Source organism: Ranitomeya variabilis, chromosome 6, assembly GCF_051348905.1.
Source record: "Ranitomeya variabilis isolate aRanVar5 chromosome 6, aRanVar5.hap1, whole genome shotgun sequence".
NCBI classification, from domain to species: domain Eukaryota; kingdom Metazoa; phylum Chordata; class Amphibia; order Anura; family Dendrobatidae; genus Ranitomeya; species Ranitomeya variabilis.
In genome coordinates this window covers 242,342,756-242,486,934 of record NC_135237.1, presented here as the reverse complement: position 1 = coordinate 242,486,934, position 144,179 = coordinate 242,342,756, and the positions used below count along the sequence as shown (strand labels likewise).

At 45.5% G+C, this 144,179-nt stretch overlaps 1 long non-coding RNA gene across 2 annotated transcripts; it reads left to right on the top strand.

Moving 5' to 3' along the window:
- Positions 1-84,246: 84,246 nt before the first annotated feature.
- Positions 84,247-143,548, top strand: LOC143782264 (uncharacterized). 2 transcript variants are annotated; one of them, XR_013216912.1, is made up of 5 exons: positions 84,247-84,315; positions 92,868-93,128; positions 97,358-97,513; positions 143,052-143,192; positions 143,383-143,548. It is a non-coding gene; the product is annotated as an uncharacterized LOC143782264 (long non-coding RNA). The 2 variants fall into 2 exon arrangements; XR_013216911.1 differs by having other exon boundaries at positions 143,052-143,548.
- Positions 143,549-144,179: the final 631 nt, after the last annotated feature.

Below are 144,179 nucleotides of genomic sequence, written 5' to 3'. Positions count from 1 at the left end.
AGACCACCACACGATGCCTAGCTCCCTCGAGCCAATGTCTCCACTCCTCAAATGCCCACTTCATAGCCAACAACTCCCGATTACCAACATCATAATTCCGCTCGGCAGGCGAAAACTTTCTTGAAAAGAAGGCACAAGGCTTCATCACAGAGCCATCAGAGCTTCTCTGCGACAAAACAGCCCCTGCTCCAATCTCAGAAGCATCCACCTCGACCTGGAAAGGAAGAGAGACATCAGGCTGACATAAGACTGGAGCTGAAGAAAACCGGCGCTTCAGCTCCCGAAAGGCTTCCACTGCCGCAGGAGACCAATTAGTCACATCAGAACCTTTCTTGGTCAAATCCGTCAAGGGCTTAACCACGCCAGAAAAATTAGCGATGAAGCGACGGTAAAAATTAGCAAAACCCAAGAACTTTTGAAGACTCTTAACAGATGTAGGCTGAGTCCAGTCATGAATAGCCTGGACCTTGACTGGGTCCATCTCAATAGTAGAAGGAGAAAAAATAAAACCCAAAAAGGAAACCTTCTGTACTCCGAAGAGACATTTTGAGCCCTTCACAAATAAAGCATTAGCACGCAGGACCTGAAACACCATCCTGACCTGCTTCACATGGGACTCCCAATCATTAGAAAAGACCAAAATGTCATCCAGATACACAATCACAAATTTATCCAGATATTCTCGGAAAATGTCATGCATAAAGGACTGAAACACAGAAGGAGCATTAGAGAGTCCAAAAGGCATCACCAAGTACTCAAAATGGCCTTCGGGCGTATTAAATGCTGTTTTCCATTCGTCCCCCTGCTTGATACGCACAAGGTTATAGGCACCACGAAGATCTATCTTGGTGAACCAACTGGATCCCTTAATCCGAGAAAACAGATCAGACAATAATGGCAAAGGATACTGAAATTTGACCGTGATTTTATTTAGAAGACGATAATCTATACAAGGTCTCAGAGAACCATCCTTCTTCCCCACAAAAAAGAATCCTGCACCAAGAGGGGAGGAGGATGGTCGAATATGTCCCTTCGCCAAAGACTCCTTTATATAACTCCGCATCGCGGCATGTTCTGGTATAGACAAATTAAAAAGTCGTCCCTTAGGGAACTTACTGCCAGGAATCAAATTTATAGCACAATCACAATCCCTATGAGGAGGCAGGGCACCGGATCTGGGCTCATCTAATACATCCTGGTAGTCTGACAAAAACTCAGGGACCTCAGAAGGAGTGGAAGAAGCAATTGACACCAAAGGGACATCGCCATGAATCCCCTGACAACCCCAACTTGACACAGACATAGCTTTCCAATCCAGAACTGGATTATGGGCCTGCAGCCATGGCAGACCCAAAACTACAACATCATGCAAATTATGCAGCACAAGAAAGCGAATCACCTCCTGATGTACAGGAGTCATGCACATGGTCACTTGAGTCCAATACTGAGGCTTATTCTCAGCCAATGGCGTAGCATCTATTCCCCTCAGTGGAATAGGAAATTCCAAAGGCTCCAGAACAAAACCACAGCACTTGGCAAACGACAAATCCATAAGATTCAGGGCAGCACCTGAATCCACAAAAGCCATAACCGAGTAGGATGACAAAGAACAGATTAAAGTAACAGACAAAATGAACTTAGGCTGTATAGTACCAATGGTGACAGGTTTAGCGATTTTTTTTAAGCGCTTAGAGCATGCTGAGATAACATGAGTAGAATCACCACAGTAAAAGCACAACCCATTTTGACGTCTATGACTTTGTCGCTCAATTCTAGTCAGAATTCTGTCACATTGCATTGACTCAGGTCTCTGTTCAGAGAACACCGCCAGAGGATGCGCACATTTGCGCTCCCGCAAACGCCGATCAATCTGAATGGCCAAAGCCATTGAATCACTCAGACTTGCAGGCGTGGGGAACCCCACCATAACATTCTTAATGGCTTCAGAAAGACCCTCTCTGAAATTTGCAGCCAGGGCACACTCATTCCATTGAGTAAGCACTGACCATTTCCGAAATTTTTGACAGTACACCTCAGCTTCATCCTGACCTTGAGAGATAGCCAGCAAAGCCTTTTCTGCCTGGTTCTCAAGATTAGGTTCCTCATAAAGCAGTCCAAGCGCCAGAAAAAATGCATCCACATTCAGCAATGCAGGATCTCCTGGCGCCAGAGAGAAAGCCCAATCTTGAGGGTCACCGCGTAACAAGGAGATAACAATTTTAACTTGCTGAACGGAATCACCAGAGGAACGAGGTCTCAAAGATAGAAACAATTTACAATTATTCCTAAAATTCAGAAACCTAGATCTATCTCCAGAAAACAACTCAGGAATAGGTATCTTTGGCTCAGACATAGGGCTATGAACAACAAAATCCTGAATATTTTGCACCTTTGCAGCAAGATGATCCACACTAGAAGTCAGACTCAGAATATCCATGTCTGCAGCTGAGCTCAAAACCACCCAGAGATTAAGGGGATGAGAGAAGCTAGACAGACTGCAGCAAAGGAGGAAAAAAAAAAAAATTGTACTCAGGACTTCTTTTATCCCACTTCATGCGATGCATTAAACACTTTTGTGGCCTGCTGTACTGTTATGATCCCAGTGGCTGGGGATCACAGGAAATACTAGCTAAGTAACTAAGCATAGACACGAGCTCTAGGGAGATGGTAACTGGACTGACCGCAAAACCTGATCCTATCCAAACACACTAAAGGTAGCCGGTGAACGTGCCTAAAATCCTGGACGTCTCGACGCTGCCTGAGAAACTGACTACCCCTAAAGAGAAAGCAAGACCTCACTTGCCTCAAGAGAAATAACCCCAAAGATATAGGAAGTCCCCAACAAATAATAACGGTGAGGTAAGGAGAAAACACACACGTAGGAATGAAAACAGATTCAGCAAATGAGGCCCGCTAATACTAGATAGCAGAAGACAGATAGCGAACTGTGCGGTCAGCAAAAAACCCTGCCAAAATATCCACGCTGAGAATTCAAGAACCCCCACACCAACTAACGGTGTGGGGGGAGAAACTCAGCCCCCTAGAGCTACCAGCAAGCTGGGAAATCACATATTAGCAAGCTGGACAAGAAACAAATAGAACACTGATGATCAAAAAATGAACAAAACGGAAACTTAGCTTCTCTTGAAGAGACTGGGAGCAAGGTAGTCAGAAGGAATCAGAATAGCACTGAATACATTGACAGCAGGCATAGACTGAGAGTCCAAGTGAGCTTAAATAGAAAACCAGCCCACAGATAACGAGACAGCTGATGCCAGTCACAAACCTAAACACCACAGAGAAAGCAGTCACATACATCCCATAAAAAGTCACTTTTATTGAATATATAATTAAAATATAACATAACGGAACAGGTACATAAAAAATAGTGGTGACAGTAAAACACTGTATAGCAGTACATGAAATAGCACATAGGGCTACAGGGTGACACCCACCACACAGATACCCCAAACAATATTAGGCTAAGGCTGCCAGACTATAAATATAGTGCAAAAAGTTATGTAAATACAAACATTCAGGAGACAGCCATCACCATAATAACTTACTAAATTAGAGGCATAATACCTGATGTCTAGAGTGGTGGGGGACCCAGAGCCCTCCCCGACGCGCGTTTCGGAGCGCAGAAAAGCTCCTTCCTCAGGGGGCGTGGAGGAATAATGCCAGAAGGTGTCCTTATATGTTACCAACACCAGAACTAATTATTGCCGCGCAGCACGCCGCCCGCACGTACTGCCAGCCACCGCGCCGCCGCCATCCGGAACCGGAAACACGCGGGCCCCACGTGATCCGGCATCACATGGCAATGGACGCGCCGACACAGACAGACCGCAGGAAGACGCCTGCGCAGCAATAGGACAATAACTGCCATAGCTATTGTGGGCAAACAAATGGGCAACATGAATGGCTAATATATCAATGTGCATACTTACAATATACAAACTAATAGTGAAAATAATTAATAATACAAGAATGGAACAATACATAATTTAAGACACATCACAAAAAACAAGAGCAATATACAAAGTATAAACATTATATATAAAGAAGAAAAACACACACGAACAATAACATAATAACAATATACAAATAACAAAATATACATATATATATATACACACATATATATATATATACATATATATATATATATACACATACACATACACAAGACATACATATCACACCAAACAACAACAATATATCATAAATAGCCCACCCCTATAGAAAACAATTATACAACCAAAAATATATATATATCCTATACATTTATAGGACATTGAACAAACACATAATGAAGTTCCGGTGTAGTAGACAAATACATCCATTCAAAATTCGGATAAATCTTCAAAAATCATTAATCAGCACGTGACATACACCTACCTAAATGAGAAAATAAAACAAAAGTAAAAACAACGTACATGCCAACAATAATTTCCACTGTGGTTACTCATGCAGAGGATCACAAAAATGGAGCAAACGAGATATTCTCGTTTAGTCCATTGGGATGGATTGTCCGCAATGTCCAGATCCATCTGGACTCCAATTGCGCTAGACGTTTTGAAAGATTCCCTCCTCTGATATTAATATGCAGTAAATCAATTCCACGTACCCTAAGGAGTGTATCATCACAATGATGAAATTCCTTAAAGTGGCGCGGCAAGGTTTTTAAGGTGGATGTGTCCGTGCAGGTGGTCGCCGCCTGTATCCCCAAAACGTGCTCCCGTACGCGGACTTTCAATTGTCGCGTGGTCAACCCTATATAGATCAAACCACACGGACATGTCGCGTAATATAGTTTGTTAACTCGGACGGCACTAAACAATTTTCCATCAGACAACGTATCTCCTGCGTCTCCCGATACGTGATATATTACGCGACATGTCCGTGTGGTTTGATCTATATAGGGTTGACCACGCGACAATTGAAAGTCCGCGTACGGGAGCACGTTTTGGGGATACAGGCGGCGACCACCTGCACGGACACATCCACCTTAAAAACCTTGCCGCGCCACTTTAAGGAATTTCATCATTGTGATGATACACTCCTTAGGGTACGTGGAATTGATTTACTGCATATTAATATCAGAGGAGGGAATCTTTCAAAACGTCTAGCGCAATTGGAGTCCAGATGGATCTGGACATTGCGGACAATCCATCCCAATGGACTAAACGAGAATATCTCGTTTGCTCCATTTTTGTGATCCTCTGCATGAGTAACCACAGTGGAAATTATTGTTGGCATGTACGTTGTTTTTACTTTTGTTTTATTTTCTCATTTAGGTAGGTGTATGTCACGTGCTGATTAATGATTTTTGAAGATTTATCCGAATTTTGAATGGATGTATTTGTCTACTACACCGGAACTTCATTATGTGTTTGTTCAATGTCCTATAAATATATAGGATATATATATATTTTTGGTTGTATAATTGTTTTCTATAGGGGTGGGCTATTTATGATATATTGTTGTTGTTTGGTGTGATATGTATGTCTTGTGTATGTGTATGTGTATATATATATATATATGTATATATATATATATGTGTGTATATATATATATGTATATTTTGTTATTTGTATATTGTTATTATGTTATTGTTCGTGTGTGTTTTTCTTCTTTATATATAATGTTTATACTTTGTATATTGCTCTTGTTTTTTGTGATGTGTCTTAAATTATGTATTGTTCCATTCTTGTATTATTAATTATTTTCACTATTAGTTTGTATATTGTAAGTATGCACATTGATATATTAGCCATTCATGTTGCCCATTTGTTTGCCCACAATAGCTATGGCAGTTATTGTCCTATTGCTGCGCAGGCGTCTTCCTGCGGTCTGTCTGTGTCGGCGCGTCCATTGCCATGTGATGCCGGATCACGTGGGGCCCGCGTGTTTCCGGTTCCGGATGGCGGCGGCGCGGTGGCTGGCAGTACGTGCGGGCGGCGTGCTGCGCGGCAATAATTAGTTCTGGTGTTGGTAACATATAAGGACACCTTCTGGCATTATTCCTCCACGCCCCCTGAGGAAGGAGCTTTTCTGCGCTCCGAAACGCGCGTCGGGGAGGGCTCTGGGTCCCCCACCACTCTAGACATCAGGTATTATGCCTCTAATTTAGTAAGTTATTATGGTGATGGCTGTCTCCTGAATGTTTGTATTTACATAACTTTTTGCACTATATTTATAGTCTGGCAGCCTTAGCCTAATATTGTTTGGGGTATCTGTGTGGTGGGTGTCACCCTGTAGCCCTATGTGCTATTTCATGTACTGCTATACAGTGTTTTACTGTCACCACTATTTTTTATGTACCTGTTCCGTTATGTTATATTTTAATTATATATTCAATAAAAGTGACTTTTTATGGGATGTATGTGACTGCTTTCTCTGTGGTGTTTAGGATATCTGTTTTTGCAGTTGTCCCGTTTTTTGGTCCTAGCATGCTCATATGGGATATTTTTTCCGCATCTTATTTGGAGCATTCAGATTGATTTTCTTTCCATATGTGTAACATGTATGCTACAACTCCTTTATTATCAGTCACAAACCTGCAGAAAGACAGCACTCACACAGTACCACTTGTGACCACAAGAGGGAGCCCAGAAATAGAGTTCACAACAGGAAGGTAAATCTGCTTCCCAGAGCTTCCAGCTTAACTGAATAAATCCATACTGACAAGCTGGACAAGAAAAAACATAGAATGTGCTGAACGATTAAGTCCACAAAACGTGGAAAGCAAAAGAACAAAGCAAGGACTTATCTTTGCTGAACTGGTCAGAATATCAGGGAAATCCAAGAGAGATGTGAATCCAAGCGGGAACCATTGACAACTGGCACTGGCTGAAGGATAGAGCCAGGATAAATAGCCGAGCCAGAATAGACGATCAGTGGAAGCAGCTGCTGACTGCTAAATCCAAGGAGCAGCAGTTCCACTTAAATCCACCGGAGGGAGCCCAAGAGCAGAACTCACAAAAGTGCCCAACCACCGGAGGGAGCCCAAGAGTGGAATTCACAACAGCCACGGCCGTGACGCCGCACAGTCTGAAGAAGCCGAAAGGAGGTGAGTGAGAGGCGAAGATATGCACTGCGCATGCCCATGGATCCCAGGCCCGCAGTGTGATTACATTAGACGACACTGCGAGGCGGGATCTCTGGCAGCGCGGACGCAGAGGCGCAGCCAGCCTGACACCAAATAATGTCAGAAGATGGGCAATGCTAACTGCGCATGGCCAAGGTTGAACATAACAGCGCAGGCTCCAGGACAGATTCAAACAACACTGAGGAGGCGGTGCACAGCGCCAAGGGGGTAGGAATAACGGCTGTGCTGCGTCCCATTACAAAGGAAAGTCCCACCTCTGGGACGGTTTCACTGTATCAGGGGACACAATTTATGTGTTTAGTTCTGCGTTTGCAAGGAGCATAATTAAAAGAGACACCTTTTCCTTTTGCAGCATTAGTGCTGCACAAGTTGGCTCTTTCAGCTACAAACGCCTGGGGGGGTTAAAGGTTACCTTTCAACTTGCTCCAATTAGGCCTCAGCCTACACTCTGCTCCTCCTGCTATCCCTGTACTCTAACACCGCCAGTTGGTGCTCGGAAGTGCTGGCTGCACAGGGAAAAACACTCGCCACTGTGTCAGTGGGGTTCAGTAACGCCAGCTGTTCCCCTGCTGTATATCCGGCAACGCGTCCTGCAAACGCCACTCAGACACAACAGACACTAAGCTGCCTCCAGTGCAGGCTTCGACCTACACTCTGCTCCTACTTGATTCCCTGGGCTCTAACACCGCCAGTTGGTGCTCGGAAGAGCTGGCTGCACAGAGAAAAACACTCGCCACTGTGTCAGTGGGGTTCAGTAATGCCAGCTGTTCCCCTGCTGTGTAGCCGGCAACATGTCATGCAAACGCCACGCAGACACAACAGACACTAAGCTGCCTCCAGTACAGGCTTCGGCCTACACTCTGCTCCTCCTGCTGTCCCTGGGCTCTAACACCACCAGTTGGTGCTCGGAAGTGCTGGCTGCACAGAGAAAAACACTCGCCACTGTGTCAGTGGGGTTCAGTAATGCCAGCTGTTCCCCTGCTGTGTAGCCAGCAATGTGTCCTGCAAATGCCACGCAGACACAACAGACATTAAGCTGCCTCCAGTGCAGGCTTCGGGCTACACTCTGCTCCCCCTGCTGACCCTTGGCTCCAACACCGCTAGTTGGGGCTCTAGGAAGACAATCTTGAATAGGTCCCCCTGGTTCCAGTACCGTCAGCTGGTTCCGGGCAGAGCCTTTGGCTTAGGTGCCTCCTTCTGGGTATCCGAGTTCCACCAACGTCAGGTGGTCCTTGGTAGTGCTTTCTGGCATGGGTACCTCCTGCTTAGTAACCGGGTTCCAGTAACGTCAGCTGGTCCTCGGTAGTTCCATTGGCTCTTGGACCTTCGGGTAGCCATCCGAGTTCCAGTTCCATCAGCTGGTTCTCGGCATTTTCTCAGCCTTCTTGTACCTTCTGCTACATTTCCAAGTTCAAGACCCTAAAGACGACGACCCGGAAAACCGAGAAGCAGAAGAACAAGAGGCTGCAGAACAAAGAGCAGAAGAACATTAAGTGCAGTGCCCCAGGGTCCTGGTCGTTGCAGTACTGACGCTCCACCGCTAAGGGGAGTGATGGTACGTCTGATGGCACTTAAGGAGTTCACCTGACCAGGTATCACAGACACCAATACACTTCACAGTCTGGCCTCCAGGGGGAGCAAAGGGTACTATGTATTAGGCCACTCCTGGTAAAACTGGGGGTTGGATAGGAAGTTAGTCAGAAGCTGACTGGGTTGGAACCAGGCAACATCCTGTGGCAGAGGGTGTTGCAGGGGAAAGATTCAGGGGGGTCCCTGTCAGGGGAGGGATCCTGACAGAGGCCTAGCGAACAAGACAGAGCGTTAAGGAACCGCGCCTGCACGACATTGCGGCGGTATCTCAAGAAAGGACAAGAAGCGAGGTTTATTGTGGAGAGTGAGAAACGAGATCACAGCAAAAAGGAGATAACACCAGTAGGAGTCGTGCCGTAAGATCGAGGCAACATCCTACTGAAGCGCGTAGCCGGTGGCCGGAACGCCGAGGAAGTATTGGGCTCCAAGCATTACTTCAAACCAACGGCAGGACAGTTAATTATAGGTTGGCTGTCTCACCTAAATCACCTAAGCAGACATAGGGGACAACTGTAGGAGAGGGGCCTCACTAGGGTCCTGGAAGAACTCCAGGCCTACCCGTCATACGGGTGCGTCCTAGCCATATCATCTGGGGGACGGAGAAGAACATCAGAACAGATATAAGTTGTGAGAAAGAACATCAGAAACAGACACAACAGTTGTGAGGACTATCCCGTGGTGCTCAGCAGGGAAGGACTACAACACACAGGCGCTAGAAGGTAGGCACAGATTTCCACCTGCAAAGGGAACTCTGGAGGTGCCTTCGGACCGGCCGGTCTCAGCCAGCCCTGTTAACAGTACTCTGGATTGAGGATCCTGAAGCCTTCAGTAAAGAGGTAAAGAGACTGCAACCCTGTGTCCTCATTACTCACCGTGACCTACACCATGCACCATCATCACACCTTTCATTAGACGCCCCTTAGCAGGGTCACGGACCGGGTCTAGCCACCGTGACAACCCCAGAACTGAGACAGAGAGGCCCGGTACCGAGTACCCCGCGGCCCTGCGTCTGGGGGTGCTCCAAACGCCTAAGACTAAACATCAGAGCTAAAGATATTATCTAAATTATAAGCAGAAGAAGACTAAGCAGTGTATGGGGGTGAGTCCGTTCCTCCTCGTGGTGCCCCTGGAAAAAGCCTGCTGCTGCAGGCCTAACTGAACGCGGACAAATCCTGTTGTAACTCTTTTGTGACAGGCAGAACGTATGGTGTAATCTTCAAACTTTTATAGATAACAACTACAGGAATGCCTGTCACAAATAAGAATATGATGAAGAAGTAGAACATGAAGAAGAATAATAGTTTAATAAAAAGAATATGAAGAATGTAACAAAAAAAAATAATAGGTAGAAGATGAAGAAGATGAATAAGGTGAAGAAGAAGTTGATGTCAAAGATCACAGGCAGCACGGTGGCGCAGTGTTTAGCACAGCAGCCTTGCAGTGCTGGAGTCCTGGGTTCAAACCCACACCAAGGACAACATCTGCAAAGAGTTTGTATGTTCTCTCCGTGTTTGCGTGGGTTTCCTCCCACATTCCAAAGACATACTGATAGGGAATTTAGATTGTGAGCCTCAATGGGGACAGCGATGATAATGTGTGCAACCTGTAAAGCGCTGCGGAATATGTTAGCGCTATATAAAAATAAAGATTATTATTATTAAAGATGCAGCTGCTGAGGATGATGAAGAAGAAAGTGTGGGAGAAGTAAAAAAGAAGGTGAAGGGCATGGAAGTTGTGAAACATCAATATCTTAACATAGTTAATATCTTTGTAACTCCGAACGTATTAAAAAATAAATTAAAATTCCTGCTATTCTATTTGATTGGGCTAAACCTATATGCCTCTAATGTCTCCGCCACCTCCCCCAATACATCCTACATTATTCTTAGTTGTTTTCCTTCATGTAGAATGAACCTACAAGGAAAGAAAGGGTTTATTTTAATTCCAATATTTTGGTCCCATTGACTTGCATTGGTATTGGGTATCGGCGATATACAATATTTTTTGAATAGCGGCCGATCCAATCCGATACCGATACTTTCCGATATCGGAAAGTATCGCTCAACACTACTCGTGTTTGAAAGGGTGGGTTGAGTTGGGGTTCAAATGTTCTGATTTGAATATCCTGTTTTATATCTGTAAAATGTTTTAAAATTAATACAAATTTACCTGACAAAAAAAGATTTCATAATTGGTCTAATATTTTCCTATCTCATATGCAATGTTTTGAGAAAACTGTGTTAGGGGTAGTATGCTGAGAAAAACAAAAATGACTAGCAAAATCTCATAATGTTTGTGTTAAAATCGGAACTGATTGAAATTTCCAACGGGAAATATATTTGTCTGTAAATGGTATAAGAATCCTGCTCACATGGTAATAAACAGAATTGTTTTGCTCACAATTGGTGTACATTTATTTTCTCTGAGCGCTCGTGATCAGGGCCGTATTTGCCACTAGGCACTTGAGGGCACGCGCCTAGGGCGGGACGATGCGGGGGTCGGCACCTGAGCAGGGTTTTTTTTTTTTTATAAAGTCTGGGCCGGGATCACCTTAAAACCCCCCTCGCCCGCCCGCTTGCCTGCCTCCTTGCCCCCCTTGAAGACATCAGTATGATTCATACTCACCTACTCCAGGGCTCCAGCGATGCCTGGTCTGGTCTCAGCGATGGCAGCTTGTCCTGTGTGAGCGGTCACGTGGTACTGCTCATTAAGGTCATGAATATGCGGCATATTCATGACCTTAATGAGCGGTACCACCTGACCGCTCACACAGGACGAGGGTGCTGCGCCGGGACAGAGGTGGAGGATTCCGTTCTGTGCGGTGAGTATAATGACAGCCAGGGAGGACGGGGGGAGGATGAAGGAGGACCGTGGATGGGGAGCCGAGCCATACAAGATGGGAGCAGCGTGGAGCCGATGAGCCATGTATGGAGGGGGTCAAGGGGGAGAAATGATGAGCCATGCATTCAGGGGGGATGGGAGATGAGCCAGAGCCATCTGTTGTGAATTCCGTTCTCGGACTCCCTCCTGTGGTCATGAATGGTACTTTGGTTAATTCTGCTCTTGGACTCCCTCTGGTGGCTTTGAGCGGAACTGCTGGTCACTGAGGTTGCTGGCTCAGCTGCCCTCGTTTATTGTCATGCTGACTTCCCTATTTAACTCCACTCAGATCGTTACTTCTTGCCAGCTGTCAATGTCTCAGTATTGGTTCAGATCTCTCTTGGACTTCTCTGATGACCTGTCTACTCCAGCAGAAGCTAAGTCCCTGATAGTTCATTTGTTGTTACTGCTTTCTGAATATATTTCTTAGTACTGCTACATTCTAGTCCAGCTTGCTATCATGATATTTCCTTGCTAGCTGGAAGCTCTGGGGTGCAGAGTTGCACCTCCACACCGTGAGTCGGTGTGGGGTCTTTTTGCATATTCTGCGTGGCTTTTGTAGTTTTTGTGCTGACCGCATAGTTCCCTTTGCTATCCTCTGACTATTTAGTGAAGACTGGCCTCCTTTGCTAAAACCTGTTTCATTCCTGTGTTTGTGACTTTCCTCTTAACTCACAGTCAAAATATGTGGGGGCTGCCTTTTCCTTTGGGGAATTTCTCTGAGGCAAGGTAAGGCTTCTATTTCTCTCTTTAAGGGGTAGTTAGCTCTTAGGCTGTGCAGAGGCGTCTAGGGAGAGTTAGGTACGCTCCACGGCTATCTCTAGTGTTTGTGATAGGAGTAGGGTTTGCAGTCAGCAGAGTTCCCACGTCCCCAGAGCTTGTTCCTGTATCTAGTTTAACCATTAGGTCATTCCGGGTGCTCCTAACCACCAGGTCCATAACAGTACAGCTGGCCCACAAAGTGTTAATGCATCTCAAAAGAGGGATAAGAGAAGTTCTGAACCCATTTTTTTTTCTTTGCAGTGTGTTTTGTTTCTCTTTTCCCCTTAACCTCTGGGTGGTTCAGGACTCAGGTGTAGATATGGACATTCAAGGTCTGTCCTCTTGTGTGGATCAACTCGCTGCAAGGGTGCAAAGCATTCAAGATTATGTGGTTCAGAATCCTATGTTAGAACCTAGAATCCCAATTCCTGATTTGTTTTTTGGAGATAGATCTAAGTTTTTGAATTTCAAAAATAATTGTAAACTGTTTCTTGCTTTGAAACCCCGCTCCTCTGGTGACCCCATTCAGCAAGTAAAAATTATTATTTCTTTGTTACGTGGCGACCCTCAAGACTGGGCATTCTCCCTTGCGTCAGGAGATCCTGCATTGCTTAATGTAGATGCGTTTTTTCTGGCGCTGGGATTGCTTTATGATGAACCGAATTCAGTGGATCAGGCAGAGAAAATCTTGCTGGCTTTGTGTCAGGGTCAGGATGAAGCGGAGGTATATTGCCAGAAGTTCAGAAAATGGTCTGTGCTTACTCAATGGAATGAGTGTGCCCTGGCAGCTATTTTTAGAAAGGGTCTTTCTGAAGCCCTTAAGGATGTCATGGTGGGGTTCCCTACGCCTGCTGGTCTGAATGAATCAATGTCATTGGCCATTCAAATTGATCGGCGTTTGCGCGAGCGCAAAGTTGTGCACCATTTGGCGGTATCCTCTGAGCAGAGGCCTGAGCGGTTCGCTAGGTCTGTCACCATTGGTACTGTACAGCCTAAATTTCTTTTGTCTGTTACTCTGATTTGCTCTTTGTCATCCTACTCTGTTATGGCATTTGTGGACTCAGGCGCTGCCCTGAATTTGATGGACTTGGAGATTGCCAGGCGCTGTTGTTTTTTCTTGGAGCCTTTGCAGTATCCTATTCCACTAAGGGGAATTGATGCTACGCCTTTGGCCAAGAATAAACCTCAGTACTGGACTCATTTGACCATGTGCATGGCTCCTGCACATCAGGAGGATATTCGCTTTTTGGTGTTGCATAATTTGCATGATGTGGTCGTGTTGGGTTTGCCATGGCTACAGGTTCATAATCCATTTTTGGATTGGAAATAAATGTCAGTGTCTAGTTGGGGTTGTCAAGGGGTACATGGCGATGTTCCGTTGGTGTCAATTTCTTCTTCCACTCCTTCTGAAGTCCCTGAGTTTCTGTCGGATTACCAGGATGTATTTGATGAGCCCAAATCCAGTGTCCTACCTCCTCATAGGGATTGTGATTGTGCTATAAATTTGATTCCTGGTAGTAAGTTTCCTAAGGGCCGACTTTTCAATTTATCTGTGCCAGAACACGCCGCTATGCGGAGTTATATAAAAGAGTCCTTGGAGAAAGGGCATATTCGCCCGTCTTCATCACCGTTGGGAGCAGGGTTCTTTTTTGTGGCCAAGAAGGATGGTTCTCTGAGACCCTGTATAGATTACCGCCTTCTCAATAAAATCACGGTCAAATTTCAGTACCCTTTGCCTCTGCTGTCTGATTTGTTTGCTTGGATTAAGGGGGCTAGTTGGTTCACCAAGATAGATCTTCGAGGGGCGTATAACCTTGTGCGTATTAAACAGGGCGATGAATGGAAAACAGCATTTAATACGCCCGAGGGTCATTTTGAGTACCTGGTGATGCCATTCGGGCTTTCTAATGCCCCATCTGTATTTCAGTCCTTTATGCATGACATCTTCCAAAAGTATCTGGATAGATTCATGATTGTATATTTGGATGATATTTTGGTCTTTTCGGATGATTGGGAGTCTCATGTGAAGCAGGTCAGAATGGTATTCCAGGTCCTTCGTGCTAATTCTTTGTTTGTGAAGGGGTCTAAATGTCTCTTCGGAGTTCAGAAGGTTTCCTTTTTGGGCTTCATTTTTTCCCCTTCTACTATCGAGATGGATCCTGTTAAAGTTCAGGCCATTTATGATTGGACTCAACCTACATCTGTGAAGAGTCTTCAGAAATTCCTGGGCTTTGCTAATTTTTACCGTCGCTTCATCGCTAATTTTTCTAGTGTGGTAAAACCTTTGACTGATTTGACAAAGAAGGGTGCTGATGTGGTGAATTGGTCCTCTGCGGCCATTGAGGCTTTTCAGGAGCTGAAACGTCATTTTACTTCGGCCCCTGTGTTGCGTCCAGCCAGATGTTTCGCTCCCTTTTCAGGTCGAGGTTGATGCTTCTGAGATTGGAGCAGGGGCTGTTTTGTCTCAAAGAAGTTCTGATTGCTCTGCGATGAAACCTTGTGCCTTCTTTTCTAGAAAATTTTCGCCTGCTGAGCGTAATTATGATGTTGGCAATCGGGAGCTGCTGGCTATGAAGTGGGCATTCGAGGAGTGGCGACATTGGCTTGATAATATAAACTGTGCAGGAGGTGTGGGTTAAATCCGCGCTGCCTTAATGATGAAGTTCCAAGGATAATAAATTTGAAAGGTGGTTTATTCAACGCGTTTCAAGGTCAGTGCGACCTCTTCTTCAGGAAATTCCACATACAATACAACATCATGTTGTATGTGGAATTTCCTGAAGAAGAGGTCGCACTGACCTTGAAACGCGTTGAATAAACCACCTTTTAAATTTATTATCCTTGGAACTTCATCATTAAGGCAGCGCAGATTTAACCCACACCTCCTGCACAGTTTATATTGTCATATGGCCGTTGATCGGCTTGTGGATCTGCAGCAGCCGAAATCGCTACATGCTCTTCATTCAACAAAATCAGGTGAGCAATTCTAAGAAAGCTCTCTTGGTTATCTAAAGGATAAGACCCTATTTTGCGCTTTGTGTCTCCATTTTTTTTTTTTTTCCTATAGCGACATTGGCTTGAGGGAGCCAAGCACCGCGTGGTGGTCTTGACGGATCACAAGAATCTGACTTATCTCGAGTCTGCCAAGCGGTTGAATCCTAGACAGGCTCGATGGTCGCTGTCGGGGGGAGGATGAAGGAGGACCGTGGATGGGGAGCCGAGCCATACAAGATGGGAGCAGCGTGGAGCCGATGAGCCATGTATGGAGGGGGTCAGGGGGGAGAAATGATGAGCCATGCATTCAGGGGGGATGGGAGATGAGCCAGAGCCATCTGTTGTGAATTCCGTTCTCGGACTCCCTCCTGTGGTCATGAATGGTACTTTGGTTAATTCTGCTCTTGGACTCCCTCTGGTGGCTTTGAGCGGAACTGCTGGTCACTGAGGTTGCTGGCTCAGCTGCCCTCATTTATTGTCATGCTGACTTCCCTATTTAACTCCACTCAGATCGTTACTTCTTGCCAGCTGGCAATGTCTCAGTATTGGTTCAGATGTCTCTTGGACTTCTCTGATGACCTGTCTACTCCAGCAGAAGCTAAGTCCCTGATAGTTCATTTGTTGTTACTGCTTTCTGAATATATTTCTTAGTACTGCTACATTCTAGTCCAGCTTGCTATCATGATATTTCCTTGCTAGCTGGAAGCTCTGGGGTGCAGAGTTGCACCTCCACACCGTGAGTCGGTGTGGGGTCTTTTTGCATATTCTGCGTGGCTTTTGTAGTTTTTGTGCTGACCGCATAGTTCCCTTTGCTATCCTCTGACTATTTAGTGAAGACTGGCCTCCTTTGCTAAAACCTGTTTCATTCCTGTGTTTGTGACTTTCCTCTTAACTCACAGTCAAAATATGTGGGGGCTGCCTTTTCCTTTGGGGAATTTCTCTGAGGCAAGGTAAGGCTTCTATTTCTCTCTTTAAGGGGTAGTTAGCTCTTAGGCTGTGCAGAGGCATCTAGCGAGAGTTAGGTACGCTCCACGGCTATCTCTAGTGTTTGTGATAGGAGTAGGGTTTGCAGTCAGCAGAGTTCCCACGTCCCCAGAGCTTGTTCCTGTATCTAGTTTAACCATCAGGTCATTCCGGGTGCTCCTAACCACCAGGTCCATAACAGCCACCCATGCATACAGGGAGGGGGAGATGAGCCACGCATACAGGGGGGATGGGAGATGAGCCAGAGCCACCCATGCATACAGGGAGGGGGAGATGAGCCACAGCCACCCATGCATACAGGGAGGGGGAGATGAGCCACGTATACAGGGGGGATGGGAGATGAGCCAGAGCCACCCATGCATACAGGGAGGGGGAGATGAGCCACGCATACAGGGGGGGATGGGAGATGAGCCAGAGCCACCCATGCATACAGGGAGGGGGAGATGAGCCACGCATACGGGGGGATGGGAGATGAGCCAGAGCCACCCATGCATACAGGGAGGGGGAGATGAGCCACGCATACGGGGGGATGGGAAATGAGCAAGAGCCACCCATGTATACAGGGAGGGGGAGATGAGCCACGCATACAGGGAGGGGGGAGATGACTGAGCCACCCATGCATACAGGGAGGGGGAGATGGGCCACGCATACAGGGAGGGGGAAGATGAGCCACGCATACAGGGAGGGGAAGATGAGTCACGCATACAGGGAGGGGAGTGGGCCATTATACAGTATGCATGGAGCATCATATGTGGCCATTATACAGTATTGAGCATCATGTGTAGCCATTATACAATATGGAACATCATGTAGAGCCATTATACAGTATGGAGCATCATGTGTGGCCATTATACAGTATTGAGCATCATGTGTGGGTATTATACAGTATTGAGCATCATGTGTGGCTATTATACAGTATTGAGCATCATGTGTGGCCATTATACAGTATTGAGCATCATGTGTGGCCATTATACAGTATGGAGCATCATGTGTGGCCATTATACAGTATTGAGCATCATGTGTGGCTATTATACAGTATTGAGCATCATGTGTGGCAATCATACAGTATGGAGCATCATGTGTGGCCATTATACAGTATGGAGCATCATGTGTGGCCATAATACAGTATGGAGCATCATGTGTGGCCATTACAGTATGGAGCATCATGTGTGGCCATTATACAGTATGGTGCATCATGTGTGGCCATTATACAGTATTGAGCATCATGTAGGGCCATTATACAGTATGGAGCATCATGTGTGGCCATTATACAGTATGGAGCATCATGTGTGTGGCCATTATACAGTATAGAGCATCATGTGTGTGGCCATTATACAGTATTGAGCATCATATGTGGCCATTTTACAGTATAGAGCATCATGTGTGGCCATTATACAGTATGTAGCATCATGTGTGGCCATTATACAGTATTGAGCATCATGTAGGGCCATTATACAGTATGTAGCATCATGTGTGGCCATTATACAGTATTGAGCATCATGTAGGGCCATTATACAGTATGGAGCATCATGTGTGGCCATTATACAGTATGGAGCATTGTGTGTGTGGCCATTATACAGTATAGAGCATCATGTGTGTGGCCATTATACAGTATTGAGCATCATATGTGGCCATTTTACAGTATAGAGCATCATGTGTGGCCATTATACAGTATGTAGCATCATGTGTGGCCATTATACAGTATTGAGCATCATGTGGGGTCATTATTCAGTAAGGAGAACTGTGTGTGGCCATTATACAGTATGGAGCATCATGTGTGTGGCCATTATACAGTATAGAGCATCATGTGTGTGGCCATTATACAGTATTGAGCATCATATGTGGCCATTTTACAGTATAGAGCATCATGTGTGGCCATTATACAGTATGGAGCATCATGTGTGGCCATTATACAGTATTGAGCATCATGTGGGGTCATTATTCAGTAAGGAGAACTGTGTGTGGCCATTATGCAGTATGGAGCATCATGTGTGGCCATTATACAGTATTGAGCATCATGTGTGGCCATTATACAGTATGGAGCACTGTGTGGCCATATTTTTTTGTTTATAAGTATTTTTTATGAAACAGTGTGATCAGCAGTGCTAACTGGGTGTGGTTGGAATGTGGATATGTTTGTGACTAGTTGTGAAATAGGTGCGGTCAGAGGTGTGGCCTAAAATTTGCCGCAGCGTACTACGCGCGCCGCAAACTTTATACCTCTTTCCCTTCTTCAAAAGTTCGGAGGTATGGTACCGCCTCTGCCAGATCACGGCAAGTGCAGCAAATCCCATAGGGAATGAATGAGGCCAAACGTAGTGTAATAGGGTGCAGGGTTGAGTATGTCACCACGGAACAGACAGACCAACTGTTGAGGGGAATTTATTAACAGGAGTAAGATTCTCCTCGCAGGGAGTAAACAGGAGGTTAATAGAGGTAAATCAAACAGTAAACAGTTAAGCGAGAACAAAAGGGTTAACGAGTGTTCTTGTAACTTATCAGTCCAGGGAGGTCCTGACTGGAGGGTCCTAATTCCAGCGTGGGTACAGTCACCAGCAGAGTCTGCTTTCATGTACTCACAAGATGAAGTCTTTAGCTTTTACAGCACAGCCAGGAATCAGGGGCTCCGCACTGTTAAGTCTCTCACCAAGAATCACAGTCTCTGTACTGATACTGCGGGAACCAGGGGATCGAAGTCTCTTCTCTGTTTCCTGGAAACTCCGGGGTTAAGACTTTTCTCCCAGTGAAGCTGCAAGCAGGAAATCACACAGCCACTTTGCTGCGAGTCTCTGTACACCAGGCTGACAGTCTCTCTCTCTCTGCAGCAAGAATACACACACACTGAGCAGTTTCCTTAATCACACTCAGGGGTCCTGGCTTGTCAGTGCGGTCACCGGGGCTGTGCACTCAGGTCACTGTAAGGGGACACGTCGTCTCTGATTATGGAGGCTTCCAAGTCCCCACTCTCACTTCAGCCTTAGTGCCCTCACGGGGAGCACTCTGTCATGGGGAGCGCGGCGCTGCAGCCTGCTTTCTCCCTGGCACGCTGTCCCCTCTGTCTGGCGTGCTCTGCTCTCCCGCACTTTTTCTCACCACACCCCAATGTCTTCCTCTTCCCCCTGCCGTCACATAGTCCCTTCTGTCCAGGGCAGAAAGTCTTCCCCCCACAACCCAGCTGTCTGGCTAAGTGGTTCTAGGTAAGGAGCAGGGAAAGCAACCTCCTTACAGTAGTGTTGCTGTAAGTGATCTGTTACGCGGCAGATGTAGAAAAACTGCCCGACCTGCTGCAAAAGGCTACTTTCACATCAGCGATTCTTGCCAAAGTCACTGCCGATAGTGTCATACTCACCAAAGGGGGAGGCAGCACTAAAAGTGCCTAGGGCAGCAGTACAGGCGGCAGCTTCCAGTCCAGGGTGTGATGACGTCACGGTCACATGACCGTGACGTCATGGCAGGTCATTCTCGCGCAGGCGAGCAGGGCCTGTGATGACGTCGCGGTCACATGACCGTGACATCATGGCAGGTCCTTCTCCCATACGATCCTTGCTACCGGAACCTGCCACTTGCACGGAGCGGTTACCGGAGGGTCGCGAGGAGCAAGAAAGGCGGCGGAAGGTGAGTATATAATGATTTTTTTTAATTATTATTTTTAACATTAGATCCTTTTACTTTTGACGCTGCATAAGCAGTGTCAATAGTAAAAACTTGGTCACACAGGGTTAATAGCACGTTATGCAGCGGGTAACTCACTCCGTTACCGCCGGCATTAACCCTGTGTGAGCCGTGACTGCGGGGAGTATGGAGCGGGCGTCGGGCAGTGACTGCAGGGGAGTAGGGAGGGACTAATCGGACTGTACCCGTCGCTGATTGGTCGCGGCAGCCATGACAGGCAGCTGGCGAGACCAATCAGCAAATGAATATCCATGACGGAAGTTGCCGACAGACAGAAGGACAGAAGGATGGAAGTGACCCTTAGACAATTATATAGTAGATATATATATCATTATATATAAATATATACAGTATATTTCATAGAGCGTTAGGTAGCAGAATAGCCGATAATTCAATTGTCGGGTTCTGTAAAGTCAATACCGAACCCGACAGAATATGAGACATGGTTTACATACAGTAAACTATTGCATATCGGTTATATTTATATATGTCCCTGGCTAATAATGTTAGTAAAGTGAGTGTAAAATTTTGGAGCTGTGGCATGGGCTCCCGCACAATTTTCTCCGCCAGAGAGAGAAAGCCAGTGACTGAGGGCAGATATTAATAGCCTAGAGAGGGACCATGGTTATTGCCCCCCTGGCTAAAAACATCTGCCCCAGGCACCCCAAAAAAGGCGCATCTGTAAAATGCACCTATTCCGGCACTTAGTCTCTCTCCTCCCATTGCCCTGTGGTGGCATATGGGATAATAAGGGGTTAGTGTCACCTTGCTATTGTAAGGTGACATTAAGCCTGGTTAATAATGGAGAGGTGTCAATAAGACACCTATCCATTATTAATCCAATAGTATGAAAGGGTTAAAAATACACACACAAACAAAGAATAAAGTCTTTTAATGAAATAATGAAACACACAGGTTTAACATCTTTATTGCACTCTCAATCCAAGCGAAGCCCTTGTTCTTCTGTTAAAAAAATCCAAAATAAAAAAGCAACAATATCCCATACCTGTCCGCTGTACAGTCAAGTCCCATGCTGAAATCCATCTCAGCGGGTTAAATAGTTTAAAACCCGGAGCGGTGCTTATGCGACCGACGGGGCTGTAAACCACAGAGGAATGAATGAAAAGCTGCCTGTGCAGCCTCCCTGCCTGACCGGACATGAAATTACTAGGGTGGGAAAGTTTCTGAACATTTTCCCACGCTGTCATACATTTTCATACCGTGCTGTCATGACCCTTTCATACTATTGGATTAATAATGGTTAGGTGTCTTATAGACACCTCTCCATTATTTACCAGGATTAATGTGACCTTACAATTTCAAGGTGACATTAACCCCTTATTACCCCATATGCCACCACCACAGAGCAATGATAAGATTAAGGCTAAGTGCCGGAATAGGCGCATCTTACAGATGTGCCTTTTCTGGGGGAAATTGGGGCAGATGTTTTTAGCCAGGGTGGCCAATAACCATGGTCCCTCTCTAGAGAATTAATATCTGTCCTCAGTCACTGGTTTTCCATCTCTGGTGGAGAAAATTGCGCGGGAGCCCACGCCAGTTTTTTCCGTGAATTAATCCTTTAATTTAACACATAAAGCTCCAAAATGTTACACACACACTACTAACATTATTAGTCAGGGACCTAATTTAAATCTAACGGATATACAATAGTTTACTGTATGTAAACCATGTCTCATATCCTGGGGTTCGGTAATGATTTTACAGAACCCGACAATTGAATTATCGGCTATTCTGCTATCTAGCTCCGTATGAAATATATATATATATATATATATATATATATATATACTAGCTATTGAACCCGTTCTACGCCCGGGTGGCGAGCATTTATATTGGTATATGGTCTCCATCCTGGTATGTGCTGCTCCCGTCTTGCTCTCCCATCCTGTCATGTGCTGCTCCATCCTGCGCCCCCATCCTGTCATGTGCTGCTCCATCCTGCGCCCCATCCTATCATGTGCTGCTCCATCCTGCGCCCCCATCCTATCATGTGCTGCTCCATCCTGCGCCCCCATCCTATCATGTGCTGCTCCATCCTGCGTCCCCATCCTGTTATGTGCTCCCATACTGCGCCCTCATCCTGTCATATGCTGCTCCATCCTACACCCCCATCCTGTCGTGTGCCCCCATTCTGTCATGTGCTGCTCCCATCCTGTGCCCCCATTCTGTCATGTGCTGCTCCCATCGTGCGCATTCTGTCATGTGCTGCTCCCATCCCGCGCCCCCATTCTGTCATGTGCTGCTCCCATCCCGCGCCCCCATTCTGTCATGTGCTGCTCCCATCCCGTGCCCCCATTCTGTTGTAATGTGCTGCACCCATTCTGCCTGTTCCTGTTTCCATTCTGCCATATGTTGCTCCCATCTTTCTCTCTCCAGCTCTACTGCCTGAGTGCGGCGGTGCTGAGTGCGGGCGGCGGTGCTGAGTGCGGGTGGCGGTGCTGAGTGCGGGCGGCTGTGCGTGGCGGTGCTGAGTGCAGGCGGCTGTGTGTGGCGGTGCTGAGTGCGGGCAGCTGTGCGTGGCGGTGCTGAGTGCGGGCGGCTGTGCGTGGCGGTGCTGAGTGCGGGCGGCTGTGCGTGGTGGTGCTGAATGCGGGCGGCTGTGCGTGGCGGTGCTGAGTGCGGGCGGCTGTGCGTGGCGGTGCTGAGTGCGGGCGGCTGTGCGTGGCTGTGCTGAGTGCGGGCGGCTGTGCGTGGCTGTGGTGAGTGCGGGCGGCTGTGCTGGGCGCCGGGGGCCTGAGCAGGTGGGGACACCGGCGCGCTGTGGGGGTCAGGTGCCGGAGTCGCCGCTAGCTCAGGCCCCCGGCACTTGCTATATTTACCTGTCCCGTTCCACCGGTGCGCGCTGTTACATCCTCTACTTCCTCTGGCTGTGACTGTTCAGTCAGAGGGCGGCACGCATTAAGCGCGTCATTGCGCCCTCTGAACTGAACGTCACAGGCGTCCGCGCTTTCCGGCGCCATTTTCTTGAAGACACGCAGTGTGTCTTCAAGAAAATGGCGCCGGAAAGCGCGGACTGCGCAGGCGCCAATTTCGGGAGCAGGGGGACATTCATGGCCCGGGATCGCGTCGGTGGAACGGGACAGGTAAGTATACTCACCCTCCGCCTCCTGGCTCGTCCCTGCTTCTCCGTTGGAGATCGCGGTGTGCGTTCAGCGCTTACGCATACCGCGATCTCCTGGGAGCGTCACTCTGTGGGGTCCAGACTGCGCCGGCGCTTGCGCTTGCGCAGTCTATAAAGGCTTCGGACAGAGTGACGCTCCCAGCGTTATATTATAGATATATATATGTGTGTCTCACTGACATTAATATATATATATTAATTATACACACAAATACTGTATATATGTTTTCAAGAATATTTGAGGCCATGGATCCATTATATGTCCATTTTGCAAGCCGGCGAGAAAATCTCACCATAGGGATGTCACACGGATACTTTAATGAGAAAAAAAAATCGCATCCTCGCATTGCACATGGATGACATACGGATCACTGTTGGGGAACATTTCTGTGAATCTTGCCCATGAAAAATGGACCAATATTTTATACATTATGTGTGACTCCAGCCTAACATCCAGGGTATCGAACATAGCATCCTGGGCAGATTTTGACTCCTTAAAGCAAACCCGTCATCAGGATTTTGCTAAGGGTACCGTCTCACAGTGGCACCAGGGGGCGCATCACCGCGACTGAAGGAAATGTAGGTCATTGACCTACATTTCCTTCATTCGCCGGGGAATTACAAGCACGAGCACAGCTGCATTTGCAGGGCTCCTGCTTGTAAATTATTTTAACCCCTTCAGATGGATTACCTCGTGGGACGTGACGGGTCAGCAGAAGGTATGTATATTGTGTGTTTATTGTTTTGCCAAGCGAGGGTCTGCAAATGGATTGAGAGAGCAATAAAATATTAAAACAACCGCTGTGTTTATTTCATTAAAATACTTTTTAATAATGTGTGTGTGTTTTTTAACCCTTTCAAACAATTGGATTAATAATGGATAGGTGACATAATTCACGCCTCTCCATTATTAATCTGGCTTAATGTCACCTTACAATAGCAAGGTGGTATTAACCCTTCATTACCCCATATCCCACCGCTACACGGGAATGGGAAGAGAGTGGCCATGTGCCAGAATAGGCGCATCTTCCAGATGTGCCTTTTCTGGGGTGGCTGGGGGCAGATGTTTTTAGCCACGGGGGGGCCAATAACCATGGACCCTCTCCTGGCTATTAATATCTGCCCTCAGTCACTGGCTTTTACCACTCTGGCGGAGAAAATTGCGCGGGAGCCCACGCCAATTTTTTCCGCCATTTAACCCTTTATTTTAGCAGCTACAGCGCTGAAATTTTGCACATACACACTACTAACATTAGTAGTGTGGAATATGCAAAAAAAAAGGGGATATGAGATGGTTTACTGTATGTAAACCATGTCTCATATCCTGTCGGGTTTAGGCAGGAGAAATGAAAAGCCGGCAATTGAATTACCGACTTTTCACTAACACCGCTGCGTATTTCTCGCAAGTCACACTGCTGGTCTGTGTGGAATCCGTATTTTTCTCGCCCCCATAGACTTTCATTGGCGATTTTTTTGCGCAATACGCTGACAAACGCAGCATGCTGCGATTTTCTGCGGCCGTAGAACGCCGTATATTACGGATCCGTAATATACGGCTGATAGGACGAGACCCATTGAGAAGCATTGTGCCGTATGTTATGCGAGTTTTACGCACGTAGTTTTTTACGTCCGTAAAACTCGCATGTGTGACGGCGGCCTATGTCTTGTAAGGAGCAAATGTTCAAAGTACAAATGAGGTTATGCGTTTGTATTATCAAGTATCAATAGAACCAAAAAAACAAAAACGACCAAACAGGTGTCACTTATCATCCAGCTAAGGCGTAAGACCAACATATGCGTACCAAATTTAATCTGAATATCAAATTATAATAAACTTTTTGAAATCAAAATAGGAATAATAAGTTTGCTTACTGAGGCTGAAATAGGGGGAGGAGACTATCACACTAGTATACTCGTAAATGGCTATCATTTCTTCGGCTGTCCCAAACACCGAAGAATGCAAAAGAAAAATTTAAGTCATACAATGCTCTGATTTTGTCCAATCCAGTTGGACCAGATCTTTAGGAAACGGTCGTGAGAGAGCATTTCCCAGCTTGTCAATTCTTCCAGACGAAAAATATCCCTAACTTTCTTAATCCAATTCCCCAGGGATGGTGGTGTTGTTTGCTTCAATTTCAAACACAATCAGATGTTTTGCTGCTCCCAGCAGTAGAGGTGTTTCTTAGGTTTAAAATTCGGTGAGGGAAGAGACAGAAGGACTTCAGGGGTTGTGAGATCTGACTTCAAAACTCCCATGGCTCTCATAGATTGATTGATTTGATGCCAGAAGTACTGAAGTTTCTGACAAGACCAAAAAATGTGTGCTAGCGTACCCCTAGAAGACTTACATCTCCAGCACATGGGAGAATCAGTGAGGTCTAAATGAAAAAGCCTTTCCGGGGTATAATACCAACGTGATAGTATTTTATAAGCAGATTTCTGGTGTAGGATGGATCTAGAAAAGCCGTGGGAGTTTGAACAAATTCTCTGTATGTCTTCGGATGATAGGGAGATTCCGAGTTCAACCTCCCAGGAATGGAGGAACATGGGTTTAGTATTGATTTTAGAGATTAGAAGGTTAGCATAGACTTTTGATAATAATCTCGGGACAGGTGGTTTAATTTTGGTCAGTAAGTCCAACCAAAGCCGTTGTGAGGGTGGAGTGGATAGTGTTTTAACTTGTGTCATAAAATATGTCACATGTGCCTGTTGAATAAAATTACGTGGGCGCTTTGAGGCCTCTAAGGGTCATGAGTTATAACAAGGAATCTTGCTACTTAGTAAGTGGGAGATTGGTATATTCAGAAGGGAGGACCATAAACCATAGGGGGTCTGTGAAATCCGAATCGAAGATGTATGGGATCAAGCCAATTGGAATTTTGTCCAGGAAAAGACCAGAAGGTGGCTGATTATGAATCAGTGCGCGTTTAATTAGAATGGTCATGGAAAGGATTTCATTAAAGCTTATGTTTGAGGTAGGGTAATTGGACCATAACAATTTTCCCAAATCCTGACCCAAAAATTGCATTTCAAAATGTGCTTCTGCATCTTTATTTACCAAATGTGTTAATTTTAACCATCTGGCTATATGTATGGCATGATAATACGACTGGAGATCCGGAAGGCCCAGGCCCCCTCGTTGCTTTGGGAGGATAAGTGTCTTAAAGAGTAATCTAGCTTTTTTAGCTTTCCAGATGAATTTTGAGATAATTTTATTTAGTGTGTTAAAGAAAGATTTAGGAAGTGAGATGGGAACCATGTTCATGACATAGAGGATTTTGAGTAGGATATATGACTTAGAAATGTTCACTCTACCTATCCAGGACAGACCGGCTAAGTCAAATGAGGTGAGAAGGCTTCTAATGTTCTCCAGGATAGGGAATACGTTATGAAGGAAAAGGGAGTTTGGGTCTTTGGAGATAAAGATGCCAAGATATTTAATTTTGTCTTTAGGCCATTTAAAGAGCAAAGTATTTCTCAGGAAGTAAATATCCGACGTGTTTGATGAAATATTAAGGGCTTCGGACTCATCAAGGTTGATTTTAAAATAAGAAAGGTCCCCAAATTACGTGAAGGTTTGTAACAGCTTTGGAAAAGCGGTTTTCGGGTTGGAAATCAAAAGAGATCATCTGCAAAGACCGCTGCTTTTACTTCTAATTAGTTTATTCTAACTCCTCTGATTTCCCTGTCTTGCCTAATATGTTGTATAAGTGTCTCCATGAACAAAATGAATAAGGAGGGGAGAGAGGGCAACCCTGCCTAGTACCATTGCTTATCTTAAAGGATTCTGATAGGATTCCATTAACTCTGACTTTAGCCGTGGGTTAAGCATACAAGGACATTATAGCTTCAATACATGGAGCGGGGAAGGCACATTTTTGTAAGACACACACCAAATAGTGCCAACTTATACGATCAAAAGCCTTCTCGGCGTCAGTAGAGAGAATCGCGAGTGGCTGATGAGTATGTTTTGCATAGGAGATGGCCTGCAGAATCCTGCTGGAATTATCGTTACCTTCTCTGCTTCTTATGAACCCAGCTTGGTCGGGGTGGATCAGGTCCACCAAAACCAAATTGATTCTAGTTACCAAGAGCTTGGCCCATAATTTAACGTCTGTGTTAAGCAATGATATAGGGCGGTAACTGCTGCACATGGTGTCATCTCTCCCCTCCTTAGGGATTATTGTAATATAAGCTTCTAAGGTCTGGGGGGGAGTTGTGCCTCGTAGGAAGGAGTTAAAGAGTTCAACTATGCATGGAATTAAAACATCTGCAAATTTTTTGTAGCAGACTATAGGAAAGCCGTCTGGACCTGGGGATTTCCCGTTCAGGATAGTCGCTAATATATCGGTCACTTCTTGGGTTGTGACTTCTTTCAAGAGTAAGGCTTGGCCCAGAGGGGAAATCCCTGGTAAAGAGAGTGGTGTAAGGAAGTTATGTATGTTCTGTAAAGCTTGGAGGGGGTCTATCATGGAAATGGGTGTGTCTAAATTATACAGGTGGTAGTAATTTTGAAAGGCTTGACCTATGTCCTTTGATTCGTTAGTTCTAACATTGCCGTTTAAGCGAATCTGTTTTATGAAATATTTTCTTTGTTTTTTAAGTAACCTGGAATTAAGTTTACTACCTTTGTTGCCATGCATATAGTTTTTTGCCTACCTCGTGCAAACTTACCAGTAGAAATGTTTAGTAGATCTTTAAGTCGGCCACGCAGAGCACAAAGGTCAGCTAGTGAACATTCAGATCTTTTTTATGAAGCCTTTCCATCAGACCAATTTGATATACAGTACAGACCAAAAGTTTGGACACACCTTCTCATTTAAAGATTTTTCTGTATTTTCATGACTATGAAAATTGTAAATTCACACTGAAGGCATCAAAACTATGATTTAACACATGTGGAATTACATACTTAACAAAAAAGTGTGAAACAACTGAAAATATGTCTTATATTCTAGGTTCTTCAAAGTAGCCACCTTTTGCTTTGATGACTGCTTTGCACACGCTTGACATTCTCTTGATGAGCTTCAAGAGGTAGTCACCGGAAATGGTCTTCCAGCAATCTTGAAGGAGTTCCCAGAGATGCTTAGCCCTTTTTCCTTCACTCTGCAGTCCAGCAAACCCCAAACCATCTCGATTGGGTTCAGGTCTGGTGACTGTGGAGGCCAGGTCATCTGGCGTAGCACCCGATCACTCTCCTTCTTGGTCAAATAGCCCTTACACAGCCTGGAGGTGTGTTTGGGGTCATTGTCCTGTTGAAAAATAAATAATGTACAAAAAAGAAAATTATTTAAGAGACGCTTAGCACAGAATTTAATAAATAATTTTCTAATGTTCAAAAGCCATTTTGCTATTCAAATTTCAAGTATTCCATATTAGACATGCTTTGGCACGATAGAGTGCAACCTTTTTTGTATATTTATGTATGGAGGTAGCTGCTCCTGGTATGCACCTATTCACACTAGTTAGGATGTGCGAGTCTTTTTTCTGTCAGAAAAATAAATAATGGTCCAAATAAACGCAAAACAGATGGAATAGCATGCCGCTGCAAGATGCTGTGGTAGCCATGCTGGTTCAGTATGCCTTCAATTTTGAATAAATAACCAACAGTGTCACCAGCAAAGCACCCCCACACCATCACACCTCCTCCTCCATGCTTCACGGTGGGAACCAGGAATGTAGAGTCCATCCAATCACCTTTTCTGCGTCACACAAAGACACGGTGGTTGGAACCAAAGATCTCAAATTGGATTCATCAGACCAAAGCACAGATTTCCACTGGTCTAATGTCCATTCCTTGTGTTCTTTAGCCCAGGTCTCTTCTGCTTGTTGACTGTCCTTAGAAGTGGTATCCTAGCAGCTATTTTACCATAAAGCGATTAGAAGAAAACGGCTGCACTCACCAACCTTCTTATGCAGGTCACTTTATTCAGTCCATATTTACACGGCACGGGGGTGTGTACATTGGGTTATGCGGCGGCTGAACGACGATCGTTTCGCACCTGTCCGGTGCTTCAACGGGTTCAGTGTGTGTGCAGGAAATGACGCCTTAAGAAGGACACACTGCCCGTGCGCCTCCCTCCAGCGTCAATCCGCACACCACCGGTACACAAAACACTAAAATGGTTAAAAACAATTAATATAAAAACAAAACACTCACCATAGGCACAAATTGTTACATTACTACTATTATCGTTACATTACTGTTATTTTAGCGCTCTCTTATCATTAACTAATAGCTTCATGGGGAGGCAACGATTCCTCAGGTTAACCCTTCATATTCCTTCCCAATGAGTCCGACCTAGTGCTACCAGAAAAACTACATTAGTTAGTAGTCCAAAACAGGGGTCTGGGTGAGGGGATGGTTATTCGTTTGCAATACAAACTCTGTACTTTACTCTTATCTTACCATCTCTCTGTAACTTAACCCCATGGTCTCGGGGTCAATTTCTCTGTTCGAGACCGTAAATCAGGCTATCTCCACCTTCTCGTTTACAAAAATATAGACATGTCTATTTTATCATTAAGCCCTGCCGGGCCCACAGCTCCCGTCCGCATAATCCATATGGCTTCACATCTTAATAGGGCATTATGGTGGTCTCCTCCCCTCCTAGCTACATTAACTCTTTCTATACCTGCAAAGGACATCAAGGCTGGGTTCCCATTGTGGTTTTCACGCATATGTTTGATTAGTCTGGGCACCCCTTTACCGGTTATTACTGACCTGCAATGTTCTCTAAAACGTACATAGAGACATCTAATAGTCTTACCTATATAGAATCTACTGCAGGGACACCAAACTACATAAACAACATGCCTAGTTTGGCAAGTGATCATTTGTGCTACTTTATGTTGGATGGGACCGATGTGCAACACCTTATCTGTGACATGTTTGTCACAGTATGAGCAATGCCCACATCGATAGTTTCCTACGGGGGTACTGCGCTCCAACCAATTGCTTTCCCTTTCATGTGTGACCTGGTTACGTACTAACAAGTCCCTAACCCGGGTACTTCTTCTGTTAGAGATTAAAGGCCCCCTTGCTACTACTTCAGTGAGTTCTCTCTCATTATCAAGTAAGTGCCAGTTGTTCCTGATTGCGGCTCTAATTTGTTGGTCCATTGGACCATACTTGAAGCAAAATGTGAATCTTTTTTCTATGGGGTTGCCTCTATCTCCTACTGTGCTGACATGACTGTCTATTTTTCTCCGGGCCCCTTGCCAAATGTGATCAGGATACCCCCTGTGTTTTAACCGCTGTTCGAGTTCTCTTGTCTGTCTTGAGAATCCCTCTGTTGTGTTATTGGCTCTTTTGGCTCTTACTAGTTGTCCATAAGGTAACGCACACTTAGTGTGACTGGGGTGATAGCTTTCAAAGTGCATTAGTGCATTAGTGGCTACTTCTTTCCGGTATAGTGAGGTCCTGACCTCTCCATCCAGTATATCTATGGCCACATCTAAGAAATCAAGATGTGTGCCACCGAATACAGCGGTGAATGCCATACCCATAGTATTGTCATTCAGCGAGGTAACAAATTCCTCAAATATTTCTTTAGGTCCGTCCCATACAAGGAACATGTCATCCACATAGCGTGAATACAATCTTATATGTTTGAAATATTTGTTCCTCGCTGAATACATATAGAGCTCCTCGAAATATCTACATTTTACCATAAAGGCCTGCTGCACAAAGTCTCCTCTTAACAGTTGTTGTAGAGATGTGTCTGCTGCTAGAACTCTGTGTGGCATTGATCTGGTCTGTAATCTGAGCTGGTGTTAACCTGCAATTTCTGAGGCTGGTGACTCGGGTAAACTTATTCTCAGAAGCAGAGGTGACTCTTGGTCTTCCTTTCCTAGGGCGGTCCTCATGTAAGTTTTTCTTTACTTAGCTGCTTTTTTCTTGCCATAATCCAAATTCTAACAGTCTATTCAGTAGGACTATCAGCTGTGTATCCACCAGACTTTTGCTCAACACAACTGATGGTCCCAACCCCATTTATAAGGCAAGAAATCCCACTTATTAAACCTGACAGGGCACACCTGTGAAGTGAAAACCATTTCCGGTGACTACCTCTTGAAGCTCATCAAGAGAATGCCAAGAGTGTGCAAAGCAGTCATCAAAGCAAAAGGTGGCTACCTTGAAGAACCTAGAATATAAGACATATTTTCAGTTGTTTCACACTTTTTTGTTAAGTATATAATTCCACATGTGTTAAATCATAGCTTTGATGCCTTCAGTGTGAATTTACAATTTTCTTAGTCTTGAAAATACAGAAAAATCTTTAAATGAGAAGGTGTGTCCAAACTTTTGGTCTGTACTGTAAGAGAGAAGAGATTTCCTTATCTCTCTCTTGTTTAATGTAGGCGCTCAATGCTATTAGTTCACCCCTAGTTCACCCCTTGTGGGTTTCCCAAATAATGGGAGTAGTGCCGTTCTCCAATATATTTTCTCTAAAAAATCTAGTGATAGAGACTTTTAATTGGGATACATGGATCTTATTGTCTAATAGGGAGTTGTTTAATCTCCATGTCGGGACGGTTCGTGAAAGACAGGTGATACGTAATTTTAGAAAGATAGGAGCGTGGTCTGATATTGTGATAGAACCTATTGATGTGTCTTCAATTAGTGAAGCAGATGAAGATTGCAACAATAAATAATCTAGTCTTTGATAGGAGTTATATGGTGTTGAATAAAAAGTAAAGTCTTTTGTAGTGGGGTGCAGAAGTCTCCATGGATCAATCAGATTTAATGAATTTAGGTTGTGTGGAATATTTTTCCTCTCATTTAGTGGTATGGAGGACTTGCCATTTGAAGTATCAAGATGTGGGTTTAGTGTTAAGTTAAGGTCTCCCCCTAGAACCAAAAGACCCTCCTTGAACAAGGCCAGTGTATCTAGGGTTGTAGATAACCAACGCGCTTGTCCCTTGTTAGATGCATATAGATTCCCGAATATGATCAAGGTATTGTCTAGAAAACCATTCACAAAGATGTATCTACCCTCTGCATCTGCTAGGGAGTCTTTTAAAGTGAAAGGAAGCCCTTTTTTGAAAGTGATGCTAACTCCCTTTTTTGCTGAGGGAGAGCAGCTATTGAACCATGTAGGGTAGCGAGAAAATGAGGTATTAGGGGCTCTGCCTACCTTGAAATGTGCTTCCTGGAGGAGAAGAATCTGTGCACCACTTTTCCGAAGAAATTTATTAGACTATGCTTTGCAGGGATGCTAATACCTTTTACATTGAATGAGGCCACTGTGACCGAGTCTCCCTGATTCTATTCAGCCATTGGTAATAGGAATAGGAGGTCTTAATGCCAGAAATGTACACCTGGGGTGGAATAACACATTAATTAACATGAAACTATATATATAAACATTCTCATCTTTGGCAGGGGGGATTAAAGACCCCAACATTAAAGATGAGACATAAATTGACCCAATCAGCAATCGAAGAAGATAAAACAGAATAAACAGCCTGAAAAGCTCTCACGAGAAATTGAGCTCAACAAAAAATTGACCTCTTCCTCCAACACCCACAAATGACATCGACATGGGTGAACAGTACAAATATTAACAATCAATGTCAATAAACAATGTAAATATAAAAGGAATATTGATGAGGATGAGAGGTCACCGGAACCCTGTTTCAGATCCAAGGAACAACAATGCCTCCTCATCCACCAGTAGAACCCAAGGGCGGGTTCAGGTCTGACGAAATAGAGAGAAAACAAAAAAAGGAAGACCCTAGAGCATTTCATGTTAGATGTCTTTTGAATGAGTTTTTTTTTTACCTTTGGCAAGGTGGATTTCTTCTTTGTGGACCATTCCTGTTGCCTGTCTAGTTTCGGAATGTCCAGTCCAAGATCCAAAGGCATCCAGGAAGGAACTTGAATCGGATTAATATTCAATAAGTCCCAAGAGTTTTCCAAATCTTCCGGGGATCGAATGGTGACTTGACGTCCATCTTTAGTGATCCCGATACTGAATGGAAAGAGCCATTTGAATCATAGTCCGTTAGCTATCAGTAGATCTGTCAGCGGTTTCAAAATTTTCCTCTTAGAGTAGAGGGTGAAATATCCTGAAAAATTTGAAAATTTGTGTCTCCATACATCATGGGGATTTCTCTCTGGCTCCTGCCAAAATTGCTGCAGTGTCAAGGTGATTTAGAAGACCACAGATGATATCCCTGGGTGGATCAGAGATTTTAGGTTTCGGTCTGAGCGCTCTATGGACTCTTTCAATTATAATAGTGTCCGCTCAGTCTTGGCTCAAGATGGTGGAGAAAATATCTTTGCAGACTTTATTAAGTGATTCTGCGGCAAAGGACTCTGGTATACCCCGGAGTCTGATATTTTTCCTCCTACTTCTGTCCTCTTGATCTTCTATGGCCAGAGAGACTGAATTTATGTGTTCTTGGTGAGCCAATAGGTGTTCTCTCATCCTATTAGAGGCTTCAAGCATGTCAGACTTTGTGCTTTCCAGTGTTTCCACTCTATGGCCGATGTGTTTCACATCAGACCTCAGGCCCGCAACCTCTTCAATCAAAAGTTTCATGCTGGTGGCTAACAGTTTTTTTATGAAATTTCGTGAGATAGGGACCTGATCGTCTGTTATAGATTCGCATTCTGACTCATCCGGACTAACATCTGAATTTTCAGGTAATACAGAGGATTCATTATCCTGTCCTTGTAATTTGTCTATAGAGCGTCTAGCCTCTGATTTTTTTCATTAGAAATTTATCAAGTTCACTGCGTGGGGTAGACTTCAGGTTTACAGAGGGGTTTCTGGTTAAGCTTTTTGCCTGTTCTTTACTGGAGCGCACCATTTTATTCGCGGTTGAATACGGGCGTGCTATTGTAAGGGGGTTACCTTCTCTGCTCCGTGCCTGTAACCACTTTGCTGTGCAGCAGGTTTCCCTGGGGGCAGACTGAGAGGCCCTGACAGGAAGGAAGCTGAGCTGAGAGAGAAAAGAGGTGCGCTTTCCAGGGCTAGAGCAGTGTGCGCAGCAGAGAGGGCAGAGTGTGCTGCAGAGAGAGCAGCGTGCAAAGCAGAGAGAGCAGAGTGTGCAGCAGAGAGAGCAGCGTGTGCAGCAGAGAGAGCAGCGGATACAGCGGACAGAACAGCACACAGCTGCACTCCGGGGAGGAGAGAGAGAGCTCCCGGTCGGAGGACTGAGACAGGAAGATTGTCCAGAAAGACTGCATCTTGTGAGTACATGAAAGCGGACTCTGCTGTGACTGGAGAGGTGCGCCCTGATGCTCATGCAAAGATAGTGACCCGTGCAAAGACAGTGAACCCTAGCACCCATGGCATTAGTGCAGAGCCCCTGATTCCTGTTGGGAGACCCAATAATAGACTGAGCATCGTTCTCCCGAGATTGGCTGCACTGTTGAGGCAGAAGACTCAGAGCACAGGGGACCCCGTTTGCCTAGCATCCCCTCTACTGACCACAGTAACCCCTCAAACTCCAGGTTGCAGGTTCCTAGAGACTACACAGCTCACGGATAACAGAGGGACGACAAGTGCCGCTGTTTCTCAGCACCTATGTTGGAGAAGACGACCCTACAAGCAAGTCCTCATCAGACTGATAAATGTTTTTCCCTACAACTTCCGTTTACTACTGCTTCCCATATATTTTGCACCTTTATTTCTGCAGTTTATATTCTACTGTTTTCTCCCTGCGAGGAGAATATCGCCCCTGTTAATAAACCCCCCTCAACAGTTGGTCTGTCTGTTCCGTGGTGGCATAGTCTACCCTGCACTCTATTACACTTGGCATAGTTGGCAGGATGTCACACGGTAGCACGGAAAGGGCAGACCAAGCAGTTGGGGAAGCTCCCAGGTCTAGCATTTCCCTGGGAGCCATGTTGAATAATTTACCAAGGTTCACTGGGAGCAATGTGATGCCGTGGAGCTGGAGGGAATGATGCGAATGCACCCCATGACACCAGCCCTGGAGGCAGAAATTGCATTGATGGCCCTGGAGGGGGAGGCACGGGATTCTGTCATGAATAGGTCTCCCCGGGAGAGAGATACCCTAGACAATGTGCTGCGCATACTGGAGGAGACGCATGGGGACCCCACGGACATAGGGGAACTACGCATGCGACTGTTTCACCGGGTACAAAGAGAGGGGGAGACCGTGACCCAATTCATGAATGCCCTACAAGAACTCCACACTGCTATTAGACGGAAAGACGGTGTAGGTGTAGGGCCAGTTGATGTTGTGCTTAGGGATCAGCTGGTGATGGGACTGCATGACGCAATGATGAAACAGGCGCTGCGAGAGCGCATGCGGGTGAAGCCAGACATGACTTTCTCCGAAGTTGGCAGTGAGGCACGTGAACAAGAACAAGAGCAGGGAGTGACAGGGCCAGTGGGGAGGGTACGGAGCGGAGAGGTAACCACCACCACAGACAATATCCCTCAATGGTGGAGGACCTGAGAATGGAGATTAAGCAGGTCCGTGAAGAAATGGCGGCCTCAAGAAGAACTCTGGCAGTAGGGTCCGGCCCTTTGGTGTGAGGCGGAGAAGCTGTCCACCGAAAGGAGAGTGAAGCTACCAGGAGGAGAAGCCCTCTTACATGCTACACCTGTAGAGAGCCCGGCCACATCGCCCGGTGGTGTCCCCGCTGGAGCAAACCATATCCGCTCCCTCCTTTAAACTAGGTGGCTCTGAGCTTAAGGGACGTCGCTCGGAGTGTGGAGAACAGAAGAGGAGTAGTAAAAGTCCCCCCAGCCTTGTTTCCACATGCACCCTGGTCTGGGCAGAAATCAATGGAAGAGTGGTGCGGTGCCTGGTGGACACAGGCTCACAAGTGACCACCATGCCTGAGGGATATTTCTGCCATCACTTCACGGAGGCACTACCGCCCGAATGGGGCCCTGTGATCAAACTCACGGCAGCTAATCACTTGACCATCCTGGTCACAGGGGTGGTATGGATGAACATAGAGGTCTGCGGTAAAGATGTCGAGAGAAGAGGAGTAGTATTGGTGGATAGAGAAGTAGCTAAAGACCATACCGTGACCCTTGGCATGAATGTGTTAAAAGACCTCGGGAGCCTTCTTTTCAACGAGTCCCCGGAGCAGTTCCTACAACAATGGAGAGACCAAACACCCCAGAAAAGGGTTTTTCAACAGCTGATATGGACAGCCCAGGTCCAGGAAGCATACAGCTATGGAAAGGAACTCGGCAAAGTTATCGTCCCTGCCTCTGTCAATCGAATGTTTCCCCCTGGACAGATGGTCCTTCCCCTGCCTATACGAATTGGTATCCCGCTGGAAAGGGTGGAAGTCCAGATTGAGCCCAGCAGAGTCGACCAGCTGCCATGAGGAATATTGGTCGCGCGGTCACTGGCTACCATGCGGGACGGTACTGTCCTTGTGCGCTGTATGAATTTGGGAAAGACAGATGCAACTTTACACCCCAGGACTGAAGTCGCCCAAGTCCTGGGCCTCCTAGATGAGCTGTGTTATGACCCCAATGGCAGAGGGTCTCAGAAATAATTACTAAGTCTGCAAACACAAAAAAACAGCTCATAGGGCAGTGGTAACTGAGCTGACCATATATCTAATCCTAGCACCACAAATAGCAGCAGCCGGGGAACGTGCCTACGTTGGTTCTAGACGTCTCGCGCCAGCCGGAGAACTAACTAACCCTAGAAGGGAAAAGAAAGACCTTTCTTGCCTCCAGAGAAGAGACCCCAAAAGTTGGATACAAGCCCCCAACAAATAATAACGGTGAGGTAAGAGGAAAAGACAAACGTAAGAATGAGCTAGGTATTTAGCAAAGAGAGGCCCACTAGCTAATAGCAGAATATAGTAAGATGACTTATATGGTCAGCAAAAACCCTATCAAAATATCCACGCTGGATATTCAAGAACCCCCGAACCGTCTAACGGCCCGGGGGGAGAACACCAGCCCCCTAGAGCTTCCAGCAAAGTCAGGAATCACATTTAGTACAAGCTGGACCAAAAATAAGAGCAAAGCAAAAAACCAAAAAACAAAGAAGCAGGACTTAGCTTAATATTGCACGAACCAGCAGACAGGAGCAAACAGAAAGGATCTGATTACAACGATGCCAGGCACTGGACTAAGGATCCAGGAAGTTTATATAGCAACACCCCTGGACTAACGACCCAGGTGGGTGCCAAACTGAGGAAAGACAATCCCAGAGTCATATCACTAGTAACCACAAGAGGGAGCCAAAAAGTCTAATTCTTAACAGAGCTGGTCCCATCGGAAACGGTGCAGCTGACCACTAGGCCAGAAGATCCATGGCTGGTGCCCGTCAAAGCAGAGGCAGCTCTGGACCCCAGACTGCTGCAAAAAGGGTGACTGATATTGGAACGCATGAGGGCGGAGCTCTCAGAACTTACCCCACAGCAGGTACCTAAGGTGGAAGCCTTATTGGGGGAATATTGGGAGGTGTTCGCCAGAGACGAAGACGACTTTGGATGTACTACGGCCATCACCCACGAGATACCCACCGGGGATGCTGCCCCAATCCGGGAACGGTACCGCCGGCTCAACGCTTGCACTGTGCGTGACTCATACCCACTGCCCAGGATTCCCTGTCTACACTCGGGAATGCCAGGTATTTCTCCATGTTAGACTTGGCCAGTGGCTACTGGCAGGTGCCCATGTCCGAGCGAGACCAAGCCAAGATGGCTTTCATCCTTCCTCTGGGACTGTATGAGTTCGACCGGATGCCCTTGGCCTAGCCAATGCCCCTGCAACATTTCAGCGACTCATGGAGAGATGTCTGGAAGACTTGAACTTTGAAGCCACTTTGATTTACATAGATGATATCATCGTCTTTGCCCCCACCTTTGAGGAGCATCTGCAGAGACTGGGCCAAGTTCTGAGTCGGCTACAGAAGTAAGGCTTGAAAGTGAAACCCCAGAAATGTCACCTCTTCCGGACTGAGATTGAATACTTGGGGCACATTGTTTCCGCTGAGGGGGTGAGGCCTTCCCCGGAGAAGATTGCTGTGGTACAAGAGTGGCCAACTCCAAAAACTGTGAAGGATGTGTGTGCATTCCTGGGACTCACAGGATACTTCAGACGCTTCGCAAAAGACTTTGCTCGCCTTGCTAATCCACTCCAGGAGTTCCCTCCTGCGCCAAAAGCAGGAACATACAGTGGGGGAGGCGTCAGGAAGTGGCATTCTTAGCTCTGAAGAAGGCTTTGACAGAGGCTCCTGTGCTGGCCTACGCCGACTTCACGCAGTTGTTTATCTTGCACACTGATGGGAGCCTGCAGGGCCTTGGGGCACTACTATCGCAGATTCAGGATGGAAAAGAGTGCGTCAACGCATACGCCAGTCGGTCTTTGCATGACTCGGAAAGGAATCCCGAAAACTACAGTTCGTTTAAGCTGAAGTTGTTGCTGCTGGTGTGTGCAATGACTGAGAAGTTCGCGGAATATGTGGCTGGCTCAGAAGTTCATGTGCGGCACTGATAACAATCCGCTGGCCCATCTCGAGACTGCCAAGTAAGGGGCCCTAGAACAACGTTGGGTAGCCCAAATGGCCAAGTTTCGATACAGAATTTCATATAAAAGAGGCGCCGAGAATGTTCATGCAGATGCCCTCTCTCGAGTGAACTATCACAAACCAAAACCCAGCCAGGATGAAGAACTGGAGGATGTGGAAGTTCCAGGTTTTGGAGAGACTGCCAGGACGATGGCAGCGGCGTGGGAAATTGAACAGGAAAAGGCCTGTGTGAATTTGTTGGAGCAGCCCCGCGACGAGTGGGTCCGAGTGCAGCAAGAACATCAGGAACTAGCTCAGTTAAGGTGGTGGGTCGTGTCTGAACAAATACCCAATCGTAACGAGAGGAGGTCCATGTCATCTGTAGTGCTGAAGATGTTACACCAGTGGGAGAGGCTCCAGTTGCGGGATGGTATCCTGTACCGGAAGGTATTCCTGCAAACAGAACTCGGTCCTGTATGGCAAACGGTTATTCCCTCATCTCTGATAGGTCAGGTGGCTAAGGAGGCGCATGAGAAAGGAGCACACTTTGGGCCAGTGGTTGCAGCTAGGGTTGAGCGAAACGGATCGGACAAATTCAAAAATCGCCGACTTTCGGCAAAGTCGGGTTTCATGAAACCCAACCAGATCATAGTGTGGGATCGGCCATGAGGTCGGCGATCTGCGCGCAAAAGTCACGTTTCGTATGACGCTTTCAGCGCCATTTTTCAGCCAATGAAGGAGGACGCAGAGTGTGGGCAGCATGATGACATAGGTCCCCACCATCTTAGAGAAGGGCATGACAGTGATTGGCTTGCTTTCTGCGATGTCACAGGGGCTATAAAGGGGCGTGCACGCCGACCGCCATCTTACTTCTGACGATCTTAGCATAGGGAGAGGTTGCTGCAGCTTCATCAGAAGAAGGGATATAGTTAGGGAGGGAAGATTAACCCCCAAACTGCTTGTGCAGGGACAGTGGAGGCTATATTTTTGTGCATCAGCTCTGTAGCTTATTAGGCTGCCTGTTAAGGCTCCCTGATAGCTGCATTGCTGTTTGCACGCTGCTGTGCAAACCAACTGCTTTTTTTTAAAAGCAAAAATCCTGTTGCTCCTTTCTGCACAGTTATCTTGTTTATTTGTCCACACTTTTGTGTGCTGCAGTCCTTTTTATTGCTGCCATACTTGTCCTGAGATCATTGTAGGGAGATTGAAATTGTACTACAGTCCTTGTATTTTTTCATATATCTTCCAGCCACTTTCTGCCACTTACATTGTGTTGTTTTATACACTGGGCCTGAGTTTTGGTTCAGTCTCCAAAAAAAAAAGTGAGAGATTCAAATTCTCACAAAGTGGATATACTTCAGTCCTGTTAGTTTGTCGTATATCAGCCAGCCACTTTCTGCCTCTTACATTGCGTTGTTTTATACACTGGGCCTGAGTTTTGGTTCAGTCTCCCCCCAAAAAAGTGAGAGATTCAAATTCTCAGAAAGTGGATATACTTCAGTCCTGTTAGTTTGTCGTATATCAGCCAGCCACTTTCTGCCACTTACATTGTGTTGTTTTACACACTGGGCCGGAGTTTTGGTTCAGTCTCCAAAAAAAAAAAAGGGAGATTTAAATTCTCAACAAGTTTATATACACCTTCTACCTTGTTTTACAGTACCATATAACAGTTGTTATTTTGGTTAGATTTTCCAAAAAATGAGGAAGTCTGGTGGAAGAGCCCATGGGCGGTGGTTGCCAGCTGGTACTGATGGTGGTGGTGGTGCATCTGGCCTGAATTGGCAGAATATGCATTACAGGAGCTCGCTTGCCCTGCTGCTAGTGTGCTATCAGAAAGAGTCTTCAGTGCTGCTGGTTCAATACTGACCGAAAAAAGGACACGTCTGGCTACCCAAAATGTGGATGATCTAACCTTCATTAAAATGAACCAATCATGGATTTCAAATTATTTTGCCCCACCTTCCCCTGCTGACACGTAGCTTGCCTGAAAAATGTCTTGCTTTTGGCCTCCTCTTACTGACTTCTCCTATTCCTCCATTTGCAGCTGCTGAATGTCTACCATAGGCCATTTTTATACCTCCCTAAATGGGCTGACTCCCCCCACAGGGCCGTGGTCACCACCTGGCGCAAGCACCCGTGCGAGTGCCATTTGCCTGGACAGGTGGGTGGGCCCACTCTTGGGCAACGGCACTGGCACAGGGTCCCTCATAGCACAATGAAGTGTCTCTGACGGTGGTGGTGCACAACCAACGTCAGACACATCATCGTAATATGAGGGGCCCTGTGCCAGTACTGCCGCCCACGAGAGAGTGTTCCCCCCCAGCTCGAACAGTGCTCTACCACTTGCAATACTTACCTCTTCCTGCTCCACCACTGTGTAGTCTGTGCTGTTAAATCCTTCAATGGCACTGCCAATACAAATTTGTTGAAATGATAGATGATAGTTAAAATATACAGGGGCCCTGGCCTCTTTTTAGACCAGTTAATACTTTGCGCCTACTACCACTGTCTGCTACTCAGCAGAGGAGCCCACCCCTGTACCTAGCTATGCCACCTGCTTATTTATGAACAATTTTTTGGCAGACATTTAGCCCACTTTATTATTTGGGCCTACTAACTGTGTCTGCCACTCATTACAGTTTTCTTCCACTGAACAAAGCAATGCCGCCTTTTTAGTCCTGTTACCACATTTGAACTGCATTTAGCCTACTTTATTATTTGGGCCTACTAACTGTGTCTGCCGCTCATTACAGTTTTCCCCCACTGAACAAAGCAATGCTGCCTGTTTAGTCCTGTTACCACATTTGAACTGCATTTGCCTACTTTATTATTAGGGCCTATATCTGTGTTTCCTCCTCATCCTGCCCATTGCCCAGCCACTGCTAGATGAGTCTGCTGGTACATTGACCCAGACCACTACATTCCCCTTGCACTCTACACAGCCAGAATCTGACCCTGCTGAAAGTCAGGTTCCCCTTCCCACATACTATACCACCTTACACGGGGACAAAGAGAAAGGTGCAGATGAAAGTGCAGGTTCCTTCATCAGGTGGGGGGGCATACTCATTGGCGACGTCACTGGCACAGGGCCCCTCATAGTATGCAAAAGTGTCTCTGCCAGTGGGAGGCGACACCCGCCGTCAAACACACCGCCGTACTATGAGGTGCCCTGTGCCAGTGACGTCGCCAATGAGTATGTCCCCCCACCTGATGAAGGAACCTGCACTTTCATATGCACCTTCCTACGAACAAGTGGGCCCCCCCACTTGCTCAGGATCACAGCACTTGCAAAGTTGAAATACTTACCTCTCCCTGCTCCAACGCCGTGACGTATTCTGCGTTTCCTGGGCCCACGAAAATCTTGAGCCAGCCCTACCCCCCACAACTTTAGCCAAATGACCCCCAGTTTTCAATGCCTAACTATTATTAAAAAGTAAATTAAGATTGACAAGTTTAAGTAATAAGAATTGATGTTTTTGGCATTAAAATGGGCATTGTAGGTGTTTTCCTGTCCTCCACTCACTGCCGACTTTTCTTCCCCATTGACTTGCATTGGGTTTCGTGTTTCAGTCGGCCCCCGACTTTTTGCAATAATCGGCCGATTTCACCCGACCCGACTTTTGACAAAGTCGGGTTTTGCGAAACCCGACTCGATCCGAAAAAAGTAAAAATCGCTCAACTCTAATTGCAGCGCCTATTTTATCATCCCCACCTGAGGAACACTGTGGAGAAAGTATGCCAGCAATGCAGGAGTTGTGAGCTGGTCAAACCACCAGAACAACAAGCTCCCACAGAGACGGTGAGGTCTTCTGGCCCCACGGACCTCCTGGCCATAGATTACTTGACAATCGGACCAGCGCACCAAGGCTATGAGCATTGTTAAGTGATGATAGACCACTTTACTAAATTTGTTGTAGTCTGCTGCTCATGCAATCTGCAAGCACTTCATACAGGTGTACGGGTGTCCTAAACGCATCCATTCTGATCAGGGGGCCTGCTTTCTCGGAAGAGTGATGGAGGAGTTGCATCAGCTGTACACGATCGATAAGTCACGGACCACTCCTTACCATCCACAGGGGAGCAGGGCTTGTGAAAGATTTAACCGCACTCTGATTCAAATGTTGAGGACACTGGAAGAGGACCAGAAGGCGAGGTGGACGGAGTTGGTCCCTGAATTGGTGTGGGTGTATAACAATCGGAAACACAGCACCACTGGATTCACTCCCTACTCTTTGTTATGCGGCCGACCCGGGAAGGGGCTGGCAGAGCTGGAGCCTGAGGAGGTCTACCCACAGATTGGAGTGTACTACTGGGTTCAAGAACACCGTCGTCGGCTGCGGACCATTCAATCACTAGTGCAGAACCATCTACAAGAATTGGAACACCCGCAGGTAGCTCCTCAAAGGGGGACAGCCCTGCGGCCTGGAGACCGAATCTTAGTGAGGGAAAAGCGCCCACACAACAAATTGGAGTACCGGTGGGTGAAGAGGCCGTACCGAGTGAAGCGGCAGCTCGGCAACGGGAGTCCCGTTTATGAGGTTCAGCCCAAAACAGGAGAAGGGACCCAAACCCGCACAGTGCACAAGAATATGTTGCGTCTATGTTTGTCTCAAGATCCTGAATCGTTTCAATTGGTCCCAGTGCCCTTACCGGCTACGCCAGTGATCAATGTTGATGAGGAAGACTCCCAATTTCTCCTAGGGAACCCGGAAACAGCTGGTGCCTGGAATTACCAACATATCAGAGGAGACCTCGACCCCCACTTCTCCTACAACAGTTGACATCACCGCCCCTGCTGATTTGAGACGCTCTGAACGTTCAACGGCTGGTGTACCCTCTGTTCGCTACAATCAGGACGAGTTCATCTGGCAGCAGATTGTGCAAGGACTGGAAGATTGCCAACAGGAACTTCGGGAACTCTCGCCCATGGAATGGTGAGGAAAAACAGGGGGAATGTAAGGGGGTTACCTTCTCTGCTCCATGCCTGGAACCACTTAGCTGTGCAGAAGGTTTCCCTGGGGGCAGACAGAGGCCGGGACAGGAAGGACGCCGGGCTGAGAGAGAAAATAGGTGCGCTTTCCAGGGCTAGAGCAGCGTGCACAGCAGAGAGAGCAGAGTGTGCACAGCAGAGAGAGCAGAGTGTGCAGCAGAGACAGCAGCGTGTGCAGCAGAGAGAGCAGCATGCAGAAGTGCTCAGGGGAGGCGAAAGAGAGCTCCCGGTCGGAGGACTGAGACAGGAAGATTGTCCAGAAAGACTGCATCTTGTGAGTACGTGAAAGCGGACTCTGCTGTGACTGGAGAGGTGCGCCCTGACGCTCGTGCAAAGACATTGACCCGTGCAAAGACAGTGACCCGTGCAGAGACAGTGACCCGTGCAGAGACAGTTGCCCCTAGCACCCACGGCATTAGTGCAGAGCCCCTGATTCCTTTTGGGAGACCCAATAATAGACTGAGCATCATTCTCCCGAGATAGGCTGCACTGTTGAGGCAGAAGACTCAGAGCACAGGGGACCCCGTTTGCCTAGCATCCCCTCTACTCACTACAGTAACCCCTCAAACTCCAGGTTGCGGGTTCCTAGAGACTACACAGCTCACGGATAACAGAGGGACGACAAGTGCCGCTGTTTCCCGGTGCCTACGCTGGAGAAGACGACCCTACAAGCAAGTCCTCATCAGACCTCATTTTCCCTAGAACTTCCGTTTACTACTGTTATACTGCTTCCCATATATTTTACACCGTTATTTCTGCAGTTTATATTCTACTGTTTTCTCCCTGCGAGGAGAATACAGCCCCTGTTAATAAACCTCCCCTCAACAGTTGGTCTGTCTGTTCCGTGGTGACATAGTCTACCCTGCACTCTATTACACTGTGATCGCTGATTGGGTCCACAAATGTGGTTAGATAGACATATTCATGGAATGGACTTTTTTCAAGAAATTCAAGATGAAATGGACACTAGGTGTCACTGTTGCATCATTAAGAAGATATATTTGAGTGCAAGCCCTTGTAACCTCAGTTTGTTAGAGGACAATATGTGTAGGCTCCAAGACAAAATATATAGGAAGTTTGCCCCTCGCTGTGATTCACAAGGGGGTTCAGGGGAACAAAACGCCCTAGCTCCAGAATGACAGACAAGTAGTGCTTTATGATTGATGTCTGTGGGAGTGCATTGCTCGGTATGATAAGGTAGGTGAGAGTTGTCCACTGTGAGTGTCCCCAGGTGAGCACACCAGTCCAAGGACACAAGCAAAACTAGGTGTAATGTCCAATATTGCCTTTGATCAACTCATAGGTCAAGCCGAGGGTACCTCAAGTCCAATAATCACCCTTATAGGATTAATGTTCTAGATGCTGGCTGTAATAGATATTATGGTTATAGAGTCTAAAGAAGCTAAATGCTGGGTACACAGTTCAGATCAATCATATACCCCCTTTAGGGACTGTCCAGAAGCCATCAGCAGAGCTATGAACATTGCTGAAAAGCTATTGTCCCGAAATTGAGCTGTTATCAGCCACTAGGGGTGCAGCGTTGTTTGTTCCTGAAGTCTCCCTCCAGGTCGGCACGCCCGGTGTCATGGATGCAGCGGTGAGTAATACTGCTGCTGGAGTATGGTCACCCAAAGGGTAACAGCAACAAAGAGATCCAGAATGATATTAATTAAGGCTTTTATTGGAAAACTTAATAAAATGCATAAAATTGCCCAAGCAGCGGTGGAGTTGAGTGTTCCTGTGGTCGTGCGCATGCGCCAGCTCCCTGCCCTGTTCAGTTCCGGATGTGCTCATACCTGGATTGTTTGCGTACCAGCAAGTGTTCCAGCGAGCGCAGGTCCGGAAGTGACCTTCATCTCAGGAAGCAGGCAGCGGTGCAAGCACCGTAAAGACCAGGTAACCTCTCCAATCTATTTTCGGTCACATGCTCTTGCCGATTATCTAGCATTGGCGGATCGCCAAGATAAAAACCCCGCACTTACCCACCCCAGTCACGCCCCCAGAAGAAACCTGGTGCGAAATGTGCGTTGGGGTGAGGTGGAACGCTGTGCTGTCTGCAGGTAGATATGATTATATGAACTGATTATGTACATTGTTACTGTTGTTATAATTTGGGCATGCTTAGGCAGCTAAAGGTGTACTCAGTTGATATGCTGTTATGAAACTACTACCGTGCGATTGATGTTTCAAAGTGATATACTGCACATAGCCTCCACCTTATGTTAGGGTGCTTGGGCAATTTTATGCATTTTATTAAGTTTTCCAATAAAAGCCTTAATTAATATCATTCTGGATCTCTTTGTTGCTGTTACCCTTTGGTGACCATTTGTTGTTCATAGTATATTGAAAGTGCCAGCTTTATTTATATAGGACATTGGTGTCTATATCTGAATTTGGGCTGTCTTGTAGCAGCCGTTTTTTTGTCCATGCATTATATATATAAAAAAATGCTAAAGTCTAGCTTTTGGTGAAAAAAACCTCTTTTTCACATGGATATTGGTTAATTAGTTCATTTGTGTTACTTTTACTTTTTTCTTAGACTGTCTAATATGATGGATTTGAAAGCCAAGGAAAGTTCTTGGCGTGTTAAGGCTTTGGACATGTTTAAACACAGCACCGTAACAGTTTCGCAGGATGTCTCGCAGGATTTTAGGGAGAGTATGTACCGCTATAGGAATGTATTATATCGCAAAACTAAGTTATGGTGGAATCGGGCCACATTAGAGAATTACTTGTCAAAAAGGATCATACCGCGAGGGCTAAGGGTTCAATTGTACCCAACTTTTGAATTGGATGATGAAAGCTTGATTAAAAGATGGACCATGGCAGCGACCACGTGTTCTTGTGAGTTTATCCAAATCCTCATTGAGAAGAACACTCTCTCCTTGGCACAGATGGATGAGGAGTTGGAGAAGATACAAAACACACTGAACAAAGATGTACCTAAGGACATGTTGGACAAATGGTTTAAAGAATTAAAGACCAACACTGTTAAGTGGGAGGAAGAAGTGAGCCAGGGAAAACTCAAAAAATTTAAGCGAGATGTAACAGATTATGACACGGATAAGGTGTACAAATGGCAAAACAGAAAAAGAAGTGTCCCCAGTAGGGTTGAGCGAAACGGGTCGATCATTTTCAAAAGTCGCCGACTTTTGGCTAAGTCGGCGTCTCATGAAACCCGATCCGACCCCTGTGCTTGTCGGCCATGCGGTACGCGACTTTCGCGCCAAAGTCGCGTTTCAATGACGCGAAAAGCGCCATTTCTCAGCCAATGAAGGTGAACGCAGAGTGTGGGCAGCGTGATGACATAGATCCTGGTCCCCACCATCTTAGAGAAGGGCATTGCAGTGATTGGCTTGCTGTCTGCGGCGTCACAGGGGCTATAAAGGGGCGTTCCCGCCGACCGCCATCTTACTGCTGCTGATCTGAGCTTAGGGAGAGGTTGCTGCCGCTTCGTCAGAAGCAGGGAGAGCGTTAGGCAGGGTCCACTAACCACCAAACCGCTTGTGCTGTAGCGATTTCCACTGTCCAACACCACCTTCGGTGTGCAGGAACAGTGGAAGCTATTTTTTTTTTTTTTTTCCTCAGCGCTGTAGCTCATTGGGCTGCCCTAGAAGGCTCCGTGATAGCTGTATTGCTGTGTGTACGCCACTGTGGAAACCAACTGCTTTTTTCAAAGCACATATCCTCTTGTTCCTTTCTGCACAGCTATCTTTTTTGTTTGTCCACACTTTTTATTTAATTTGTGCATCAGTCCACTCCTATTGCTGCTTGCCATACCTGGCTTAGATTACTGCAGGGAGATAGTAATTGTAGGACAGTCCCTGTTTTTTTTTTTTTTTTTGTGGGAGATTAAGATTGGCATTTCTGCTACAGTGCCATCCCTGTGTGTGCCATCTCTCACTGAGTGGGCCATAGAAAGCCTATTTATTTTTTCCGTGATTTGTGTTCTAAATTCTACCTCAACACAAAAACACTACATCAATCAGTGGTAGAAAAATATTGGCCTCAGTCAGGGCTTGTGTGCCACTGCTGTGTGTGCTATCTCTCATTCAGTGGGCTATAGAAAGCCTATTTATTTATTTATTTTTTTTCTTATTATTTGGTTTCTAAAGTCTCCCTGAAAAAAAAAAAAAAAAAAAAAAACAGTGGGAGAGTAATATTGCCCTTTCAGCTTGTGTGCCAGTCTTGACTCCTGGGTGTGCCACCTCTCTCCCTCTCATTCAGTGGGCCATAGAAAGCCTATTTATTTTTTTGGTTTTTTTAATATTATTTGGTTTCTAAAGTCTCCCTGAAAAAAAAAAAAACATAAAAAAACAGTGGGAGAGTAATATTGCCCTTTCAGCTTGTGTGCCAGTCTTGACTCCTGGGTGTGCCACCTCTCTCATTCAGTGGGCCATAGAAAGCCTATTTATTTTTTTTTTTAAATATTATTGGGTTTCTAAAGTCTCCCTTAAAAAACAAAAAATACATAAAAAAACAGTGGGAGAGTAATATTGCCCTTTCAGCTTGTGTGCCAGTCTTGACTCCTGGGTGTGCCACCTCTCTCATTCAGTGGGCCATAGAAAGCATTTTTTTTTTTCCTTGATTTGTGTTCTAAAATCTACCTCAACACAAAAACACTACATCAATCAGTGGGAGAAAAATATTGGCCTCAGTCAGGGCTTGTGTGCCACTGCTGTGTGTGCTATCTCTCATTCAGTGGGCTATAGAAAGCCTATTTATTTATTTATTTTTTTTTTTTTCTTATTATTTGGTTTCTAAAGTCTCCCTGAAAAAAAAAAAAAAAAAAAAAAAAAACAGTGGGAGAGTAATATTGCCCTTTCAGCTTGTGTGCCAGTCTTGACTCCTGGGTGTGCCACCTCTCTCTCATTCAGTGGGCCATAGAAAGCCTATTTATTTTTTTGGTTTTTTTAATATTATTTGGTTTCTAAAGTCTCCCTGAAAAAAAAAAAACATAAAAAAAACAGTGGGAGAGTAATATTGCCCTTTCAGCTTGTGTGCCAGTCTTGACTCCTGGGTGTGCCACCTCTCTCATTCAGTGGGCCATAGAAAGCCTATTTATTTTTTTTTTAAATATTATTGGGTTTCTAAAGTCTCCCTTAAAAAACAAAAAATACATAAAAAAACAGTGGGAGAGTAATATTGCCCTTTCAGCTTGTGTGCCAGTCTTGACTCCTGGGTGTGCCACCTCTCTCTCTCATTCAGTGGGCCATAGAAAGGCTATTTATTTTTTTGGTTTTTTTAATATTATTTGGTTTCTAAAGTCTCCCTGAAAATAAAAAAAAAAAAACTTAAAAAAACAGTGCGAGAGTAATATTGCCCTTTCAGCTTGTGTGCCAGTCTTGACTCCTGGGTGTGCCACCTCTCTCTCTCATTCAGTGGGCCATAGAAAGGCTATTTATTTTTTTGGTTTTTTTAATATTATTTGGTTTCTAAAGTCTCCCTGAAAAAAAAAAAAAAATAAATTAGGTGGGAGATTAATATTGACATTAGTGCTTGAGTGACAGTCCTGCGTGTGTGTCATCTCTGTGATTTTGTGCCACAGAAAACAGAGTGTGTAACATTGTGCCTGATTTTCCTTGTGGTCTCACCAACCTGTTAAGGGATATTGAAATCATACTGAAGTTATAGCTCACCGTGTAAGTTGTTTGACAGCAACAAATAAAGTTACTTTGGTTAAGATTTTAAAACAATGAGGAAGTCTGGTGCAAGAGGTCGTCGTGGGCGTTCATTGTCAGCTGGTAATGATGGTAGTGGTAGTGGAGCATCAGGTGGTCGTGGGGATAAAAATATTCCACCTAAGTCTGGAGCTGTGGAGCCAGTTTCGTCGTCAGGCTACACAAGGCCTCGAACGCTCTCTTTTCTGGGAGTAGGAAAACCGCTTTTAAAGGCGGAGCAGCAACAGCAAGTTTTGGCTTACATTGCAGACTCAGCCTCTAGCTCTTTTGCCTCCTCTTCCGAAACTGGTAAATGTAAAAGCAGCGCGTCGCTTGTGGATGTTCACGGTCAGGGACAAGTCGCTTCCTTGTCCTCCTCAGCAAAAACTACAACAAGAGAGAAGGATGCAGCAGGCGACACAACGGGTCACTCCATGGAGCTCTTTACACATACCGTCCCTGGCTTAGAAAGTGAAACATTTAACAGGCCATGCCCATTACAAGTATATTCTGACATGGAGTGCACTGATGCACAGCCACAGCCAGAGTACTATGCTGCTCCTTTGACTCAGACCACCACATTGCCCTCTCAGGGTACAGATCCACAATCAGACCCTGATGAGACTATGATGCCCCGCCACGAACGCTATACCACCGACCGACACAGTGACACAGACGAAGTTGCACACGAGCTCGAAGAGGAGGTAATAGATGACCCAGTTATTGACCCCGATTGGCAGCCATTGGGGGAACAGGGTGCAGGCGGCAGTAGTTCAGAAGCGGAGGTGGAGGAGGGGCCGCAGCAGGCATCAACATCGCAACAGGTTCCATCTGCCGGGCCCGTATCTGGCCCAAAACGCGTGTCAAAGCCAAAACCTGTTGGAGGACAGCGTGGCCATCCGGTTAAAGCTCAGTCTGCAATCCCTGAAAAGGGATCCGAGTCTAGGAAGAGTGCAGTCTGGCATTTTTTTAAACAACATCCAACTGATCAGCGCAAAGTCATCTGTCAAAAATGTTCAACTAGCTAAAGCAGAGGTCAGAATCTGAAAAGTCTAAATACTAGTTGCATGCATAGACACTTAACCACCATGCATTTTCAAGCCTGGACTAACTACCAAACGTCCCTTAAGGTTGTAGCATCCTCGGCCAATGAAGCTAGTCAGCAACGCAACATCCCTTCCGTCACTGTAAGGCCACCATTTTCCGCACCACCGGCAGTATCTGTGCAGGTTTCTTTGCCAGCCAAAAGCAGTCAGGGTCAGGGAACCACCAGTTTTGTAGGAGGAAATATTGCATCTAGGGCACCGGCGGAAACAATACCGTCTCCAACCGTCTCTCAGTCTGCCATGTACACCGGCACACCCGAAAGTTCCACGATCTCCAGCTCTCCAGTCCAGCTCACCCTACATGAGACTCTGGTTAGAAAAAGGAAGTACTTATCCTCGCATCCGCGTACACAGGGTTTTAACGCCCACATAGCTAGACTAATCTCGTTAGAGATGATGCCCTACCGGTTAGTTGAAAGCGAAGCTTTCAAAGCCCTGATGGAGTACGCTGAACCACGATACGAGCTACCCAGTCGACACTTTTTTTCCAGAAAAGCCATCCCAGCCCTGCACCAGCATGTTAAACAGCGCATCGTCCATGCACTCAGGCAATCTGTGAGTACAAAGGTGCACCTGACTACAGATGCATGGACCAGTAGGCATGGCCAGGGACGTTATGTGTCCATCACGGCACACTGGGTGAATGTGGTGGATGCAGGGTCCACAGGCGACATCAATTTAGGGACAGTTGTGCCTAGCCCACGGTCTAGGAAACAGTTGGCTGTAGGCGTTCGCACCCCCTCCTCCTCCTCCTCCTCGTCCTCCTGCAGAAGCTACAGCTCTTCCACAGAACGCAGTCTGCCAACCACTCCATCGGCAGATGACACTGTTGCACACCAGTTGTCCCATTATGGGCCAGCTACTGCCAAGCGTCAGCAGGCTGTATTGGCTATGAAGTGTTTGGGCGACAACAGACACACCGCGGAAGTTCTATCCGAGTTCTTGCAACAAGAAACGCAGTCGTGGCTGGGCACAGTAGATCTTGAGGCAGGCAAGGTAGTGAGTGATAACGGAAGGAATTTCATGGCTGCCATCTCCCTTTCCCAACTGAAACACATTCCTTGCCTGGCTCACACCTTAAACCTGGTGGTGCAGTGCTTATTGAAAACTTATCCTGGGTTCTCCGACCTGCTCCTCAAAGTGCGTGCACTTTGCTCACATATCCGACGTTCGCCTGTACACGCCAGCCGTATGCAGACCTATCAGCGGTCTTTGAACCTTCCCCAGCATCGCCTAATCATAGACGTTGCAACAAGGTGGAACTCAACACTGCACATGCTTCAGAGACTGTGCGAACAGAGGCGTGCTGTTATTTATTTGTGGGAGGATACACGGGCAGGCAGTAGGATGGCAGACATGGAGTTGTCAGGTGTGCAGTGGTCTAAGATACAAGACATGTGTCAAGTCCTTCAGTGTTTTGAGGAATGCACACGGCTGGTTAGTGCAGACAACGCCGTAATAAGCATGAGCATCCCCCTAATGCGTCTGCTGATGCAAAGTTTGACGCACATAAAGGAGCAGGCGTCTGCACCAGAGGAAGAGGAAAGCCTTGATGACAGTCAGCCATTGTCTGGTCAGGGCAGTGTACAGGACGAGGTAGCGGGCGAAGAGGAGGTGGAGGACGAGGAGGATGATGGGGATGAGTATATTTTTAATGCCGAACCTTTCCCGGGGGCACAGGAAATTGGTTGCGTGTCACGGCCGGGTTCTGGTTTTTTGAGGGACACAAGTGACGTAGATTTGCCTGCAACTGCCCCTCAACCAATCACAACCGGAGATTTGACAACTGGAACTTTGGCCCACATGGCGGATTATGCCTTACGTATCCTAAAAAGGGACACACGCATTACGAAAATGATGAACGATGACGATTACTGGTTGGCCTGCCTCCTTGATCCACGCTATAAAGGCAAATTGCAAAATATTATGCCACATGAGAACTTGGAACTAATATTAGCAACCAAACAATCAACTCTTGTTGACCGTTTGCTTCAGGCATTCCCAGCACACAGCGCACGTGATCGTTCTCACACGAGCTCCAGGGGGCAGCAGACTAGGAGTGTTAGGGGTGCACACATCAGAAGTGGCGTTGGACAGAGGGGTTTTCTGACCAGGTTGTGGAGTGATTTTGCTATGACCGCAGACAGGACAGGTACTGCTGCATCAATTGAAAGTGACAGGAGACAACATTTGTCCAGTATGGTTACTAACTATTTTTCATCCCTTATCGATGTTCTCCCTCAACCGTTATTCCCATTTGATTACTGGGCCTCCAAATTAGACACCTGGCCAGAATTGGCAGAATATGCATTGCAGGAGCTTGCTTGCCCGGCAGCAAGTGTCCTATCAGAAAGAGTATTCAGTGCTGCAGGTTCAATATTAACCGAAAAAAGGACTCGTCTGGCTACCCAAAATGTTGACGATCTAACATTCATTAAAATGAACCACAACTGGATTTCGAAATCTTTTGCCCCACCTTGCCCGGCCGACACCTAGCTTTCCTATGAAAAGCTCTTGCCTGTGAATTACTTTTCTAATGTCTAATTTGCTGCAGCTGATTGTACAGCATACGACATGTTTACACCTCCCTAAATGGCAAAACTCCCCACACGGGGCCGTGGTATCGCGACTTGGCGCAAGCACCCGTGAGACTGCTGTTTGTCTGAAGAGGTGGGTGTGCTCGCTTTTGGTTGACGGCATTGCTACTGGGTCCCTCATAGTACAATGTAGTGTCTCTGGCGGTGGTGGTGCGCACCCAACGTCAGACACACCGTTGTAACATGAGGGGCCCTGGGGCGGTCCCGCCGGCCTCAAGAGAGTTCCCCCCTACCCCAGCTCAAAATGTGCTCTACCACGTGCAAAATTATGTCGCACAGCTCCACCAATCTTTAGTCTATTCGCTGACATCATTCAATGTCTGGCACTGACAATACAAATTTGTAGACATCTATGATGCAACTTAAAGTAGTCTGTGTCTGTGTCCTATATTGGCACCATTAAATAGTTACTGCCAAATTACTATGTCAGAAACTCAGTAGATGAGCCCACCCCTGTACCTAAGTATGCCACCTTTTTTTTTGTTTTGGTTGTTTTGCGAGACATTAACATCTATTTATATTTTGGGAGTACTGGGACAGACACTCCTTGCACTACTCCTCCACTCACCACCAAGCTGCCTGTGTATCCATGTAACCGCTGTAAAGCTGCCATGAGCCTATTGTTTGTTATTTTAGGCCTTTGATAGCCTGTCTGCGGTCCCTACTTTAAATACTCCTCCACTCATCACCAGCTGCCTGCCCGTGTATCCATGTAACCGCTGTAAAACTGCCATGAGCCTATTGTTTGTTATTTTAGGCCTTTGATAGCCTGTCTGCGGTCCCTACTTTAAATACTCCTCCACTGACCACCAAGCTGCCTGCCCGTGTATCCATGTAACCGCTGTAAAACTGCCATAAGCCTATTGTTTGTTATTTTAGGCCTTTGATAGCCTGTCTGCGGTCCCTACTTTAAATACTCCTCCACTCACCACCAAGCTGCCTGTGTATCCATGTAACCGCTGTAAAGCTGCCATGAGCCTATTGTTTGTTATTTTAGGCCTTTGATAGCCTGTCTGCGGTCCCTACTTTAAATACTCCTCCACTCACCACCAAGCTGCCTGTGTATCCATGTAACCGCTGTAAAGCTGCCATGAGCCTATTGTTTGTTATTTTAGGCCTTTGATAGCCTGTCTGCGGTCCCTACTTTAAATACTCCTCCACTGACCACCAAGCTGCCTGCCCGTGTATCCATGTAACCGCTGTAAAACTGCCATAAGCCTATTGTTTGTTATTTTAGGCCTTTGATAGCCTGTCTGCGGTCCCTACTTTAAATACTCCTCCACTCACCACCAAGCTGCCTGTGTATCCATGTAACCGCTGTAAAGCTGCCATGAGCCTATTGTTTGTTATTTTAGGCCTTTGATAGCCTGTCTGCGGTCCCTACTTTAAATACTCCTCCACTCACCACCAAGCTGCCTGTGTATCCATGTAACCGCTGTAAAGCTGCCATGAGCCTATTGTTTGTTATTTTAGGCCTTTGATAGCCTGTCTGCGGTCCCTACTTTAAATACTCCTCCACTCACCACCAAGCTGCCTGTGTATCCATGTAACCGCTGTAAAGCTGCCATGAGCCTATTGTTTGTTATTTTAGGCCTTTGATAGCCTGTCTGCGGTCCCTACTTTAAATACTCCTCCACTCACCACCAAGCTGCCTGTGTATCCATGTAACCGCTGTAAAACTGCCATGAGCCTATTGTTTGTTATTTTAGGCCTTTGATAGCCTGTCTGCGGTCCCTACTTTAAATACTCCTCCACTCACCACCAAGCTGCCCGTGTATCCATGTAACCGCTGTAAAGCTGCCATGAGCCTATTGTTTGTTATTTTAGGCCTTTGATAGCCTGTCTGCGGTCCCTACTTTAAATACTCCTCCACTCACCACCAAGCTGCCTGTGTATCCATGTAACCGCTGTAAAGCTGCCATGAGCCTATTGTTTGTTATTTTAGGCCTTTGATAGCCTGTCTGCGGTCCCTACTTTAAATACTCCTCCACTCACCACCAAGCTGCCTGTGTATCCATGTAACCGCTGTAAAGCTGCCATGAGCCTATTGTTTGTTATTTTAGGCCTTTGATAGCCTGTCTGCGGTCCCTACTTTAAATACTCCTCCACTGACCACCAAGCTGCCTGCCCGTGTATCCATGTAACCGCTGTAAAACTGCCATGAGCCTATTGTTTGTTATTTTAGGCCTTTGATAGCCTGTCTGCGGTCCCTACTTTAAATACTCCTCCACTCACCACCAAGCTGCCTGTGTATCCATGTAACCGCTGTAAAGCTGCCATGAGCCTATTGTTTGTTATTTTAGGCCTTTGATAGCCTGTCTGCGGTCCCTACTTTAAATACTCCTCCACTCATCACCAGCTGCCTGCCCGTGTATCCATGTAACCGCTGTAAAGCTGCCATGAGCCTATTGTTTGTTATTTTAGGCCTTTGATAGCCTGTCTGCGGTCCCTACTTTAAATACTCCTCCACTGACCACCAAGCTGCCTGCCCGTGTATCCATGTAACCGCTGTAAAACTGCCATAAGCCTATTGTTTGTTATTTTAGGCCTTTGATAGCCTGTCTGCGGTCCCTACTTTAAATACTCCTCCACTCACCACCAAGCTGCCTGTGTATCCATGTAACCGCTGTAAAGCTGCCATGAGCCTATTGTTTGTTATTTTAGGCCTTTGATAGCCTGTCTGCGGTCCCTACTTTAAATACTCCTCCACTCACCACCAAGCTGCCTGTGTATCCATGTAACCGCTGTAAAGCTGCCATGAGCCTATTGTTTGTTATTTTAGGCCTTTGATAGCCTGTCTGCGGTCCCTACTGTAAATACTCCTCCACTGACCACCAAGCTGCCTGCCCGTGTATCCATGTAACCGCTGTAAAACTGCCATAAGCCTATTGTTTGTTATTTTAGGCCTTTGATAGCCTGTCTGCGGTCCCTACTTTAAATACTCCTCCACTCACCACCAAGCTGCCTGTGTATCCATGTAACCGCTGTAAAGCTGCCATGAGCCTATTGTTTGTTATTTTAGGCCTTTGATAGCCTGTCTGCGGTCCCTACTTTAAATACTCCTCCACTCACCACCAAGCTGCCTGTGTATCCATGTAACCGCTGTAAAGCTGCCATGAGCCTATTGTTTGTTATTTTAGGCCTTTGATAGCCTGTCTGCGGTCCCTACTTTAAATACTCCTCCACTCACCACCAAGCTGCCTGCCCGTGTATCCATGTAACCGCTGTAAAACTGCCATGAGCCTATTGTTTGTTATTTTAGGCCTTTGATAGCCTGTCTGCGGTCCCTACTTTAAATACTCCTCCACTGACCACCAAGCTGCCTGCCCGTGTATCCATGTAACCGCTGTAAAACTGCCATGAGCCTATTGTTTGTTATTTTAGGCCTTTGATAGCCTGTCTGCGGTCCCTACTTTAAATACTCCTCCACTGACCACCAAGCTGCCTGTGTATCCATGTAACCGCTGTAAAGCTGCCATGAGCCTATTGTTTGTTATTTTAGGCCTTTGATAGCCTGTCTGTGGTCCTTACTTTAAATACTCCTCCACTCACCACCAAGCTGCCTGTGTATCCATGTAACCGATGTAAAACTGCAGTATTTTGCTTATAAAAAAGAAAATACTGGAGAGATATCAAATGCAGACATTTTAACATTAAAAACAAAAACACATACAACAAAAAACTGGTACAGTACAAAAATTGGCCACCAGCTACAAAAACTTTCTCCTGCAAGTAGTTAACTGAAAGGTTTTTTTCCATTGAAAACACAGATATGGCATCCACCGAGTGTTGTCCTGTCGCGTCTTCTTTATATTATTGCCAAGAAGCTGCAACTGAATAAAGCTGAGCTTCTTTCTTCTGCCTCTTATTAACTGCTTTTTTTTTTTATAAAATTGGCTGTTCCGGCCTACTAAAGGTGTCTGTCTGCCCCTGCCTGGTGTTGTCCTCAACTGAATAAAGCTGAGCTTCAACCTGTTCCAAATTACCATTTTTAAAAATGCAATTGGCTGTTCCGGCCTACTAAAGGTGTCTGTCTGCCCCTGCCTGGTGTTGTCCTCAACTGAATAAAGCTGAGCTTCAACCTTCAGTTCCAAATTACCATTTTTAAAAATGCAATTGGCTGTTCCGGCCTACTAAAGGTGTCTGTCTGCCCCTGCCTGGTGTTGTCCTCAACTGAATAAAGCTGAGCTTCTACCTTCTGCCTCTTACTAACTGCTGTTTTTTTAAAAAATTGGCTGTTCCGGCCTACTAAAGGTGTCTGTCTGCCCCTGCCTGGTGTTGTCCTCAACTGAATAAAGCTGAGCTTCAACCTTCTGTTCCAAATTACCATTTTTAAAAATGCAATTGGCTGTTCCGGCCTACTAAAGGTGTCTGTCTGCCCCTGCCTGGTGTTGTCCTCAACTGAATAAAGCTGAGCTTCAACCTTCTGTTCCAAATTACCATTTTTAAAAATGCAATTGGCTGTTCCGGCCTACTAAAGGTGTCTGTCTGCCCCTGCCTGGTGTTGTCCTCAACTGAATAAAGCTGAGCTTCTACCTTCTGCCTCTTACTAACTGCTGTTTTTTTTAAAAATTGGCTGTTCCGGCCTACTAAAGGTGTCTGTCTGCCCCTGCCTGGTGTTGTGCTCAACTGAATAAAGCTGAGCTTCAACCTTCTGTTCCAAATTACCATTTTTAAAAATGCAATTGGCTGTTCCGGCCTACTAAAGGTGTCTGTCTGCCCCTGCCTGGTGTTGTCCTCAACTGAATAAAGCTGAGCTTCAACCTTCTGTTCCAAATTACCATTTTTAAAAATGCAATTGGCTGTTCCGGCCTACTAAAGGTGAATGTCTGCCCCTGCCTGGTGTTGTCCTCAACTGAATAAAGCTGAGCTTCTACCTTCTGTTCCAAATTACCATTTTTAAAAATGCAATTGGCTGTTCCGGCCTACTAAAGGTGTCTGTCTGCCCCTGCCTGGTGTTGTCCTCAACTGAATAAAGCTGAGCTTCAACCTTCTGTTCCAAATTACCATTTTTAAAAATGCAATTGGCTGTTCCGGCCTACTAAAGGTGAATGTCTGCCCCTGCCTGGTGTTGTCCTCAACTGAATAAAGCTGAGCTTCTACCTTCTGTTCCAAATTACCATTTTTAAAAATGCAATTGGCTGTTCCGGCCTACTAAAGGTGAATGTCTGCCCCTGCCTGGTGTTGTCCTCAACTGAATAAAGCTGAGCTTCAACCTTCAGTTCCAAATTACCATTTTTAAAAATGCAATTGGCTGTTCCGGCCTACTAAAGGTGAATGTCTGCCCCTGCCTGGTGTTGTCCTCAACTGAATAAAGCTGAGCTTCTACCTTCTGTTCCAAATTACCATTTTTAAAAATGCAATTGGCTGTTCCGGCCTACTAAAGGTGAATGTCTGCCCCTGCCTGGTGTTGTCCTCAACTGAATAAAGCTGAGCTTCAACCTTCAGTTCCAAATTACCATTTTTAAAAATGCAATTGGCTGTTCCGGCCTACTAAAGGTGTCTGTCTGCCCCTGCCTGGTGTTGTCCTCAACTGAATAAAGCTGAGCTTCTACCTTCTGCCTCTTACTAACTGCTGTTTTTTTAAAAAATTGGCTGTTCCGGCCTACTAAAGGTGTCTGACTGCCCCTGCCTGGTGTTGTCCTCAACTGAATAAAGCTGAGCTTCAACCTTCTGTTCCAAATTACCATTTTTAAAAATGCAATTGGCTGTTCCGGCCTACTAAAGGTGAATGTCTGCCCCTGCCTGGTGTTGTCCTCAACTGAATAAAGCTGAGCTTCTACCTTCTGTTCCAAATTACCATTTTTAAAAATGCAATTGGCTGTTCCGGCCTACTAAAGGTGAATGTCTGCCCCTGCCTGGTGTTGTCCTCAACTGAATAAAGCTGAGCTTCAACCTTCAGTTCCAAATTACCATTTTTAAAAATGCAATTGGCTGTTCCGGCCTACTAAAGGTGTCTGTCTGCCCCTGCCTGGTGTTGTCCTCAACTGAATAAAGCTGAGCTTCAACCTTCAGTTCCAAATTACCATTTTTAAAAATGCAATTGGCTGTTCCGGCCTACTAAAGGTGTCTGTCTGCCCCTGCCTGGTGTTGTCCTCAACTGAACAAAGCTGAGCTTCCACATTCTGGCTTTCGCCCTATACTATCAGATATTAAACTGCATTTGGCCTACTAGTGTGGTTATGCCCTTGAAACAGTGTCTGCTGCTCTTGGGTTTGCTACTCCACTGAACAAAGCAATGCCGCCTGTTTAGTCCTGTTACCAATTTTGAACTGCATTTAGCCTACTTTATTCTTTGGCCCTATATCTGTTTCCTCCTCATCCTGCCCATTGCCCAGCCACTGCTAGATGAGTCTGCTGGTACATTGACCTAGACCACTACATTCCCCTTATACTCTACACAGCCAGAATCTGACCCTGCTGAAAGTAAGGTTCCCCTTCCCGCATGTTATACCACCTTACACAGGGACAGAGAGGAAGGTGCAGATGAAAGTGCATGTTCCTTCATCAGGTGGGGGGGCATACTCGTTGGCGACGTCACTGGCACAGGGCCCCTCAGAGTACGCAAAAGTGTCGCTGCTGGTGGGAGGCGCCCCCGCCATGCAAACACACATCGCTGTACTTTGAGGGGCCCTGTGCCAGTGCCAATGCGAACGAGTGGGCCCCCCCTGCTTGCTCAGGATCACAGCACTTGCAACGTTGAAATACTTACCTTTCCCTGCAACACCGCCGTGACGTAGTCCGCATTTCCTGGGCCCACGAAAAACTTGAGCCGGCCCTACTCCCCCCACAACTTTTGCCAAATGACCCCCAATTCCCTATGCCCAACTATTATTATAAAGTTAATTAAGATTGACAAGCTTCAGAAACAAGAATGGATGTTTTTGGCATTAAAATGGGCACTGTAGGTGTTTTCCTGGCCTCCACTCACTGCCGACTATGCTTCCCCATTGACTTGCATTGGGTTTCGTGTTTCGGTCGATCCCCGACTTTTAGCGATAATCGGCCGACTGCACTCGACTCGACTCTGGACAAAATCGGGTTTCACAAAACCCGACTCGATCTTAAAAAAATGAAAGTCGCTCAACTCTAGTCCCCAGTAAGAATAGATCTAGGGAACCTTCTATGGCATCAAGCGCCTCGGGCACCGAAAGTCACACTACAACTAGTTACATTGAAGATCGAAGGGACTTTAATTTAAGAACTGGCGCACGTAAGAAACAATTTCCGGATATGTTTAATAGGACATACAAGCGCCAGAACAAAAAGGACCAGTTCAAGGTAGTTAATTTGTCTCAACATGAAATTACAACTACCAAAGAAAAAGTATTAGAACGAGGTCTCAATTTCTCTCCTTCCTCCCGAATAGATGCATTCATAGCGGTGAAGGACACCCACCTGCTATCCAGAAAAATAATTCTGAAGAAACTGCACTATAAAAATACATCATCCGATATTTTTACTACACCAGAGGAAATTGAGGCATTGGAGAATCTTATTGCTTTGGAAGAGGAAAATGCAACCACCGAGGTAAGTAATATCCCTAGCCATCTCTACAGTAAATCTAAGAAATTTCCTGCATTGGGCTTATGCCCAGCAGTTGAAATATTTACAAAACTAGTTACTAGAGATATTGAACATCTGGCGGGAAGTTGTAGGAACCCATCCAATTTGGATAGAAGGGAACGCATGGCACTGGAAGAGTTACAATCCTGGAAGGATGTGGTTTTCAAGCCTGCGGATAAAGGGGGTAACCTTGTCATCTGGCCATGCCAAATGTACGAGAGGCAGGCCAACAAATTACTGGGGGATACGACATGCTATCGTAAGGTTATGGTTAACCCTTTACCTTCCTTCCAGGACAAACTAGTGAACATTCTTGAGAAAGCATTCATGGAGGGTACCATCTCTAGGAAGCTATTGGATACCATAAAGAAACTCCACCCAAGGCTTCCAACGTTCTATATCATCCCTAAGCTACATAAGGATCCCATGGACCCACCCGGACGACCTATAGTCGCAGGTATTGGGGGACTATGCGAAATAATATCTGACATTGTAGATTATGTGTTGAAACCGATTGTCGCTACGTTACCCTCATACATTAAAGACAACACGGCGGCTCTTCAGCGTATTGATCAAGTGCAGGTGGAGGAAATGTCATTATGGTAACAGCGGATGTTGAGGCGCTTTATACGTCCATCCACCATACGGACGGCATTAAGGCCATAAGGTGGTTTCTGCTGTCTAGCAGTGTTCATCCCCCCATTGCCAACCTCATTCTGATTTTGTTGGAATTTATTCTAAATCATAATGTGTTCACATTTAACAACAACATTTTTCTCCAGCTACAAGGTACGGCAATGGGGGTGTCCTGTGCCCCGGCTTACGCCAATTTATTTTTGGGGGCATGGGAAAGAAGTATTTTTCAGGGAGATCTCATCCAGGATGTGAACAATGTTCACAACTGGATGAGATATATTGATGATATACTGTTTTTCTGGGAAGGTACATTGGACGGATTGCAGGCCTTCATGAGTGCCTTAACCAACAATGATATTAATGTTAAATTAACATTTCGTACTGGCAGAAACCTGGATTTTCTAGACCTGAAGATTGTGGTGACACAGGATGGTCGTATAAGCACTGATGTATATAGGAAACACACGGCCACGAATGCGCTCTTACAAGCCGATTCTATAGCAAAAACAAGAAGACGGCGGGCACCGCACACAATGTATAGAAGGGATCAGCCACGTGCATATAATCAGTATCAAAGAAAAAACAAGAGAAAAGATATGCTCACTATGGGATCAACCAAACATAATAAATTTTATTGCACAAATCACTACACAAAGAGGCAGTAAAGGAGATAAACCATTAAAATATTTAAAAACTGAATGGACCAACCCACAACCCCCAGGACATGATGATACACAAAACAGACCAAAATGGCAATGCATATATTATATACAGTGTTGTAAAGGGCATCAAACCAAGTAGCAGATTCAGAAAGTATCAATGAAAATACTAAGTACCCCGTGCTACCAGCTGACCATACCCCTTATGCTACTATTAGGGTTGAACAATTAATATAAATGTTCAATTCTCTAGTTGCCTACTCCTGGCCTAATGGATATTGATCATGTGCACTAAAGAAATACACCAGACACAGTCAGCTGTAACTCTCCTTGATCAATGTGTGGCTCAGCTCCAAGAAGGGATTTTATTAGTGAAAACACAATGTTATATATCTCCTGTAAGGGGGCTCGGTTATCTCTAAAATGGGAGTGATCGGATGTATTTCATTGGTTAGTGGGTTGGGCATGAGCAAGTCCATGGGCGGATCCATGAGGTCATCAGGGTGGTTTGGTCCGTGAGGTCATCAGGGTGGGCGTCACTGTGGGTGGATCCATGAGGTCATCAGGGTGGGCGTCATCTTGGATACCAGACCACACGGCATGCAGAAACAGGAAATGGCGGCCATCTTCAGTGTCTTCATTGTTCATCTTGGATACCAGAGCACACGGCTCTGGTAGAGGAGATGGCAGCCATCTTAAGTGTCTTACTTTGTCTGAGGAAAACTTATGTAAGGTTAAACAATACATGTTATGGGTTGCTTCCCTCAATTACCTTATGTGTTGAGGTTAATTAAGTATTTGATCTTATGGCTCTCCTCAACAGTCCCCCCTAAATACTTTATTAACCTTTTCTTTTATCTTGATCCCACCGTGGTTCCCTAACCCATCGATGTTAAGTGTTATTATGACATCAGAAGCTTCATGACAATATGGATGCTACTGACACCAGATAATGTGTGACTAATTACGGGTATACTGCAGAGGTATATCAGAGCGCGTTACCAGTGTCCTCGGGACTTCCCTACCTGCTGGATCTATTACTCTCCAATCTCCCATCTCCATGGTTACATAAAATACACATGTGCGACTAACCCTGTTGTACACATCCTAGATCTGACCGTCTTGCCCGGGGGGGGGGAATTGGAGTTTTCACCAGTTTGAGACAAGTTTTCCCTTGTGGAAAACCTCCCTTTGTAGCTGGACTTTGACAAGCAGGTCAGATCCTACTCTGTCCCTAACTGTCTAACAACTTTATAATGTGAGAGATGGATCCAGGAGGCGCTCAGCAACCCTGACCAAAGTAGGAGTAGTCAGTAGCACTTAGTAGGACCCTCAAATCTCGACTCCAGAGATGTCTTTCTGATGCACTTCTTTACAAGCACGTAGTCACCAGGTTGGAGAGCATGGGTACCTTCACTGGAATCTGGACCTGGAATGGATGATAAAACTCGTACATGTGTTACTGACAGTTCTTTAGTAACAACAATTACATATTTTACCAGAGTATCACTTCCTAAGGCTAGCTGTTGTGGAAAATATTGACCCAATCTTGGAGGTCCCCCAAAAAGAATCTCGAATGGTGTGAGTTTAGTGGAACCCCTTGGAGTGTTTCTGACCGAGTATAAGTCAACGGGCAAAATGTCTGTCTGACCTCCTAACTGGCTTTCAGTAATTTATTTTTGAAGGTGCCATTCAATCTTTCTACTTTCCCACTGCTGTGTGGGTGATATGGAGTATGTAAACCCAAATCCGCTCCCACCAGTGTCCATAGTTCCTTAGTCAGTGCTGCAGTGAACGCAGGTCCTTGGTCACTCTCAATTACCTCTGGGACCCCATATCTGCTTACTACTTCATTCATCAGTCTCTTAACAGTCACTCTGGCGGTCATGTTGGTTACTGGATAGGCTTCGGGCCATCCTGAAAACATGTCAGTCACTACCAGTACATACTCGTGCTTCCCTACTTTTGGCATTTGAATACGAGCAATCTGAATTATCTGAAAGGGATAGAGTGGTTTAGCCAAATGTTTCTGAGTAACTTTCTGAGGCGGTGCTGGATTGCATGTTGCACACACAAGGCAGGACTTTAAATATTTTTTTGGGTGACAGTAGAAATCCCAGGTGCCATGTAGGTATTCCAAATCGGGTCATTCATCTGATTCTTGCCTCTGTGGGTGATAACGTGTGCCCATTCTGTCACTGAGGGGTACAGATTACGGGGTAGACCTTTGTGTTCACCCTCCAGACTCCATCTTCATCCTTTTTTAGCTCCTCCTACTTGCCATGACTTCTTTTCATCATCTGATGTCTTGTCTTGATGTAGATGGATAATCCTCATAAGAGAGGCTTTAGTCCCTTCTTCAGTGTCTTGTGACACGTACACCGCTGCTTTCTCTTTCCTAAATGGATCCACAGCATAGGTTTTTGCTGTTTTGTCAGCAAAGAAGTTCCCCCTTGCTTCTGGAGAATCCAGTCTCCCGTGAGCTTTGATCTTGATCACTGAAACCTTTGAAGGTAGATCCAGAGTGACCACAAGTTCTTGCATCGTAGCAGCATGTTTTACAGGAGTTCCACTGGACGTTAGGTATCCTCTGGCTGCCCAGATACTGCGGAAGTCATGAGCCACTCCAAAAGCGTATCTTGAATCCGTGTAGATGTTGACCACCTTCTCCGTCACTTCCTGACAAGCCAACGTCAAAGCCTTAAGTTCCGCTTCTTGGGCAGACGTGCGGTGGTAGGGATCCAGCTGAGATGACCTGGTCATGTGTAACCACGGCATATCCCGTATGGAATCTTCCTGTTTCATCTGCAAATCTGGAACCATCAGTGAAGAACGTCAGGTCAGCATGTGGGAGTGGGTCTTCAGACACGTTTTTCTTGGAGGCTGCTTCTTCCTGCATTTGTTCGAGACAGTCATGATCCTCTGAGTGTGTAGAGGCATCTTCTCCGAGAGCATCAGTATCATCATCCACATCCCCCCTGGAAAGAGGAAGCAGCGTGGACGGGTTGAGGATGGTGCAGCGGACAAGAGTGACATTATCCGGAACCAAGAGCCAACGTTGGAGTCTCATATGATGCTGTACCAACAGATGTTTAGGTTGAGTCTGGCCTAGAATAGCTTTTATGTCGTGTGGAGCCATTAAGAGAACCGGATGTCCTAAGATGATATCAGAAGTTTTGTCCAGAAGCATATGTGCAGCATGAACAGCTCTGAGGCAAGTCGGGGAAGCTTGAGACACAGAGTCCAGGTGGGCAGAGTAGTAGCCGATTGGTCTTGTTCTTCCCCCATGTTTTTGTGCTAGGACTCCGGAAGCATGTCCTGCTACTTCACTGACAAACAAGTAAAAAGGTAGTTGATAATTTGGGATTCCAAGAGCTGGTGCAGACTGTATGGCCTGTTTAAGAGCATAGAAGGCTTCAACAGATTTAGTACATAGTGGAAACGCTGACGTCTTGAGGTCATCGTACAATGGCTGCATCAGCTTTGAGGCATCTGGAAACCTTTTGCGACAATAATAATTGATAGGTCAGCCAACTCATCCGAGGCCCTTGTCTTAGGTTCTTGGCAGAACTCAACACCAGAGTCCCATGTCTCGTCATGCTCCTGTAGAAAGGCATCGGCTGTTTTTCTGGATCTAGAACTTGGTTCAAAAGAGTAGCAGCTTGCTGGGGTGTAAACTTGACATAGATGGCGGGCTCCTCAGACATGAGCATTGGCACTGTTGGCGGTGGTACCTGAGGCGGGAGTAGAGATGGCACCGGGAGTGCAGATGTAGTCCCTTGTGTATGAGGACCCGGAGGAGGTAACAGTCCTGGAATGAGGGGCTCTATTTGGGCAGCTCCAGTATCATGGTGTGGGCTCCAGGTGACGCAGGCAGTCTTAAAAGCTTTTAACAGTCCTGTCCTCATTAATGCAAGTTATTGCTGCATGAAGTTGTTGAGCACTAACGTCTGGATGAATAGGGTCATAAGTAGGGGTCACAGTGTGTATGATCATTCTACATGGAAGATTGCCAGCTTTAGTCACCGCTATGTCCCCAACAGCTATCTGACCACATGACTCAACAATGATTTGACTGTCAGCTTGAATAGTCGCCCCTCCTGCTTCCACTATAGCTCTAGCTACACCTCCATTGTGCTCTAACCGAGAATTGGCAGCATTAACAATAGCGTCTGTCTCCATTGTTGTTATGTCACCCTTTCCCACCACTACCAGGGGTCCCTCAGGAAGTTCTTTTTCAAAAATAGGTTGTCACCATTCCCTCCCCTTTGTGCTTCCTGTGCTATTGGTATCCCCCTCCCACATTGAGCCCCCCCTTGATACAGTCGCCACCGTCCCATACAGGTGTGCGCTTGGCTGCGAGACAGCCTGTGAGGTACCAGGTATAGGGTTAGGTAGACTGCATGAGAGTGCTGTTGTGGAAGCATTGGGAGGAGAGGCTGCTGCTTGGAGCATCTCATGTGGGTGTGTGGCTAAATTGGCATTGGAAGTGATAGTAGAAAGGGTAGGTGCCTCATTGGAAACCACTGAGATAGGAAACATGGGTAAAGCCTGTTTACTTCCCGAAGGAATATAGTATTGGCCGTTAGTGGTCATTACTGGGTAACAAGGATTTGGTGATGTGGCGTGTAGCCTTAATCTGAGATGTTCACCACCAGGAGCAGCACATTCGCCATCCACAACATGGCTGCCGTCAGAATTACATTTGCCATCCACGAAATGGCCGCCGTCAGAATTATATTTACCACCAACAAAATGGCCGCCGTCAGAATTATATTTACCAACAACAAAATGGCCGCCGTCAGAATTATATTTACCACCAACAAAATGGCCGCCGTCAGAATTACATTTACCACCAACAAAATGGCCGCCGTCAGAATTATTTTTACCACCAACAAAATGGCCGCCGTCAGAATTATATTTACCACCAACAAAATGGCCGCCGTCAGAATTATTTTTACCACCAACAAAATGGCCGCCGTCAGAATAATATTTTTGTAATACACAACTCAAACTCTTTTCTTTTTATTCCTTTTCTTTTATCTACCCAATTTTCTCTATACAGACTTTCAGAGACTCTTTCTCCTGCCCTAGCAATAGACAACAATTCATTATCTTCTAGGATACCTTTTCTTTCTTTCAAGACAAGCTTCCACTCCAGGGGCTGTAACCATCCCCCCTTCTGGCATTCCACACAATTTCCACTAATGTGCATGAGTCTAACTTGCCATCTGAATTTGGCTTAGTGCCCATACGGCAGAACTGCATTAATTTCTCCATCTTTCTATAGATATACAGTATATATATCTATCTATCAAGATAACAAACACCAAACAAACAATAAGACGGGGGAGATGACTCAAACCTGAGATTCTAAAGGGAACTGAGTCTGCAGTACTCACTTTCTATTGCTTCTTGTCACGTGGTCCCTGTCTGACTTCCGTGCTCCGTACTTTACAAACCAATTATTCCCTACTTTGTCAAATTGCTCCCTAACTTACCGGTCCCCGTGCAGAGTCACTCACTCGATGTCACGGGGCAAAAAAAAAGAAAAACTATAAATTTAATTGGCTCAAACTGAGTCAATCACTCCAAGCTTTGATGAGCCGCTACACAATTTATTATGCCCGAACTGAGCCAATTCGCTCCAAGATTTACCGGGCCCCCCTAGGCCGAGTCAATCACTCCAGGTCCTAGTCTCTCTTGTACAGAACTGAAAATCTTATCACAGGCGACAACCGTATACCACAGACAAAAATTATTATTATTATTTTTTTTATTTTTTTTTTTTCTACTTGCTTGCTTTCCTTCTCTAAAAACAAACTTGTTTTTCCCGTCCTACCACATGCTTTTCCTTCTGTAAACACTTGCTTATTCTTTCCTAGAAATCTGTCCTGTTCCAAACACAATGCTTTTCCTAACTACCAGTCATCTCCTTCTGTAAAAACCTGTTTTTCCTGTTTTATCACTTGCCTCTAGCCCTCTGTAGAGAAAAAAACTTGCATCTTTTAACCTACTAGTCATCTCCCCTCTTCACAACATGTAACAGGCAGCAGCCAACTAAAATATGTGACGGTTCTTGCAATTAAATGACCAGCAGCGGAGAGACCCTTCTGCCGTCTTACAGATACCAAGAAAACCGGACACGGTCAGGCAATCTGCACAGGATACCCCGAAGGACACAGGTAAAGACTACAGATTATAAAAATCAGCAGACTTACCGTGTTCTGTTAAGGAGTTGATCAGTCTCCAGGTTCGGGGTACTCAGTGCATCCAGCCGTTCCACTCGCCGGTTTTCAGGGTTCAGGGCTCTCCTCTGCTGGCCCCAGGTTGGGCGGCCAAATATTAGGGTTGAACAATTAATATAAATGTTCAATTCTCTAGTTGCCTACTCCTGGCCTAATGGATATTGATCATGTGCACTAAAGAAATACACCAGACACAGTCAGCTGTAACTCTCCTTGATCAATGTGTGGCTCAGCTCCAAGAAGGGATTTTATTAGTGAAAACACAATGTTATATATCTCCTGTAAGGGGGCTCGGTTATCTCTAAAATGGGAGTGATCGGATGTATTTCATTGGTTAGTGGGTTGGGCATGAGCAAGTCCATGGGCGGATCCATGAGGTCATCAGGGTGGGTTGGTCCGTGAGGTCATCAGGGTGGGCGTCACTGTGGGTGGATCCATGAGGTCATCAGGGTGGGCGTCATCTTGGATACCAGACCACACGGCATGCAGAAACAGGAAATGGCGGCCATCTTCAGTGTCTTCATTGTTCATCTTGGATACCAGAGCACACGGCTCTGGTAGAGGAGATTGCAGCCATCTTAAGTGTCTTACTTTGTCTGAGGAAAACTTATGTAAGGTTAAACAATACATGTTATGGGTTGCTTCCCTCAATTACCTTATGTGTTGAGGTTAATTAAGTATTTGATCTTATGGCTCTCCTCAACACTACAGATCCAAGTTTTGCCTGGCAATCTCATGCAGTCAAGCAGACATGAAAAAAGTGACAATGATAAGCCACACAAACAGGCTGTAAAACATGTCTGTATCCCTCCTTAGTCCTAGCACCCCGTATCATACGTCACCAAATGTAAAGGTCAAATCCTGACTTCTGGAGAGCTGATATCCTAATGGTTCAAATATGCGGGTATACTCTCTGGAGGGGTGCCCAAATGGTGGACACACAGGAGTGTGTGCCACTAAGCACAAATGAGGTGCCAAAGGGGATTGCCCAGGGAAAATCCAAGGGGGGATGGAGGCCCCACGCGTATCGACGCTGCTGGAGCGTCTTCGTCAGGGGAAGGTTGTGAGGGCATTATCCCCATCCTGCCCCTTAAATCTTAATCATAATAGAGGTAAGTGAGCATCACCTGTAAGGAAGCAGCGGTGTTTCAACAGGTCTCTGATGTACGACGCAATTTTATTGATCTCCTCAACAGGAACCCTTGGAACATCAGACTGACGTCTAAGGTATCCTCCACCGTGGTGGATTTTCTGGATCTTAATATCACCTTGAGAGACAATCACATCATCATGAGCCTACATAGAAAAGAAACGGCCACAAATAGTTTACTCCACTATGACAGTGCACATCCGATCCATCTTCGTAACAGTATACCCAAGGGACAATTCTTAAGAGTCAGGAGGAACTGTTCGGCCCATGATGACTTTTGGGCGGAGTCTAGGAAACTCACGGACAGGTTTCAAGCTAGGGGGTACCCACGTAGAGTGATATCGCAAGCATTTCAACATTCACAGCGCTGTGTACGGGAGGACATACTCAAACCGAGACAGAAGAATCCGGGACGAACAATTGATCTGATTACTGTGTACCATAACCAGTGGGGGCAGTGTGCATGAGATCTTGAAAAAAATTTGGAACATCCTACTAACGGAACCAAAACTCCACCCTTGGCTGTCTGCCACTCCCAGGATGGTGGCCAGGAGGTCACGCAATCTAAGGGATGAGCTGGTATCGAGCCACTTTAAACGGGCAACCATCAGGAGCAGTACTTGTGGCCGGATGTTGGGTTCTTATCCATGCGGTGGATGCAACATTTGTAGCTAGTGTTGAGCATTCCGATACCGCAAGTATCGGATATCGGCTGATACTTAGCGGTATCGGAATTCCGATACCGAGATCCGATACTTGCCGCGTATCGGATACCGGAATCGGAAGTTCCCAGGATTCAAACTGCACAAATTTGCACGAAATCAGCCAATGAGAATTATTCCAAGTGTGGGCACATCCTGTTCAGCATGGAGGGCATGAAACTACTGGCAAGGCTGTGATTGGCTGCTGAAATGATGTCATGATGCAGTTTAAAAGTTGCTGGCGCCATTTTTCGCTCACTCTGCTGTGAATTCAGTTAGTGACAGGACGCTGTTTGCTGACTGAGGGCCAGTTTAGAGATAGCAATTTGCTTCTTTGTGCTTTTCCAAGGCTAATTTAGCAACCGCTGTGTTCACCTACTAATCACCTTGCTTTTGCCTTGCAGCGCTGTTTTCACAGCGATCTGCAAGGTCTGTGTGTGTGTGTGTGTGTGTGTGTGTGTGTGTGTGTGTGTGTGTGTGTGTGTGTGTAGCCCACTCTCTAGTCTGTGTGCAGCCATAGGCCATCCATAGCTGGTTGTATTCAGTTCAGGGAGGGTGGTTCATTGCCTCATACTGTTCTTTTTTTTTTTTTTTTTTTTCAAGTAGTGTAGTCTGCTGCTCATTTTTTCTAATAATTCCTATTAGTGACTTTCCACCCATATCCAGCTAACTTGTGGAAAAACACTACATAGGATAAAGTAGAGGAGGTTTTTGGGGCCTTGCAGCGCCGTTTACGGCTGTCTGCACGGTCTCCGTGTGACTGCAGCTCGCCCTGTAGTCTGTGAGCAGCCATAGCCTGGTTGTATCCAGCTCAGGGTTGTTCACTGCATCATACCGTAAAATCAATTTTCCTTTTGTTTTAAGAAGTGCAGGCTGCTGCACATTTTTTCAAAAAATTCCTATTAGTGTCTTTCCACCCGTATCCAGCTAACTTGTGGAAAAACACTACATAGGATAAAGTAGAGGAGGTTTTTTGAGCCTTGCAGCGCCGTTTACGGCTGTCTGCACGGTCTCCATGTGACTGCAGCTCGCCCTGTAGTCTGTGAGCAGCCATAGCCTGGTTGTATCCAGCTCAGGGTTGTTCACTGCGTCATACCGTCAAATCAATTTTCCTTTTGTTTTAAGTAGTGCAGGCTGCTGCACATTTTTTCAAAAAATTCCTATTAGTGTCTTTCCACCCGTATCCAGCTAACTTGTGGAAAAACACTACATAGGATAAAGTAGAGGAGGTTTTTTGGGCCTTGCAGCGCCGTTAACGGCTGTCTGCACAGTCTCCGTGTGACTGCAGCTCTCTCTGTTGTCAGTTCAGCCCCCAAAAAATAAATAAATAATAAAGTTCACCAAACACACCACTTTACATTTCTGTAGGCCACATTAGCACTTAATAAAGTCTAGTCCACACTTTTGAAAATTAGTGTTTCCTATACCTGTTAGGACTCGGAGCTGTTCAGGAATAAGCACACAAAGCCGTTAGTACTTTTCTGCTTATCTTTATCAGTCAACCAAGATGAAGAAGGCAGGGAGTAAGGCACGTGGGCGTGGGCGCGGAGCAGGGAGAGGACGTGGGGATTCTGTGCCTGCTGCGGGCACCGGTGATTCCTCAGCACCCAGTTTCACCAGGGAACAGTCTTTCATGTGCAGCTTTGTCGCAGAGCGCCGTACACCGCTGCTGCGTGAAGACCAAATTGAAGCCGTTGTCGGATGGATGGCAGCTAACGCATCGACTTCAATTAGTGCCACATCCTCACAGACACAGAGCACTGGAGAGCAGCCATCTGTCTCTTCACCACCTGCCAAATTGGCCAGGCAGACAGAGAGTCCAGGACAGGAGCCGTCTCTACTTCTGTTCTCTGAATCTCTTGGCTTGGAAACAGGGGGCCAGCCAAGCAGCATTGGAGAAATGGAAGAAGAGGCAGGGTGCAGTGATGCCCAACAGCTTTTTCTCTCTGAGTCTGAAGAGGCAGGTGGGCCAGTGCCTCCGGTCACCACATCGCAGGCCGCATCCGCTGATGATGACACTCAGGTGCCACTTTCTGGTGCGTGCTCTGCTGCTGAGACTACCCAGGAGGAGCAGTTGGTGGCAGAGAGTAGTGTAGATGATGAGGTCCTTGACCCATCGTGGCATGAGGGACAGGAAGGTGGTGGGAGCAGCTCCGAGGAAGAGATTCCTAGAACGGGCCAAAGAGGTAGAGGGAGGGGGAAGACTGCGCAGCCTGTAGCCTCCACTTTGGCACCCATTAGGAGCATGTCTGTTCCAAAAGCCAAAAAGGGCGCTCCCAAGACTTGCAGTGTCTGGCCCTTTTTTGACACAGTTGCAGATGACATTTGCTATGTCAAATGCAAGGTGTGTCATCACAAAGTCAAAAGAGGTCGAAATGTCAGCAACCTCAATACCTCCAACATGTGGAAACATGTGCGCAACAGGCACGCGGTGGAGTTAGAAAAACACACTGAAAAGCTTGGCCAACCAACAGCGGCAGCTACCACCTCTTCAGCTCGTGTTGCCTCTTCCTCCAGCTCACACGCAGCTGGTTCGGCTTCCTCCCAGGATCGCCGTGGAAGAACCTCTGGCCCTGTTGTCCAGAGACCCACTGTAATTACACCCGCAGCACCACTTTCCCAGTCATCCACACACTCCCAACCCAGTCTACAGCCATCGGTAGTACAGGCATGGGAGAAAAGGCGGCCTTTCTCGTCAAACCACCCACGAGCACAGGCTCTGACTGCAGGCATTGCCAAACTTCTGTCACTGGAAATGCTGTCATTCAGGCTGGTGGAGACTGACAGCTTCCGTGACTTGATGTCATTGGCAGTCCCACAGTACAATGTGCCCAGCCGCTTTTACTTCAGCAGGCAAGCTGTCCCTGCCCTGCACAAGCATGTGGAGGGACACATAAAACACGCGCTACTGAACGCCGTCAGTAGCAAGGTCCACCTCACCACCGATGCGTGGACCAGTCAACATGGACAGGGGCGATACCTTTCCCTCACTGCCCATTGGGTTAATGTCGTTGAGCCGGGTACAGATCGTGCGAGTGGCGCAGGACGTGTCCTGCCCACTCCAAGGATTGCAGGAATCCATTCTGTACGCATTGACTCCTCCTCTTACACCAGTTCCTCAGAATCATCGCTGCAGGAGCCGTCACAGTCCACCTCCACACGGACCCGTGATGAACGTTTACCTGTTACGACCGACATGAGCACAGCCGTGGCCAAACGTCAACAGGCCATCTTGAAATTAATTTCTTTGGGGAATCGAAGCCACACAGCGCAGGAGCTCTGGAATGCGTTGTGTGGTTTGTGCCAGCGAATCTCCAGCCAGGCATGGTAGTGTGTGATAATGGCCGAAATCTGGTGGCAGCTCTGGGCCTCGGCAACCTCACTCACATCCCATGTCTGGCACATGTGCTCAATTTGGTCGTGCAGAGTTTTTTGAGGGACTATCCGGATCTTGATGCACTGCTGCACAAGGTCCGCCTAGAGTGTGCTCACTTGCGGCATTCCAGCACGGCAAAATCGCGCATTGCGGCACTGCAGCACCGACACCGCCTGCCGGAACATCGCATCATATGTGACCTACCTACCAGGTGGAATTCCACGTTACATATGTTGGAGCGGTTGTGTGAGCAGCAGCAAGCTGTAATGGAGTACCAGCTGCATCAGGCGCAAAGAAGTCGCACTCCGCGCCGTTCAGACTTCACAACCACAGAGTGGGCCACTATGAAGGACGTCTGCCAGGTTTTGCGTCCCTTCGATTATTCCACGCAGATGGCGAGTGCAGATGATGCCCTAGTCAGCATGACTGTCCCCCTTATCTGCCTGCTTGAAAAATCACTGCAAGCGCTAAGGGATGATGTTGTGGAAGAGGTGGAGGATGAGGATTCACCATTTCCATCATCTTCTGGACAGTCAGCGCCACGTGGTTCCTCACAAACGTGTAGGCAGGGGACACTTTGTGAGGAGGATGAGGAAGAGTCAATGGAGGAGGAAGACATCCATCCAGAGGAGGGAGTTACACAATTGTCCAGTACTCAGTGTGTACAGCGAGGGTGGGGTGATGACGAGCGGGCAGAGATCACGCCTCCAGCAGGGGACAGCGTTTCTTGGCCAGTTGGCAGTCTGCAGCACATGGTGGATTACATGCTGCAGTGCCTGAGAAACGACCGCCGCATCGCCCACATTCTCAACATGTCTGATTATTGGGTGTTCACCCTCCTCGATCCTCGCTACCGGGACAACGTAGAAAGCCTCATCACACCGTTGAACCGGGAGCGAAAAATGCGGGAGTACCAAGACACACTGGTCAATTCCATCATCTTCTCCATTCCAAGTGAGAGAAGTGCTGCTAGTGCATTACAAAGCAGCTCAGTGCGTCTAGGCAGTGGAGGAGGCTCTGCACAAAGAGGGAGCAGAAGCAGTGCCTCTGCCCAAGGCAAGACCAGTATGGCCCAACTGTGGCACAGTTTTTTGTGCCCGCCACAAAAGTCTACACCATCACAGACGGCTCCAGTCAGCAGGAGGCAACGGTTCCGTCAGATGGTGACAGACTACATGTCTTGCCCTCTTGCTGTACTCCCAGACGGCTCTTCCCCTTTCAAGTTTTGGGTCTCAAAGCTGGATACATGGCCAGAGCTAAGCCAGTATGCATTGGAGGTGCTGGCTTGCCCTGCGGCTAGTGTATTATCGGAACGCGTCTTTAGTGCTGCAGGTGGTGTACTAACTGACCGTCGCATGCGACTATCCTCCGATAACGTTGACCGGCTTACTTTCCTGAAAATGAACAAGGCCTGGATCTCGCAGGAATTTGCCACTCCTCTTCCTGATTAAATAATTAAGTGACTGTCTACAGTATCCAGGTCTCCTGTTGTGTTCATCTTTCTACCACCTGAACTTTAATTCCTGGGCTCCAACACCGCCAGTTGAGGCTCAGAAGTGCCGTCTGCACAGTCAAAACATACGACCCAGTGTTATTGGGTTTCAGTAACGTCAGCTGATCCCCAGCTGTGTAGCCGGCAATGTGTCCTGCGACCGCCACGCTGACACAACAACTGAAATGTAAGGGAACCTGTCCTCCCCCCCCCAAGGCGTTTGTTACTGAAAGAGCCACCTTGTGCAGCAGTAATGCTGCACAAGGAAAAGGTAGCTATTTTTGTTTAGCTCCTTGCACACGCAGAACTTAACACTTATAAAATGTGTCCACTGATACCGTAAAACCGTCCCGGAGGTGGGACTTTCCTTCGTAATATGACGCAGCACAGCTGTCATTCCTACCCCCTTGGCGCCGTGCCCCGGCTCCTCAGCGTTGTTTGATTCCATCCCGGAGCCTGCGCTGTTATGTTATCCCTTGGCCAGGCACACTTAGCGCTGCCCCTCTTCTGACATCATTTGGTGTCAGGCTGACTGCGCCTGTGCGGCCGCGCTGGCCGAGAGCCCGCCTCGCAGTGTCTTCTGATTTAATCCCACTGGGGGCCTGAGATCCATGGACATGCGCAGTGCATATCTGAACCTCCGCCTCTCACTCATCTCCCTACGCCTTCTTCAGACTGTGCGCCGTCAGCTGATCCCTAATAGCATGCCACGGCCGTGACGCCGCACAGTCTGAAGAAGCCGTAGGGAGGGGAGTGAGAGGCGAGGATATGCACTGCGCATGGCCACGGATCCCAGGCCCGCGGTGGGATTACATTAGACGACAGTGCGAGGCGGGCTCTCGGCCAGCGCGGCCGCACAGGCGCAGCCAGCCTGACACCAAATGATGTCAGAAGATGGGCAGCGCTAAGTGTGCCTGGCCAAGGGATAACATAACAGCGCAGGCTCCTGGACGGAATCAAACAACGCTGAGGAGCCGGGGCACGGCGCCAAGGGGGTAGGAATGACAGCTGTGCTGCGTCATATTACGAAGGAAAGTCCCACCTCCGGGACGGTCTCACGGTATCAGGGGACACATTTTATAAGTGTTTAGTTCTGTGTTTGCAAGGAGCATAATGAAAAGAGCCACCTTTTCCTTTTGCATCCTTTGTGCTGCACAAGCTGGCTCTTTCAGCTACAAACGCCTTGGGGGGGGGGTTAAAGGTTCCCTTTCGACTTTCTCCAATCAGGCTTCGGCCTACACTGTGTTCCTCTGCTCCTCCTGCTGTCCCTGGGCTCCAACACCGCTAGTTGTTGCCTGGTGGTGCTGTACGCACAGTCAACAGTCGCTCCTCTGTTATTGGGGTTCAGTAACGTCAGCTGTTCCCCAGCTGTGTGTGTGGCAATCCCTCCTATCTCCTACACCTCCTCCTCCTGCTGTCCCTGGGCTCCAACACCGCTAGTTGTTGCCTGGTAGTGCTGTACGCACAGTCAACAGTCGCTCCTCTGTTATTGGGGTTCAGTAACGTCAGATGTTCCCCAGCTGTGTGTGTGGCAATCCCTCCTATCTCCTACACCTCCTCCTCCTGCTGTCCCTGGGCTACAACACCGCTAGTTGTTGCCTGGTAGTGCTGTACGCACAGTCAACAGTTGCTCCTCTGTTATTTGGGTTCAGTAACGTCAGCTGTTCCCCAGCTGTGTGTGTGGCAATCCCTCCTATCTCCTACACCTCCTCCTCCTGCTGTCCCTGGGCTACAACACCGCTAGTTGTTGCCTGGTAGTGCTGTACGCACAGTCAACAGTCGCTCCTCTGTTATTGGGGTTCAGTAACGTCAGCTGTTCCCCAGCTGTGTGTGTGGCAATCCCTCCTATCTCCTACACCTCCTCCTCCTGCTGTCCCTGGGCTACAACACCGCTAGTTGTTGTCCAGAAGTGCTGTCTGCACAGAGCCAAACACCTCGCCAATGTGTTAGTGGGGTTCAGTAATGCCTGCTGCTCCCCTGCTGTGTATACGGCAACGTGTCATGCGACCGCCATGCAGGCATAACAACTTAAATTTAAGGGAACCTGTCCCCCCCCCAGGCGTTTGTTACTGAAAGAGCCACTTGTGCAGCAGTAATAATGATGCAAAAGGAAAAATTGGCTCTTTTTGTGGTGCACCTTGCACACGCTGAACTTGACACTTATGAAATGTGTCCCCTCACACCGTTAAACCGTCCGGTCGGAGGGACTTTTCTTTGTCATGTGACGCAGCACAGCTGTCATTCTTACCCCCTTGGCGCCGTGCGACGCCTCCTCAGCGTTGTTTGAATCTGTCCCGGAGCCTGCGCTGTTATGTTAGCCCTTGTCCATGCACACATTTTGCGCTGCCCATCTTCTGACATCATTTGGTGTCAGGCTGGCTGCGCCTATGCGGCCGCGCTGGACGAGATCCCGCCTCGTAGTGTCTTCTGATTTAATCCCACTGCGGGCCTGTGATCCATGGACATGCGCAGTGCATATCTTAACCTCCGCCTCTCTCTCATCTCCCTCAGCCTTCTTCAGACTGTGCGCCGTCAGCTGATCCCTAATAGCATGCCACGGCCATGACGCCGCACAGTCTGAAGAAGCTGGAAGGAGGGGAGTGAGAGGCAAGGATATGCACTGCGCATGCCCATGGATCACAGGTCCGCAGAGTGATTACATTAGATGACACAGCGAGGCGGGATCTTGGCCAGCGCAGCCGCACAGGCGCAGCCAGCCTGACACCAAATGATGTCAGAAGATGGGCAGCGCAAAATGTGTGCATGGACAAGGGCTAACATAACAGCGTAGGCTCCGGGACTGATTCAAACAACGCTGAGGAGGCGGCGCATGGCGCCAAGGGGGTAAGAATGACAGCTGTGCTGCGTCACATGACAAAGGAAAGTCCCTCCGACCGGACAGTTTAACGGTGTGAGGGGACACATTTCATAAGTGTCAAGTTCAGCGTTTGCAAGGACCATAATTAAAAGAGCTAAGTTTACCTTTTCCAGCATTAGTGCTGTACAATATGGCTCTTTCAGCTACAAACCCCTGGGGGGGGGGTTAAGGGTTCCCTTTCAACTTGCTCCAGTGCAGGCTTCGGCCAACACTATGCTCCTCCTGCTGACCCTGGGCTCTAACACCGCCAGTTGGTGCCCAGATGTGCTAGCTGCACAGAGAAAAACACCAGCCAATGTGTCAGTGGGGTTCAGCAACGCCAGCTGCACCCCTGCTGTGTAGCCGGCAACGTGTCCTGCAACAGCCACGCAGACACAACAGATCTAAAGCTGCCGCCAGTGCAGGCTTCGGCCTACACTCCGCTCCCTCTACTCCTCCTGCTGAGCCTGGGCTCTAACACCGCCAGTTGGGGCCCAGAAGTGCTGGCTGCACAGAGCCAAACACCTCGCCAATGTGTCAGTGGGGTTCAGCAACGCCAGCTGTTCCCCTGCTGTGTATCCGGCATCGTGTCCTGCAACAGCCACGCAGACACAAGAACTGAAATTGAAGGGAACTTGTCCCCCCTCCCCCAGGCGTTTGTATGTTTCATAGCCACCTTGTACAGCAGTAATGCTGCATGTGTGCAAGGTGGCTCAGAAACTTATTCCCCTTGCACACGTGGAACTGAACACGTCTAAAATGTGTCCTCTGTGACCATTAAACCGTCCCTGAGGTGTGACTTTTCTTTGTAATGACACGCTGCAACCCCCTTGGTAGCGCTGCCCCTCTTCTGGCATCATTGTTTGGCTGGCTGCGCCTCTGCGGCCGCCCTGGCCCACAAAACGCCCCTCGGTGTCTTATTTATTGGGACTGCGAGGGTGTGATTGATGGGCATGAGCAGTGCATATGTTTGCCTGTCCCTCATCTCCTTCGGCCTTCTTCAGACTGTGCGGCTTCATGCCCATGGAAGGCGACAAGGGATCAGCTGACACCGCACAGTCTGAAGCAGGTGTAAGGACCCGAGTGTGAGAGGCGAACATATGTACTGCGCCAGGCCATGAATCCCAGCCCTGCAGTGTTTTAACAATGTAAAGACACTGCGGGGCTGGGATTCATGGTCATCGCGAACCGCACCGGCCAACATTAAATGATGCCAGAAGATGGGCAGCGCTAACAGCGCAAGGCCAAGGGATAACACGACAGCGCAGACTCCTGTGCAGCAAATAACGACGCTCAGGATGCCGCGCCCAGCACCAAGGTGGGATTTTTGACAGCTGGGCTGCGTCTCATTACAAAGGGAACTCACGCCTCCAAAACAGTTTGACTGCTTAAGGGCCTAAATGTTATACGTGTTTCTTTCTGCGTGTGCAAGGAGCAAAAATAAAAGAGCAACCTTTGACTTGTGCAGCATTACTGCTGCCAAGCTGTGGCTCTTGTAGTTTGTAACCCCTGAGGGGGGGTTAAAGGTTACCTTTAAAATCGGTTCAATTAGGCTTCGGCCTACACTCTGCTCCACCTGCAGAGCCCGGGCTCCAACACCGCTAGTTGCTGTCCAGAAGTGCTGGCTGCACAGAGCAAAACACACGCCACTCTGTCAGTGGGGTTCAGCACCGCCAGCTGTTCCCCTGCTGTGTAGCCGCCATCGTGTCCTGCAACAGCCACGCAGACACAAAGCTGCCGCCAGTGCAGGCTTCGGCCTACACTCTGCTCCCTCTCCTCCTGCTGACCCTGGGCTCTAACACCACCAGTTGGGGCTCGGTACTGCTAGCTGCACAGAGAAAAACGCCAGCCAATGTGTCAGTGGGGTTCAGCACCGCCAGCTGTTCCCCTGCTGTGTAGCCGGCAACGTGTCCTGCAACAGCCACGCAGACACAAGAACTGAAATTGAAGGGAACCTGTCCCCCCTCCCCCAGGTGTTTGTATGTTTTACAGCCACCTTGTACAGCAGTAATGCTGCATGTGTGCAAGGTGGCTCATAAACTTATTCTCCTTGCACACGTGGAACAGAACAAGTCTACAATGTGTCCCCTGAGACCATTAAAACGTCCCTGAGGTGTGACTTTCCTTTGTAATGACACGCAACAACCCCCTTGGTAACACAGCCCTTCTTCTGACATCATTGTTTGGCTGGCTGCGCCTCTGCGGCCGCCCTGCCCGACACAACGCCCCTCGGTGTCTTATTTATTATGACTGCGAGGGTGTGATTGACGGGCATGAGCAGTGCATATCTTCGCCAGGCTGTCACTCAGCTCCTTCCGCCTTCTTCAGACTGTGCGGCTTCATGGCCGTGGCATGTGATAAGGGATCAGCTGACGCCGCACAGTCTGTAGCAGGTGTAAGGACACGAGCGAGAGGCGAACATATGTACTGCGCCAGGCCATGAATCCCAGCCCCGCAGTGTGAAACACTGTAAAGACACTGCGGGGCTGGGATTCATGGGCATCGCGAACCGCACCAGCCGACATGAAATGATGTCAGAAGACGGGCAGCGCATGGCCAAGGGATAACGCAACAACGCAGACTCCTGTACAGCAAAATGCGATGCTCAGGAGGCCGCGCCAAGCACCAAGTTGGTATTTTTGCCAGCTGTGCTGCGTCTCATTACAAAGGGAACTCCCGCCTCCAAGACAGATTGACTCTATAAGGGCCAAAATGTTGTACGTGTTTCATTCAGCTTGTGCAAGGAACAAAATTAAAAGAGCAACCTTTGACTTGTGCAGCACTACTGCTGCATAAGGCGTGGCTCTTCTACTTTGTAACACCTGAGGGGGGGTTAAAGGTTACCTTTAAAATTGGTTCAATTAGGCTTCGGCCTACACTCTGCTCCCTCTCCTCCTGCTGACCCTGGGCTCTAACACCGCCAGTTGGGGCCCGGTACTGCTAGCTGCACAGAGAAAAACACCAGCCAATGTGTCAGTGGGGTTCAGCACCGCCAGCTGTTCCCCTGCTGTGTAGCCGGCATCGTGTCCTGCAACAGCCACGCAGACACAACAGACCTACAAATGCCTCCAGTGCAGGCTTCGGCCTACACTCTGCTCCCCCTGCTGACCCTTTGCTCCAACACCGCTAGTTGGGGCTCTAGGAAGACAAGCTTGAATAGGTCCCCATCCTGGTTCCAGCACCGTCAGCTGTTTCCGGGCAGAGCCTTTGGCTTAGGTGCCTCCCTCTGGGTATCCGAGTTCCACCAACGTCAGGTGGTCCTTGGTAGTGCTTTCAGGCACGGGTACCTCCTGCTTAGTAACCGGGTTCCAGTAACGTCAGCTGGTCCTCGGTAGTTCCATTGGCTCTTGGACCTTCGGCTACCCATCCGGGTTCCAGTAGCGTCAGCTGGTTCTCGGCAGTGTCTTTTGCTCTTGTACCTTCTGCTCCCCATCCTGGTTCCAGTACCGTCAGCTGGTTCCGGGCAGAGCCTTTGGCTTAGGTGCCTCCCTCTGGGTATCCGAGTTCCACCAATGTCAGGTGGTCCTTGGTAGTGCTTTCAGGCACGGGTACCTCCTGCTTAGTAACCGGGTTCCAGTAACGTCAACTGGTCCTAGGTAGTTCCATTGGCTCTTGGACCTTCGGGTAGCCATCCGAGTTCCAGTTCCATCAGCTGTTTCTCGGCATTTTCTCAGCCTACTTGTACCTTCTGCTACATTTCCAAGTTCAAGACCCTAAAGACGATGACCCGGAAGACCACCCCTAAGATGACGACGACACCAGAGACGACAACCACTGAGATGACGACGACCCTGGAGATGATGACCCTGAAGACCACCCCGATGACGACGACCCCGGAGACGACGACGACCTGGAAGACCGAGAAGCAGAAGAACAAGAGGCTGCAGAACAAAGAGCAGAAGAACATTAAGCATAAGACTAAATATCAGAGCAAAAGATATTATCTAAATTATAAGCAGAAGAAGTCTAAGCAGTGTATGGGGGTGAGTCCGTTCCTCCTCGTGGTGCCCCTGGATAAAGCCTGATGCTGCAGGCCAAACTGAACGCGGACAAATGTAACTGTTTTGTGACAGGCAGAACGGAAGGTGTAATCTTCAAACTTTTATAGATAACAACTACGGGAATGTCTGTCACAAATAAGAATATGATGAAGAAGTTGAATATGAAGAAGATAATAGTAAAATAAAAAGAATATGAACAATGTAACAAAAAAAATAATAGGTAGAAGATGAAGAAGAAGATGAATAAGGTGAAGAAGTTGATGTCAAAGAAGCTGATGATGAGGATAATGAAGAAGAAAGTCAAAATCTTTCTAACGCCGAACGTCATAAAAAACAAAATAAAATCCTGCTATTCTATTAGATTGGGCTAAACCTCTGTGCCTTTAATGTCTCCGCCACATCCCCCAATACATCCTACATTATTCTTAGTTGTTTTCCTTCATGTAGAATGAACCTACAAGTTAAGAAAGGGTTTATTTTAATTCCGATATTTTCGTCCCATTGACTTGCATTGGGATCGGGTATCGGTATCGGATTAGATCCGATACTTTGACGGTATCGTCCGATACTTTCCGATACCGATACTTTCCGATATCGGAAGGTATCGCTCAACACTATTTGTAGCTACATGATTTCCGATAAGGGCTTGACACTTCCACATATTCCAGAAAAGATTGAGCCACCAGCATATTTTAATTGTCGTACCAGGAATTTGGTATATGCCCTGATATGCGGTTGCCCTAAAGTGTATGTGGGATATACAACACAGGAGCTGAGGCGTCGGGTGCAACAGCACCTTTCCAATATACACACAGCCCAGAAAGATCTGGTAAGAGGTAAGAAGCTCTCGTCGGTGGCAGGGCACTTCCTGCAAGAACATGGAGGCTCCGCAAGGAGCATAAGGGTAATGGGATTGGAAGGGGTGAAACCTGATATAAGGGGTGGTAACATTACATTGGATCTACTTAGGAGGGAGTCCAAGTGGATTTACAACCTGAATAGTCAGGCTCTGATGGGCATTAACGAAGAACTGTTATTTACTGGCTTTTATAAGCAGATCTAGGCCTTGATTCTAGTTTGATGCATGTATTTGGTGTTGGCTCACGTATATCATTTTGTCTTCACAGATTTAGTACATATGATGGTGGCATTGTTTCTCTGTTAGGAGCTTTATGGGATCAATAAGAAGACCCTGTGGATTCCTCAACCATGATCAAGCACGTTCTATGTATATGCCCACCCTCTCTGTGGTCAACTATAGTTATGCTCCTAATGTGCTACCAGCTGTACCTAATTTCCCTGTCCTTTCCCACTCTTCCCCTACCCCCTTTTTCCCCGTCCCCCGTAGCCCCTATTACTATTATGGATCTATGTATATGCTTCTCCCACCTTTATTGTGGGGGGGGGGCAGGGTACACGATCTCCTTCTTATTTTTTTACCCCATTATGTGGTCTGACGAGTGAAGGGGTGGGTTTGTGTGCGATTATTTACATATGCCTGTTATGGGCATTAATTTGCACTCCTAGTCAGCCTTAGGTACACACTTGTGCTCTTTTCTGTCAAATAGAAAATAAAGTAAAATGTCTTCATTAACAGAATTAAGGTTGTGTATTTGCTTGGCCTTGCAGACATAGGTTTATCTGTTTCGGAGAATCTGTTCTCCATCTTAGCTCCGGTATGTGTGACACCAATATCTACCGACTTACGTCTTTAGGGGCTCTGTATAACTCCTTCGCCTTCATTGAACCTGAATGAGCTCTTAAACATCCTCCATGGGGTTTGTTGCCGGTCCTGCTAGCTCACCCGGTGCACGTCCTTATGTACAATGGGGCGTGTCTATCATGCACTGGCAATACCCTTTATCACTTGCCATTTATGGGCTTTATTTGGCTGGTACTTGAGCCTTTTATGCCACGTGTGCAGGTTCTTACAGGATGTCATGAGCTTCTTGAAAGTGGGCGCAGGGATGGTCCTTTGTACTTATGCCTACTCTTTGATTGCCGGTGGTCCTTATATTTTTGCCTATATATGCCACTTTGGCATTACATCTGCAAACTACACCCTGACTTGGGATTTCTTTGTTTGGCTGTTCAAACGGGGATATGTCATTTCCCTCTATGTAGGATTAGCGCATCTCAGTGATATGCATCTCTATATATATTTTTGATCGGAATACCTCATATCTAGTCGCTTCCGAACCTGTACACAGTTCGGGTGCCTATGATATGAACGCATCATATGGTGGCTCACGGAACTGCACATGAGCATGATGTCTACTGTGCACTACCCAAGCATTGTCTCCATGGTGATCCTGCGCTTGCGCATAAACTTCCACTCAGTGCAGACCGTCCGGCGTTCACCTTTACTATTGTAGCGCTTGCGAAGTATCACCGGCCGGTCTCATTATGGCTGTGCGCAGGCGCATATTGGTAAACCTAGTTGGCGCAGGTCCGGAAGTTTATCTAGCGCTGTACGCTTGAGATTTTCTGTAACATTGCTATTGGTTATCGGACTATACTAACGCTTGCGTAGTGTAAAATTACCGGCTGTCCTCACTATACTTGTGCGCAGGCGCACATCGGCGTCTGTAGTATGCGCATGCCCGGAAGTCGGTCCAGCGCCGTACATCGGAGACCTGTTGAAACACCACTGCTTCCTCACAGGTGATGCTCACTTACCTCTATTATGTTTAAGATTTAAGGGGCAGAATGGGGATAACGCCCTCACAACCTTCCCCTGACGAAGATGCTCCAGCAGCGTCGATACGCGTGGGGCCTCCATCCCCCTTGGACTTTCCCTGGGAAATCCCCTTTGGCACCTCATTTGTGCTTAGTGGCACACACTCCTGTGTGTCCACCATTTGGGCACCCCTCCAGAGAGTATACCCGCATATTTGAACCATTAGGATATCAGCTCTCCAGAAGTCAGGATTTGACCTTTACATTTGGTGACGTATGATACGGGGTGCTAGGACTAAAGGTACCTTCACACGAAACGACTTTACAACGAGAACGACAACGATCCGTGACGTTGCAGCGTCCTGGATAGCGATCTCGTTGTGTTTGACACGCAGCAGCGATCTGGATCCTGCTGTGATATCGCTGGTTGGAGCTAGAAGTCCAGAACTTTATTTGGTCGTCAGATCAGCGTGTATCGTCGTGTTTGACAGCAAAAGCAACGATGCCAGCAATGTTAAACATGGAGCTAACGACCTTTGAGAACGATAAGTGCGTCACCGCTACGTCACAGGATCGCTCCTGCGTCGTTCTGGAGCTGCTGTGTTTGACATCTCTACAGCGATGTAAACAGCGACGCTGCAGCGATCAGATCGTTGTCGTTCTCGTTGTAGAGTCGTTTCGTGTGAAGGTACCTTAAGGGTACCGTCACACATTGAAATTTTCATCGCTGCGACGGCACGATCCGTGACGTCGCAGCGATCGTATGAATATCGCTCCAGCGTCGTAGACTGCGGTCACACGTTGCAATCACGGCGCTGGAGCGATGCCGAAGTCCCCGGGTAACCAGGGTAAACATCGGGTAACTAAGCGCAGGGCCGCGCTTAGTAACCCGATGTTTACCCTGGTTACCAGTGTAAACGTAAAAAAACAAACCGTACATGCTCACCCGTCGGTGTCCTTCAGGTCCCTTGCCTTCTGCTTCCTGCTCTGAGTGCAGCCGTACAGTGAGCAGAGCGCAGCACCGCTGTGATCTGCTCTCACTTTCCGGCCGGCACTCAGAGCAGGAAGCAGACGGCAAGGGACCTGAAGGACACCGACGGGTGAGTATGTACGGTTTGTTTTTTTACGTTTACACTTGTAACCAGGGTAAACATCGGGTTACTAAGCGCGGCCCTGCGCTTAGTTACCCGATGTTTACCCTGGTTACAAGCGAAGACATCGCTGGATCGCTGTCACACACAACGATCCAGCGATGTCAGCGGGTGATCAAGCGACGAAAGAAAGTTCCATACGATCTGCTACGACGTACGATTCTCAGCAGGATCCCTGATCGCTGCTGCGTGTCAGACACTGCGATATCGTAACGATATCGCTAGAACGTCACGAATCGTAACGTCGTAGCGATGGAAATTTCAATGTGTGACGGTACCCTAAGGAGGGATACAGACTTGTTTTACAGCCTGTTTGTGTGGCTTATCATTGTCACTTTTTTCATGTCTGCTTGGCTGCATGGGATTGCCGGGCAAAACTTGGATCTGTGGCATAAAGGCCCCGTCTCACTAAGCGATTTACCAACGATCACGACCAGCGATTTGACCTGGCCGTGATCGTTGGTAAGTCGCTGTGTGGTCGCTGGGGAGCTGTCACACAGACCGCTCTCCCCAGCGACCAACGATCAGGGGAACGACTTCGGCATCGTTGAAACTGTCTTCAACGATGCCGAAGTCCCCCTGCAGCACCCGGGTAACCAGGGTAAACATCGGGTTACTAAGCGCAGGGCCGCGCTTAGTAACCCGATGTTTACCCTGGTTACCAAAAAAACAAACACTACATACTCACGATCTGATGTCCGTCAGGTCCCTTGCCGTCTGCTTCCTGCTCTGACTGAGCCGCCGTACACTGAGAGCAGAGCGCAGCGGTGACGTCACTGCTGTGCTGCGCTCTCACTGTACGGCCGGATCTCAGTCAGAGCAGGAAGCAGACGGCAAGGGACCTGACGGACATCAGATCGTGAGTATGTACTGTTTTTTTTTTTTTTACATTTACGCTGGTAACCAGGGTAAACATCGGGTTACTAAGCGCGGCCCTGCGCTTAGTAACCCGATGTTTACCCTGGTTACCAGTGAAGACATCGCTGGATCGGTGTCACACACACCGATTCAGCGATGTCAGCGGGGCCTCAACGACCAAAAAAAGGTCCAGGCCATTCCGACACGACCAGCGATCTCGCAGCAGGGGCCGGGTCGCTGGTACGTGTCACACATAGCGAGATCGCTATGGAGGTCGCTGTTGCGTCACAAAACTTGTGACTCAGCAGCGATCTCGCTAGCGATCTCGCTATGTGAGACGGGGCCTTAACACTAGAAGTCCCAGAGACGGGTCATTTGACATTTCTACCTTTGAAACCCAGAGAAGGGTCAAATGACCTAAAGGATTTTATCTATAGCTTATCTTATCTCTATTCACTGTCTTTTGTTCTGTAATTAAGGCCACAACTGTTGCACCACAGGAGGTTGTTTGCTGTTTTCCATCGAGTTTACCCATGTAGTTTCAAGATTCAAGTTGGGTACCGTCACACATTGAAATTTTCATGGCTGCGACGGCACGATCCGTGACGTCGCAGCGTCGTATGATCATCGCTCCAGCGTCGTAGACTGCGGTCACACGTTGCAATCACGGCGCTGGAGCGATGCCGAAGTCCCCGGTAACCAGGGTAAATATCGGGTAACTAAGCGCAGGGCAGCGCTTAGTAACCCGATGTTTACCCTGGTTACCAGCGTAAACGTAAAAAAACAAACAGTACATACTCACCCGTCGGTGTCCTTCAGGTTCCTTGCCGTCTGCTTCCTGCTCTGAGTGCAGCCGTACAGTGAGAGCAGATCGCAGCACCGCTGCACTCTGCTCTCACTTTCCGGCCGGCACTCAGAGCAGGAAGCAGACGGCAAGGGACCTGAAGGACACCGACGGGTGAGTATGTACGGTTTGTTTTTTTACGTTTACGCTTGTAACCAGGGTAAACATCGGGTTACTAAGCGCGGCCCTGCGCTTAGTTACCCGATGTTTACCCTGGTTACAAGTGAAGACATCGCTGGATCGCTGTCACACACAACGATCCAGCGATGTCAGCGGGTGATCAAGCGACGAAAGAAAGTTCCAAACGATCTGCTACAACGTACGATTCTCAGCAGGATCCCTGATCGCAGTAGCGTGTCAGACACAGCGATATCGTAACGATATCGCTAGAACGTCACGAATCGTAACGTCGTAGCGATGGAAATTTCAATGTGTGACGGTACCCTTAGTTCTGTTCAGTTTAATGTATTTGATAATATAAAGACTATACATATTGTATTTAGTTTAGTTTTATTTGAGCAAAAAAGCGCTGAAATAATGAATAATTTTTTATATATTTTAAATAGAGAATTAGAAATTTTAGAGCAAGGTACAGCTGTGAGTAATGACCAGAAGCATTTGTGTCTAAAGGTACCGTCACACTAAACGATATCGCTAGCGATCCGTGACATTGCAGCGTCCTGGCTAGCGATATCGTTTAGTTTGACACGCAGCAGCGATCAGGATCCTGCTGTGATATCGCTGGTCGTTGAACAAAGTTCAGAACTTTATTTGGTCGTCAGACCGGCGTGTATCGTCGTGTTTGACACCAAAAGCAACGATACCAGCGATGTTTTACACTGGTAACCAGGGTAAACATCGGGTTACTAACCGCAGGGCCGCGCTTAGTAACCCGATGTTTACCCTGGTTACCAGTGTAAAATGTAAAAAAAACAAACAGTACATACTCACCTTCGCATCCCCCGGCGTCCGCTTCCCACACTGACTGAGCGCCGTAAAGTGAAAGTGAAAGTACAGCACAGCGGTGACGTCACCGCTCTGCTGTTAGGGCCGGCGCTCAGTCAGTGCAGGAAGCGGACGCCGGGGGACGCGAATGTAAGTATGTACTGTTTGTTTTTTTTACATTTTACGCTGGTAACCAGGGTAAACATCGGGTTACTAAGCGCGGCCCTGCGCTTAGCAACCCGACGTTTACCCTGGTTACCCGGGGGCCTCGGCATCGTTGGTCGCTGGAGAGCGGTCTGTGTGACAGCTCTCCAGCGATCAAACAGCGACGCTGCAGCGATCGGCATCGTTGTCTGTATCGCTGCAGCGTCGCTTAGTGTGACGGTACCTTAAGGCTATGTGCACACTTTGCGGATTCCACTGCGGATTTTTCCGCAGCGGAATTCCAAAATCCGCAGTGAAAACCCATTGCGGTTTTTACTGCGGATTTATCGCGTTTTTTACTGCGGTTTCATCTGCAGTTTCCTATTGGAGCAGGTGAAAATCCGCAGAAAAGAAGTGACATGCTGCGGAATGTAATCTGCAGCGTTTCCGTGCTGATTTTTCCGCAGCATGTGCACAGCGTTTTTTGTTTCCCATAAGTTTACATTGTACTGTAAACTCAGGGGAAACTGCTGCGGATCCGCAGCGGTCAAAGGTACCGTTACATGTTACGATCTCGTCGACGATATAGTTAGAAATGTCACGTGATCACATCATTCGTGCAATCAGTTTCACATCGTCCAAGAGGCGTCACATGCAACTATCTTGTTAACGATGTAAATTTTGGCTCCGCGTTAGCCTCATTGCAAACGTTTGCAGAACGATTTTTCACAGTGGCAGGAATAGGAGAATTTAGACCGACATCGTTCATCTCAGCGTTACACTGAACGATGCTGCACATCTTCTGACACATAATTGGACGAGGATCGTCAGATTTGAGATCCTGACCTCAAATCTGCGATCAGCGATCCAACGATGTGTTCGTCCGATATCTTCACGTTACACGCAACGATGTGAAAACGACCGCATGAACGACGTGATCACGTGACGTTTTCAAACGATATCGTCAACGAGATCGTAACGTGTAACTGTACCTTTAGGCCTCAATCACACTAGCGAAAAAAAATCGCAGCATGTTCATTCTTGTGCAAATTTGGCGCGAAAAAAATTCGCACAAGAGGACTGAAATTTTAGTGTGAAAAATATACAAAAGAACAACTTATTTGTTTCGATGCTTTTTATTTTTTTTTAAAAACCAATAAGATTTTTTTTTCACTAAAGGGTTATTTCACACCAACATCAAACAAATAGTAACATTTTCAAGATGAGCAGTGTATAAGCGGCATGGCCAAACAAATGCGATAAAACAGTGAACAAGAAAACAATATAATCAAATTATACAAGAGGGAGGGATGTTGGTGGAGGAGTGGGAAGAGGGGAGGTTGGAAAGGGTAAAGGATGCTTTTTATTTTTGTTATAAAAATGTTAAAAAAAATACAAGGAATAAAACAATTCCACACATATTTTCAATAGGCTGCAGTGGGGGGCTGTGTGTGTGTGAGTGTCATGTCCTTGTGTGACTAGCATTTCAGCACTCACTCAGCATTCTGTCTGAACATGTCGGAACATACCTGGCACTGCCTGGGTATGTCCCTGGTACATTTGCCACACGTGTATTTGTAGCAGTCAACACATCTCTCAGTTGCACAATTGTTCGTGCATCGATGGTTGACCTGACACTTCACCCTTTTGCCAGGGCTGGGTGTGGAAGGAAGTTGCCAAAGGAGTTTCTCCTTGCGTGCCTTCTTTTCAGTCACATGACGGCCACCTAACTCTTTTGCAAGCTCAACCAGGAAGTCCACCCGTCTCTCCCGCACCCCAGTGCATGCCTGATAAAGAACATGAGCTTTGAGTGCTGCCATGTCAATCATGTTGTAGAACATGGTGACTGGCCATCTCCGTGTTCCTGCACGCACGCTGTACTCCCGCACCATTTGGTCCATTACATCCACACCGCACTTTGTGTTGTTGTATTGTGTTACCGTGTTTGGCTTCCTTTTGTTGGTATCCTCAGTCTCAACCACGCTGTGCATGCTGCTGAGAATGTAGACGGCCTTCTTTCGTTTGGGTGCATACACTGTCAGTGTGGCACCAGTGGTTGAAAACACCTGAGTGGTGAATTTAGTGCGGTCCATCTGTCTAGCGGATTGAGGAATTTCCCAGTGACTCTTGTTGACTGTGCCGAGGATAGTGGTTTCCCGGCTAAGCAGTCGTTGTGCAAGTGACAATGATGTAAAGAAATTGTCCGTGGTTACAGTTCTGCCCTTGTCCATGAATGGTTCCATCAGCCTCATCACTACAGTTTCGGACAGTCTTTCCCCGCTGTGACGACTGGGGTCCTTGCCAAGATATGGGAGGACATTACAGATGTACTTTGATTTCAAGTCGCAAGCCACCCAAAACTTGATGCCAAACTTGTCTGGTTTTGTTGCAGTGTATTGCAGAAAACAGCAGCGAGTCTTTGACGGGAAAAGCTGTTCATCAATAGTGATGTGTCGACCAGGGCTGTAGGATGCAATGCAGTTGGTGACAAACGATCTCCACACATCGGAGATTGCAGCAAACTTATCGGTCTCCACTCGCTCACTGCGCATGAACATGTTATCAAAGCGTAGGTGTTGCATGATGTCTTGAAAGCGGTTTCGGGTCATAGTGGCAATGATCCTTGGGTTTCCCAGGTTTGCTGACCAGCTGTCACGTAGTGAAGGAACCTTGGTCACCCCCCGCAAGATAATGACTGAAATAAATGCCATTAGTTCCGGGAGACCCATGAACCAATCCACCTGCTCCGTGTGACGTGCATGTTGAGTAGTCCATTCTTCAATGCTACGAAGCATGTCAAGACTGATAAAACAGAGGAAGCTCTGAAGGCGACTCTGGACACTTCGTCTGGCCTTAGCACTTGGCTCTCCATCTGTAGGGTACGGTTCTATTGGGGTCAAATGGAGATGTTTCCCCAGTTGTACTTCATGCCACACTGTGCCATCTTTTGCGGTCTCTGTCGGCTCACTCGCCAACCGAGCTCTCTTTTTTGGTAGAGACGGAGTCTCCTCATCTGCAAGATAAATAATTTTAAATAAGCATTTTGTTTTGGTTCAAAATAAAAAAGATAGTCAGGAAATAAAATAGGTAACTCACACTGCCTTTTTTGGCATCCTGTTCTGTCCGTTTTTGAAACAAGCAGAACAGGATCCCTTTTGGCCCCCATGCACCGTGGGTGATGTCCGTTTGCTATCCGTGAATCCACAGATAGCGCTGTCTGCTGTCACCACATACTCACCTCCCTCCAGCACCTCTTCTCCTCTCACTTCTGGTTCACTCTTGGGCTCAGTGAAGTGAATATTCATAAGCCTAATTAGCGGCACCGGAAGTGAGAGGAACTGTCAGCGCTGGACTGAGGTGAATATGAAATTCTTTATTTTTAGGCTTTTTACTTTCCTCCGTGGTCCATGCACACGGAAGTCACCGACCCTTATCTGCACCAACCCCTGCAAAACATAGGATCCAAATGAACAGGCAAAAAAGGGAGTGTGAAGCCAGCCTAACCTGAAGACAGCTCAGAGTCCGAATCCGGTTAAAGGACTATGTCTTCTCCATCTGAGTCAGAAGGGTTTGTGTTGCTCAGAATCAGTTCCAATGCCTCTTCAATGGTGTGCCTTCTCTCCATTTTTTTTCCTGTGAACAAAATAGGTTTCTCCCCCACAGCACATAAAGCTGCATGCAAATTTGCTAATGCAATGCAGCTGGGGGGTGGGCAGACACTCAGGAGCAGCTCACAAATCTCACAAGCAACCCCCACACTCAGGGTACCGTCACACAGTGCAATTTTGATCGCTACGACGGCACGATTCGTGACGTTCCAGCGATGCATTTACGATATCGCTGTGTCTGACACGCTACTGCGATCCGGATCCCCGCTGAGAATCGTACGTCATAGCAGATCGTTTGAAACTTTCTTTCGTCGTCTAGTGTCCCGCTGTGGTGGCATGATTGCATTGTGTGACACAGGTTGTATACAATGTGCGCACAGTAACCAACGGCTTCTACATCGCAAATACGTCATGAAATTATCGCTCCAGCGCCGTGTATTGCAATGTGTGACCGCAGTATACGACGCTGGAGCGATACTTATACGACGCTGCAACGTCACGAATCGTGCCGTCGTAGCGATGAAAATGGCACTGTGTGACGGTACCCTCAGGAATAGCTTGCATACTTCTGTTTACACACTCTTATCTTAGATAATCCCCCCTGCGGATTCCTCAGGCAAGAGCACATTTACAAATAACAGGATGCTAATTAAGGTGTCAATATGGACTGAGGGTCATTTGACCCTCTCTCAGGACTTCAGGGGGGATCTTGAAATTCCCGGGACTTCTAGTGATAAGGGGTATGGTCAGCTGGTAGCACGGGGTACTTAGTATTTTCATTGATACTTTCTGAATCTGCTACTTGGTTTGAAGCCCTTTACAACACTGTATATAATATATGCATTGCCATTTTGGTCTGTTTTGTGTATCATCATGTCCTGGGGGATGTGGGTTGGTCCATTCAGTTTTTAATGGTTTGTCTCCTTTACTGCCTCTTTGTGTAGTGATTTGTGCAATAAAATTTATTATGTTTGGTTGATCCCATAGTGTGCATCTTTCCTACAAGCCGATTCCTCCCACCTCAGATCCGACCATCAGAGGAATTCCAATCGGACAGTTCCTCCGATTAAGGAGAATATGTAGAGGATACTCTATTCGAGAATCAGGCTGAGGACCTCACGCGTAGATTTGAAGCAAGAGGATAAAGTTCCCGATTTATCAAGAGAGGGTATATGAGGGCCAAGCGAACTACCCGGAATGAACTGTTGTACAGACAGAGGAATGAGACAAAACAGGGAGGATAAACAGGTGAGGTTCATTTCAACATATAACTGCCAGTGGCAAATGCTTACTAATATCGTTCGGAAACACTGGGAAGTACTAATGGTAGATCCCATCCTGAAACATGTGTTACCCTCAACCCCCTCCTTTGTGGCAAAACGCTCTTCGAACCTTAAGTATACTTTAGTACTAAGTCATTACGTGGCCTCCAAGTCAGGACCCGCTAGACCGGTAGGTGGAGATCGCAAAGGGTTCTTTCCCTGCGGTATGTGTAAGGGATGTCTCAACCATACCAGATCTACAGAGTTCTGTAATTTTGATGGATCAAGAACATATAGCATTAGGAAACACCTGAGCTGCAATTCCCGAGGGGTAATTTACCATGCCCAATGCCCGTGTGGGAAAATATATATAGGGTTAACCACCAGGGAACTCAAGATCAGAACAAGGGAACATGCTAGAGACATCAGTAAAGCGAGGTCGGTGGAGGACGAAACCACCTTAAAAACACTGCCCAGGCATTTTAAAAAGTATCATGAAGGGCAGCCTGGTGGTTTGAAAATTAAGGGCATTGACCAAATCAGTATTGATATACGAGGAGGAGACATACGCAGGACCTTGGCCCAATTAGAGAGTAGGTGGATCTACAGGCTGGGGGCTTTGACCCCACAAGGTCTTAATGAAACGCTAGGATTCGCCTCATTCCTATGAGCATGGGTACATTTCAGATATAATTCCCTGAAATCTTTGCGAGATATCCTTTTATGGGATTGGGTTGGTTTTTTTTTTTTGTTTTCATATTGTATTATATTATTAACATATGATTTTAACCTGGTTTTTTATTAGCTTTTAGGAGTATGTGACATATGAGAGGTTGCCCTTAGTGCTATCGTGTTTAAATCTTAGAAGGGGTATCCCTGGAGTCGGGTGATCTTGAGATAATTACATTGGATATTGAAGAGGAACTAAGAAGATGGAAACTTACAACATGACCAGTATACCACTGGGTTGAACAAATTACCCTTTCAATAACAACGAATGAACTGCTTTAATAATTCAAGGATGGTTCACCATTTATGTATAGCATTATAATTGAAATAGTTTGGGACTCTTTTTGTTTGCCTCTCTGTTCTCTTAGTGGGGATAGTCTGCCGGGTGATTTGATGGGAGGGGGGAGGTGCAATTATTGTTGGGCTGGTATAGATACAGTGGATGGGAGGCTGGTATGGATAGGTACATAGAGTAAGGATGTATTTGGGCATCAATTTTTTATTTGTACTAACCCCGGACGGGGTATTTTGATATGATATCCTTCTAATATTATAATAAATTATGACACACACATGTATTTTATGTTCACTATTGGCACTTTAGTGGGTACTTGTATGTGTTTTTACTGGTTCGAGACCTAGTGTGGTACAATAGGCACTGTATTTTAAAATGCGCACATTCCTTACTGATAATGATTTATCATATAAAGGAATAATACATAATTTTATGAGTCTCTTTCACAATATAGGCACTATGTCACTTTAATAATAATTAGTATTTATGTTCACTCAAGATGCTGCACTTTAAGTATAATGAAGATACACTAATATACGCACATGGAGAGTAATGTATGGGTATACTGTTATGGTCTTTAAGACAGGTACCATATCACTTTTACCACTTATATAATGTATTTGGCATGAAGGAGTTTTTTTTATTAAAATGTCCTCATTTCGGCACACGGAATCCTTCCCATTAGGTAACACTATCCCTGTCCCCTTCCCGCTGTCACTTTGCCCACTGCACGGCTCCTTAATGGTGGATCCCTGTTCCTATCTTTCATTTGCGGTGGAGTTGAGTGTTCCTGTGGTCGTGCACATGCGCCAGCTCCCTGCCCTGTTCAGTTCCGGATGCGCTCATACCTGGATGGTTTGCGTACCAGCAAGCGTTCCAGCGAGTGCAGGTCCGGAAGTGACCTTCATCTCAGGAAGCAGGCAGCGGTGCAAGCGCCGAAAAGACCAGGTAACCTCTCCAATCTATTTTCGGTCACATGTTCTTGCCGATTATCTAGCATTGGCGGATCGCCAAGATAAAAACCCCGCACTTACCCACCCCAGTCAAACCCCCGGAAGAAGCCTGGTGCGAAACGTGCGTTGGGGTGAGGTGGAACGCTGTGCTGTCTGCAGGTAGATATGATTATATGAACTGATTATGTACATTGTTACTGTTGTTATAATTTGGGCATGCTTAGGCAGCTAAAGGTGTACTCAGTTGATATGCTGTTATGAAACTACTACCATGCGATTGATGTTTCAAAGTGATATACTGCACATAGCCTCCACCTTATGTTAGGGTGCTTGGGCAATTTTATTAAGTTTTCCAATAAAAGCCTTAATTAATATAATTCTGGATCTCTTTGTTGCTGTTACCCTTTGGGTGACCATTTGTTGTTCATAGTATATTGAAAGTGCCAGCTTTATTTATATTGGACATTGGTGTCTATATGCTGGAGTATGGTGCCTAATTGGGGCTGATAACTAAGGTTGTGGCCGTGTTATTATGTAAAGGCCGTTACCCTCGTCGGCGTGTAGCACTCGGTCACAGTCACACTAGGGGTTAATGTTTGAGTGCTTCCGGGACTTCCTACCTTTCCGGTCTTGTTTTCTCTGCAGAGGGTCCGATGCGCTGCTCTGAGTCCTCCCTTTCATTGCCGGCGAGACTGCTCTGGCCGTGCAGGGCTTCGGGGAGTTATGGCACCTTTAGTCAGCATAGGAGGATCTGGTCCAACTCCAGACAGCCAGGGAAACCAGGGAAGTATGTGAAGGGGTGGAACGCCTGTATAAGTAGGATATCCGGTATTTCAGAGGGTCCTCCACGGGTGACTACCCTTTATTCTTGATTGGAGGTCAGGGTCTGCGGAGGGTCAGGAGTCCTCCTGCCACCAGCAAGAAAAGTTTATAAAAGAGCTGGTGGGGGAGCCTCTTAGTAGGCCAGTTGGTAGGCCTCAGCCATGCGGTCCAGGCAAAGTTCTCCAAGCTGCTCCAAAAATGATAATTTTGGTATCAAAATACTCTTGATGTGTGGAGGAGATATATTGCATGTAAATATAGAAAAAAATGATTTCTGGCAGCGATGATTGTCGATTTGTGAGGATGCCTCCTCAGAGCTCACAGACAGCACTTCCTACACCATAGCTGCCTAGGCCACACCCCCTTATATCTGTCTTTTTGATCACTTGTTATTCCACTGTTTGTTCGGTGGTCTAATAATAAAGCATTTTTTTTTGCCTTGTTTTTTATGGGGTTCACTAGTGGGACAGTTTTATAGGTCGGGTCGTGATGGATGCTGCAATACTAAATATGTGTACTTTTATTGTTTTTTTATTTACATAAAGAAATTTATTTATAGGATCAATATGTATTTTTTCTTTATTGAGGAATTTAAAAAAATATATTTTTGCACAGTATAACATTTCTTTTTCTACTTTTTTACATTGTCCCAGGGTGGGACATCACAGTATAAAGTCAGATCGCTAATCTGACACTTGGCACAGCACTATGTCAGATCAGAGATCTGACAGGCAGTGAAGGAGGCTTCTCAGGTCCTGCTCTCAGCAGGCACTGAGAAGCCACCTCCCTGCAGGACCCCGTGGCCATCTTGGATCTGGGGGTCTGCAGGTAGGGAGAACCTCAGATCACATTGCGGGAGGGAAGCACGCAGGGAGCCCCCTCCCTGCGCGATGCTTCTCTATGCCACCAGAGCGCTGCCATCTTGTTTGATCGCAGTCTTTTGGAGGTTAAAGTTCCGGGAGCGGTCCGTGACCACTCCTGGCACTTAGTATCGGGTGTTAGCTATGATAATCAGCTGACACCCGGCTGCGATCAGTCGCGCCCCCCCCCCCCCCCCGTGAGCGCGGCTGATCGCATGTGACGATCTATTTCGTCCATCGGAATTAGGGCCAAGGTCACATGGACGGAATAGTACGTCTGATGGCAGAAAGAAGTTAAAATGATACCTGGGTCCATCTTGTGTTTCTTGTTTAATCTGCGTTTGCAGTTGTGAGTTTATGAGATGCTTGTACTCCAGGGCACAGGGCTGCTATGAAAGCATTACTGCCCTTACTGGCGGATGGGGCCCGGCGAGCAGAGGGGGCCCGCAGCTGGCACCCTCTCCTCTGATCAGTGTGCCCCTGCGCCAGGATTTTGCCAGCTCAACTGATCATGCGTCCTCAGATGCACAGGCAGTTAAAATCTTGTGTCTTGCAGGAGATTCCTTCCTCATGGCAACAGTTAACAGTCACCAGCCAATCACAGGCCCGCAGTTGATGTCAGCAGGCAAGTCGCTGACGTATGACATCACTGTCATACGACGGTACGAACCTCAAATGTATAGAGTGGAGGACACCACTGGACCTCAGCCAGGTAAGGAGAAACTTTTTTTTTGTTAAGCCACAGCAAGGGACTGCATTATACTACTATGGGGGTGCATTATACTATGAGGTGCATTATACCACTATGTGGCTGCATTACATCATGCGGTGCATTATACCACTATGTGGCTGCATTACATTATGAGGTGCATTATACTACTATGGAGTGCATTATACCACTATGAGGGTGCATTATACCACTATGGAGTGCATTATACCACTATGGAGTGCATTATACCACTATGGGGGTGCATTATACTACTATTGGGCTGCATTAAACTATGGAGGTGCATTATACTGCTATGGGGCTGCATTATACTATTATGGATGGCTATGGGCCAATATCAAGAGACATGGGGCAGTATAGAGACACATGAGGCAAAATGGGAAGACACGTGGGGTCCAGAATGGGAGGACATATGGGGTCCAGAATGTAGAATATTATTACAAGTGGAGAGAGAAAAGCCTTATTAGAAATTATAAATAACCAGGATGTCCTTGTTCGCCAAGTTAACAAGGGGGGCACAATTGTACTGCTTAATGTGGGTCTATATAGGAAATTGATATTGGAAGATTTGGAGAATACATACATATATAGAATTTAGGATTAACCCTACACAGGAATTTAATCAACTACTGTATAAATTAATACAGGAGGGTTTATACACGGGGGCCATAAACAAAAAATTAGCAGAATATTTATATGTTGAGCACCCTGTAGTTCCCATTAACAATGCTCTCCCCAAGGTTCATAAGAACATTTTTCCACCCCCACTCAGACCTATAGTTGCGAGTATAGGAGCCTTGGGGGAGAAAACTGGTTCCTGTTACGGAACTGCAACACAGAACTAGGATAGAAGGGGGAAAACTGACCCTGCACTGAGACTAGGCTGATACCCTACAATGGAGTGGGCGACCTATTCCTTGCGAATAGACCCACCGACGATCCTAGGTTAATCTCAGCGAAGACCTATAGATAGGGGGAAGGAGGTCCCTGAAAGATCTAAGGACTGGGTATAAAAACAGGTCACCTCCTAATAGAAAACACAGAGACGGCTGCAGAAACCAACAGAAAACAGAAACTAAAGATAGCGGAACCAGAGATCCCAGAACTGCATAATATCAAACACAGAAAGCTATCAAAGCACCTATCCAGAACTCTAGCGGATTAACACTGTTGTCCAGCAAGGAATGGGACACAGGTGCTGGGTAATAAAGGGTGATACAATCACCTGACCTAAGGCAACCCAGCACCAGGGGAAAAAGACCAGCAGCCAGAAAACCACAACAAGATGGCGAATGTTTAAAAACAAAACAGATTCTAACAGCTCCTAGGTTGATCATCATTTGCAACCATCATGGATACACCAAGTTATATTAAAGATACTAAATTTGTTGCGGAGATTTTTGACACATTTAAATGAAATAAAGAATACAGCTTATTATCATGTGATGTGGTGGGACTGTATCCCTCAATACCCCATGACATAGTTATGTCTAGTGTGTCATACTATCCAGACAGTTTTAGTTCATATGATAAGGTTACAAAACATTTTTTATTATCTACTTCTAATTTTTTATTAAAACATTATTTGAATTTTGATAATCAGTTTGTCCTACAAAGGACTGGTGTAAGCATGGCAGCAAAATTTTCTCCCAGTCTAGCAAATTTGGTTATGGCGAGATGGGAGGAATTATATCATTATAATGATGATAACCCATAAAAAACTAATATAATATGGTTTGGTAGATTTATAGATGATCTCTTGTTTCTATGGAAGGGAACACAATCTGAGGCTATAAATTTTGTTGATTATTTGAATTCAAATAATTTCAATCTCAAATGTACTTATTTTTGGATGGGAACAATATACATTTTTTAGATCTCAAATTGCTGCCCAATGGGGATAAGTCAAGAGTGCAGATTGCTCCTTATATGAAACCCACAGCTAGTAACAGTACTTTGGCAGCTAGTTCTTGTCATTCTCCACATATCAAGTTCAACATACCATATGGAGAATAAGGCCGGGGTCACATTAGCGAAAAATACGGACCAGTATTCATCTATGCGGCAGCTCACATCAGCGTTTTTTTTTTTTCTCGGCCGTTTTCAACATGCGAGTCAAATCGCAGCATACTGCGATTGTCACCAACACTTGGCTGAATCTCCGCTAACTGGCACCCATATAAGCCTATGTGTGCCAGTGAGACACCGCACATCACTCGGATATCATCCGAATGATGTGCGATATACACTGACCCCGGCAATGGAGGAGATGGAGAAATTCATTTCTCCGCCTCCTCAGCAGCTGTGTTCCGATTCTGTGCGAGATAGGGGATATCCGGATTGGACTTTAAAAAAAAAAAAAAAGCTAGAGCTAGAATTATTGGCATTGATCAAAAAACTCTTATTGAAACCAGCAGTAAAAATAGGACCAAAAATACATCAATGTGTATCACTTTTTCAACTGATTATAGCCCACAATTTGGAGATTTAGTTAAAAAAATATTTTTCCATATTAAATCAAGATGTTAAATTCACACAGGTGATTATTAATACAGTACAGAACAAAAGTTTGGACACACCTTCTCATTTAAAGATTTTTCTGTATTTTCATAACTATGAAAATTGTACATTCACACTGAAGGCATCAAAACTATGAATTAACACGTGGAATTATATACTTAGCAAAAAAAAGTGTGAAACAACTGAAATTATGTCTTATATTCTAGGTTATTCAAAGTAGACACCTTTTGCTTTGATGACTGCTTTGTACACTCTTGGCATTCTCTTGATGAGCTTCAAGAGGTAGTCACCGGGAATGGTCTTCCAACAATCTTGAAGGAGTTCCCTAGATGCTTAGCACTTGTTGGCCCTTTTGCCTTCACTCTGCGGTCCAGCTCACCCCAAACCATCTCGATTGGGTTCAGGTCTGGTGACTGTGGAGGACAGGTCATCTGGCATAGCACCCCATCACTCTCCTTCTTGGTCAAATAGCCCTTACACAGCCTGGAGGTGTGTTTGGGGTCATTGTCCTGTTGAAAAATAAATGATGGTCCAACTAAACGCAAACCGGATGGAATATCATGCCGCTGCAAGATGCTATGGTAACCATGCTGGTTCAGTATGCCTTCAATTTTGAATAAATCCCAAACAGTGTCACCAGCAAAGCACCCCCACACCATCACACCTCCTCCTCCATGCTTCACGGTGGGAACCAGGCATGTAGAGTCCATCCATTCACCTTTTCTGAGTCGCACAAAAACACGGTGGTTAGAAGCAAAGATCTCAAATTTGGACTCATCAGACCAAAGCAGATTTCCACTGGTCTAATGTTCATTCCTTGTGTTCTTTAGCCCAAACAAGTCTTTTCTGCTTGTTGCCTGTCCTTAGCAGTGGTCTCCTAGCAGCTATTTTACCATGAAGGCCTGCTGCACAAAGTCTTCTCTTAACAGTTGTTGCAGAGATGTGTCTGCTGCTAGAACTCTGTGTGGCATTGACCTGGTTTCTAATCTAAGCTGCTGCTAACCTGCAATTTCTGAGGCTGGTGATTCGGATAAACTTATCCTCAGAAGCAGAGGTGACTCTTGGTCTTCCTTTCCTGGGGCAGTACTCATGTGAGCCAGTTTCTTTGTAGCACTTGATGGCTTTTGCCACTGCACTTGGGGACACTTTCAAAGTTTTCCCAATTTTTCATACTGACTGACCTTCATTTCCTAAAGTAATGATGGCCACTCGTTTTTCTTTACTTAGCGGCTTTTTTCTTGCCATAATACAAATTCTAACAGTCTATTCAGTAGGACTATCAGCTGTGTATCCACCAGACTTCTTCACAACACAACTAATGGTCCCAACGCCATTTATAAGGCAAGAAATCCCACTTATTAAACCTGACAGGGCACACCTGTGAAGTGAAAACTATTTCCGGTGACTACCTCTTGAATCTCATCAAGAGAATGCCTAGAGTGTGCAAAGCAGTCATCAAAGCAAAAGGTGGCTACATTGAAGAACCTAGAATATAAGACATATTTTCAGTTGTTTCACACTTTTTTGTTAAGTATATAATTCCACATGTGTAAATTCATAGTTTTGATGCCTTCAGTGTGAATGTACAATTTTCATAGTCATGAAAATACAGAAAAATCTTTAAATGAGAAGGTGTGTCCAAACTTTTGGTCTGTATTGTACGTTATGTAGCAAAAGGGACCCTATTTTGGGAACCATACTATCACCAAGTTAATTTAGCAAGAAGCAATAGTGATGAGCGAGTATACTCGTTACTCGAGATTTCCCGAGCACGCTCGGGTGTCCTCCGAGTATTTTTTAGTGCTCGGAAATTTAGTTTTTATTGCCGCAGCTGAATGATTTACATCTGTTAGCCAGCATAAGTACATGTGGGGGTTGCCTGGTTTCTAGGGAATCCCCACATGTACTTATGCTGGCTAACAGATGTAAATCATTCAGCTGCGGCAATAAAAACTAAATTTCCGAGCACTAAAAATACTTGGAGGACACCCGATCATGCTCAGGAAATCTCAAGTAACGAGTATATTTGCTCATCACTAATATGCAATCTATGGTTAAAGCTGGGGGAAAAAAAAACAAAAATATCAATCATGATCCAACCTTAGGGAATATCACATAAAAGATTTCATAAATTGCAATGACACATACGTGGTATACTTAATAGAGTGCACTTTATGCAAACTACAATATGTAGGCTGTACAACCTGTTCCCTAAAAACAAGGATTAGGTGTCACCTGTTTGATGCTGACAATTCTGCAGCGCTTTCTTCATCTGCAGTCTCCAGGCATTTTCTGAATATCCACAAGGGCGGTACTACTGATTTTTTGCTGTATAGAAAAAGTGTACAAACCAAACAGGGGTGGAGATCACAGAAGAAAATTGTTAAACAGAGTCCTTCTGGATCTTCATACTTGGAACGAGAATACCGAATGGTCTGAACCACAGACAGGACTTGATCCTACAATATTAATACTAAGGGTCATCCCATAGTGCCTTTTCCTTTTCAAAAGATTTATTGAATTTTCAACTAGAACAGGATAGTTAAAAGGTGGATAGGATAAGATGGGGGAAGGGAAGGGAAAGTATGACAATAACAAACAGTCAATTTGTTGACAGCATAAGTAGTGTAAACATATAAAAAGAAACACCTAGGTGCTATATCTATAAGTAAACAAATTAACATGAGCAAGTAGGTAACATGTATTTAACCTATGTCGTTCTGCATATTAATGGAGTGGAGATGTTAGTAAGACCTCTTTCACACTAGCGTCGTACGACGCACATCGCAATGCGTCGTTTTGGAGAAATAACGCATCCTGCAAAATTGCTTGCAGGATGCGTTTTTTCTCCATAGACTAACATTTGCGACGCATTTGCACACGTCGCAACCGTCGTGCGATGGTTGCGTCGGACCGTCGGCACAAAAAAACGTTGCATGTAACGTTTTTGGTGCGTCGTGTCCAGCATTTCCGACCGCGCATGCATGGACTCTTTTTTTTCTCTAGAGGCAATGCCCATTATTACTCCTCTGACTACAGTCTTATGGGCACACCAGTTAGTACAGGGATTTGTCATGGTTGACTTATTGTCCTTAAAGTAATTGTCAATAGCTTTATGGATAATTTGTCTATTTGTTGGATTATGTAAAATTCTGGCACCGCATCTCCAAAGTCTAGCATTTAGTAAGGGGGGACCAATTACAATTTTTCCAAAGACTGGGGCGTGATCAAAAATAGTTCTGTCACCAATTGAAATCTCTCTGCACTTAGTTAGGGAAAATATGTTTGATATAATCAGATCAATTCATGAGGCAGTTTGGTGTACCTCTGAGAAGTGTGAGTATTCTTTGGCTGTTGAGTTGATGCATCTAAAGGAATCAAATAATTCATTTTTGTCCAGCCACGAATTTAGGTTGTCCGTATTAGGTCTAACCTTCGAGGAAGAGTCTATTTTGTTATCCGGGGTGATATTGAAGTCACCTATCAAAAACAGGCTCCCTCTTTTGACCTCGGCAACCTTTTTCATTTCGTTGTTCAAAAATGGGATTTGCCTTTGGTTTGGGGCATATATATTTACCAGTGTACACTCCTGTTCATTTAATTTACAAATCAAAATATGGTATCGGCCTCCCTTGTCCCTGTATTCTCCCAGGGCTTCAAAGGGGGTCGAACTCCCTATTATCGTTATCACTCCCGCTTTCTTTTTCGTGTTACATGCCTCGAATATGTGTTGGAATTTATGATGAGAGAAATACGAGTGATTCCCGTCCAGGAATTTTGATCCCTGAATGCATGCGATATTTACTCTGGAGTCAATCAGTTCCTTCCAAAGGGTGTGTCGTTTTCTTGGATTATTTAAACCTCTGACATTATAAGAGACAAATTTCAACTCCATTATTTTGCGTGAGCAATTGACTAGGCTAAGTCTTTATCTTAGTAGCTGCTAAAGCTCGAAGGGATTCAGTGTTACTAACTTATACAACTTTAACAGTTATCAACAACAATTCAACCAATTTTCTGCAGAGAAAAAGATTAGTGTGAATAGATATAACTGCTCAGGTAGATCAATAGAGGCACTACCTCCTCTCCCATAGTGCCTTTTCCATCATGATTTTTATTTAACTGTTTTTATTGAATTTTTTCATTTTTTTTTTTACAATGTGTGAAGGAATATTTGCACTTGTTTTTTGTGATTTTGCCTCCATTATAATTGCGTATCTGTGCAGCTACTATAATGTTTACTCCTGGGATTATTAACCTGATTGAAATCAGCTGTGGTTACCTGCATGGGGAACAATAAGAACTATTCAGTGTTCACTCATACGCCATGATTAAGACGTCTGTCGAAACGCATAGTGCCCTGTTGAGGGCAGAGCAAAGTACTGCAGTGCGCAGGTGCCGGGCCTCTCTGACCTTTCCCGGTGCCTGCGCACTACAGTACTTTGCTCTGCCCTCAACAGGGCAGACAAAGTACACCAGCGCCGAAGCTGCGGCGTGAAGACAAGAAGAGGACGTGATCGTAAGAAGATGGGAGGCCCCGGACTGGTGGGTAGAATCTAAGAGAAGAAAATGTCTAGCTTCACCGAACCCGTGAAAAAAAATTTTCTTTGTTCACAAACTTAAACATCGAGGATACAAACTTCAGCACAAACCATATGGGTAAGAATCTCAAGTTTTTCTGGAGACTAAGCTTCCTTAATCATGACATTCCAAATGACCCATGTATCCCACTTAAATAATCCTAGACTGGTGAACACACTGGTAAGATAAGTGATTGAAGTAACTAGTTTGAGAAGTGGGCGTGAAATAAACAAGTGTGAAAGGTTGCCAACATGATAACATGATAATCTATTTGAACAACATACATTTATAAGACATTGCACAACAACAAAACAAAAATATTACAAATAGTTATACAATTTAAAAAGATTTACACAATGAAATCTGTAAAGAATAAAATATTCATGGATAAAAAATTCTGACTGAACAAAAATTCCAAAGAAATGAACAATTATGCCTACAATTATTAATGACTAATTATATTAGATATTTTAGCAGCAAATATTAAATAAGAAAATTGTTCTTTTTGTACAAAGTATAGATATATAGTTCTTCCCACCAGCTCATAACGAGGATGGCGAGAGACGGGGAATATTTTGTCCCCATAGACACGCCGTTAGTTTGTCTGTAGAAGATGTCATTAAAACAAAAATAGTTGTTAGAAATTAGGAAAATTACAACATCACAGATACAGTCCTGAAGTTTTTGTGAAAAATTGCTATATTTCTGTAGATGAAATTTTAGTGCATGTAGCGCCACTTTATGAGGTATGGATGTGTAGAGATCCTGGTTATGATCCGGTGACCCTGGAGCCGCATGAGACGTTCTCTGGAGTAGGTGGAACCTGTACTGACCGCAATCCCTGAACTGACACCGCAACTAGAAGTAGCCGTGGGATGTACCTAACACGTCCTAGACACCTCGACACAGCCGGAGGACTAAATACCCCTATAGATGGAAAAGGGAATTCTATCTTGCCTTAGAGCAGAACCCCAAAGGATAGGCAGCCCCCCACAAATATTGACTGTGAGTATAAGAGGAAGGACATACGCAGGCAGAAAGCAGGATTTAGCAAAAGAGGCACTTCTAGCTAAATAGAAAAGGATAGGACAGAATTCTAAGCGGTCAGTATTAAAACCCTAAAAATATCCACAGCAGAAAATACTAAATATTCTACATCTAACTAAAGACATAGAATGTATATCTGCCTCTCCAGAGAATCCAGCATGAATGAAAAATCCAAACAAAGTCTAAGCTGGACAAAAACACAATGAATTGCACTGAGATGTAAAGCACACTGCATGTGTGCTACAGAGACAAAGAAAACAGACACTTATCTTAGCTGAATTGACAGCAGGGCATGAGGAGCCAGACAGAGATGCAATCCCTCCAAGTACAATGGACAACTGGCAGGGAATCACGCACCCTGCACACCTAAATACCTAGCAGAGCTGCAATCAGCAGAAACACCTGCCCTGGATTACAACCCAGAGACAACTGCACTACCACCAAGAACCACCGGAGGGAGCCCAAGAGCAGAATTCACAACAGTACCCCCCCTTGAAGAGAGAGGGGTCACCGAACCCTCACCAGAGCCCCCAGGCCGATCAGGACGAGGCAGATGAAAGGCACGGACCAAATCAGCAGCATGGACATCAGAGGCAAAAACCCAAGAATTATCCTCCTGGCCATAACCCTTCCATTTGACCAGATACGGAAGCTTCCGCCTCGAAAAACGAGAATCCAAAATCTTCTCAACCACATACTGCAACTCCCCATCAACCAACACAGGGGCAGGAGGATCAACAGAGGGAACAATGGGCACCACATATTTCCGCAATAAAGATCTATGGAAAACATTATGGATGGCAAAAGAGGCCGGAAGGGCCAAACGAAAAGACACCGGATTGATAATCTCAGAAATCCTATAAGGACCAATAAACCGAGGCTTAAACTTAGGGGAAGAAACCTTCATAGGAACATGACGGGAAGACAACCAGACCAAATCCCCAACCCGAAGCCGGGAACCAACACGCCGACGACGGTTAGCAAAACATTGAGCCTCCTCCTGAGACAACACCAAATTGTCCACCACATGAGCCCATATCTGCTGCAACCTGTCAACGACAGAATCCACACCAGGACAATCAGAAGGCTCAACCTGCCCTGAAGAAAAACGAGGATGAAAACCAAAATTACAAAAGAAGGGCGAAACCAAGGTAGCCGAACTAGCCCGATTATTAAGGGCAAACTCGGCCAATGGCAAGAAAGCCACCCAATCATCCTGATCAGCAGACACAAAGCATCTCAAATAAGTTTCCAAAGTCTGATTAGTTCGCTCGGTTTGGCCATTTGTCTGAGGATGAAATGCGGAAGAAAAAGACAAATCAATGCCCAGCCTAGCACAAAAGGCCCAACAAAACCTAGAAACAAACTGGGAACCTCTGTCGGACACAATATTCTCCGGAATACCATGCAAACGAACCACATGCTGAAAAAACAACGGAACCAAATCAGAAGAGGAAGGCAATTTAGGCAAAGGCACCAAATGAACCATCTTGGAGAACCGGTGACAAACCACCCAGATAACCGACATCCTCTGGGAAACCGGAAGATCTGAAATAAATCCATAGAAATATGCGTCCAGGGTCTCTCAGGGACCGGCAAAGGCAAAAGCAACCCACTAGCACGGGAACAAAAAGGCTTGGCCCGCGCACAAGTCCCACAGGACTGCACAAAAGAACGCACATCACGCGACAAAGGCCACCAAAAGGACCTACCAACCAAATCTCTGGTACCAAAAATACCAGGATGGCCAGCCAACACAGAACAATGAACCTCAGAAATCACTCTACTAGTCCATCTATCAGGAACAAATAGTTTCCCCAGTGGACAGCGGTCAGGTTTGTCAGCCTGAAATTCCTGAAGAACCCGTCGTAAATCAGGGGAAATGGCAGAAAGGACCACCCCTTCCTTCAGAATGCCGACCGGTTCAAGGACCTCAGGAGAATCAGGCAAAAAACTCCTAGAGAGGGCATCAACCTTAATATTCTTAGAACCAGGAAGATACGAGACCACGAAATCAAAACGGGAGAAAAACAGGGACCATCGAGCCTGTCTAGGATTCAGCCGTTTGGCAGACTCGAGGTAAATCAGATTTTTATGATCGGTCAAGACCACAATACGGTGCTTGACTCCCTCAAGCCAATGTCGCCATTCCTCAAACGCCCACTTCATAGCCAATAACTCCCGATTGCCGACATCATAATTGCGTTCAGCAGGCGAAAACTTACGGGAAAAGAAGGCACAAGGTTTAATCAAGGAACCATCAGAATTCCTCTGAGACAAAACGGCCCCTGACCCAATCTCAGAAGCGTCAACCTCAACTTGAAACGGAAGAGAAACATCCGGCTGACGCAACACCGGGGCCGAAGTAAATCGGTGTTTAAGCTCCTGAAAGGCAGAGACAGCCGCAGAGGACCAATTCGTCACATCAGCGCCTTTCTTCGGCAAATCGGTCAGGGGTTTAACCACACTTGAGAAGTTAGCAATGAAACGGCGATAAAAATTAGCAAAGCCCAAAAATTTCTGAAGGCTCTTCACGGAAGTGGGCTGAATCCAATCATGAATGGCCTGTACCTTAACCGGATCCATCTCTATAGATGAGGGAGAAAAAATGAAGCCCAAAAAAGAAACCTTCTGCACTCCAAAGAGACACTTAGACCCCTTCACAAATAAAGCATTATCACGAAGGATCTGAAATACCATCCTGACCTGTTTCACATGAGACTCCCAGTCATCGGAAAAAATCAAAATGTCATCCAAATATACAATCATGAATTTATCAAGATAACTCCGGAAGATATCATGCATGAAGGACTGAAAAACAGATGGAGCATTAGAGAGCCCGAATGGCATCACAAGGTATTCAAAATGGCCTTCGGGCGTATTAAACGCAGTTTTCCATTCATCACCCTGCTTAATACGAACTAGATTATGTGCCCCTCGAAGGTCAATCTTAGTAAACCAACTAGCCCCCTTAATCCTAGCAAACAAATCGGAAAGCAAAGGCAAGGGGTATTGAAACTTGACCGTGATCTTATTCAAAAGGCGATAATCAATACAGGGTCTCAAGGAGCCATCCTTCTTAGCAACAAAAAAAAATCCCGCTCCCAACGGTGAAGAAGATGGCCGAATATGCCCTTTCTCCAAAGACTCCTTAACATAACTCCGCATGGCGGTATGTTCAGGCACAGACAGGTTGAAAAGTCGGCCCTTAGGAAACTTACAGCCCGGAATCAAGTCAATTGCACAATCACAGTCCCTATGCGGTGGAAGGGAACTGGACTTGGGCTCATCGAATACATCCTGAAAATCAGACAAAAACTCTGGAATTTCAGAAGAGGAGGAAGAGGAGATTGACATCAAAGGAACGTCATTATGAATCCCCTGACAACCCCAACTAGTCACAGACATAGATTTCCAATCCAACACCGGATTATGTACCGGCAACCATGGAAAACCCAGCACAATAGCATCATGCAAATTATGCAACACTAGAAAACGACAATCTTCCTGATGGGCCGGTGCCATGCACATGGTCACCTGTGTCCAAAACTGAGGTTTATTTTTAGCCAAAGGTGTAGCATCAATGCCCCTTAAAGGAATAGGGTTCTGCAAAGACTGCAAGGGGAAACCACAATGCTTGGCAAATTCAAAGTCCATTAAGTTCAAAGCGGCGCCTGAATCCACAAACGCCACGACAGAAAATGATGACAATGAGCAGATCAATGTCACAGATAACAGAAATTTAGGTTGTACAGTACTGATGGTAACTGAACTAGCGATTCTCTTTGTACGCTTAGGGCAGACTGAAATGACATGAGAAGCATCGCCACAGTAAAAACACAACCTATTCTGACGTCTGAATCCTTGTTGTTCCGCTCTAGACAGAATCCTATCACACTGCATAGGCTCAGGTATCTGCTCAGAGGACAACGCCACAGTGCGCACAGTTCTGCGCTCCCGCAAGCGCCGATCAATCTGAATGGCCAGAGACATAGAATCACTCAGACCAACAGGCGTGGGAAACCCCACCATAACATCTTTAACGGATTCAGAAAGACCCTTTCTGAAAATTGCCGCCAAAGCATTTTCATTCCATTTAGTCAGCACAGACCATTTTCTAAATTTCTGACAAAACAATTCTGCCGCTTCTTGACCCTGTGACAGGGCCAACAAGGTCTTCTCCGCATGATCCACAGAATTTGGTTCATCATATAATAACCCTAGAGCCTGAAAAAAGGCGTGTACATTAAGCAAGGCCGGATTCCCAGATTCCAGGGAAAATGCCCAATCCTGAGGATCGCCACGCAGCAGGGAGATGACAATTTTAACCTGCTGAACGGGATCACCAGAGGAACGAGGTTTCAGAGCAAAAAACAGTTTACAGTTGTTTTTGAAACTCAAAAATTTTGACCTGTCCCCAAAAAACAAATCAGGAGTAGGAATCTTAGGCTCTAAAACCGGAGTTTGAACAATATAATCTGAAATACCTTGTACCCCCTAGCAGCAAGCTGGTCTACACGAGAAACTAATCCCTGAACATCCATGCTAACACAAAACTCCTCAGTCACCCAGAGGAAAAGAGGGAAGGAAAGACAAAACAGGCTACAGAAAAAAAAATAGCTCAACACCTTTCTTCCCTTCTTCTGAGATGCATTTAACTCATTGTTGGCCAGTTGTACTGTTATGATCCGGTGACCCTGGAGCCACATGAGACGTTCTCTGGAGTAGGTGGAACCTGTACTGACCGCAATCCCTGAACTGACACCGCAACTAGAAGTAGCCGTGGGATGTACCTAACACGTCCTAGACACCTCGACACAGCCGGAGGACTAAATACCCCTATAGATGGAAAAGGGAATTCTATCTTGCCTTAGAGCAGAACCCCAAAGGATAGGCAGCCCCCCACAAATATTGACTGTGAGTATAAGAGGAAGGACATACGCAGGCAGAAAGCAGGATTTAGCAAAAGAGGCACTTCTAGCTAAATAGAAAAGGATAGGACAGAATTCTAAGCGGTCAGTATTAAAACTCTAAAAATATCCACAGCAGAAAATACTAAATATTCTACATCTAACTAAATACATAGAATGTATATCTGCCTCTCCAGAGAATCCAGCATGACTGAAAAATCCAAACAAAGTCTAAGCTGGACAAAAACACAATGAATTGCACTGAGATGTAAAGCACACTGCATGTGTGCTACAGAGACAAAGAAAACAGACACTTATCTTAGCTGAATTGACAGCAGGGCATGAGGAGCCAGACAGAGATGCAATCCCTCCAAGTACAATGGACAACTGGCAGGGAATCATGCATCCTGCACACCTAAATACCTAGCAGAGCTGCAATCAGCAGAAACACCTGCCCTGGATTACAACCCAGAGACAACTGCACTACCACCAAGAACCACCGGAGGGAGCCCAAGAGCAGAATTCACAACAGATCCCATCTAAAGTGATCCAAGAGAACCCACTGCACCAAGTAAAATCCTGCAGGGCATCAAGTACATCAGAACTGTCCCTTAAATAACCTGGAATCCTTTGAACAAGAGGCTGGAGAAGTGAATCCAGCCACTCGCGTAATTTCTCACCATGGGAACCAATTCCCGAGACAATTGGTCTCATGGGAGGGGGATTTATGCCCTTGTGTGTTTTTGGTAAGGCATATAGGATGGAAATTACAGGATTTACCACTTTAAGATATTCCATTTCTTTTTTACTGAAAAAAAACAAATAAAAACCTTCATCAATGATTTTATGGGTGCGCACATTAATTGTCTCTGTAGGATTGCTTCTCAAACGCTCATAGATAGCTTTGTCATGTAACATATTCTGTACCCAACTTACATAATCTGTTTTGTTCATAATAACTACAGAACCACCTTTATCAGAATTTTTGATTACAAGGTTATCATTATTTTTTAATTGTTCATAAGCCATTTTCAAGTTTGGTGTTAAATTTGAGCTACACGGGTATTTTCAGAAAGAATTCTCAGAAACTGATTTCAATTCCAATTCCACAGCACTTTGAAATTTATCCATGGCAGGTCTCCTAGATTGCACAGGATAAAAATGAGGATTTGTTATATATAAATGAGCATTCGGTGGAGCACAATCCTGATTCTCAGAATCAAGGTCTTGCTTGTTCCATAAAACTGAGTGTTTTAAATTGGTTAGCTGGTATGACGCGGTCTCCACTAGTGGAGTTAATTTGTTCCTCAAAATGTAATCTAAGAGTGATATTTCTCATAAATTTATTAACATCACAATTAGTGGAAAACAAAATTGCAGCTAGAAACAAAATTGAGTCCATGCGAGAGTAAAACCTGTTGATCCGAGGTGAGTGAAAGAGAGGACAAGTTAATAACGTCAAAGTTACCTAATGTGGAGTCCTCAGGTGGTATCTCTGTGTTCCTTTGTTTTGATTGGTGCTTCCTTCCTTTTCTTCGTATTTTCTACTTTTGAGATACGGTGGACGCTTGTTCTTTTTGAAATATAAGTTTTTTGACGTTTGTACTGTTTCCACGTCTGAGTCCTCTGTAGCTCCAGCTGAAGTATCAAGCTCAGATGAGCTAAAAGTCACCTGTTTGGGTGAGTAATGGGGATTGGGATGGTGCTTGGAGCGTTTCAGTATAGATCTGGGAGATTTGTTCACATTCTCCCATCTCCCCCACTCATAAACTTGATCCAGGGAATAGTCATTTAGATCTTTCGAATTTCCGCTTTTTCATGTCCATTATTTTCATCTCCGCTGTATACATTTTTTCATCACTTTGAGCAAAAAAGTTTTTTAAATGTTCCTTAGACATCTTGCTGTTGATTTCTTTTTTTGCAACTTCAATATTATTTTGTAGTTCAGATAAGCCGGATTACTTACCGATAATGCTCTTTTATGAGTCCACGACAGCACCCCACATGAGATCAGTTTAGTTTACAGAATATAAAAAGGGAACTGCAAAAGCTTTAGTATTAACTCTTATTCAGCAATATAAATGTCTTAAACTCTATACAACCATTATTTGTGAGCTTAAAAGAAAGAAACTGTGCATAATTAGGGAGGGTAGTAAATGGGTGCTGTCGTGGACTCATTAAAAGAGCATTACCGGTAAGTAATCCGGCTTTTTACCCTTCGCCACGACAGCACCCCACATGAGAGATTTTCAGAGAGTCATTATCTGGGTGGGATTACTGTACTAAGAACAGCTCTACCAAAGGTCAGGTCAGAAGATGTAGATAGATCAAGTCTATAATGGTTGTAAAAGGTAGAAGGTGTAGACCAGGTTGCGGCCTTACATATTAAATGGATTGGTACATCTGCTTGTTCCGCCCAGGAGGAAGCCATGGCTCGTGTTGAATGTGCTTTTATACCCACTGGAGGAATCTCACCCTTTGATGTATAGGCCAAGCAGATAGCTTCTTTGATCCACTGAGATATGGTAGCTCTTGTGACCCCATGTCCTTTCTTGTGGCCCTGAAAGGAGACAAACCGAGCCCTACTCTGCCTCCATGTCTGAGACGTTTCTATATAGGTCAGGATGGCTCTTCTGACATCTAAGGTGTGGAACTTATGTTATTCTGGAGTTACAGGGGAATCAAAAAAGGAAGGGAGAAAAATTTCCTGTGATCTGTGCTAGGTGGATACCACCTTAGGGAGGTATGAGGGCAGGCTCGGACTGGCCCACCGGAGAACCGGAGGATCCTCCGGTGGGCCCAGGCACTGACACCTGCTGGCAGGGCCCCCACTGCTCCAGGGGCCCCCACCCACCCTCCTTGAAGACGATACTCACCCTGCTCCAGCGATGGTCTCGGCGTCTGCTCTGCACTGCATCTTCTTCCTGCTTGTGTGGTCACGTGGTACAGCTTCATTAAGGTCATGAATATGCGCATATTCATGACTTTAATCAGTATAACATGACCGCTCAAGCAGGAAGAAGATGCAGTGCAGAGCAGACGCCGAGACCATCGCTGGAGCAGGCAGCAGGGTGAGTATCGTCATCAAGGAGGGTGGGTGGCGGCCGGGGGGGCCCCCCGGAGCAGTGGGGGACACTGGGGGGGCAGAATGCTGGACACACACTGGGGCAGAAAGCTGGAGACACGCTGGGGCAGAATGCTGGAGACACACTGGGGCAGAATGCTGGACACACACTGGGGCAGAATGCTGGAGACACACTGGGGGCAGAATGCTGGAGACACACTGGGGGCAGAACGCTGGACACACTGGGGGCAGAACGCTGGACACACTGGGGGCAGAACGCTGGACACACTGGGGGCAGAACGCTGGACACACTGGGGGCAGAACGCTGGACACTGGGGGCAGAACGCTGGACACACTGGGGCAGATTGCTGGACACTGGGGCAATATGCTGGACATACTGGGGCAGGTTGCTGGACACACTGGGGGTAATATGCTGGACACACTGGGGGCAGGACTGGAGGCATGGGCAGAATGTAGATACAGGGCATGATTGGAGACACGGGGCAGAATGAAAGACATGGGGCAGGATTGGATCATGGGGCAGGATGGATACGATGGAGACAGATGGGGCAGGATGGGGAGATCATATGGGGTAGAATGGATACTCATGAGGGCAGGATGCGAGAACATATGGCTGGAGCCAGGAATGAGATAAACGGGGCCAGGGTGGGGAATATTATTACCATAGGGGCTAATTAAGGGATATTATTACTGCAGTGATGTATTTATTTTATTTTTTGAGTATACTGTTTTAATTGGGGGGACGGTCCTGTTACTGTGTAGAGTGACACTATGTCGCCTTTTTTTCTTCATGTGGTGTAATGTAGAAGTTGTGAAAAATTAAGTAATGTGTTCTGCAAGCGGAGCTCGAGATAACTGTGTTATTTCCTGCAGAAATGAGTCCTGGCTGGAAGAAATGATGGCGGTCTGTGCTGGATGAAAGATGAAGGACTTCACCTAGAGACGTCACTGGTGAGTCAGTGTTACCTATACACTGACACTATACACTGTATACTATATACAGAGCTCCTGTGTATAATGTCACCAGTGATCACTGTATTACCTCTACACAGACACTGCATACTAAGTACAGATCTCCTGTGTATAATGTCACTTAGGCTGCCGTCACACATTCAGTATTTGGTCAGTATTTTACATCAGTATTTGTAAGCCAAAACCAGGAGTGGGTGATAAATGCAGAAGTGGTGCACATGTTTCTATTATACTTTTCCTCAAATTGTTCCACTCCTGGTTTTGGCTTACAAATACTGATGTAAAATACTGACCAAATACTGATAGTGTGACAGAAGCCTTATGGTGATAGTATTGTGGTTTTTTTTTTTTATTTCTGATCAGTATTGTAGTATTCAGTCACTATGTGGTGGTAATATGTGGTCTGGAAATGGTGTTGTGGTATTTGCCCCTTGTATGTGCTATTTGGTCACCAAGTGGTGGTAATATGTGGTCTTGACATGGTGCGGTGGTATTTGTCCCTTGTGTGTAGTATTATTCGGTCACTATGTGGTCTGGTCATGGTGTGGTGGTATTTCTTCCTGTATGTGGTAATATTGGTCTTGGTATAGTGGATTGTGTTGTGTATGGCGGTCATTTGTTCTCTCTGATATTAATTAGGAGAAGATTCTTTATTTCCATTAGAGTTTTAATGCTTTGTACACAGCGGCGGAGATGCACTTACAGGGGTTTCCTGTGGAAAAAAGTAATCACCTCTCCACAGGATAAGTGATAACATATTGATTGGTGGGGGTCTGATTGCTTTGACCCATTCAGCAAAATGTGGAACTTTTTATCCCCATGAGACTGGAGTGGCATGTCCGACTAGATCACTGATCCATTCATTCCCTCAGTGGCTGCTCTTGTTTTTTTCTGGAAGCCCCAAAGAGAATGAATGGAGCTGCGGTCAGAAATCCCACCTGCCGCTGCATTTTAAAATAGTGATAAAAGTGTCCTGTCAGGGATAAAACTTCCCCAGTTTCTAATGGTCGGATCTAAGCGATCACCTATCCTGTGGAGCCCATGGATCAGTGATAATTTGTTTTACCAAGAACCACATTAATGTAAACTACCGTAATTATACATCCCAGTTATTGGGGCACACGGTAGATGTGCGGCAGCCGCCGGTGTTTTACAGCCGATGCTCCACTATAATGACAGATATTTGCATATAGCTGTAGGGTGGGCCCCTAGAGTCCATTCCTCTGGTGGGCCCCAGACACCCCAGTCCGACGCTGTATGAGGGGTCTGGTTTTAGGACTATTCGATCTTGAAATACTAGTAAGAAAGGTGGGTCTACTGATAGGGCCTGGATATCGCTAACCCTTCTAGCTGAGGTTAGAGCTACTTTATATGTTAGGACATTTAGAGGTATGGAATCTAGTGGCTCAAATGGGGAACTGGTTAAGGCCTCCAGTACTAGATTTAAATCCCACGGAGGTAGACGGGGAATATGGACCGGGTTACTACGTTCACAAGACTTTATAAATCTGGAGATCCACCTATTAGCTGCTATATTGCATCCATATAGGGCTCCTAATGCCGAGACCTGAACTCTTAAGGTATTTACCGATAACCCTAATTCTCGGCCTTTTTGTAAGAACTCTAGAATAGGTGTCACCGGAACTTGCCTAGTGAACGGTACTGTATAAAAATCTAAGAATTTATTCCATACCCTACTATATATTAGGGTGGTAGATCTTTTTCTACTTAGTAAAAGGGTGTTTACTAGTTCCACTGAAAACCCCCATGAACTTAATAGTTGCCTCTCAAATTCCATGCCGTCAAGTGAAGACCTTTCACTTGCGGGTGGAAAAAGGGGCCCTGGAACAGCAGCTCCTTGTCTGATGGAAGAATCCATGGGTCGCATAGACACATAGTTTGGAGACAAGAGAACCATGGTCTTTTTGACCAAAAGGGTGCAATGAGGATTACTCTTGCTTGTTCCCTTCTGATTTTTCTGATCACTAGTGGAATCAGACATCGGAGGAAAGGCGTATGCCAGTTTGAACTTCCAAGGATGGTGGAGAGAGTCCAACATGTCTGGATGATCCATGAAGTTCAGGGAAGCAAACCTTTTTACTTGTCTGTTGTCTCTTGTGGCAAACAGATCTATCTGTGGTATACCCCATGTTCTTGTTATCATTTTGAATATGGTTCTGTTTAAGGTCCATTCCCCTTGGCGTAACATGTTTCGACTGAGGTAGTCTGCTTTGATGTTTTCTACACCTCTGATGTGTAGGACTGTGAGATGAGTCTCTGCTAGCTGGAAGATGTCTGCTGCTATGGTCATCAGACTTCCTGACCATGTACCACCTTGACGGTTTACATATGCCACTGTGGTGGAATTGTCCGAGAAAACCCTTACATGTGCTCCTTGAATCTGTGGAAGAAAATGATTTAAGGCATATTCTACCGCTCTTAACTCTTTCCAATTGGAAGAACATGTTATTTCTGCCTGGTCCCAAGTATCTTGGGCCAGACTATCCTCCATATGTGCACCCCACCCCATAGGGCTGGCGTCAGTAGTACCTATCTTAGAAGGGTCTATTATCCATGGTACACCCTTTGAAAGGTGCTCCATATCTAGCCACCAGGATAGGGATTCTATGACATCTTTGGTAAGAGTTAGTTTACTTTCCAGATGTCCTTCTTTCCCCTGAGCCGACAATACTTCATACTGTAATTGACGGGTATGAAATTGTGCCCACGGCACAGCTGGGATACACGAGGATAATGATCCCAGTAAGGACATAGCTTTCCTTAGTGTCATGTGTGGGTTGTCCATTGCCTCTGACACTTTTGATTGTATAGTCACTCTTTTTGACTGTGGGAGGAAGCATTTCTGACTTACGGAGTCTAGCTGGATTCCTAGAAATGTTTGAACGGTTTCTGGATTCAGCCTGGACTTTTCGAAGTTGACGATCCAACCTAACTCCTGTAGGGATGAGATCATATTAGATAATCGAATTTTACATTGAAGTATAGAATTTCCTACTACTAGAAAATCATCTAGGTAGGGTATTATCAAAGTGTCCCGTTGGCGTAGATGAGCCATCACTTCTAATATCACTTTTGTGAAGATGCGGGGAGCCATAGAAAGCCCAAATGGCATTGCTACGTATTGAAAGTGACGAACCTGTCCTGCCAGGATGACTGCTACCCTTAGGTACTACTGATGTTCGGCATGTATGGGAAGATGATAGTAGGCATCTTTTAGGTCTATCCCGGCCATGACACATCTAGGGAACAGGGGATCGCACAAAGTTTTGCTTTTGCCTGTGCGTCCCCTTTCCAGTATTTCAACCAGAGTGCTCGCCGGGCTGTGTTCACTAGGCCGGCTGATCTGGCTGCTAGGCGTAGCGAATCCACAGAGGCATCTGCCAGGAATGCTATCACTTCTTTAATTAGAGGGATTTTCGGCAAGATTGACTCTCTCGAAGTTCTACCTCTAATTTGTTCCTCCAGCTGTTCCATCCACACTAGTAGTGACCTTGCAGTGCAGGTACTAGAGATAGCTGGCCTGAATGCCCCCGTGTTAGCCTCCCACGATCTTTTTAGTAAGGCTTCTGCTTTACGGTCTAACGGGTCTGTCAGGACCCCTGAATCCTCAACCGGTAAGACCGATTGTTTAGGAATTTAGTTCCTCATCACTGAAGGGATAGCGTCTCTTAGAGGATGATGGTAGGAAACCTTTTGTATTTTGCTTATCCCATTCTTTTTTAATTATTTCTTTAATAGTGGGTATGACGGGGAAGGATCTACGTTTTTTCTGTCCTAACCCCGCAAACATGATGTCTTGAGCTGATTTTTCCCCTTTCTCGTCTGGGCACCCCATTGTGCTCCTGACAGATTTTACTAAGTTGTCTACACTGCTGTTAGGTAGACAAAGCCCCCCTTCATTCTCAGATGAACTCAGCTGGGATCCAGATTCGTCCGAGGATCTATGTACATCCTCTGATTCTGAGCTTGCTGGAGATCGGAACCTGCTTGGTTGGCGGGTACTGGTGCTACTTGTATGCACCAATCCCTGCATTTCTTTTCCGGATTATGGCTCTAACATCAGATGGAGTCATTATATTCTCCTGCCGTAAGGTTAGCATGATACATTCTGAGCATAACCTTTTGCTATAAGAATCCGGGAGGGGCTGCGCACATAAGGCACATTCCTTGTGCTTGGACTTGTGTGTCCTTTTCTTAGTCTAGAGGAAGGAGATACAGGAGGAACATATATCAGCATATAAGAAGAGGCTCTTTTAAAACTCACCCAGTGAAGCTGACAGGTACCGGTTCTGGAGGTGGATTTTTTGGCAAGTGATCCTTCTGTTTGGTGGTAGATCTCTTTTCTGGAGGTCAACCACCACTTTTAGTGCTGCTCCTAGCGCTTCTCTCCTTGCTGGGAGAACGCTGTTTTGCTGCAGGTAGGTGTGCTTCGTCGGCCGGTGAAGCCATCTCATACACACTGGTCCGACGTCAGCGCCGCTCTTTTAAAACTGGCGCAGAATCTCCTGCCTCCCCGGACCCAACCCGGAAGTGCTCCGGCAACTTCCAGGTTAGACGCGCCGCTCTCTGCACCATGCAGCAGCTGTGGATATTAAGCCGGCTGCTGCAGCACGTGCGTCCTCATGGAGCCGGGCGGACCAGCGGTGACCATACCCGGACCATGGATGGCTGGCCAGACGAGGGGGGAGGCTGCAAGCAGGGGCTCCCCCACCGCTGCTTCTGGAACCGCAGCCCCTGCCGTTCCCACAGATACCGACGCAGGCGGGTGCATGGCCCAGGAATCCTCTTGGACTGCAGGTACTTTGGATTCCTATAGGAACAGGAAACCTAAACTGAGGAGGAGAGGGGACCGCCTCCTTTTATTCTGTAGGTTTCCTGCTCCTATGGGCGGATCCCCCTCTCTCATGTGGGGTGCTGTCGTGGCGAAGGGTAAAAAAACAATTTCCTCTTACCATATAATAAGAGAGATCAACTTCAGTGAACAATCTGAAAGAATAGCATTCCAGTCTTTGACAAACTTGTCCGAATAAATTGTACTAGGAATTTTCTTAATCCTTAGTCCTCTAGGGATAACATTTTTTGTCCTTGTAATTTTTCAAGGAACTGAGGTTCCACCAGATGCGGTTTTCCTTTAGAATTGAGGAAAATAATTATTCCAACTGAGTATTAAAGTATATAATCAAGTATATAATTCCACATGTGTTAATTCATAGTTTTGATGCCTTCAGTGTGAATGTACAATTTTCATAGTCATGAAAATACAGAAAAATCTTTAAATGAGAAGGTGTGTCCAAACTTTTGGTCTGTACTGTACGTTATGTAGCAAAAGGGACCCTATTTTGGGAACCATACTATCACCAAGTTAATTTAGCAAGAAGCAATAGTGATGAGCGAATATACTTGTTACTCGAGATTTCCCGTGCACGCTCAGGTGTCCTCCGAGTATTTTTCAGTGATCGGAAATTTAGTGTTTATTGCCGCAGCTGAATGATTTACATCTGTTAGCCAGCATAAGTACATGTGGGGATTCCCTAGCAACCAGGCAACCCCCACATGTGCTTATGCTGGCTAACAGATGTAAATCATTCAGCTGCGGCAAGAAAAACTAAATCTCCGAGCACTAAAAAATACTTGGAGGACACCCGAGCGTGCTCGGGAAATCTCGAGTAACGAGTATATTCGCTCATCACTAGTTAGCAGGAGTTTTTTCATTTCAATTCCTTCTACAAGTACCTTGCAACATTGCTGTTGGCGCCATCTTGTGGCTAACTCTGGTATATACATATATTTGTACCTTTTGTTTTTGGTATTTATCTTATTTACCTCAATAAAAATATTCTTTTAATACATTATATTTGTAATTTGGTTTATTCACACCTCTTTTTTATATGATTTCTATATTTCTGGTGTATAACTTATCTTTGTACTTCATTGCTCCTTGTGGAGTTTCACTTCATATGATGTTTTTCTTTGCCTACTATGTCTAACAGAGGGAAAGGAGTTGGTATGGGAAGGAGAGCTGGAGGAGTTATTAGCAACCGTTTGGTTTGTACATGTGGTAATTCCTTATCCTTCTCTACTTTGTTTTTCCCCTTCTTGCACATCCCAGTGGATTCCTCCTGTTATGTGAGTAAATATTTTGTGTGTCTGGAGTTTTCCGTTAATCCTTGTCTGTGTTGCCATGTTTGTTGGGTTGGTGTACTGCAGTGCACAGTAGCGACCCCTCTTCACTGGGTGGGGGAAGAGAACAGACGGAGGGCTAACTTAGGAAATAAGGCAAGGGCGGATGCACCGGGCATATTTGCACATCTGAAGTATCCCAGGGAGAAGAGCGAGCTAGGGTGCCCCCTAGTGTTAGGGCCAGGAAAGGAGCCCCTGGCTCTGGGTCACCTGACATAACATGATCACTGTATTACCTGTACACTAACACTATATACAGAGCTCCTGTGTATGGCACTGGTGATCACGGTGTTACCAGTACATTGAAAATATACACAGCTTCTGTGTATAATAATGTCACTGGTGATCACTGTATTACGTGTACATGGACACTCCTAACACTATACACTGTAAAATATATATATATATATATATATATATATATATATATATATATATATATATATATATATATATATATATATATATATATATATATATATACATATATATATATACACACACACACACAGTGGGAATTTTGTTTCTGACCAAATACTTATTTTCCACCATAATATGCAAATAAAATGATAAAAAAACAGACAATGTGATTTTCTAGATTTTTTTTTCTCAGTTTGTCTCCCATAGTTGAGGTCTACCTATGATGTAAATTACAGACGCCTCTCATCTTTTTAAGTGGTGGAACTTGCACTATTGCTGACTGACTGTTGTGAACTCTATTTTTGGGCTCCCTCTAGTGGTCACAAGCGGTACTGTGTAGTGTTGTCTTTCTGCAGGTTGCAGCATCAGCTGGTTCATTATCCTTGGTTGGTTTCTTATTTAGCTCACCTGGATACTCAGTTCCTTGCCTGCTATCAATGTATTCAGTGCTCTTCAGATTCCTTGTGTCTATCTTGCTCCCAGTCTCTTCAAGACAAGCTAAGTTTTTGTTTGATCATTTTTTGATTATCAGTGTTCATTATGTTTTTAGTCCAGCTCGCTAAAATGTGATTTCCTCGCTTGCTGGTTGCTCTAGGGGACTGAGTTTCTCCCCCCACACCGTGAGTTGGTGTGGGGGTTCTTGAAATCTCAGTGTGGATATTTTGTAAGGGTTTTTTACTGACGGCATAGATTCCCTTTTCTATTTTCTGCTATCTAGTATTAGTGGGCCTCATTTGCTGAATCTGCTTTCACCCCTGTGTATGTGCCTTCCTCTTACCTCACCGTTATTATCTGTTGGGGGCTTCTATATCTTTGGGGATTATTTCTCTGGAGGCAAGAGAGGTCTTTCTTTCTCTCTAGGGGTAGTTAGTTCATCAGGCTGGCTCGAGACGTCTAGGATTTTTTAGGCATGTTCACCGGCTACTTCTAGTGTGTTTGGATAGGTTCAGATTTGCGGTCAGTCCAGTTTGCCACCTCCCTAGAGCTTGTCCTACGTTTGTTACTTAGCTGGAGTAATTTGTGATCCTCAACCACTAAAGATCATAACAACTGACTAAATACTTTTTTGCCCCACTGTGTATATGTATGTATGTATATATATATATATATATATACATACATACATACATACATACATACATACATACATACATACATATACATATATATATATATATATATATATATATATATATATATATATATATATACATACACACACACACACACACACACACACACACACACACACACACACACACACACACACACACACACACACACATATACAGTACAGACCAAAAGTTTGGACACACCATCTCATTTAAAGATTTTTCTGTATTTTCCAGACTATGAAAATTGTAAATTCACACTGAAGGCATCAAAACTATGAATTTACACATGTGGAATTATATACTTAGCAAAAGTGTGAAACAACTGAAAATATGTATTTTATTCTAGGTTCTTCAAAGTAGCCACCTTTTTCCTTTGATGACTGCTTTGCACACTCTTGGCATTCTCTTGATGAGCTTCAAGAGGTAGTCACCGGAAATGGTTTTCACTTCACAGGTGTGCCCTGTCAGGTTTAATAAGTGGGATTTCTTGCCTTATAAATGGGGTTGGGACCATCAGTTGTGTTGAGCAGAAGTCTGGTGGATACACAGCTGATAGTCCTACTGAATAGACTGTTAGAATTTGTGATATGGCAAGAAAAAAGCAGCTAAGTAAAGAAAAATGAGTGGCCATCAATACTTTAAGAAATGAAGGTCAGTCAGTCCGAAAAATTGAGAAAACTTTGAAAGTGTCCCCAAGTGCAGTTGCTAAAACCATCAAGCGCTACAAAGAAACTGGCTCACATGAGGACCACCCCAGGAAAGGAAGACCAAGAGTCACCTTTGCTTCTGAGGATAAGTTTATCAGAGTTACCAGCCTCAGAAATCGCAGGTTAACAGCAGCTCAGATTAGAGACCAGGTCAATGCCACACAGAGTTCTAGCAGCAGACACATCTCTACAACTGTTAAGAGGAGACTTTGTGCAGCAGGCCTTCATGGTAGAATAGCTGCTATGAAACCACTGCTAGGGACAGGTAACAAGCAGAGGAGACTTGTTTGGGCTAAAGAACACAAGGAATGGACATTAGACCAGTGGAAATCTGTGCTTTGGTCTGATGAGTCCAAATTTGAAATCTTTGGTTTCAACCACCGTGTCTTTGTGCGACGCAGGAAAGGTGAATGGATCTACATGCCTGGTTCCCACCGTGAAGCATGGAGGAGGAGATGTGATGGTGTGGGGGTGCTTTGCTGGTGAAACTGTTGGGGATATATTCAAAATTGAAGGCATACTGAACCAGCATGGCTACCACAGCAACTTGCAGCGGCATGCTATTCCATCCAGTTTGCGTTTAGTTGGACCATCATTTATTTTTCAACAGGACAATGACCCCAAACACACCTCCAGGCTGTGTAAGGGCTATTTGACCAAGAAGGAGAGTGATGGGGTGCTACGCCAGATGACCTGTCCTCCACAGTCACCAGACCTGAACCCAATCGAGATGGTTTGGGGTGAGCTGGACCGCAGAGTGAAGGCAAAAGGGCCAACAAGTGCTAACCATCTCTGGGAACTCCTTCAAGATTGCTGGAAGACCAATTCCGGTGACTACCTCTTGAAGCTCATCAAGAGAATGCCAAGAGTGTGCAAATGCAGTCATCAAAGCAAAAGGTGGCTACTTTGAAGAACCTAGAATATAAGACATATTTTCAGTTTCACACTTTTTTGTTAAGAATATAATTCCACATGTGTTAGTTCATAGTTTTGATACCTTCAGTGTGAATTTACAATTTTCATAGTCGGGAAAAGACAGAAAAATCTTTAAATGAGAAGGTGTGTCCAAACTTTTGGTCTGTACTGTATATCCTTTGTATAATGGCAATTATGGTAAAATTAGTATTGTTTTTATTAATGATCTATATTGTAGTATTTGGCCACTATGTGGTTGTAATATGTAGTTAGGGCACTGTGTGTGTCCCTTGTGTGTATTGGTCCCTTGTATTTGGTATTATTTGGTCACTATGTGGTGATAATGTGGTCTGGTCACAGTGTGGTGGTATTTGTCCCTTGTATGTAGTATTATAGGTCACTATGTGGTGGTAATACATGGCCTGGTCATGATGTGGTGGCATTTGTCCCTTGTATGTGGCATTATAGGTCACTATGTGGTGGTTATATGGTCCAGCCATGGCATGGTGGTATTTGTGCCTTGTATGTGGTATAATTTGGTCACTATGTGGTGGTAATTTGTGGTCTGGTCACGGTGTGACAGTATTTGTCCCTTATATGTGGTATTATTGTTCATTAAAAAAAAAATGGATGTCACTATTCCCTTAACCCCTTCCCGACCTGTGACACAGCGTATGCGTCATGAAAGTCGGTGCCAATCCGACCTGTGACGCATATGCTGTGTCACAGAATGATCGCGTCCCTGCAGATCGGGTGAAAGGGTTAACTCCTATTTCACCCGACCTGCAGGGAGAGGGGGAGTTGTACTTCAGCCCAGGGGGGGTGGCTTTGCCCCCACGTGGCTACGATCGCTCTGATTGGCTGTTGAAAGTGCAACAGCCAATCAGAGCAATTTGCAATATTTCACCTATGAAAATGGTGAAATATTGCAATCCAGCCATGGCCGATGCTGCAATAGCATCTGCCATGGCTGGAAATCATGTTCTGCCCCCCCCCCCCACTGCCCCCAATCTCCTCCCCAGTCCTCCGTTCCCTCCGTCCCCCTGTCCGCTCCCCCGTGCTCCTGTCCGCTCCCCCCGTCCTCCGATCCACCCCCCTGTGCTCCGATCCACCCCCTCATACTTACCGAGCCTCCCGAAGTCGGTCCGTCTTCTCCCTGGGCGCCGCCATCTTCCAAAATGGCGGGCGCATGCTCAGTGCGCCCGCCGAATCTGCCGGCCGGCAGATGCGTTCCATGTACATTTTGATCACTGTGGTAAACTTATCACAGTGATCAAAATAAAAAAATAGTAAATGACCCCCCCCCCCCATAGGTAGGGACAATTATAAAATAAATAAAATATATATTTTTTCCACTAGGGTTAGAACTAGGGTTAGAGTTAGAACTAGGGTTAGGGTTAGGGGTAGGGTTAGGGTTAGAACTAGGGTTAGCGTTAGAATTAGGCTATGTGCACACTGTGCGGATTTGGCTGCGGATCCGCAGCGGATTGGCCGCTGCGGATTCATAGCAGTGTTCCATCAGGTTTACAGTACCATGTAAACCTATGGAAAACCAAATCCGCTGTGCCCATGGTGCGGAAAATACTGCGCAGAAATGCTGCGCTGTATTTTCCGCAGTATGTCAATTCTTTGTGCGGATTTCGCAGCGTTTTACAGCTGTTCCTCAATAGGAATCCGCAGGTGAAATCCGCATAAAAAACACTGGAAATCCGCGGTAAATCCACAGGTAAAACGCAGTGCCTTTTACCTACGGATTTTTCAAAAATGGTGCGGAAAAATCTCACACGAATCCGCAACGTGGGCACATAGCCTTAGGGTTAGGGTTGGAATTAAGCCTAGGGTTGGAAATAGGATTAAGAATAGGCTTGTGGTTAGAGTTATGGTTAGGGGTGTGTTGGGGTTAAAGTTGTGGTTGGGGTTGGGGTTAGGGTTAGGGTTGGGATTAGGGTTAGGGTTGTGTGGTTAGGCGTGTGTTGGGGTTGGGTTGTGATTAGGGTTATGGCTAGAGTTGGGATTAGGGGTGTGTTGGGGTTAGTGTTGGAGTTAGAATTGAGGGGTTTCCACTGTTTAGGCACATCAGGGGTCTCCAAACGCAACGTGGCGCCACCATTGATTCCAGCCAATCTTGCGTTCAAAAAGTCAAATGGTGCTCCCTCCCTTCCGAGCCCCGACGTGTGCCCAAACAGTGGTTTACCCCCACATATGGGGTACCAGCATACTCAGGACAAACTGGGCAACAATTATCGGGGTCCAATTTCTCCTGTTACCCTTGCGAAAATAAAACATTGCTTGCTAAAACATAATTTTAGAGGAATGAAAAATGATTTTTTATTTTCACGGCTCTGCGTTATAAACTTCTGTGAAGCACTTGGGGGTTCAAAGTGCTCACTATACATCTAGATAAGTTCCTTGGGGGGGTCTAGTTTCCAAAATGGGGTCACTTGTGGGGGTTTCTACTGTTTAGGCACATCAGGGGCTCTGCAAATGGAATGTGACGCATGCAGACCACTCCATCAAAGCCTGCATTTCAAAACGTCACTACCTCCCTTCCGAGCCCCGACTTGTGCCCAAACAGTGGTTTACCCCCACATATGGGGTATCAGCGTACTCAGGAGAAACTGGACAACAACTTTTGGGGTCCAATTTCTCCTGTTACCCTTGGGAAAATAAAAAATTGTGGGCTAAAATATCATTTTTGAGAAAAGAAAAATTATTTTTTATTTTCATGGCTCTGCGTTATAAACTTCTGTGAAGCACTTGGGGGTTCCAAGTGCTCACCACACATCTAGATTAGTTCCTTGGGAGGTCTAGTTTCCAAAATGGGGTCACTTGTGGGGGAGCTCCAATGTTTAGGCACACAGGGGCTCTCCAAACACGACATGGTGTCCGCTAACGATTGGAGCTAATTTTCCATTCAAAAAGTCAAATGGCGCTCCTTCCCTTCCGAGCCTTGCCGTGCCACCAAACAGTGGTTTACCCCCACATATTAGGCATCGGCGTACTCAGGAGAAATTGCCCAACAAATTTTAGGATCCATTTTTATCCTGTTGCCCATGTGAAAATGAAAGAATTGAGGCTAAAAGAAATTTTGTGTGAAAAAAAAGTACTTTTTCATTTTTGCGGATCAATTTGTGAAGCACCTGAGGGTTTAAAGTGCTCACTATGCCTCTAGATAAGTTCCTTGGGGGGTTTAGTTTCCAAAATGGGGTCACTTGTGGAGGAGCTCCAATGTTTAGGCACACAGGGGCTTTCCAAACGCGACATGGTGTCCGATAACAATGGAGATAATTTTTCATTCAAAAAGTCAAATGGCGCTCCTTCCCTTCCGAGCCTTACCATGTGCCCAAACAGTGGTTTACCCCCACATGTGAGGTATCGGTGTACTCAGGAGAAATTGCCCAACAAATTATAGGATCCATTTTATCCTGTTGCCCATGTGAAAATGAAAAAATTGAGGCTAAAATAATTTTTTTGTGAAAAAAGTGTACTTTTTCATTTTTACGGATCAATTTGTGAAGCACCTGGGGGTTTAAAGTGCTCACTATGCTTCTAGATAAGTTCCTTGGGGGGTCTAGTTTCCAAAATGGGGTCACTTGTGGGGGAGCTCCAATGTTTAGGCACACAGGGGCTCTCCAAACACGACATGGTGTCCGCTAAAGATTGGAGCCAATTTTTCATTCAAAAAGTCAAATGGCGCTCCTTCCCTTCCGAGCCCTGCCGTGCGCCCAAACAGTGGTTTACCCCCACATATGAGGTATCAGCGTACTCAGGACAAATTGGACAACAACGTCCGTGGTCCAGTTTCTCCTTTTACCCTTGGGAAAATAAAAAAAATTGGTGCTAAAAGATCACTTTTGTGACTAAAAAGTTAAATGTTAATTTTTTACTTCCATGTTGCTTCTGCTGCTGTGAAACACCTGAAGGGTTAATAAACTTCTTGACTGTGGTTTTGAGCACCTTGAGGGGTGCAGTTTTTAGAATGGTGTCACTTTTGGGTATTTTCAGCCATATAGAACCCTCAAAATGACCTCAAATGTGAGGTGGTCCCTAAAAAAAATGGTTTTGTAAATTTTGTTGTAAAAATGAGAAATCACTGGTCAAATTTTAACCCTTATAACTTCCTAGCAAAAAAAAAATTTGTTTCCAAAATTGTGCTCATGTAAAGTAGACATGTGGGAAACGTTATTTATTAACTATTTTGTGTTACATAACTCTCTGGTTTAACAGAATAAAAATTCAAAATGTGAAAATTGCGAAATTTTCAAAATTTTCGCCAAATTCCGTTTTTTTCACAAATAAACTCAGAAATTATCAACCTAAATTTACCACTAACATGAAGCCCAATATGTCACGAAAAAACAATCTCAGAATTGCTAGGATCCGTTGAAGCGTTCCTGAGTTATTACCTCATAAAGGGACACTGGTCAGAATTGCAAAAAACGGCAAGGTCATTAAGGCCAAAATAGGCTGGGTCATGAAGGGGTTAAAGAAGCATAAATAAAAATATACCTAAAAAGAGTACTGGGTATTTTAACAAATATTTAATAGGTTAGAGTACAAAAAGAGAACAAAAGCTGCTGCCAATGTATGTGATCTGGTGTTAGATGGGAACTGGTAATGTGTGATTGGTGAGGACGTGGTGCAGATGTTAGATTTTTCTATGAGTGGGTGGTGGGACTGTGGAAGGTTCGAGGGTTGGAGGTGGAGCTGGGGTGGAGCCTGGGCAGAGTCCCCCAAGGGGGATAAAAAATTTTGCGGCTATGGGGCCCCAAAATTCCGGGTGGCAGCCCTACTGAGGTAGGCCTGTGTAGGGGAGAGTATTAGTGCTCTGGATTCATCATAATTTCTGGGCTTAACTGAAGCTTCAGTGACCTACCTCCTATTTTAAATACTGAGCCTGTGCATTTAATATTCTGGTCTTCAAAAAAATAAATTTAGTGGCAACAAAATGGCGCCGCCCACTGTGTTGTGAGAACTAGTGCAGAAGCGTTGCTATGTTCTGTGGTGACAGTTTCCTCCTCTTGTGTGTGCTCTCACACAGGTACTCAGGACACAGTGGGCTGCGGATCTCCTGGCCTAGGGGGCAGACCCTCTCATGGTACGGTCATGGTTGAGAAAAACATTTTGCCAGGCTGCTCCTCTATATACATTTACAACAGCAAAATGTCTCACTGCTTCACATTGGAAACAAACTGCACCAACTGTAGGCGAGCCTAAAGCATGGATTAAACAAACAACAAAACAATGATTATATGGAAAGTCTCATGGCTTCTATTAATAATCAAGTTGAAATTTTAAACCTATCTGGCTAAAATAGATGTAAAGGTCAAGAAACACTGATGCTTTTAGATATTTGCACATGCCTAGACCTTTTTTTCTCTCTTTCCCCTATATTGTCCATTATAAGAGTTGTGTTTTGGTAAAGTATTGTTACCATTGTTCATTGCTGTTTTCAAATGCATCTTCTGATATCTTTATGTAAGAAGTTCTCCCTCAATGAATCATCTTTGAATACCAGATTATGAAAGAGGAGTAATTTAGGAGGGTAATTGCAAATATCTGTACAGAAACAGGAAAAAAAAAAAAATAGTAGTACTATAAAGCTAAACCCCCACCCAGAGTCAAAATCACAGTCAAAACCGGCAAGTGCAAAATAAAAGTCCCTACATGGTGATGTTAAATGTTTTCTTGATAGAAAACCAATTTTTTTCCACTTAAAGGGAACTTGTCACCCCCAAAATGGAAGTTGAGCTAAGCCCACCGGCATCCGTGGCTTATCTACAGCATTCTGGAATGCTGTGGATAAGCCCCCGATGTAACCTGAAAGATGAGAAAAAGAGGTTAGATTATACTCACCCAGGGTGGTCCCGTTGTGGTCCGGTCTGACGGGCGTCGCGGTCCGGGGCCTCCTATCTTCTTACGATCACGTCCTCCTCTCATCTTCATGCCGCAGGCGTACTTTGTCTGCCCTGTTGAGGGTAGAGCAAAGTACTGCAGTGTGCAGGCGCCAGGAAAGGTCAGAGAGGCCTGGTGCCTGTGCACTGCAGTACTTTGTCTGCCCTGTTGAAGACAGAACAAAGTACACCTGCGCCGGAGCGTGAAGACAAAAAGAGGACGTCATCATAAGAAGATGGGAGGCCCCAGACTGGACCGCGATTCCCATCGGATCGGACTGCCCGCATGAGTATAATCTAACCTCTTTCTCATCTTTCAGGATTCATCGGGGGGCTTATCTACAGCATTCCAGAATGCTGTAGATAAGCCCTTGATGCCGGTGGGCTTAGCTCAACTTCCATTTTGGGGGTGACAAGTTCCGTTTAAGTTTCATCTTTATTAAAGAGGTTCAAAGATTATCACTACAGAAGCTCAATGAGGCAAACAAAAACTCCCAAAAATCTGACCATTACCCTACTGGGGTAAAGCCCTGCTACTGCTGCAGTGATTTTGTACAGGCTGCAGCCAACAATGACTGAGCTCAGCATCTTGCACTGTTTACTTCAGCATGGCATTAAGACTGTGGAGTCTGTTCTCTAAGAGGGCAGATCCTTTGATCCCCGTTTTTCTGTTTCTCTTGACAAGTGGTGACTTCATAAAAGAACTGTACAAGTGCATAACTTTTATTTTCATCATAAAATGAAAAGGATAACGCTTGTCTTAATCCTAGCAGTATCAACCTAAGGCGATGGTCACACTAACAGTATTTGATATCAGGATGTGTAAGCTAAAACCAGGAGTGGGTGAGAAATGCAGAAGCAGTGACGTGTTTCTAGTATACTTTTCCTCTGATTGCTCCACTTCTGGTTTTGGCTTATAAATACAGAGGTAAAATACTGACCAAATACTGATGTGACCCCAGCCCAAAACGAGCCATAACAATAAATCCATCTAGCTAGTAATGTTGATGTATTTAATTCTGCTTAACCTCTTCCCGACATGCGCCGTACTAGTACTGATCTGCAGGAACCAAGTTCCTGCAAACCGCAGTACTAGTACGGCGGCACGATCGCACGGTCTCAAAGTGAGCACCGCTGCGATTGCGTGCGGGTGTCAGCTGTATGTGACAGCTGACACCCTGCAGCAATGCCCACGATCAGCGCTAGCACCGATCGTGGGCATTTAACCCCTCTGATGCCGCTGTCAGTAGTGACAGCGACAGAGGCGCATCGCACAGGGATGGGGGCTCCCTGCGATCTCCCACTGGAACAACGGGATGCGATTGCGTTGTTCCAGTGTTCTGGAAGGACTACCCGGATCCAAAATGGTTGTGGGGCCCCTTCTGGGTCCTTCACTGAGGTGGCTTGCCGGCGTCTGCTGAGAGCAGGAGCTGGAAAGCCTCCTGCACTGCCTGTCAGATCGCTGATCTGACACAGTGCTATGTAAAGTATCAGATCAGAGATCTGATGAAATATAGTGATGTCTAGTGTTGAGCATTCCGATGCTGCAAGTATCGGGTATCGGCCGATACTTGCTGTATCGGAATTCCGATACCGGGATTCCGATACTCTTGTGGTATCGGGTATCGGGTATCGCAACAACATTAATGTTAAAATGTGTAAAAGAGAGAATTAAAATAAAAAATATCGCTATACTCACCTCTCCGACGCAGCCGGGACTTCAGCGAGGGAACCGGCAGCGTTGTTTGTTTAAAATTCGCGCTATTACTTGGTTACGTGAATTCCCGGCTTGTGATTGGTCAGGTCGGCCACGTTGCCGGGACGCGGACCAATCACAGCAAGCCGTGACGAAATTACGTCACGGCTTGCTGTGATTGGTCAGGGCGGCCATATTGCCGGGACGCGGACCAATCACAAGCCGTGACGTCACGGGAGGCTGGACACGCGCCCATTTTAAAATGAGCGCGTCCAGCCTCCCGGCTTGTGATTGGTTGACCGCGGCGCAACCAATCACAAGCCGTGACGTCACGGGAGACTGGACACGCGCCCATTTTAAAATGAGCGCGTCCAGCCTCCCGGCTTGTGATTGGTTGACCGCGGCGCAACCAATCACAAGCCGTGACGTCACGGGAGGCTGGACACGCGCCCATTTTAAAATGAGCGCGTGTCCAGCCTCCCGTGACGTCACGGCTTGTGATTGGTCAGGGCGGCCATATTGCCGGGACGCGGACCAATCACAGCAAGCCGTGACGTAATTTCGTCACGGCTTGCTGTGATTGGTCCGCGTCCCGGCAACATGGCCGACCTGACCAATCACAAGCCGGGAATTCACGTAACCAAGTAATAGCGCGAATTTTAAACAAACAACGCTGCCGGTTCCCTCGCTGAAGTCCCGGCTGCGTCGGAGAGGTGAGTATAGCGATATTTTTTATTTTAATTCTTTCTTTTACACATTTATATGGTTCCCAGGGCCTGAAGGAGAGTTTCCTCTCCTTCAGACCCTGGGAACCATCAGGAATACCGTCCGATACATGAGTCCCATTGACTTGTATTGGTATCGGGTATCGGTATCGGATTGGATCCGATATTTTGCCGGTATCGGCCGATACTTTCCGATACCGATACTTTCAAGTATCGGACGGTATCGCTCAACACTAGTGATGTCCCATCCTGGGGGAAAAATAGAATGTATAAATGTATAAAAAAAACAAATCCCCAAATAAAGAAAAAATAAATATTTTTCAATATATCCATTTATGCAAATCAAAATAAAATAAATAAAAGTACACATATTTGGTATCGCCGCGTCCGTAACGAACTGCTCTATAAAACTAATCCACTAGTTAACCCCTACAGTGAACACCGCAAAAAAAAAATAAACGAGGCAAAAAAACAATGCTTTATCAAACTGCCGAACAAAAAGTGCAATAAAATGTGATCAAAAAGACGGATATAAATAACCATGGTACCGCTGAAAACATCATCTTGTCCCGCAAAAAAAGCCACCATTGTTGAATATTAATTATTAATTGAATTTTTCTTATTCTCAATTCTGTACTGAGCACATTGCTTCTTGCTGACATTACAAAAAGATATTTGTGTGTATGTAGCTCAGAGTATAAGCCAACACCATATAAAGGGAACACGTGGTCTGTGAGACACATATATAAACAGCTCTTAAGAGGGTGGGGGCAGCTGTCACATGGGGGCTGTCACCTCCAGCCTTCACCATCATTCTCAATGGACATCACACAAGTCACACAAGGAAGGAACAGCTGGTAGCCATGATGACTTCACACAGACAGACGGCTTTTACCATTAAGAAGATAAAGAAAGAATGCGGCACTCACCCGACTTCTTCAACTATTAATCATCCTTTATTGAACGTGGCATGACATACCAAACTTGGCACGATACAGGTTACGGCATGGAGAGGGAGCAGTGGGGGAGTGTGCAGAGACAAGTCCGTCTTGTCTCTGCACACTCCCCCACTGCTCCCTCTCCATGCCGTAACCTGTATCGTGCCAAGTTTGGTATGTCATGCCACGTTCAATAAAGGATGATTAATAGTTGAAGAAGTCGGGTGAGTGCCGCATTCTTTCTTTATCTTCGTTTACATGTGAACTTTTCACTCTCATTGCGGAGCACCGCCCTAGCTTCAACAGAAGCTGAGTCCGTCTGACCCTTTGAAGAAGGGATTAGCCTCACAGCTGGATTGTTTTAATGACAGCTCGTTTCAGTGCCGGCCATGTGTTGTTTTACCATTAAGAACTTTGGGAAAGATGAGTAACAAGCTCTGATATTTACAAATGGACAATCTGTTCGTAACTATTTCATCTATTTTGTTTTGCTGCAACGTGGTTTTTCTGTGGACAATTCAATAAACCACTATATTTTTTATGAAAATATCATGACTTTTTTTTTTAAGAGTAATGCACCTGGTAAAGTCCTGATTAAATAAATGTACAAAATAAGCATATTTAACATTGGCCAAGCCAGCCAGTTTTGATTTTTTGTGCTATTTTTGTGTGAATTTCCTTCACCTTGCACACGGGGGAAGAGAGAAGAGCTTCGCTAGATGTTGTGCAAGTTTCCAGGAATTCCACTACAAAACTTCAAGTCACAAAGATTTCACAAGAACCTATGAGTAACAGAGCTTAACAGGTGTCAGACGGATTGACAAGCACTAGCATTGGAAGTGCTGAAAATAGACGTGCTGATGATCAGAGCCAAGCGTACAGCAATAGGAACTACAAGCTGAGATATTTCAAGGTAAGAAAAATGGATATAAAGGGCACCTGTCACCCCGTTTTTTGAAGATGAGCTAAAAATACCGTTAAATAGGGGCAGAGCTGGGCGTTACATTAGTGTCTTTGTGTGCCTTTATAACCTACCTATGCTGCTGAAATACCTTTGTAAAGTCGCCGTTTTCTGCTGTCACTCACGCTGGTCTGGTCATATGGGTGTGGTGACAGCGCTGTTTCTCCCCCCAAAACCTGCTCATCATTACGTTGGTGGCGTAGTGGTGTGCGCATGTCCAAAGCGAAGATCCACTGCCCAGGAGATTCAAAACAGCGCGGTCTTCGCTATTCGCAGTTTACCGGTGGGCGCGGCCATCTTTCCTGTGGCCGCGCGTGCACAGATGGAGCACTCTGCTGCCCGGGGCTTCAGGAAAATGGCCGCCGCGATCTCCATCTGCGCATGCGCGGAATCCCGCGTCCATTTTCCTGAAGCCCCGGGCAGCAGAGCGCTCCATCTGCGCACGCGCGGCCACAGGAAAGATGGGCGCGCCCACCGGTAAACGGCGAATAACGAAGACCGCGCTGTTTTGAATCTCCTGGGCAGTGGATCTTCGCTTTGGACATGCGCACACCACTACGCCACCAACGTAATGATGAGCAGGTTTCTGGGGGAGAAACAGCGCTGTCACCACGCCCATAGGACCAGACCAGCGTGAGTGACAGCAGAAAACGGCGATTTTACAAAGGTATTTCGGCAGCTTAGGTAGGTTATAAAGGCACACAAAGACACTAATGTAACGCCCAGCTCTGCCCCTATTTAACGCTATTTTTAGCTCATCTTCAAAAAACGGGGTGACAGGTTCCCTTTAATTAATACGTATTCCAAGTCAAGTCAGATGGAATTTGTAAGTTTGTACAAATCTAGATTAGATTTGCTATCTTGCAAATAAAGAAAGCCAAAATATTTCTAGAGTTAGATTCTAAGCTAATATCTAGAAAAAAAAGAAAAAGAGCAAATTAAAAATGTTTTACATATGGTTTATGTATTTCACAAGTTTGTTACAGAGAAGTCCAAAAAAGACTGTGTAGAAAGAATTTCTAAGGAAATGAAAATTAATGATGTTCCCAAGATTGACTGTAATGTGGAGAGTGAACAAGATGTGACACACGTGTCTGTAATGGCCACTCAAGGTGACCTTGTGTCTCATGATGAAAAACAAGATGGAGGAAACGTAGGAGACATGACAACTGACAAAGATGATGTACAAGAAACAAATGTACATGGGTCACTAAAAATAGAAGATGACGCAGAGGCCCAACTCCAAACTAAATCTAGGAAAATCTTGTTAAAATTATGCAAAATCATTCTTGCATATGATAAAATCCATGTGTGCAGAAATTCAGAGATATTTGAGAGTTTTGCTGATAAGTTTAATTTGACTAATGAGGAGAAAAATCAGTTGTTTAACCCCTTCCCGACATTTGACGTACTATCCCGTCGAGGTGGGGTGGGCCCGTATGACCGCCGACGGGATAGTACGTCATACGCGATCGGCCGCGCTCACGGGGGGAGAGCGGCCGATCGCGGCCGGGTGTCAGCTGCATATCGCAGCTGACATCCGGCACTATGTGCAAGGAGCGGTCACGGACCGCCCCCGGCACATTAACCCCCGGCACACCGCGATCAAACATGATCGCGATGTGCCGGCGGTGCAGGGAAGCATCGCGCAGGGAGGGGGCTCCCGGCGGGCTTCCCTGAGACCCCCGGAGCAACGCGATGTGATCGCGTTGCTGCGAGGGTCTTACCTCCCTCCCTGCCTGCTCCAGACCCGGATCCAAGATGGCCGCGGATCCGGGTCCTGCAGGGAGGGAGGTGGCTTCACAGAAGCCTGCTCAGAGCAGGCACTGTGAAGCAGCCTGCACTTCTCGCAGATCGGTGATCTGTCAGAGTGCTATGCAAACTGGCAGATCACCGATCTGTATTGTCCCCCCCTGGGGCAAAGTAAAAAAAAAAAATTTCCAAATGTGTAAAAAAAAATTAAAAAAAATATTCCAAAATAATGAAAAAAAAAAATATATTATTCCCATAAATACATTTCTTTATCTAAATATATAAAAAAAACAATAAAAGTACACATATTTAGTATCGCCGCGTCCGTAATGACCCGACCTATAAAACTGGCCCACTAGTTAACCCCTTCAGTAAACACCGTAAGAAAAAAAAAAAAAAAAACGAGGCAAAAAACAACGCTTTATTATCATACCGCCGAACAAAAAGTGGAATAACACGCGATCAAAAAGACAGATATAAATAACCATGGTACCGCTGAAAGCGTCATCTTGTCCCGCAAATAACGAGCCACCATACAGCATGATCAGCAAAAAAATAAAAAAGTTATAGTCCTGAGAATAAAGCGATGCAAAAATAATTATTTTTTCAATAAAATAGTTTTTATCGTATAAAAGCGCCAAAACATAAAAAAATGAGATAAATGAGGTATCGCTGTAATCGTACTGACCCGAAGAATAAAACTGCTTTATCAATTTTACCAAACGTGGAACGGTATAAACGCCTCCCCCAAAAGAAATTCATGAATAGCTGGTTTTTGGTCATTCTGCCTCACAAAAATCGGAATAAAAAGCGATCAAAAAATGTGACGTGCCCAAAAATGTTACCAATAAAAACGTCAACTCGTCCCGCAAAAAACAAGACCTCACATGACTGTGGACCAAAATATGGAAAATTTATAGCTCTCAAAATGTGGTAACGCAAAAAATATTTTTTGCAATAAAAAGCGTCTTTCAGTGTGTGACGGCTGCCAATCATAAAAATCCGCTAAAAAACCCGCTATAAAAGTAAATCAAACACCCCTTCATCACCCCCTTAGTTAGGGAAAAATAAAAAAAAAGTATTTATTTCCATTTTCCCATTAGGGCTAGGGTTGGGGCTAGGGTTAAGGCTACAGTTAGGGTTGGGGCTAAAGTTAGGGTTAGGGTTTGGATTACATTTACGGTTGGGAATAGGGTTGGGATTAGGGTTAGGGGTGTGTCAGGGTTAGAGGTGTGGTTAGGGTTACTGTTGGGATTAGGGCTAGGGGTGTGTTTGGATTAGGGTTTCAGTTATAATTGGGGGGTTTCCACTGTTTCGGCACATCAGGGGCTCTCCAAACGCGACATGGCGTCCGATCTCAATTCCAGCCAATTCTGCGTTGAAAAAGTAAAACAGTGCTCCTTCCCTTCCGAGCTCTCCCGTGTGCCCAAACAGGGGTTTACCCCAACATATGGGGTATCAGCGTACTCAGGACAAATAGGACAACAACCTTTGGGGTCCAATTTCTCCTGTTACCCCTGGGAAAATACAAAACTGGGGGCTAAAAAATAATTTTTGTGGGAAAAACAAAGATTTTTTATTTTCACGGCTCTGCGTTATAAACTGTAGTGAAACACTTGGGGGTTCAAAGTTCTTACAACACATCTAGATAAGTTCCTTGGGGGGTCTAGTTTCCAAAATGGGGTCACTTGTGTGGGGCTTCTACTGTTTAGGTACATTAGGGGCTCTGCAAACGCAATGTGACGCCTGCAGACCATTCCATCTAAGTCTGCATTCCAAATGGCGCTCCTTCCCTTCCGAGCCCTCCCATGCATCCAAACGGTGGTTCCCCCCACATATGGGGTATCAGCGCACTCAGGACAAATTGGACAACAACTTTTGGGGTCCAATTTCTCCTGTTACCCTCGGGAAAATACAAAACCGGGGGCTGAAAAATATTTTATGTGGGAAAAATTTTTAGTTTTATTTTTACGGCTCTGCATTATAAACTTCTGTGAAGCCCTTGGTGGGTCAAAGCGCTCACCACACATCTAGATAAGTTCCTTAGGCGGTCTACTTTCCAACATGGTGTCACTTGTGGGGGGTTTCTACTGTTTAGATACATTAGGGGCTCTGCAAACGCAATGTGACGCCTGCAGACCATTCCATCTAAGTCTGCATTCCAAATGGCGCTCCTTCACTTCCGAGCCCTTCCATGCATCCAAACGGTGGTTCCCCCCCACATATGGGGTATCAGCGCACTCAGGACAAATTGGACAACAACATTTGGGGTCCAATTTCTCCTGTTACCCTCGGGAAAATACAAAACTGGGGGCTAAAAAATAATTTTTGTGGGAAAAAATTTTTGTTTTATTTTTATGGCTCTGCATTATAAACTTCTGTGAAGCCCTTGGTGGGTCAAAGTGCTCACCACACATCTAGATAAGTTCCTTAGGGGGTCTACTTTACAACATGGTGTCACTTGTGGGGGGTTTCTACTGTTTAGATACATTAGGGGCTCTGCAAACGCAATGTGACGCCTGCAGACCATTCCATCTAAGTCTGCATTCCAAATGGCACTCCTTCCTTTCCGAGCCCTCCCATGCGCCCAAACAGTGGTTCTCCCCACATATGGTGTATCATCGCACTCAGGACAACTTGGACAACAAATTTTGGGGTCCAATTTCTCCTGCTACCCTTGGGAAAATACAAAACTGGGGGCTAAAAAAATAATTTTGTGGGAAAAAATTTTTGTTTTATTTTTACGGCTCTGCATTATTAACTTCTGTGAAGCCCTTGGTGGGTCAAAGCGCTCAAAACACATCTAGATAAGTTCCTTAGGGGGTCTACTTTCCAAAATGGTGTCACTTGTGGGGGGTTTCAATGTTTAGGCACATCAGTGGCTCTCCAAACGCAACATGGCGTCCCATCTCAATTCCTGTCAATTTTGCATTGAAAAGTCAAACGGTGCTACATCCTTTCCGAGCTCTCCCATGCGCCCAAACAGTGGTTTACCCCCACATATGGGGTATCAGCGTACTCAGGACAAATTGTACAACTTTTGGGGTCCAATTTCTCCTGCTACGCTTGGAAAAATACAAAACTGGGGGCCAAAAAATAAGTTTTGTGGGAAAAAAAAGATTTTTTATTTTCACGGCTCTGCGTTGTAAACTGTAGTGAAACACTTGGGGGTTCAAAGTTCTCACAACACATCTACATAAGTTCCTTGGGGGGTCTAGTTTCCGATATGGGGTCACTTGTGGGGGGTTTGTACTGTTTGGGTACATCAGGGGCTCTGCAAATGCAACGTGACGCCTGCAGACCAATCCATTTAAGTCTGCATTCCAAATGGCGCTCCTTCCCTTCCGAGCTCTGTCATGCGCCCAAACAGTGGTTCCCCCCCCACATATGGGGTATCAGCATACTCAGGACAAATTGGGCAACAACTTTTGAGGTCCAATTTATCCTGATACCCTTGTGAAAATACAAAACTGGGGGCTAAAAAATCATTTTTGTGAAAAAAAAAGAATTTTTATTTTTACGGCTCTGCATTATAAACTTCTGTGAAGCACTTGTTGGGTCAAAGTGCTCACCACACATCTAGATAAGTTCCTTAGGGGGTCTACTTTCCAAAATGGTGTCACTTGTGGGGGGTTTCAATGTTTAGGCACATCAGGGGCTCTCCAAATGCAACATGGCGTCCCATCTCAATTCCAGTCAATTTTGCATTGAAAAGTCAAATGGCGCACCTTCCCTTCCGAGCTCTGCCCTGCGCCCAAACAATGGTTTACACCCACATATGGGGTATCAGCGTACTCAGGACAAATTGCACAGCAATTTTTGAGGTCCAATTTCTTCTCTTACCCTTGGGAAAATAAAAAATTGGGGGCGAAAAGATCATTTTTGTGAAAAAATATGATTTTTTATTTTTACCGCTCTGCATTATAAACTTCTGTGAAGCACTTGTTGGGTCAAAGTGCTCACCACACATCTAGATAAGTTCCTTAGGGGGTCTACTTTCCAAAATGGTGTCACTTGTGGGGGGTTTCAATGTTTAGGCACATCAGGGGCTCTCCAAATGCAACTTGGCGTCCCATCTCAATTCCAGTCAATTTTGCATTGAAAAGTCAAATGGCGCTCCTTTCCTTCCGAGCTCTGCCATGCGCCCAAACAGTGGATTACCCCCACATATGGGGTATCAGCGTACTCAGGACAAATTGTACGACAAATTTTGGGGTCTATTTTCTCCTGTTACCCTTGGTAAAATAAAACAAATTGGATCTGAAATAAATTTTGTGTGAAAAAAAGTTAAATGTTCATTTTTATTTAAACATTCCAAAAATTCCTGTGAAACACCTGAAGGGTTAATAAACTTCTTGAAAGTGGTTTTGAGTACCTTGAGGGGTGCAGTTTTTAGAATGGTGTCACACTTGGGTATTTTCTATCATATAGACCCCTCAAAATGACTTCAAATGAGATGTGGTCCCTAAAAAAAAATGGTGTTGTAAAAATGAGAAATTGCTGGTCAACTTTTAACCCTTATAACTCCGTCACAAAAAAAAATTTTGGTTCCAAAATTGTGCTGATGTAAAGTAGACATGTGGGAAATGTTACTTATTAAGTATTTTGCGTGACATATGTCTGTGATTAAAGGGCATAAAAATTAAAAGTTGGAAAATTGCGAAATTTTCAAAATTTTCGCCAAATATTCGTTTTTTTCACAAATAAACGCAAGTTATATCGAAGAAATTTTACCACTATCATGAAGTACAATATGTCACGAGAAAACAATGTCAGAATCGCCAAGATCCGTTGAAGCGTTCCAGAGTTATAACCTCATAAAGGGACAGTGGTCAGAATTGTAAAAATTGGCCCGGTCATTAACGTGCAAACCACCCTTGGTGGTGAAGGGGTTAAAATGTGGCTTCCAGTAACTTTTTCCAGAAGGTTCTCATTAAAAATGCAGAGTGATGAGTTCCATGAAGAAATGACTGATGTAGAAAGATTAAAAATTTTGATATTCTGAGGATTAAAAGAAAATTATCCAGATATTAATATTCTTCTAAAATTGAAGATTGGCCGGAAAGAATGTACTTTTACATTCATGTCCATATTTGAAAGGTTGTACAAAACGGTCATTACAAATTTGAATAAACAATCAATGATAAATTGTTTTGTAAACAAATTTGGATTCCTAAATCCTGCATCTCGTGTTATTGCGTCACAAAAAGATTCTTTATTTGAATGTGCGCAACCCCTTGATTTTTCTAGAAAACATGAGAATCTTGAAAGGAAATCAAATTGTACTAAAACAGACATAATTAAATCTTATCAGAAACCAAAATCAAAATGTCCAAAATTGACCCAAAATCACATCTATGAAGTACGAAGAAAATTACATATTTGTTATAAGCCCTATAAAGAAATGATTCAAGAGTCTTCTACTGAAGCTGCTTTGAAAGGGTTAAAAGTTGACGGGCCAGATCTGTCTGTAAAGATGGCGGAAATTGACAGACAAACAGTTGAGCATAAGAAGTGAACTGAACACTTCATTATCACAGCTCTTAAAAAATTCCATAAGTCTAAAAATGGCAATTTTTCAACAGATTACACTGGGGAACACAATTTTTTAAGAGTTAGGTCAGACAACTGTTCTTAAATAATTTTTGGATGCTGAATCCAGAAATGATCTCAGTTTTTCTCTATCACGTCAAGTTTTTGAACTATAAGATTTTTGTCTTCTCAAAACTATGTAAACTACTGTACCTAAAAAGTGTTTTGTTTTTTTTTAAATAGTACAAATATGAACAAAAAATGAAATATATAAGAAATAGGCATGACAAAGTTGTGACTACTCTTACAAGTTGCCACGTAGCTCTATATGAGTCGAATTGTAATCAGATAAGTCTTATTGCAGATATCAGTGCAATTGTGCTTCTCTGGCAGGTAAGTTGTGTAGGAAAAACTTGACGTGCTAGAAAAAAACTGACTACATTTTTGGAATCAGCATGCCAATTTTAGTATAAATCAGGTCAAAAACCTAACTCAACAGCAAATTTTTTTCAAATTGTTCCCCTGTGTTATCGACAGAGATAAATTTTGGTTTAGGAATTTGCTAAAAATGTAACTATATTATATGTGTAAATGAGTTATGCAATATATTATTTAATATGTAATTATTTTATACAATATAATTCTGCAGTTATATATATAATATAGTATACAAATATGCTACAGTATTTACTGTATAAGTAGAGATTATTTTAACTGTTTTTATACGTATAATGAAATAATTAATATTTACTCCAGTAATAATACTTAGAATTACATTAAATACATTTAATATATACATATAAGATATTTATTTTGTTTTTGAATAAATATGAAATTAATCTTTATCTTTTATTTTTTCTTAGTTTTCATTTCAAAGCAGGAATTGAACAAAAAACCTCTTACGTGGATTTATGTCTTTATTTACATAGGAAGTTATAATAACTGCATGATTTTATATATTTAACACTTAAAATTTTAGATTGTTACGGGAAAAAAATTACAGTACACAAATTTTAGATTGTTAGTTATGTATTATTTCTTTTGTTTCCTCCACTGCATGGCATGACATGTCACACCCATTTCAATTTAGAGCTGTAGGACGAATCTTTAGGCTGCCATCACACTAGCAGTATTTGGTCAGTATTTTACATCAGTAAAGAGCCAAGACCAGGAGTGTGTGATAAATACAGAAGTGGTACAAATGTTTCTATTATACTTTTCCTCTAATTGTTCCACTCCTGGTTTTGGCTTACAAATACTGATGTAAAATACTGACCAAATACTGCTAGTGTGACGGCAGCCTTAGAAGCTCCTCAACCTTTGCAAGTCAAATGGATTCAGTTACAGGCCCTGTGCCATATATAGCTGTAGAACAAATGCTCAAGTTTTTATGAGTCCTAACTATAGGTTAAGACAAAAATGGTAGTTAATCTGTATCTGGGGAATATTCAAAGAAATATTAAATTTAATAGTTTACAATGCACATTGATAATTAGGATACAATATTTTGGGTTAATATACATGTATTCTTATTCTTTGTATGTTATAATAGATGAATGTGGATAAAATCCGCACTGCTGTGACAAATAATGGATCCAGATATAGTTGTAAGGTGTTCGGGTGGTTTATTCAACGCGTTTCGAAGCTCATGGCTTCTTCTTCAGGAAGTTTCCACACAAAGATATGACACATGGTACTGTTTCCTCGCTTATATACATACAAAATTCAAATAACGGCGCCAAGCAGTCTTCTGACATGTGACAGTGTCAAAGTTCAAAAAAGCCGTATTACATTAAAATAAGCTGTTTTTAACATGTTCGTAAATCGTTAATATCATGATTACAATTGATGAACAATTTGATACAATTTCAATCATTTTTCAGAGTCCAGGACAGAAGAAAAATACAAAATAAAACGTGTGCGAAATGACGGGACAAGAACTTGTTTGGGGGGTATAAACACTCCCCATTCTGCTCCCTCCACTATCCATATCGCTACGAGATAAGTTGTTCCTGATGAATGAAATCGGCCAACACCCTTCTATATAAAATTCATGTATATTTGCAATTGTTTATTAAATAATGTTTTAAAGTAAAATTAAAGATAAAAATTAATAAAATATAGCAATAAAATTCTCCTTTTGGGTTTATTTTTTCTTCTTTAATGTGTTGTTCTAATAAGGTACTAATTTTGATAATTGTGAAATTTTTAAAATCAATGATAAAATAATCATTATATCCTCACTTGGAGCGAACCATGGAGAATTCCTTCTGTCATTCTCGTGGGCCAAAGTATAAATGAAGTACCCGTGAACGATCAAGAGAAAGACTAGGAAGCTACAAAAAAATGCTATCAACCTGTACAATGGCTATTTCATTGCCATCGTGCTTTTAGTCTAGTTCATCCTGTTTTAGTGAATTATTCCGAGTTCAGAGAGATTAGTGTGCCAATAAATCATTAAGCCGCTAATACACCCGACAGACAACCCGTGCAAGGTAATTACCCGGTCATGAGCCAAAAAGAAAAAAATCAATGTCTGTTTGTGATAAGTTAAGTGGGCTCTATCTGACCGTGCAGTGGAGCCGAACCTAAGTAAAGGGAAAAGGAGTGAAAGGACTTGAGGAGGAGCGCAAATGAAGAACAGTTCGTTCCTGAGATCGCTCCATCAATTATTCTATAG